Below are 139,614 nucleotides of genomic sequence, written 5' to 3' on the forward strand. Positions count from 1 at the left end.
CAGGAAATTATTTAACATGCTGCCTCTAACAACCTAAGCCTCTTCTCTATGTGTGCACACGGGGTAGATCTCTGAAGGGTGACACTGTAACTTCTAGGGTAATGGCTGTGTTGAGTCAAGGCAGGATGACAGTTCAGCCTCCTCCCAGGCTGGTGCAAAGGGCTCTTCACTTGTATTAAAGCCTTCTCTCCCAGACCGAATTGCCTACCCCCAACACCCCTCCTACAGAAAATTTGGAGTCCTCGCTCATTCCCTGGCAGCCCCTACCTAACAGGGTGGTGAATTAATTATCAAACATGCAACAAAAGATACCTAAAGTTTAGCGAAAATGGCAACATTTTGGAATAAATGATTGTAATGTGCGTCCTCCCTGCCACCCTAACTGGCGCCCATTTTGCAGGTCAGTCGCTCTCCCTGGAAGGAAGAGTGTTCTCGGATTTCACTTTGGAGGAGGAAGAGTTCAGGCTGCCAGAACTGGACTAGCACTTCTGAATATCCCGAGGCGAGGTCCTGTGACTTCCTTGGGAAGCTGTGCCGCGCCTCGACCCCACCCCACTTCACCCCAACAGGCCGCTGGAGTCCTGAGACCACCCAGGTCTGCGGCCCAAATCCTTCCTCACTAAGGGGAGGGGAGGGGTGTTCCAGCGGGGCGGGGCGGGAAGGGGACCTTGGGCGGGATTGTGACTTAAGATCGCCCTGGTGACATGGAGCAGATCTGGACCCCAACCTAATAAAGGTGGCGTAAATAAAGGTGTCATTAACGACGGGGCGGGGCGCGTGTTTGTCAGGGGCACGAGCGTCTGGAGGCTGCCAGAATGGCTCCCGCTCAGTGCACGGCGCCAGCTCATGTCATGTCCCGGCAGCGTCCCTGGGGCCCACGGCCCCTCCTCACGTGGCAACTATTGTGGCTACTAGTCCAGTAGGCTCAGCCTCTGGAGTGGATCAAAGACCCGCTCCAGCTGACCTCTAATCCCCTGCGGCCGCCTGAGCCCTGGTCTTCCCGCTCCTCGCTCCTCCCATCTCCCGTGGGAATCTCCCCATGCGCTTACTCCCCCGGCAGACCCGAGGGGCTTTGATTACCTGGGGTCCTCTGCTACCTCGCAGATGTCAGCCCCGCCCCATTTGGTTCCATTCCTGGACACGGATTCAGCTGGAGAGCTGCTCCCGGGGCCAAAGCAGTTCTCTGCTGCACACCAGGATCTAAATGACAGGCTGATTCGACAAGAAAGGCTCCCAAAGGCGGTTCCAATGCTGGACTGGGATCAGAACTAGACCCTAGTTCAGCCTCCTCGCCTCAAAAGTAAGGTTCAAACTGCAGGTCTAGATCAGGCTGCAGATCATCAGGCAGATGAAATACTTGTTCCACCTCTAGACAGTAAGGATTCAAAAGCAACCAAGTTTATTGTTTCGCCCAAGAACAGGAAGAACGATCTAGCTCAGCATCGGAAGCTTGCTAAGGTTGTTGGAACTCCACACCGGTTTATATCAAAACCTTAGCAGAATGGGCCAGGCGCGGTGACTCACACCTGTAATCCCAGCACCTTGGGAGGCCGAGGTGGGCGGATCACAAGGTCAGGAGATCGAGACCATCCTGGCTAACACGGAGGAACCCCGTCTCCACTAAAAATACAAAAAATTAGCCGGGTGTGGTGGCGGGAGCATGTAGTCCCAGCTACTTGGGAGGCTGAGGCAGGAGAATGGCGTGAACCTGGGAAGCAGAGGTTGCAATGAGCCGAGATCGCGCCACTGCACTCCAGCCTGGGCGACAGAGCGAGACTCCGTCTTAAAAAAAAAACACAAAAACCTCAGCAGAATGAATATCCAATTATGGATATACTGTATCCCGGCAGCCTGCCTCCAGAACTCTGGGTGAACTCAGATGAGCCTCCAGGACCGCCTGAGCAAGTTGGACTTTGTCAATTCCATCTAGAGCCCGAAACTCAAAATCCAGAGCCTTGAAGACATCCAGTCCTCTTCGCTCCAGCAACAAGCCCCAGTGCAGCTTCCACAGCTCTCTGAGGAGGAACCTTCTCTAACCCATCAGGAGGCCCCAGCTCTGCCTTCACAGTCTCTTCAGGGGGTCTACTCTTCTTCAACAGAGCAGGAGGCCCCAGGACAGCAGCGACCTGCCTCTGAAGAGTTTGTAGCTCCGCCATTGATACACCACGAGGTAAATGTTCCATTGAAAAGTTGGAGTGAAGCTCAGCACTCATGCCCGCCCAATGTCACAGTCAAACCTGTGGATATGGAGCTTGCAGTAACTCTAGAGCCAGGTAAGGAACTTACGTCAAGCCAGGAACAGGCCGCAGCTCAGCCTCCAGGGCACCCCGAGGAGGTGGACTCTTCCTTAACCCAATTAGAGGCCCCAGCTCAGACACCAGAGTGCCCTGAGGAGACAAAACCTCCTGCAACCCAGCAAGAGACCCCAGCTGAGCCTCTAGGTTCTCCTGTGGAGGCTGAACCTTCCCCCAGTGAGCAGGAGCAGCCGGCTCAGCCTTCTGAGTTTCCTGGGGGGGTTGAACCTTCTCAGATCCAGTAGGAGGCCCCAGCTCAGACTCCAGAGTCCTCTATGGAGAGTCTAGCTCAAACTCTACTGAATCATGAGGTGACAGTTCAACCTCCAGGTGAGGATCAAGCTCATTATAACTTACCCAACATTAGAGTTAAACCTGCGGATGTGGAGGTTACCATAACTTCAGAGCCTACCAATGGGACAGAATCTTCCCAAGCCCAGCAGGAGGCCCCAATTCAGCCTCCAGAGGAGGTGGAAACTTCTGTAACCCAACAGGAGGCCGCAACTGAGCCTCCAGGTCCTCCTATGGAGCCTGAACTTTCCCTCAGTGAGCAGCAGCAGCCAGCTCAGCCTTCTGAGTCTTCTGGAAAGGTTGAATCTTCTCCAGCCCAGCAGGAGACCCCAGCTCAGCCTCCAGAACATCATGAAGTCACAGTTTTACCTCCAGGTCACCATCAAGCTCAGCATTCAGATTTGCCCAATGTCACTGTTAGGCCTCCAGACATGCAGCTCACCATAGCAACAGAGCCTAGTGCAGAGGTGGGAACTTCTCCAGTCCACCAGGAGGCTACAGCTCAGCTCTCAGGGCCAATTAATGATGTAGAAATTTCTGCCACCCAGCATGGGGGCCCACCTCTGCCTCCAGAGTCATTGGAAGAGGCTGAGCCTTTAACAGTTCAACAGGAGACTTCAGTTCAATCTCCAGAACCTATTAATAATGAGAACCCCTCTCCAACCCAGCAGGAGGCTGCAGCTGAGCGTCCACAGACCCCTAAGGAGGGTGAGTCTTCTCTAATCCAGTAGGAGTCCTCAGCTCAGACTCCAGAGCTCCCTAATGAAGTTGTAGCTCAACCTCCAGAGCATCATGAGGTAACAGTTTCCCCTCTAAGTCATGATCAAGTTTAGCCTCCAACGTTGCACAATGCCACTGTTAAACCTGTGGATCACGTGGTTACCATGACTCCAGATATCACTAATCAGGTTGAAATTTTAACCCAACAGGGGGCCCCAGCTCAGCCCTTAATGTCTCCTGAGCAGTTTCAACATTTGAAATACCAGCAAGAGATTATAATTCAGCAGCTAAATACCCCTGAAAATGATGAACTTACTCCAGTCCATCAAGAGCCCACAACTCAGTCTCCAGCTCAGCTCTCCTCAGACTTTGAAAGTTCATTGAATGATGAGATGATATTTTCACTTCTAGATCTGTCTTCAGTATTCAGAAGTAATTCAACTTTGCCTAATACCACAGTTAAAAATGTGGATATGGAGCTTACCATACCTGCAGCGTCACTATGGAAGTTGAACCTTCTCCAGTCCAGCAGGACAACCCTTCTATTCCCACTGAGCAGGCTGACTTTTCTCTAGCCCAGCCTGATCTCCCTTCCCCACCTCTGCATTCTCCTGAAAAGGTTAAATCTCCAGTCCAGCAAGAGGCCACAGCTCAGACTTCAGATCCCCCTAAGGAGGTAGAACCTTCTCCAGTCCAGCAAGAGTTTCCAGCTGAGCCACCAGAGCCCCCTAAGGAGGTTGAACCATCTGCAACCCAGCAGGAAGCCTCAGGTCATCCTCCAAAGTCCACTGAAGAGGTCAGTCCTCCACTGCAGCAGGAGATACCAGCTCAGCCATCAGAGCCACCTGAGAAGGTCGAACCATCTCCAGTCCTATAGCAGGCCCCAACTCAGCTTTTAGAGCCCCTTAAAGAGGTAGAATCCTCTCCAGTCCAGCAGGCAGTCCCTGCTCAGTCTTCAGATCCCCCCTATGGTGATAGAACCTTCTCTGACCCAGCAGATGGCCCCATCTTTGCCTCCAGAGTTCCCTCAGGAGGTAGAACCATCTCTAACTCAGCAGGAGGTTCCAGCTCAGATTCCAGAGCCCCCTATGGAGGCAGAACCTTCTCCAACCCAGCAGGAGACCACAGTTCAGACTCCAGAGCCCCCTAAGGAGGTAGAACCTTCAAGCCAGCAGATGGTCCCATCTCAGCCTCCAGAGCCACCTAAGGAGGTTGCAGCTCAACCTCCAGCTCATTATGAGGTGACAGTTCCAACACAAGGTCAGGATCAAGCTCAGCATTCAATATTGCCCAGTATCACAGTTCAACCTTTGGACCTGGGACTTACCATCACTCCAGAATCCACTACGGAGGTTGAACTTTCTCCAATCGTCCAGAAGACCCCAACTCAGCCTCCTAAGAAAGTTGTAGCACAACTTCCAGTATATCAAGAGGTAACAGTTCCAACACCAGGTCAGGATCAAGCTCAGCATCCAATGTCACCCAGCATTACAGTTCAACCTTTGGACTGGGACTTACCATCACTCCAGAACCCACTACGGAGGTTGGACATTCTATACCCCTGAAGAAGACTCTAGTTCCTCCAAAGCACCCTAAGGTGACACTTCCACATCCAGACCAGGTTCAGACCCAGCATTCAAACCTGACTCAAGTCACAGTTGAACCTCTGGACCTGGAGCGTACCATAACTACAGAACCTACTACAGAGGTTAAACTGTCTCCAACCACAGAGGAGACCTCAACTCAGCCTCCAGACCCAGGACTTGCCATAACTCCAGAACCCACTACAGAGATTGGACATTCTACAGCCCTGGAGAAAACTACAGCTCCTCATCCAGATCAGCTTCAGACTCTGCATCGAAAACTGACTGAAGTCACAGGTTCACCTACTGAGCTAGAACCTACTCAGGATTCATTGGTGCAGTCTGAAAGTTACATCCAAGATAAGGCTTTAACTGCACCAGAGGAACAGAAGGCCTCCACAAGCACCAACATATGTGAGCTCTGTACCTGCGGAGATGAGATGTTGTCATGTATTGATCTCAACCCAGAGCAGAGGCTCCGCCAAGTGCCTGTGCCAGAGCCCAACACCCACAATGGCACCTTCACCATCTTGTAAGAATCACCTTTCCTCAATTGTCCTCTGTGTCCTGCCTGACATGGCAGCCTTTTCCTGGAGGCCTTCCTGGGCCACCTTTATCTCCCAAAGCCATAGGGACAACTGACTTTCTGCTTTCACCTTTGCTTGTCAACTCTTCCTTCTCCTCATTCTCTTTTACTGTTAGGCCCCTTCTCCACTCTTTTACTTGTGATTGCTCAGCAACATACATCTTAAATGTACAAATTATTGAGTGAAAGAAGTGACACAGAAAATAATATGTATAACACGGTTTCATTTATATAATGTTATATAATGTTCAAGGTGGCAAAACTAAACTATATTGTTTATGACTGACATATAATAGGTAAAACTACATTTTATTTTATTTATTTTTGAGAAAGGGTCTGCGGTGGTGCAAACATGGCTCACTGCAGCCTGGACCTCCCATGCTCAAGCAATCCTCCCATCTCAGCCTCTCCAGTAGCTGGGACTACAGGTGCATACCAACATGCCCAGCTAATTTTTAAATTTTTTCTAGAGACAAGGTCCTGCTGTATTGCTCAGACTGGTCTTGAACTCCTGGGCTCAAGCAATCCTCCTGCCTTGGCCTCCCAAAGTGCTGTGATTACAAGTGTGAGCCACCGTGCCCAGCCGGAACTATTTATTTATCTTATTTTATTTATTTATTTTTATTTATTTATTTTGAGACAGAGTCTCACTCTGTCACCCAGGCTGGAGTGCGATGGTGCTATCTTAGCTCACTGCAACCTCTGTCTCCAAGGTTTAACCGATTCTCCTGCCTCAGCCTCCTCTGAGTAGCTGGGATTACAGGCACACGCCACTACCGCCTGGGCAATTTTTGTATTTTTAGTAGAGACAGGTTTTCGCCATGTTGGCCAGGCTGGCCTCAAACTCCTGACCTCAGGTGATCCACCCACCCCGGCCTCCCAAAGCGCTGGGATTACAGGTGTGAGCCACCGTGCCCGGCCAGAGCTACATTTTAAAAGCAAGAATATTATTACAAAAGTCAGGATAGTGGTTACCTATAAGGGTTAGAGAGAGGGGTATGATTGGAAAGGGGCACACTGGGGGCTTCTGGGATCATTAATTTATTTCCTTGTTGCTGAAATGAAGACAACCCTCACGGAGTTGTCATCACCCTGGAGAGGAAGGAGACAGCCAAAAGAGAGAAGTATTGTCTTGTAGACTTATTAGATTCACAAAGTATATCGTCCTTCTCCAGCATGTAAGGCGTTGTCTAAATAGGTCCAGTTAAAGCACTACAGGGTAGCCATTTTTAAAAAAAATTGTTGACCACATTTTTAAGTTCACAGGGGAGGGGGAATGTCTCACACTCCAGCCCTCCTGAGCCTAGGCCTTCTGTGAGATGTGTCACCCTTTCTTGGACACCATATTGAAATGAGAAAAGTTCCTTTGTGCCCCTCGCAGGGCGTGGGACAGGGAGAGTGACTTGGTTCTTCAGTGCCCTGCTGCTCAAACCTTGAGGGGAGCATACAGACAGGTAGGCTTTGGGGCTCCAACCCCATGGCAGTGTCTAGGGGTGAATGCTTACAGCTCCTGAAGCCCCAGTGGGCATGTGTTACCGTGTGCTGTTTTGGTTTTGCCGTCTATAGGCGGCTTGTGTTAACTAGCTCAACTAGACCCTCTACCTTGTCGCCAGGACAGAGGGCTGTCTGTATCCCAGGTTCTTGCCTTGGTGTACCAGAAGAATTGGATCACACCTGGGCTTGGAGAATGAGTGCAAGATTTTATTGAGTGAAGGTAGCTCTCACCAGATGGGGAAAGCCAGAAGGGGGTGGAGTGGGAAGGTTTTCCCCTGGAGCCGGGCTGCTGAGCAGTCCAGGCTGTCCTCCCACTGCCTCAGCCAAACTCTGCCTCGTTCTGCTGTTCTGCCGGTTGGTGGCCTGCCTGGCGTGCTCCCCTCGACGCCCTCTTGATGTCCAGCTGCTTGTGTCTTCTTCTGCCGATCTGCTCCTGTCCATGTCCTTGTATGTGTGCCTGCAAGTGTCTCAGGGTTTTTATAGGCACAGGATGGGGGCGTGGCAGGCCAGGGGAGGTCTTGGGAAATGCAACATTTGGGCAGGAAAACAAAAATGCCTGTCCTCACTTAGGTCCGTGGGCACAGGCCTGGGGGTAGAGCCCTAGCCAGGGACTACACACCCCCACCCAGCACTCTCCTTCCCCCCTTCCGTGTCATTTAAAGGGACCACATCCTTCTGTATCATTTCCCACCTCTGAACAGGTATATCTAACTGTTGTTAGAATACGGACAATGACTGGTCTTTTGCAGGAACGTGGATGGAGCTGGAGGCCATTATCCTCAGCAGAAAACCACATACAGCACGTTCTCATGTAAGTGGGAGCTAAATGATGATAACTCATGATCACAAAGAAGGGAATAACAGACACTGGGGCCTACCTAAGGGTGGAGGGTGGGAGGAGGGAGAGGAGCAGAAAAAACTACTGGGTACTAGGCTTAGTACCTGGGTGACGAAATAATCTGTACAACAAACCCCTGTGACACAAGTGTACCTATATAACAAATGTGCACATGTATCCCCTAAATTTTAAAAAAGTGCACATGTATCCCCTAAGTTAAAAAAAAAAAAAAAAGCCAGGCACAGTGGCTCACGCCTGTAATCCCAGCACTTTGGGAGGCCGAGGCAGGTGGATCATGAGGTCAGGAGATCGAGACCATCCTGACTAACATGGTGAAACTCCATCTCTACTAAAAAAATACAAAAAAAATTTGCCGGGTGTGGTGGCGGGCGCCTGTAATCCCAGCTACTTGGGAGGCTGAGGCAGGAGAATGGTGTGAACCCGGGAGGCGGAGCTTGCAGTGAGCCGAGATTGTGCCACTGCACCCCAGCCTGGACAACAGAGCGAGACTCCGTCTCAAAAAAAAAAAAAAAAAAAAAAAGTTAAATGTGCACATGTACACCCTAAGTTTAAAAAAAAAAAAAGGAAAAAACATCTGGAAAAAAAGAAAAATGATAAATTAGAAAAAAAAGAAGACAATACTCCTAGCATCCCCATCATTCAGGAATTTCCAAGGGTTTTAGGAGCTTTGTGTTAGGAACTGGGGGCAGAGACCAATATATATTTATATTTCTTTTTATGTTACACTACCCCAGATAGGAAAACAGAAATTACTCTAGATATTTCAAACAAAAAGGGGTTGTATATAGGCAATTAGTGCTTATCACTGGAGGGGCTAGAGATGGTGAAGGTTGGGGGGAGGGGGTTGCACCACTGGCTTTCAGGCTACTTTACCACAGCTGATTTCCAGAGGATGGAAGAAGTCAGAAAACTTGGGAAACCGCTGCTGAGGTCCTTGCAGCCCCACAGTCCCCAGGCTGGTGACTGGTGGGGGAGTATGGAGTCCAGCTGATCACCAGAGCCTGCACGCCTGCTGCTACAGGGGAAGAAAGGATGACTTCTACCTCCTTTCCACATTCCAAATTCCATGTGACTACATTTTATTGGCAGCACCCTGCTGGCAAGCGAGCCTTGATGTGTGCTTCCTGGGCTCCGGCACCTGCACAGAAAGGGCTGAAATTGGTAGGTGTTTGGGTGTCCGAGGGTTTGCAAAAGAAGAAGGCATGGAGTCTATGGTGGAGTCACATGGTGGAGATCTAGCTAAGTCAGAGGCCTGGAGAGGTGTCATTCTAGCTGGGCGGCAGGTGACACACAATCATCCCGAGTTGATTGGAAAAACACCTGGGATTGACCCGGAGTTTGTTCTGATATGTTTTCACTGGAATGAAAGCTGAGCGGTCCGCAGGCCATATAGTATTGGAGAAAACATAGCCCTCATTCAAAAAGGCTGCCAGAGAAAAGGTGTCCACAAGGAAATTCAGGGGTTTTGTTTGTTTGTTTTGGGATTTTTTCTGGAGACAGTCTCACTCTGTCACCCAGGCTGGAGTGCAGTAGTGTGATCTCAACCTCCACCTTCCAGGTTCAAGTGATTCTCCTGCCGTAGCCTCCCAAGTAGCTTGGATTACAGGCACCCACCACCACACCCAGCTGATTTTTATTTTTATTTTTTGTAGAAACAAGATTTCACCATGTTGGCCAGGCTGGTCTTGAACTCCTGACCTCAAGTGATCCTCCTGCCTTGGCCTCCCAAAGTGCTGGGATTACAGGTGTGAGCCACCACGCCCAGCCAGGAAATTCAGTTTCTGAAAATACATCTGTGGATCTCTAGCCTTGAACATCCTTGTGTGCTGCTTTAAATGGCTGATCCTCAATGCCTCCCTTCCAACTCACACACGCTCGCTCCCCTACATCAATCTCCCAGAAAAAGGAACCTATTTTATTCTTTTCTTTTCTTTCTTTTTTTTTAGAGACAGGCCTCACCTGGTTGCCCAGGCTAGTTTTGAACTCCTGGCCTCAAGTGATCCTCCGGCCTTGGCCTCCCAAGTTACTGAGTTCACAGGCGCGAGCCACCACGACCAGTGAAGCCTATATTAAGCCCTTTTATGCTCACTCTGCGATACTGCAGAGAGGGCAGGGAGGAAGCAGAGGTGCCCTGGCATCTTCAGCTGGCGGTGAGCAGGGCGCTGAGGGTGGGAGAGGCCGGGCGCCTGGGGATGGGAGGCAGGACCGCACCTTCACAGGGATGCTGCCACCCTACCCCGGAGGTCAGAGCCTCTCGCCCAGCTCTGGCTCTGAGGTCCTGGAGGGAGGGAGATGCTGTTGCGACTCAGAAGATCAGGGGAGGGCCACCCCCATTCGAGAAGAGTGAAAATCCTGAGCCTGAAGCAGAAGTGGAGACGGTTGGAGCCGAGGCTTTAGAGGGTGGCGTTGGGAAGAGGGTCTGGCGCCGCCCTGTGGACTGTTCGGGCTCACGGGGCTGAAGGCTCCGAAGACCGAGACCTGTGAACCGTGGGGAGGCTCCATGCGGATGGGGGCCACAGCCCCCGCCGGAGCCCCCACACTAGCCCTGGACTTCTCCACCGGCTTACGACATGATAGCTCAATAAGTTCCTTATTTAACGCACTGTTGTATCAGGTCCCTGTCGCAGCCACTGGCCCTATAGCCTAATAAAGGAGCGGGTGCACGCACTGGATTGGTGAGCTACCGCCACAGCAACGCGTCCTAATCAACCATCCCAAACGGTGGCTGGAACAAGGTTCTCGCAGGCCTGTGCTTGGGCTTGAACGCTGGGCCGGCCGCTGCGCTCTGTGGCTCCCTGCAGACCTGCGGATCGGCCAGGGGGCTCCGATCCTTTTGGGCCGTGGCTGAAGAAGCAGCGGCTGCACCAGAGAAGTCCTTCTGGGTGAAGGTGGAAGCGCACAGGGACCGCGGAACCGCCCAAGGCGTCTTCCGGCGTGGGCTCAGAACTGGCAGGCTTTCGTTTCTGCTTCATTCCATGGCCAGAGCAAGCCACGTGGGCAAGCCCGAAACCAGGGGGCGGGAAAGTACCCTCCACCCACAACGAAACCATGGCAAGCGGTGGTTGCAGGTAGGGCTGAGGAATTGGGGCCGATAGTTCTATCTATCCCGGTGAGTGAGGAGACCTGCTTTGGGGGTTGCACAGTCTGGGTCTGCCCTTGCAGTGGTATCTGTCTCTGTGAAGACTCCACCACGGGTCGCCATCAGGTCAGAGACCCTGACAAGGTAAGAATTTGCATTTTCCTCTGCACACAACCCTGTTCCCTTACCCCCCACATGCCTAACACAACACTCCCTTCCCCCCCATGCCTAACAGAGAGAAAGGAGAGAGACAGTTCTTGAGCCCGGTTCTTCCTGCTTGAGCTTGGTGTGTCAACCAAAAGAGTCAAACTCTGTAAAATATTTGAAGGGATTTATTTTGAGCCTACTATGCATGACCAATGGCCCATGACAGCCTTCAGGAGATCCTGAGAACATGTGCCCAAGGTGATCAGGCCACAACTTGGTTTTATGTGTTTCAGGGAGACATCGGACATCAATAATATATGCGACATGTACAGTGGTTTGATCTGGAAAGGCTGGACAACTGGAATGGGGTTGGGGAAGTGGAGGACTTCCAGGTTATAAGTAGATCCAAAGATTTTCTGATTGGCAATTGGTGGAAAGAGTTAAATTATTGTCTAAAGACTTAAAATCAACAGAAAGGAATGTTTGGGTTAAGATAAGGGATTGTGGAGACCAAGGTTTTATCACGCAGGTGAAGCCTCCAGGTGGCAGGCTTCAGAGAGAATAGACTGTAAATGTTTCCTTTCAGACTTAAAGAGTCTGTTCTATCAGTAAGTCCAAAAGGAGGGATGGTATAATTAGGCATGACTGGGTTTCCCTTCCCATCATGGCCTGAACTAGTTTTCAGGTTAACTTTGGAATGCCCTTTGCTGAGTGGAGAGGAGGAGTCCATTCAGATGGTTGGGTGAGCTTAGAATTTTATGTTTGGGTTTCAGTTGGCATCCAGTATCCCTTCCCCCAAGTTTGGGGCCCCTCCCAAAGGAGATAGGCCTGGGTCTCTCCTCACATCCTTGGGGGTCTCAGAACTGCAGACTCAAACCTTTTGCCTCAAGGAATCCCTTTGATGATTTGCATAAACCCTTGGGAGGCTGCAGGGGGGCTGCTCTGGAGCTGAGACACAGCGAGTCAATCTCCCTCCATCCCCCTTTTGTCTTGTTCTCACCCTGAGGCTGCGGGCCTCAAGTTTTTTGGCTGGATTCTTCCCAAAGCAGGTTGGGGGCGCAGGTACTGTAATCACCTGATGAGTTCTTCCTGCCTACTGCACAGACAAAACCAATCCACTGAGACCATGGCATTGCAGTAAAGAAAGAGTAATTGACACAAGGACGGGCACACAGGAAATAGTTATTACTCAAATCGGTCTCCCCCAAAACTTGAAGATTAGTTTTTCAAAGATAGTTTGGTGGGCAGGGTCTAGGGTAGGGTAGAGGTGCTGCTGATTGGTTGGGCATGCAGATACAGGGGTATGGAAAATGGTCCTTGAATGCTGAGTCTGCTTCTGGTTGGCAGCCACAGGACTGGTTGAGTCACGAGTCTCGATGGAGCCAGAAATGCATAAAGAAACATCTTTCCTTATGCAGATGTTGATCAGCTGTGCTTACACATTCCTTTGTAAGGACAGGACAGTCTCCCCTAAGTTAGGGGACAAAAGTGACTCCTACTGATAGCATTAGCTCTGCCCCTACTCTCAGATGCAATGCCAGGGACTGTGAGGACTAGAGACCCTGGAGCTGCTGGCTGGGTGTGGTCGGGGGCCAGTTATCAGCCTCTCTGAACTCCATGTCCTTAGTACTAAACAGAAGCCCCTTTTGCAGGGTGGGCACTGGGAAGCACTGTTGGGGCCATCCTTTGTTGGTGGCCTCTTCTCTTCCATCTCCTCTGGGTTTTCATGGCTTTTTCAGGAGCAGGCCTTGCCACCCTGAGTGCCCTCCATGACCACAGCTACCTTCTGAGGAAAGAGGCCTCGGGGGTCCTCTCTGCATGTAGTTGCCGGGCAGGCCTCACCTGGCTGTATATGGGAATCACCTGGGGAACGTTACAAACCACTTGTGTTGCCCTGCCCCCCAGAGATTCTGCACCTTGTATTAACTGAGCACCTAGAGCCAGGTGTGGTGATGCACACCTGTAGTCCCAGCTACTCAGGAAGCTGAGGTGGGAGGATTCCCTGAGACCAGGAGTTCAAGATTAAGCCTGGGGAAACTACTGAGACCCCCATCTCAAAATTAATTAATTAAAAAATACTGAGCACCTACTCAATGGCCAGCACTGAACTAGGTGCTGGAGTTACAGTGATCGCTAAGATATAATTGTTGTCCTCGAAGAACTTCGGTCAGGTGGGAGTAGATATTTATTGAATGGAATAATATTTCAAGAAATATCTACCAAGAGGCCACTTCTTGGAAATCCCTGTTGGAAACAAGATTTTTATCTTTTTTATGAGCAGAGTGCAAAGTTGTCTCTTTAGATGGATGAATTTTGAAGGGAATTTAGTAATCTAGTTCCTATCCCCCAACCTCCCATTTTACAGACGCAAAAACCAAGGCCAAACAGCTGAGTTTTCTGCCCTGGAGGAGGAAAGTGGTCTCTGAAAGCCAGAAGACTCTCACATTACATAATTCCTGCCAGCTGCTGTCAAGAGCTGCTAAGCTGTCCTCAAGTCCTGTGTCTGATGTCAAGCTAATAACAGATTTAGGGTGCATTAGTAAAGGTATCTTAATCAAGTCTAGATGCCTTCGAGATTAGACTCAGCCATGATGAGCAGCTAAGGATTAGCAAGAAAGATTACAAATTGTTTCCAGGAATTTATTTCTTTCAACACTGATTATATGTATAGTCTTAAGTCAAATTAAAATGTTGTTTATGTTCAGCTGTTTTTGTGAGTTATCACAGTTTTGTCAATTGAAAAATAATTGATGGAAAACTAAGTCAATCTCTTTACTAAGCTTTTTACTAAGCTTACCCGCTAAGCGTGGCTCCACCACTCGCTTTCTGTGTGATCCTGGGCAAGTCATTGAACTCTTCTGACCTTCAGCTGCTTCATCTATAAAATGAAGGTAATGATAGTACCTGCAAAGCGAGGTGCAGCATCTGCAGTGGAGCCTGAGGCCAACTGCCTGGGGTCAAGCCCCAGCTCTACACTGACCCATGTGATGCCTTTGGACAAATTACTTGACCTCTTTGTTTGTTTCTTTATCTGAGGTCTGCTGCCAAGAACCTGCAGATTCCCAGTCTGCCTTGGGTGATGGCGGGTGCTCCTACAGTCTGTACTGGTGAGGGTGGGGACAGCCCCCCACATGGCTCTGGCCTGGAAAAAGGCAATTTTTGGGGAGGGGTGGATGGCAGCTTCTCCCCTTCCCAGGGCTCCACATCTCCCCATACCAGTACCTCAGGGAAGCGAGCTGGAAGTAGAGGTGTCAGAGGGCTTGAAGCCCCTATGGGGTGGCAGGGAATGGGCAGGAGGTTCCCCGCTCTCTCCTCAGGCACCTCAGAGAGGAGAGGTGCACAGGGTGAGCCCAGGGTAGGTGAACCCCAATGAGGAGGGCAACGAGAAGATCCCTGTGGGGCGTGGGGGAGGCTGGACCTGGGCAGTTGGTGCCAAGCAGGGCTGGGGACAGAGTCGCTGGGTGGTCAAGGCAGGGGAGGGGCAGAGAATAGCTCTGGGATGGACTGTCCTGCATTCCTAGGAAGGGATATGGCCAGGGCACGGCCTGGGTGCCCAGGGCTCCCCCATCATGGCTCACAACGCATTTTTATCAGGCCACGCAGTGGTCGCAGAGCCTGCGAGGTGGATATTATCCTGCCCATTTAACAGCAGGGAAAGCCCAGGACAAATGGCTTGCCTGAGGCCACCCAGTGTTCTCCACAGCCCCGGCCCCCTCTTCTGTCTGGGCTCCAATCTACTCTGTAAGCACTGCGTTGGTCCAGGACAAGCGAGGAGGGAAGCAGCATAGGATGTGTGCATACATGAGTGTATGTGTGAGTATGTGTATGTGAGAGTGTGTCTATGAGTGTGTGTATGAGGGTGTGTGTATGAGTGTCTGTGTTTGAGTGTATGTGTATGTGTGTGTCCAAGAGTGTGTATCCAAGAGTGTCTGTGAGTGTATGTGTATGTCAGTGTATGCATGTATGTATGTGTGTACATATAAGTGTGTGTGTATGTATCTGTGTGTGAGTCTGTGTGTACATGAATGGGTAAATGTGAGTGTATGAGTGTTATATATGTGTGTATTTGAGTGTGTGTCTGTGTCTGTGTGTATGTGAGTGTGTAGGTGTATGTGTGTATGTGTTTATGTGTGTATGTGAGTGTATATGTATGTGTGTCTGAGTGTGTGTGTAGTGTATGTATATGTGAGTGTGTGAGTGTGTGTATGTGTGTATTTGAGTGTCTGAGTGCCTGTGTGCGTGTATGTGAGTGTGTGTAGGGATATGTGTGTGTGTATATGTGAGTGTGTGAGAGTGGTGTATGTGTATGAGTGTGTCTGAGTGTGTGTGTAGGGTGAGTGTGTATATGCGAGTGTGTGTGGGTCTGTATATGTGAGTGTGTGCACGCATGCATGGTGTATGTATATGTACAGCTCTCCTCCAGGTCACTAGTTCAAGCGGGGACACTCCTCTGATCTGTCTCCAAAGAGCAACTCAAGTGCCTCATGCGGTCCCCAGGGCGTCTAACTGCGTCTACTTTCTGCTTTGATCCCCTCTTCAACTCCTACTGTTCAGAAGCTTCCTGCACTCCCTCACCCACTCCCTCATCAATCTCTGCCCTGTCCAGGGTCTACAGGGACACTTCAAATTATGGTTGGCTTGTAGGGGGGCTCCAGCAATAGACACTGGGTCATTGGGGTGGTTAGCAGGACTCCCCCTACTCCCAGGGTTTGCACTGACTTTTAAAAATTATTATTATTATTACTATTACTATTATGAGAGATTGGGGTATCACTATGTTGCCCAGGCTGGTCTTGAACTCCTGAGCGTAAGGGGTCCTCCTGCCTCAGCCTCCTGAGTAGCTGGGACTACAGGCATGCACCCCACACCCCGATGCACCGACTTTTGCAAGCTCTTCCCCACTTTGGCGATGGGCTACCTGTTACTGGCCCCTCACGTGATGCCCATATCAAAGCCCTTGGCACTTCAGTGGAGGTGCTGGAGGGAGAGGAGGAAAAGAGAAGTGGGTGGCACAGATGGATGTGGGCAAGGTGCCAGTAAAGAGTGTGTGGGCAGCGAGAAGAGGACATGCTATCTGTAACAGATACCTGGGGCTCCAGAAGCCCTGGGGTGGATCCTGCCTTCTGCAGGAGAACCTGAAGTCAGCCAGGACACAGCAGACAGCCAGAGATAAGGACTAACCACCCACGGCCCGCTGGCACCTAGCTAGAACCTGCCTAGACCTACTCCCAGAAGGGAACTGCGTTTATAGAACACCTTCTGTGTGCCTGGCACATGGCAGCCACTCTACCTACGTCCTCTCCCAAAGTTGTTATCCCTATTGTACAGATGAGGAAATTGAGGCTTGGCAAGGTTATTTAACTGGCCTAAGACACACACATGAAGTGGCTGAGCCAGGATTTCAACACAAAATTGTCTGGTTCCAGAACTTCCCACCCCAATAGGGAGGTGGGCAGACTAAAATCAGGAGGCAAGGGAAAGTGCAATTGTTGGGCCAGGTGGAGGAACAGATGCTGCTTACAAGAGAGGTTTTGGGGCTCTGCCCTCTAGAAAGGCAATCTGACATGAACACAGGCCAGGCTGGTGGTAATGGTAGTGGTAGTGGCGGAGGAGGCTTCAGTTTCTGTCTTGAGGTTGTGGGATAAGCAAGAGGCCAGGAAACTTGGTCCTTCACGGAGGCCTTGGTTTAGTCCTGGTGGGAAGGCAAAGCTGTCTGGATCCATTCCTGTCTGGATGCCCTGTTGAGGCGGGGACTAGGGAGGACGGCATAGCTTTTCCTTTAGAACAGTGGTTTCCAAAGTGGGTGTGCACCTAGGGGTGTGCAAGATGATCCTTTTGGGTATGGGAAGACAAAATTGGAATTTCTATTTATAGTTAAAAAAATTAATCCTGGCCTGGTGCAGTGACTCACACCTGTAATCTCAGCACGTTAGGAGGCTGAGGCAAGTGGATCACTTGAGCCCAGGAGTTTAAGGCCAGCCTGGGCAACATGGCAAGACTCTATCTCTACAAAAAATTAAAAAAAAAAAATTATCCAGGTGTGGTGGCATGCAGCTATGGTCCCAGCTACTCTGGAGGCTGAGGCAGGAGGATGGCTTGAGCCTGGGAGGTCCAGCCTGCAGTGAGCTATGATCATGCTACTGCATTCCAGCCTGGGCAACAGAGTAAGACGCTGTCTCAAAATATGTTTATTTATTTATAAATAAAATGAAAATAAAAATTCATCCCTATGTGTGTGATTTCTAATATGCATACTAATTAGTTGAATAACACAAATATAGTTTATAGGCAAATATTTATATAATTTTATATAGTCCATTGAAGGCTCTAATTTTTTTTTTTTTTAATACGGAGTCTCACTCTGTCGCCCAGGCTGGAGTGCAGTGGCGCAATCATGGCTCACTGCAACCTCTGCCTCCCGGCTTCAAGCGATTCTCCTGCCTCAGCCTCCCAAGTAGCTGGGATTACAGGTGCCCGGAACCACTCCCAGCTAATTTTTGTATTTTTAGTAGAGACAGGGTTTCATCATATTGGCCAGGCTGGTCTTGAACTCCCGACCTCACATGATCTGCCCACCTCGGCCTTCCAAAGTGTTGGGATTACAGGTGTGAGCCATGGCACCTCACCCAAGTTTTTTTTTTTTTTTTTTAAAGTATAGTCCATAAATAAGGTTTCCAGAACTAGGCACTGGCCAGTCGCAGGTGTGGAGGCAAAGCACCACAGAGGGTGGGTGTAGATAGACTAGGAATAGCTGTTGGTGGCCCCTGCTGGTCATTATAGGAAGTGCACCATCACTCAGTGCAAAGCCTTACCTGCTGGAAATTTGTAACACTTTTGAGTTTTATTTTTCTCTGTGCCTTGACTCCCAAAACTCTGGGCTGAACACCACCATAGGAATACCTTGATTTTGGGGGAAGGAGATATACTACCTGCACCTTTATGACCTCTGAGGCTGAGGCAGGGAGGAAGGCAGAGCTAATTACAAACCTCAGAGAAGGAGGACTCATTCCCCTCTTGAGGTAGGGTGCAGCCCTTAACTACTAGGGGATGCATTGCCGACCTTCAAACCTGCTTCCCTTCCCAGCTACTCCATTGCCAACCATTAGCACCTCTATTCCTTTGGGGAACAGCTTAGGACACACTGCACCTTTATTATGGCATTCAACTGTGCTACCAAGAAGCGCTTTTTGTATCTATGTAACACACTCCTTTCCGACTTCAACCCCAGACTGTGAACTCTAGGAGGTCAGGGCCCTTATCTATCTCAGTATCACAGTAAGTGGTACCTTGCCTGGCACAGAAGAGGAGCATCCTATTCTGCATCAATAAATGTTTCTTCTCATTCTGTAATTGCACAAGGCTGTTGTGAGAATGAAACAATTTGTCAATTGTAAGGTCCTGAACAGATGTGAGAGGCTGGCATTCTGCAAGGCCTTTATTAGAGAGATACTTGTTGACCGACGAATGCAGCGGGGCAGCCGCTAAGAATAATGAGTTGGGCTCCACCTCCCCAGGTGGGCCAGAATCTGAGATCCCAGACTGTCCTGAGGATCCTAAATGGAATGGAAGATTTGATGTGGGTCGCTATGGAGGTAATAATTGCTTGATTGAGAAGTAATTAATACCTTGTAGAGATTCAAGATCCTTCCTCTTCCAAAATACAAATAGCTGAGTAATTTCCAGCCCAGAGGTGGACAGGTGACAGTGGAGGGTAGCCTTTATAATGGAAAGGGGAACTCTTCCTGAATTCAATTATAAGGATTTTCTAGGCCGGGTGCAGTGGCTCATGCCTGCAATCCCAGCACTTTGGGAGGCTGAGGTGGGCAGATCACCTGAGGTCAGGAGTTCGAGACCAGCCTGACCAACATGGAGAAACCCTGTCTCTACTAAAAATACAAAATTAGCCAGGCATGGTGGCGCATACCTGTAATCCCAGCTACTCGGGAAGCTGAGGCAGGAGAATTGCTTGAACCCGGGAGGCAGAGGTTGCGACGAGCCGAGATCATGCCATTGCACCCCAGCCTGGGCAACAAGAGCGAAACTCCGTCTCAAAAAATAAAAATAAAAATAAAAAAGAAGAAGAAGAAGAAGAAGAAGAAGAGGAAGAAGAAGAAGAAGGATTTTCTAGGTTGCAGATAGAGGAAAGAGCTGCAAGCAATGCGCTCCAAGAACCCTCTTTGTTTAGAGACCAAAGCCTGCAATTCCTGTCAAAGCTATCTGGGTTCGACGGCTTTCTTCTCTCAGTAAAAGCCTGGGTCACCTAAACAATGTGGTTTTCAGCAGTTTGGCCGCCTCTGTGGCTTTTTCCTATATCCAAACTTATACCCTTGGAACTCAGGGGAGAGCTGAGTCTTGGGACCCAGGGACCAGTCCCCTGCTTTCGGGATAGATTCCCATTTCTGAGATTTCCAAGCACGTTTCCAGAATGTAATCCATTTCTTTTCTTTTTGTTTCTTTTGAGACAGGGTCTCACTTTGTTGCCCAGGCTGGAGTGCGGTGTTGCAATCTCGACTCACTGCAGCCTCAGCTTCCCAAGTAGCTGGGACTACAGGCGCGCGCTACCACGCCCAGCTAATTTTGTTTATTTTATTTTTTGTAGCGATGGGGTTTCACTATGTTGCTTGGGCTAGTCTCGAACTCCTAGGCTCAACCGATGCTCCCGCCTCCGACTCCCAAAGTGTTGGGATTACAGGAGTGAGCCACCGCGCCCGGCCAAAGATGCAGTCCATTTATGATCTTAGGAATCCAGTTAGCAAGGAAAAGGGATGACTCTCACATTTTGTTCAGGGCAACTGGACGGGGTGGCTGAACGCCGAGGTCGGAGAAGTAGCGTAGCTGGCCCCAAATGCTAGTCGCACTGCACAGAGCCTCCCGTATTTGGAGGTCCAGCATCTTTTACTAGCAGATGTGGGGTGGAGCCGGAGGCTGGGCGAAGGCGGGCCAGTGGGTTTAACCCTTTATTTACTTTTTGGGCTGGGACTCTGAGGAAGGCTAGCCAGTTACTTCTTTATTCCATAGGCAGGAAAATGGACCAGGCCTCCCTCACCTAGACCTAAAAGAGGCTCTCGAATCCTTTCAGGAAGACATTTCCTCTTTTTTGCAAAATTTCTGGAAAGTCTGGAATCCGGATATCCACCCTCTGAGTCCTTAAAAAGCTGCCCCTGATCCCGAGGCCTTCTGGGGCTGGTATCCTGCTTCCTGGGAGTCTCTCTGAAGTCCTCCTATTCTTTTTCTCAATATGGAAGCAGGATAACGAGGAAAAGTGAGGCACGCCTGGAACTAGAACGCCGGTCTAAGCCAAGATGGGTGGGCGGAGTAATCAAGCCGGTCTCATTAGGCACTTTTACCATCGCCCCTTTAAGGGATCCTTGGGAGCCGAGGGGCACCAGCGGGTACTGGTACCAGTCCTGCCTCCCTAACCCTTCCCAGTGGGACGCCAGCAGGGTGTCGTGCTCTGTGCGGTGTCTCCCAAACCACTACCTGGCTGCCCCCGTACCAGCTGCTGGGAAAGACTACTTCCTCCGAGTTGTGCCGGCCTCCGCGTTCTCCTCACCTCCCTTCTCCTCACCTCCCCTCTCCTCCGGACCTCCGCCCCCTCGCGGAGAGGCCTTGCCGCTTTAAGAGCCGGGCTAGCGATTGACAAGCAATAAACGCTGAGCGCCCGGCTGCGCTGGAGCCGCCCGGAGCTAGGGGCTTCCCGGGGCGCAGGTAGGCGTCCCCCGGCCCCCGGGCCAGCACCCATCCCAAGACCTCCGCCTTCTTTTCGTCCTGACACGGCACTTAGGACCCTATTCACTGGGTTTAAACTCCACAGGCTCCTTTCACCCAGGCCCGTTCCCTCCCTGTCCACCCGCCCCCGCCCCTGGGCCCTCTTTCTGGGGTGCTGGTTGGGAGAACCAAGCCCCGCTGCCCATTGACACTGGTCCCCGCCCCTGCGGTAGGGGCTTCAAACTGGCTTCAGGCACCAAGGTGGTGAGCTGTGAGGGGCCCCGGTATCTGCGCGGCCTCCCCGGGGGCTGTGCGGGTTGGGGGGACTTAGAAGCCCGGCATTACGTAAGAACCGTGCTGTTAGCGCTTCCGGGGGTTGGGGAGCGAGACAGAGGTTGCGCTGGGTCCCGGTGGCCCCCTGGTCCCCCTAGGCAGCTAACACCACAATCTTCCCTGGGAGGGGGTCCGCAGAAGGGCGCGCGCTCCTTCTCCCGCTTCCCAAGCTGTAGCGGGGCGGGTCGGGAGCCAGGGTTAGGGTCTGGAGACTTGGGAGGGGACCGGTGCCAGAAGCGAAGAGCTAGGGTTAGAAAGTTAGGTCAGTTAAGGGGGGGGGGGTGCGGATAAAGACGGGGTGGGGGTTGGCCGGGGCAGTCATTTAGTGACCTCATCCCTGGTCTCCGGCGGGCGCGCACGTAGAGAGCCTTCTTTGATGGCTCACAACACGCCCCCCTCCCCCAGGTCCTAGCGCCCAGGGTGTTAGGGCTGGGTCCGTTGGGGCAGGGGTGATCTGATGGTCCAAGCATGCACGTCCGCCTGGCCTTTCGACCCCATCCTCTGGCCCTCAGTTCTGTCCAGACCTCCCCGCGACCTCTCGCTCTCCAAAGCGCCTTTGTCAGACCTTTCTTCTCCGCACCTCTTTGTATGTGTATGGATGGAGGGATGGGTGGGAGGTTGGAAGAAACCTCTCCCTTTCACTGCTGGTCCGCTCGCCTGCGGACAGTATGGGTGATGTGGATATCTCGGAGGCAGAGCTGAGAGGGCATCTGGGCCCAGGCTTTTGGAAGCCGAGGTGCAGGTTCCCAGATGTCTGGGTGCAGGACCTTGGCCCGGAGCCAGGCTAGCTTGCCTGGCACTGCCGTTCTCCTGTGGACACAGCCAGGCCCCGCCCTCTCAGAGGCTTGGACGGACGTGGGGGAGCAAAGCCAGCCGATGCTGTGGGAACCGACTCCCCGGGAGAAAACCCAGGCAGGCTGGGCAAGACTTCCGAGCGCAGAGATTTCATACAGGAGCCTCCCTGCCTTTTCCCGCCCTCCACGCTCTAGGGAAGGAGGACTTCTGGAGTCTCTTCTCTGACTCTCTGAGGGAGAGCAGCGGCAGCCAGGAGAAGGCTCCAGGTCATCAAGGCCTGGGAGGGGGAGGGAAGAGATCCCTCCTCCCTGCTCTCTAGGAGTAGAGATTGGCACCAGGGGCACGGGCCAGCACAGTGGATCCTGGGCATTTCTTCCAGCCTGGGTGTAGCCTGAATAGGGGTGCCCTTCCTCTCCCTGAAAGCACCTTTATTCCATGTCCTCAGCGGCAGAGCTGGGAGGAAAGGGAACCATCCCCCTCACTTTTGTAATTTCTGTCACCTGAGCTCAGGTGACCAGCTCAGGCCTGAGAAGGGAATGGGAGCAGAGAGGGTTTTATTGAAATCAGGTACTAGTCCTCTGGGAAGAATCCTCTTTTGGGGGGAGGTGGAGTTGCCGTGGTTCCCCCACCCCCAGGACTCAGCAGGCATTCAGTCCTAAAGTGGGCACTGCCAGATGCTTCCCCCCACTCCCCACCCCTGCTGTGAGCCACTGCCTCCTGTTGTCATGGCAACTGGGAATTAGGGTTTTATCCAGCAGCACATGCCCAGGAAGGCAAAGGGAAGAAGGGTGGGGGGTAACCCCCTGCCCTCTCCTGGGAGAACGAGGGAGCCACTCCTAGCTTGGGGAGGCCCTGGAATGGAAACTGGGGCTGTAGACTCCCTGCTTGGTTCTGCCCAGACCACTTGGTCTCCTTGTGCCAGCTCTGAGCTAAGAAAGGGAGAGAGGAGAGAGAGCCAGCCAGAGGGGCCGTGGAGAGGTAGATATCACTCTGTCAGCCCCCCAGATAAATGTGGAACATCGGCGCTTTGGTAGGCCTAGGTTCCAGAAGCAAATAAAATCAATGTGGTTCTGACTCTCAGGGAACCTGCAGTCTAGGAGTACTCATGTTTTCTACTTTGGCTCAAATTCTGGACTCTTTTATTATTTTTAAAATGACTTTTTTTTTTTTTTTTTTTTAAAGACAGGTTCTTGCTCTGTTGCCCAGGCTGGAGTGCAGTGGCGCAATCATGGCTCACCGTAGCCTCGACCTCCTGGGCTCAAGAGATCCCCCTGCCTCAGCCCCACAAGTAGCTGGGATCATAGGCATGCACCACCACACCTGGATAATTTTTAATTTTTTTGTAGAGATGGGGGTCTCGCCATGTTGCCCAGGTGGGTCTCAAACTCCTGGGCTCAGGTGATTCTCCTGCCTCAGCCTCCTAAAGTGCTGGGATTATAGGCGTGAGCCACCTTGCTCAGCCAAATTATATTCTTACCCTCTAAAAATTCTACTTGTTTCCTCTTCAAAAAACAAACAAACAAAAAATACAGCAGGAAGAAACACTTTATTTATATACTTATTTTTGAGTCATAAAACCTGGATTTTCATTTTAGCTCTCCTTATTAGCTTTGTGAACTTGGGCAAATCAGTTAACCTCCCTTATCCTCCCTGGTCTCCTCCTCCTCAGAGAAATAGGCAAGTAATACCTGCTCTTCCTGCTTCCCAGGACCGTTGGAATCATTGTTGTTCTCCAACCCCCACTTTCTGGGCAGCACCTTCTCCCCTACCTTTCTGGCTCGTCCTGAAGGGGAGGCTCTTCCTATTCCCTTCCCCATTGCTTTGCCCTTGTATCTGCTCATCCTCCTCTCTCCCCTCTCCAGGAGAGACGTTTCAGAGCCCTTGCCTCCTTCACCATGCCGGTTGCCGCCACCAACTCTGAGACTGGTAAGAAGGGGGTGAGGATGTTAGCTTATTTCAGTGGTTCAGAGGGTGCCAGGCGAGGACTTAGGGGTGGGCACTTGCACAGCTCCAGATAAGAACCAACTGGCTCCACTGCTGTCCACCCTACCACTCAGCCATTCCTTCTGGCAGCTGCTGTGGCCATCTCCTCTGTGTGGGTTCCTGTGCTGGAACGGAGAAGAGAAAGAATAAGACCCATACCTGCTCCAGTGTAGGGCTGGAGCACAACTCACCTCCGTGGAGGGCAGGGGATGCATGCTCCAGAGGTGACCCGTACTATTGCTGGAGGGCAGTGGCATAGGACCAGGTCTTCAGGAGGTGGCCCCGGAGCTGGGCCTTGGAGAATGGCTTGGGGGTGGAGGGATTACAGCAGCACAGCCTGGGGCTGAGAAGTCCATAATCGCTGCCCACTAGGCCAGTATGTGCCAGAGGTGGACAGGGGGTACTGGGGACCAGGAAGCTGTGAGTGAAGGAACAAGAATACCAGGTCAGGATACCTGGACGTGGCTCTGTAGGAGGCATTAGGACAAGGGAGTGGGCCACTCAGACAAACTAACAAAGCCTCAGTGGCAAACTGCTTAACCTCTTGGAGCTCGCATTTCTTCTTCTGTAAAGAGGCTGCTGTGAGACGCAAAGGCTGTAATGGGAGAGCACATTACTTTTAGGAATAGTCATAATTATTATGCTGCTGTTGCTGCCGCTGGCACCAAGTTGTTGTTGTTGTTTTTGAGACAAGTTCTGGCTCTTTAGCCTAGGCTGGAGTGCAGTGGCGCAAGCTTGGCTCACTGCAACCTCTGCCTACCAGCCTCAAGCCATTCTCCCACCTCAGCCTCCCAAGTAGCTGGGACTACAGGTGTGCACCACCATGCCCAGCTAATTTTTGTATTTTTCATAAAGACAAAAATGTTGCCCATGCTGGTCTCAAACTCCTGAGCTCAAGTACTCCACCCGCCTCGACCTCCCAAACTACTGGGATTACAGGTGTGAGCCACTGTGCCTGGCCTGAGTTGTTATTTTGGCATTAACCCTGTGTCCTTGAAACAGTCACCTCCCTTTGAAGACCTGAGATTTCCCTAAGATGAGATGATGGGACAAGATCAGTGTTCTTAACTTTTTTCTTTTTCTTTTTTTTTTTTTTGAGATGGAGTCTCCCTCTGTTGCCCAGGCTGGAGGGCAGTGGTGGGATCTCGGCTCACTGCAACCTTCACCTCCCAGGTTCAAGTGATTCTCCTGCCTCAGCCTCCCAAGTAGCTGGGATTACAGGCACCTGCCATCATGCCCAGCTAATTTTTGTATTTTTGTAGAGACTGGGTTTCACCATGTTGGCCAGGCTGTCCTGACCTCAGGTGATCCACCTGCCTTGGCCTCCCAAAGTGCTGGGATTACAGGCATGAGCCACCACACCTGGCCTGTTCTTAACTTTTATTGGTCCTGAGTCACTTAGAATCTGGTGACAGCAGTGAGCCCTCATCGTAGACATATACATCCATGCACAAAAGGTATATTCTACTCTAGGGGCTCATGGATTCCCGTAGTGCACGCAGGACCCCAGAAGGTTAAGTTCCCTGTGCTAGAGGCCCTCTGAGGCCCGGGCAGCTGGGAACTGCTATGGTTCTGCTCTGAGTTGTCTGAACTTCCCCCTGCCTGGATGCCTCCCTCCCATGCAGCAACTTCCCTTGCTCTAGGCCCCACTACTGCCTCTGCCAGAGGTTCCAGGGCTGCCACTTTGGGTAGAATGATTCCTCTGTGCCTCCTCTCCGAGAAAGTGAAGGGAGTGAGCCAGGGCCTAAACTGTGGTACACTTGTCCAGGAAAGGCCTCTTCTCCTTGCAGTGGAGGGATGGCACCAATGTCCCCAGCTTCTGCAGCATCAGAGGGCTCAGTCCCCCATCTCCTGTCCAGCCTGCTGGGCTCCCTGGGGTCTCCCTGCCTCTTTCAGCCTGCCTAGGCCCCACTGTAAGCTGCTTAGGCATTAATTAAACCCACCCCTGAGCCTGTGCTTAATGGCCTCTCCAGCCGGGACTGCCCAGTAAACCCACCAATAGTGCCTGACTGGGGCGTAGGAGGAGGAGCAAGCCCAGCAATTTGGCTTCGTTGTTGCAGACCACTTGATGGGGGCGTGGTGGGGGAGGATGGGGGACAGGGAGTGGAGCCTTGGGGTGTGGCGGTGGGTTCTGCTTCCTCAAAGGACTCCTGTGGCTCCTGCTCCCCTTCATGTTCGAGGGGCTGCTCCTGGCTTCTCATATTCAAAGGAAGAAGTACAAAGTGTTTTTCTTCCTTCAGGCAGCCTCTGTCCTATCCTGAGCTACATTAGCTCCCAGCTTCAAAAATCTAATGGTGGATTCTGCCCCTTATTATCTGGTGGTCATTATACTTCTCACAGGATAGAGAGACAGCTGTGTCCCTGCCTCTGAGTTCAGGCTCCCCTTCCCTCCTCCTCCCCTGGGAGATCCCTGCCTTGGACTCTGCAAAGGGCAAAGCTAATAAGATCCTTTTTCCGCCCTTCCCCATGGGTCAGTATGGTTGAAGGGAGGGAAAGGGTATCGGTGTATTCCTCTTGCAGGGAGACCCCATATCTACTTTGGGTAGAGTCAGGGGCCCTTTTCCTGAGACTTGGGAGATAAATGGGCAGTGGCACTGGGCTGAGAACTTAGAGATCCTGAACCTGGCATCTCCTGACCTGCAGCCTTGCTCCATCTTCCCCTGTCACCAGATTCCCTCCCTTTTTTGGATCAAGGCTGGGGATATGTGGCTGCTTTCAGGTGGAGCTGTCCCTTTAAATCTCTCCTCCATCCCTGGGTTACTGTCCTGGTGTGTAATTCTACTGCCATGGCAACCAGGGGTGCAATGCGACCTGGTGCCACTCCTCAGGGAATGTCTGAGTGGAGGCTGCAGTACCCTGATGGTGGCCTCTTGGGCACAAGATCTCAGAGGAATGGGGTCACCGGAGTGGAGCTGAGTCCTTCCCTTCTGCCCACACTTTTCCCTGTGTGCAAATGTGCCCTCACTTTTCCTTTCTGGGGAACTGAGTTCCAAGATGCCTGACTTGCTTCCTGGGCATCATCCCCTTCATTAAGAGGAAGAGCTCATGGGAGATGGGGGAGGGGAAGAAGCTGCTGTGAGGCGAGGGGTAAGCAGGGCTGGGGCACCATCCCTACCCACAGCGATGCCACCTCCCCCACGTACCCTGCCTCCCAGTGGCTGACCAAGGGTGGGTAGGGGGAGGCGTCTGAGGCTTGAGGTATTTGCCCCATGCCCAAGTGAGGCTGCCTCCCGGTGGAGGGCTGAGTCGTTCTTGGGGACTTCCTTAGACTGAGGGACTATTGTAAAGGAAACAGGGCCTGGAGAGGGGACTGAGAGCAGAGGTCAGAGGGCATAGGGAGGAGGTGGCATGGGGTGTATTAGAGGAGGGGCTTCTAGAAAAGAGGGTACAGGGACAAGATGGGCCAAGACTTTTCTCCCTCGGGTCTCCTGAAGCTGGCTGTGAGGGGAGGGTCTCGGAGTACCGCGCCAGTCTTGAAGGGGCAGCATGCCTACCCCCTCCTCAAAACTTCCTGTTAGCCGCCTCCTCCCCATCCCCACCGACACTGACATGCTGGGGATCGGGCAATCTGTGGGACTAGGGCTCCCTCCCACCACTCTTCTCCCACCCGGGTTACCGCCTGCTCTGCACCGCGCAGCGCCAGTCAGGGCTTTAGCCAATCAGCAAGGCGGTCACGGCGGCTGAGCCTTCCCATTGGCTGGTTCCTCAGAGGGCGCTCCTCGACTCCCGCCTTCCCCAGCCCGGCCAGGCTTTGGCTGGGGAGGCGGTAGACCGCGGCGTGTAGGACACTCCGGAAGTCCCCGGGTCTGGGGGCCGCCATGGCAGGCAGCCCAGGCAGCGGGGTCTCCTTGGAGGGTATATCCCTGGAGTCTTCTGAGGAAGCGGAGCTCCAGAGGGAAGGTAGGGAAGGGCGGGCCAGATGGGGGCGGGGCAGCTGGCCCCTTAGCCTACCTTCCTCCAGCAGAGTCGGGGCATCTGGGGAGGGTGGCCTGGGAGAGGTCATCTGAGGGCACCTTCAGGAGAGCTGTCCTGGGCAGAGGGCACCAACTCCCTTGGCTCAGTCCTCCCCCAGATAACTGATGGAGGGAATCTGGCATACCCTGGCAGGAAGGGAAGGGTCCCTGCCCTGGCCTCTTTCAGAGCCCACTGAGGGCCTCGCAGGTCTCTGACCAATGCCAAGCCCCGGCCTGGGCAAGAGGGGTCTGAAGGGCAAGCTTGCACTTTTTTTCTGGAGAAGGCAGGGAGCAGGAGGAGGAAGGAGATGGGAGTCCAGGAGTCCCTGAACCATCTCTGCCAGCTCCAGTTCCAGTGCCCCCTCCTCCCCACTCCTGTTCCTTCCTGGAGGAGGGGGGCACTGACAAGAGCATTGAGAGGCGCCAGGGGTGCATCCTCCGCAGTCCTCCGTGGCTTGGGTACTGTTATGCTGATGTAGGCATGGGCGGCATGGTGGCAGAGTAATGATACCCTTCGCCCATCTCTGCCCCCAGCTGGGCACATTCTGCGTCTCGCTTCCTTTCCCCGGAACTTGCCACAGCCTGGAACTCCCACCTCTGTCAGTGAGTGAAGGCAGCCCTCACCTCAGGTCTCGGGGGCATTGTTGCGGCCCAGCTGCAGGTGTTATCGTGTCCTCCATTATGTCCCATTTCGGGCTGAGCGTTTGCTTATCCCTGTGATGACTTGGTGTGACCTCAGCCTTTGGGTCACACCAAGGCCTCCAGTGCCTGTTTCCCTAGCTCCTGCCAGCGTTCCAGGCCTCAGCTTTGACTTCCTATCATCCATGTTAATTTCTCGGTGATTATAGATCATTGTCACTCAGAGCTGAAGGCCTGTAGACATCATCTAGCCCAATCCATCCATTTTACAGGCAGGAAAGACTGAGGCCAGTGAGGGACAGTGACTTGTACAATGTCACACTGAATTAGTGGTGCTTAGACTGGAGGCTGCAGGCCCTGGCTCCTGTGTGGCTGCCTGCTTGACTCTGGGCCTGTACTCAGGGACTTGCTCCAAGTACTGTCTGTCTCATCCTTGAGCCTGCCAGGTACAGGTGGCTGAGCCCTGGGCTTCAGCCCATCTAGAGGTTGAGTGAGGAGCTTGTGGTTTTCTTTTCCTTTTCTTTTTTTTTTTTTTTTGAGACGGAGTCTTGCTCTGTCGCCCAGGCTGGAGGGCAATGGCAGGATCTCAGCTTACTGCAACCTCCGCCTCCTGGGTTCAAGCGATTTTCCTGCCTCAGCCTCCCGAGTAGCTGGGATTACAGGCGCCTGCCACTACGCCCAGCTAATTTTTTGTATTTTTAGTAGAGACAGGGTTTCCCTGTGTTGGCCAGGCTGGTCTTGAACTCTTGACCTCAGGCAATCCACCCGCTTCGGCCTCCCAAAGTGCTGGGATTACAGGCGTGAGCCACCGCGCCCGGCCAGAGACAGTCTTGCTCTGCCACCCAGGCTGGAGTGCAGTGGCGTGATCTCAGCTCACTGCAATCTCTGCCTCACAGGTTCAAGCAGTTCTCCTGCCTCAGCCTCCTGAGTAGCTAGAATTACAGACCTACACCACTATGCCTGGCTAATTTTGGTATTTTTAGTAGAGATGGGGTTTTGCCTTGTTGCCCAGGCTGGTCTTGAACTCCTGGCCTCAAGTGATCCACCCAACAGCTTGTGGTTTTCTGGTGCAGGGCAGGATCTGCAACCTGACACCTGCTTCCCTTTCTCCCTTCTCTCCACCTCAGAGTCTCTTCCAGCTGCCTGGAGCCTCCCACCTGCTCAGGCTGGCATTACCTAGGGTGGAGAGAACAGGCCAAGGAAACTGTCCCCTTCCTCCAGGATCCCTGTCCTAGGCATTCAAGGGCCTGGGGTGCCTGTGCTGGGCAGGGAGGGGAATGTTGCCAGGGAGGGGAATGTTGCCGGGGAGGGGCTGCCTTCTGTGGGACATGGGGGTGGGGAAGTGGCAAGTATTGTGGTGTGTTTTGGTCTTCTGTACCCAGCTGGTACCTATGTATCTCACTGCCCGTACCTTCCCCCAGCCATGCAGCAAGTCCTGGACAACTTGGGATCCCTCCCCAGTGCCACGGGGGCTGCAGAGCTGGACCTGATCTTCCTTCGAGGCATTATGGAAAGTCCCATAGTAAGATCCCTGGCCAAGGTACAGTGCTCCAGGGAGGTGGGCACAAGGGCACTGTGCTTGGGGAGGCACAGTAGGGGATGGGGTATTAGCTACAGAGGGCTTTGGGAATGGGACATGTGGCACAAGAGGCCCCCCTGAAGGGGATTGTAGAAGAAAATCATGCCCAGGTGATGACCTGAGTGGCTGCAGGTAGAGGGGGCTGCCCCCACACCTGTCTGGTGAGTGCGTGGGTGGATGTTTGTTGACTGCCAGCTTGTGGAGTGTGTGATTGGTGTGGGCTAGCATGCACATGTTGGAGAATCTCTAGAATTCATCTTGCCTGTCCTTCTGCCTTTGGGCGTTTTGTGTGCATGTCTTTCTAAGGTCACCTGCCATGTATCAGGTTGGGGAGAGATTCACTAAAAGAGAAAATTATAGGACAATTTGGTAATGACAGTGATAGAGGTGGATACACTATGCATTTTGGGAGCATAAAGGACAGGTGTCTAACCCAGCCTGGGGTGGGTGAGGAGGGCTTCCTGGAGGAAGGACCACTTGAGCTGAGTGGAAGAATGAGGAAGAGGGGGAGGGCATTCTGGGCCACAGAAGAGCTTGAGCAGAAGCACAGAGGTAAGAAAGAGTCAGGAGTGTGCAGGGGATTGGAAGTGCTGGTGTGAGGCTGAGCCTCAAGTGTGAGACAATGCGAGCTGTGCAAAGGTTGGCAGGTCTGGAGGGCACTGGGGGCTGTATGTGGGTGCTTGGGCATCCTTCTGTGAGTATCAGGGAGGCTTTATGGTTTTTGTTTTGTTTTGTTTTGTTTTGAGAAGGAGTTTTGCTCTTGTTGCCCAGGCTGGAGTGCAATGGCGTGATCTTGGCTCACTGCAACCTCCACCTCCTGAGTTCAAGTGATTCTTCTGCCTCAGTCTCCCGAGTAGCTGGGATTACAGGCATGTGCCACCACGCCCAGCTAATTTTGTAGTTTTAGTAGAGATGGGGTTTCTCCATGTTGGTCAGGCTGGTCTCCAATTCCTGACCTCAGGTGATCTGCCTGCCTCAGTCTTCCAAAGTGCTGGGATTACAGGCATGAGCCACTGTGCCTGGCAGGCTTTACATTATTTAAGCAGGGATGTGATGGCCAAATGTGGGTGTTTTGGCAGCCATGTGGAGGACTGTTGGGGGGTTATATCTGAAGTTGGAGAGGCCAGTTAGTGGCTCTTTAGTGGATTGAGTATAAGATGCTGAGAGCCTGAACTGGAGCTGTGGTCCCAGACCTTAGGGTAAATTGGTGGAACTTGGTGTTTGGCAGTAAGGGCTAGGGTACAGTAAGGCACCTGGGATCCTGCCCCAGGGAGTGTGGAAGGATGCCCCCTTTCCTGAGGAGGGGAGGTGGGGATGGTGCCCATGGCTGCGTTGGAGGCAAGGCTGGGAGCTGTGGGAAATCAGACCTAATTGCTCAGATTTCTTGGTGAAGGTGGAGCAGTCCTCTCCTGGGAATTAGGGATCAGAGATGGAGCAGGAAGATTCAGAAGGGAAGGTTTGACTGGTCACTGAAAGGGAGAAGGAATTAAATGGATGGGGACCTCGACTGTCCATGTCAGGTGCCCGATTTCCCAGGGTGGGGGTGACTCCATCCAGAGAGGAAGAGAAAGGAGCGGGGGCTTTGGTCCAGGGCATGTGCTGGCCTGGGGCTGTGGAAGTCGGATGCAGGGAATTGTGAAGGGAGCTGGTGAGAGAGGCTCAGAGAAAAGAGGCCCAGGCTGGAAAGAGGCAGAACAGGGAGAAAATGGAGGTGAAGGCTCGGTGGCTCTCTGAGGTCACAGAGTATTTGAGGGGTGATGGTGGGGATATAGATGGAAGAGAAAAAGACCAAGGTCAGAGGAAGGGAGGTAGGAGGTGAAAGTTTTCCAAGGAGGACAGTTCTAGGGATGCCATGATAACGTAGGGTGGGGCTGCAGTGGACAGGTAGGTCATCAGTGTTGAAGACACCCAGAAATGGAAGGCTCAGGAGTGGGATGGGCTTGTCCACACACCTATTGGCATTTAGGGCTATGGCAGGCGTCAGGGTGGGGAGAAGACTGAGGCAGTCCCCAGGGTTTTCAGTGCATGGTGGTGGAGGTGACCAGGAAGTCGGCAATGACAGCAAGGGTAGGGAGAAAGAAGGTACAGCCAGGTGGTGGGTTTTCTATAGAGCGGGGACTCTGTCACAGGCTGGCTATGGCTGGCCCTGGCATGGGATGTGGAGGACCACGTCCCACTGGAGTGGGGATTGCTGCTGCAGGGGACACCATGTCCTTGGGTTGTAGCCTATTCACATTATCTGTGGAATGGTTGAAGACTTGGGAAGATTGTTAACAGCGAAAGATGAAAAGTTGCAGAGGTTTAATAGTGGGAAGTTCTGGGGAAGAGAAAACTGAGCAGATTGGAGGAGATTGGAGAAAGGCAGGGTGCTTTTCATTCAGCAATCGAAGATCCTACTCATTTACTAAAGATAAAGACAAGAAGCTGGGAGTAGGGGCACGCACCTGTAGTCCCAGCTACTCTGGAGGCTGAGGTGAGAGCATTGCTTGAGGCCAAGAAGCTCAAGTGCAGTTCATGTAACATAGTGAGAGCTCGTCTTCAATAAATAAGTAAATAAATAATAACAATTATACACATTTCAAACATAGAGACTTCCATGAAGGCAGGAATGTTTGTCTTTTTGATTCACTGCAGTATCCCCAGAGCCTACAAAATGCCTGACACATAGTAGGTGCTCACTGAATATTTGTTGAATGAATAAATACAAAAGAGCATAAAAAAATAACAAACTCCTGAGTACCCATCTCCAAAATGTTAATAATGTTTGTTTTGACTCTTGCCACTTCTTCTTAAGAAATAAAAAGTATGAGGCACACGGTACGGTGTGGCTTACAGCTTTAGTCCCAGCACTTTGGGAGACCAAGGTGGGTGGATCATTTGAGCTCAGGATTTCAAGACCAGCCTGATCAACATGGTGAAATCCTGTCTCTATAAAAAAATAGAATTAGCTAATCATGGTGGCATTCACCTGTAGTCCCAACTACTCAAGAGGCTGAGGCAGGAGAGTTGCTTGAGCTGGGTAGGTCGAGGCTGCAATGAGCCATGATCATGCCACTACAGTCCAGCCTGGGTGACCGAGTGAGACACTGTCTCAAAAAAAATAAATAAATAAATAAAAAGTTTGACACAGTTAATGCCTCTCCCCTTCCTCATTTTCACTGCATTCCCTTCCCACAGGTAACCACTGCCTAGAGATTGATGTCATTTCATTGAATGTTGGCTTATCTTGCCTACATATGTGTTTAGCTGTAAACAATATACCTTTGTGGGATTTTTTTTGAGACAGGGTCTTATTCCATCTCCCAGGTTGGAGTACAGTGAAACAATTATAGCTCACTGCAGCCTGGAACTCCTGGGCTCAAATGATCCTCCTGCCTTAGCCTCCTGAGTAACTGGGGCTACAAATATGTACCACCATGCCTGGCTAATCTTTAAATTTTTTTGTAGAGGCAGGGTCTTGCTACATTGTCCAGACTAGTCTCAAACTCCTGGCCTCAAGTGATCCTCTCAGCCTCCCAAAGCACTGGGATTATAGGCATGAGCCACCATGACTGGCTCTACCTTTGTTATGTGTGCTTTTTTTTTTTTTTTTTTTCCTCTGGAGTCTCACTCTGTTGCCCAGGCTAGAGTGCAGTGGCGCAATCTCGGCTCACTGCAACCTCCACCTCCCAAGTTGAAGCGATTCTTCTGCCTCAGCCTCCCGAGTAGCTGGGACTACAGGCATGCACCACCATGCCCAGCTAATTTTTGTGTGTGTATATATATATATATATTTTGAGATGGAATCTCACTCTGTCACTGGGCTGGAGTGCAGTGGCACAATCTCAGCTCACTGCAACCTCCGCCTCCTGGGTTCAAGCGATTCTCCTGCCTTAGCCTCCCAAGTAGCTAGGACTACAGGCATGCGCTACCATGCCCAGCTAATTTTTATATTTTTAGTAGAGATGGGGTTTCACCATGTTGACCAGGATGGTCTCAATCTCTTGACCTCGCAATCCGCCTGCCTTGGCCTCCCAAAGTGCTGGGATTATAGGTGTGAGCCACCGCACCTGGCCATTTTTGTATTTTTTTTTTTTTTTTAGTAGAGACAGGGTTTCACCATATTGGCCAGGCTGGTCTAGAACTCCTGACCTCATGATTCGCCTGCCTCAGCCTCCCAAAGTGCTGGGATTACAGGCGTGAGCCACCATGCCTGGCCATTACGTGTGCTTTTAAATTTTATATAAATGAAATGATAGTGTAAGGTGCTTCTGTTTTTGAGATTTCTATTTCATACAAGTAGTACAGCTATCGACCTAAGTATAGATATAGATAGAGATAGGGAGATTCATTTGAACTGCGGTGTGGTGTTCTGATACAGCAGTCCCCAACCTTTTTGGCACCAGGGACCAGTTTTGTGGAAGACAATTTTTCCACGGATCAGGGTGAGGGGGGTGGTTTTGGTATGCAACTGTTCCACTCAGATCATCAGGCATTTGTTAGACTTCTCATAAGGAGCACACAACCTAGATCCCTGGCACGTGCAGTTCACGGTAGGGTTGGTGCCCCTATGAGAATCTAATGCCACCACTGATCTGACAGGAGGTGGAGCTCAGGCAGTAATGCTTGCTCACCTCCTGCTGTTCACCTACTTCCTAACAGGCCACGGATCAGTACTGGTCCATGGCTTGGGGGTTGGGGACCCCTGTTCTAATACATGAATAGAGCTGTTTGTTTATTGGTTCCCTTCCTGAGAGATGTGTATGTCACTGCTGATTTTGCTGTCTTAAAAACAGTGCTGCAGTGAACATCCTCATATCCATCTGCTTCTGCATGCATATGAGGGTTTCTCTAGAATGGGCACTTGGCAATGAAATTGATGAATATGTGCAGTTTTGAACCTCAACATCTGTAACTTTCCAAAATTGATTTCAGAGTTGGGTTTATGAGCCCACATCACCTCTGGGTACTTTAGCTATTGTCTCCACAGTGAGACAGTGAGACTCTGCTTTGTGATGGCAGAGTCTCAGAATGAGACAGCCCTCTTGCCAATACCCTTCAAAGCAGGGTCCCCCTTGATAGCATTCCTCTCTGGTCCAGTCCACTCGACAGCTCTCTAATGATGGGTTTGCTGGCTGGCTGGCTATGTCATTCACTCATTTGTCCATCCATCCATCCATCCATCCATCCATCCATCCATCCATCCATCCATCCAATACCTATTTTGCACTCGCCACATACCAGGCACAGTGCTGGGGTTATGGCAGTGAACTGCCAGATAGTTTGTTTTCCTGATGAAGCCCAAGTCTGTCTTCCTTTCACTGGACACCACAATGCCCCAGTCCTGGGACCTCACAGTAAAGCCTAATTGAGAATGAACCAATGTGCTGTGTCACATTGTAAGTAAACTCCCTTCTCTAGAACGTTTTTGGCGAGAAGCTTGTCAGGATTTTTTCCAAGAAATTCCTGGTATGGTTCCGGATTTGTAGAGCACAATAGAAGAGAGTATGGACGTTTCTTCCCCTCTGAGACCCCCAGTATGAGGCTAATGGGCTAAGGCAATCCAGTAACTTCTTTCTCCCTGTGGTTGTGAAACAAACAGGAAGTGAATCTCCATAAAGGAGCCTACCTGAGCCCACTGGAAAAAAAAAAGCCATACATTTCTTCTGTCCTTGTGTGGGTGAGCCTTTGCAATGTAAATTTGCCACTCCTCTCATCAAAGACAGTGTCTCTCAGAGCTCCCTGCATTGGACAATGGGAACTACTTCCTCCTTCTCACCAATTTTAATCATTATGTGTACACAGACAAATTTCTAACCTAATAGACAAAGCACTGTGATCAAAGATCCAGCTGCAAAAACTTGGTGAAGTGGCCCAGAAACCCACAGGAATGAAATCAGATTGGAGCCACATGTGGTAGCTGTTGGCCTCCCTCCCTTACACTGTGGAGCTGGGCTTGACTCTGTCTGGGTATGTGGCAGACAGTGTAGGAGGGGCCAGGCTGGGTAGATCTGGGACCAGGGAGGGACAGGGCCTGAGGATACAAACCCAGAGGGTTAAAGGCCCTAAGGGAAGTCAAGTCTGGCAGAGAGATCAGAAGTCCAGGCGGTTGGCTGCACACAGCAAGTGGCGGCCCTGGCAGGTGGCTGGCATCTGGGAGGCCTGACATGGATCCAGTAGCAGGTGTTCCAGCTGCAGACAAGGCCAAGGTGAGGAATCCAAGGCAGGGGACATTCAGAAATTCAGAAAAATTGTTACTAATGGGGACAGCTGAGAGGCATGTGAAGGCTGGTGTGAACTAATTCACATGAGATGAAGAAGAAAGAACACAGGGCTTGGAGTCAGAAGATTCCACTGACCAGCTTTGTGAGTTTGGTATATCTGTCAACCTCTCTGAACTTCAGTTATTTCTTATGGAGGAATTTTTAAAAAATTAATATTTCTTTATGTATTTATTTTAAAAGAAAGGTGAGGTCTCACCGTGTTGCCCAGGCTGGTCTTGAACTCCTGAGCTCAAGTGATCCTCCCACCTTGGCTTCCTAAAGTGCTAGGATTACAGGTGTGAGCCACCATGCCCAGCCCAGTTATTTCTTTTGAGAAGTGGGTAGAATGATACCTATCCCTCAGAGTCGTGGGTGGGGCTAGGTGGAGGTTATGGAAGTGTAAGTTTTTTTTTTTTTTTGAGACGGAGTCTTGCTTTGTTGCCCAGGCTGGAGTGCAATGGTGCAATCTCGGCTCACTGCAACCTCTGCCTCCCAGGTTCAAGCGATTCTCCTGCCTCAGCCTCCCGAGTAGCTGGGATTACAGGCCCACCATCCCCGGCTAATTTGTGTATTTTTAGTAGAGATGGGGTTTCACCATGTTGGCCAGGCTGGCCTTGAACTCCTGACCTCAGGTGATCCACCCACCTCGGCCTCCTCCCAAAGTGCAGGGATTACATAGGCATGAGCCACCACGCCCGGCCAGAAGTGATTTTTGAATCAGGAAGAGTTGTTATAATCTTAGCTTCAGACTAGAGTTCACAGGGAGGCCTCTTGTTCTGTGGGGAGGCTAGGGTGGAAGACCTGGGAAAGCAAGACAGGGCCCTAGAAGAATAAAGGTCTAGGGAGGTCACTAAGATAGGGGCTCTGACAAGGGGACATGACAAGCAGAGGGTGTAGTGGTGAGGCCAGTGTATCAGTTCACTTTTGCTGTGTAACCATCGTGCTGTGTCGTGGCTTAAAACAACTGTGATTTAATTCCCCTGATTTTGTGGGTTGGTTGGGTGGTTCTTCTGGCCTGGGCTTGCTTAGCTGGGGCTGGGTGGTCCGGGATGGCCTCACTCACATGTCTGGTGTCTTAGCTGGGAAAACTGCAATGTCTGGGATGGCCAGACCCCTTTCCATGTGGTCTCTCATCCTCTAGGAGGGTCTCTCATCCTCAGCCACCTTCACATGGTAGTCTCACAAGCAAGGAAGGACAAGCCTCCAGTCACAAGCACTTTCTAAGCCTCTGCTCACATTTGATAATGGCCCATTGGCTAAAGCAAGTCACATCTGTCAAACCCAGATTAAAGAGTTCCTTTACTTTCTGACACACTACTCTCTGGGACATCTTTCAGCTTTTAATTTCACTATTTAATTATGAACCAGGGCTTCAAATAGGAATTCCCTGTCTTTTGCCATGATCGGGGGGTTGGAGTGGAGGGCAGAGGGAAAACTTTTCAGTGAAATGACTGTGTAGTGTTTGCATTTGCAGCCTGCTACAGCTCTGGATTGGGAGCAAACAGAACAGAGTGCAGGCTGGTGCCACTATAAACTAGCTGTGTCTCCCACCCAAGCTTCTGGTCTACCATGAGCTTGATCCCCTGCTTTGCTGAGGATAATTTTCAGAGCAGAATGAAATGAATGGCTACCACAGAAATTCAAATCACTCTTCTAGTTCTGGGCCATGTGTCACTTAACATGAAAAAGAAGAATAAGTCTTAGCAAAATAATAGTGAGTAAAAAAGTAGTAAGGGAAATAATTGTTCACTTAATGTTAAGTGAAAAAAAATCAGACCCCAGGGATGGATAAAATCATGATTCCCCCCTTTTTTTATGTCATAGAAAATACGGCCGGGTGCGGTGGCTCACGCCTGTAATCCCAGCACTTTGGGAGGCCGAGGTGGGTGGATCACCAGTTCAGGAGATCGAGACCATCCTGGCTAACACGGTGAAACCCCATCTCTACTAAAATTACAAAAAATTAGCCAGGCATGGTGGTGCATGCCTGTAGTCCCAGCTACTCGGGAGGCTGAGGCAGGAGAATGGTGTGAACCTGGGAGACGGAGGTTGCAGTGAGCCGAGATTGTGCCACTGCACTCCAGCCTGGGCAACGAGTGAGACTCTGTCTCAAAAAAAAAAAAAACAAAAAAAAAAACGCATTTGGACAGACACGATTCCCTTTTTATTAACTATATTCATTTCAGAATTTCAGAAGTATGTAGAATACATACAGACACATTAAAACTCTTTAACTGGGAAGCCAGGGAATGACAAACACACTAAATCAAGATGGTGCTTTCAGCTGGGCATGGTGGCTCATGCCTGTAATCCCAGCACTTTGGGAGGCTGAGCCGGGCGGATCACCTGAGGTCTGGAGTTCAAGGCCAGCCTCACCAACATGGAGAAACCCTGTCTCTACTAAAAATACAAAATTAGCCGGATGTGTTGGTGCATGCTGTAATCCCAGCTACTCGAGAGGCTAAGGCAGGAGAATCGCTTGAACCCGGGAGGTGTAGGTTGCAGTGAGCCGAGATTGTGCCATTGCACTCCAGGCTGGGCGATAGAGCGAGACTCTGTCTCAAAAAAAAAAAAAAAAAAAAAAAAAGATGGTGATTTCTGCAAGTGGGAAGGGTGAGTGGGGCATGTGGTTAGATGTAGGATATTGACAAGAGCTTTGTTTTTTAGTTTGGGTGGTGGGTTCTCTTAGATCCTTGTTATATCATTTAAAAAATCTAATTTAGGCCAGGTGTGGTGGCTCACGCCTGTAATTCCAGCACTGTGGGAGGCCGAGGCAGGCAGGTCACCTGAGCTCAGGAGTTTGTGACTAGCCTGGGCAACATGGTGAAACCTCATCTCAACTGAAATATAAAAAATTAGCCAGGGGTGGTGGCGCGTGCCTGTAGTCGCAGCTATTCGGGAGGTTGAAGCACAAGAATTGCTTGAGCCCAGGAAGTGGAGGTTGCAGTGAGCCAAGATTGTGCCACTGCACTCCAATTTGGGCTACAGAGTGAGACTCCGTCTAAAAAAAAAAAAAATTATTTGTTCAGCCTACTGAGTTGTTGGTTTTGTATTTGAATGATTAAATGTTTAAAGTTTCCTCTGGGCTATGAGGTTGAGCTTGGAGAGCTGTGCTTTCATATCTGTGGGTATAAAACGTCCAGGGGTGGCCACAGGAGGAGGAATGGATTAGCCCATGGTGGGAATGTCATAAAGTCAAAGATAGGAGGTAAGCAGCTTAGGAGGCACCCTGGCTTCCCCCTTGATCACACACGTCTCCTCGGAAAACTTGTCCTCCATCCGTGGACCAGATAGTGCTAAAGTCAAAATGAGTGACCTCTCTAATGCTCACATCAGGACACCTGTGCCAGAGCTGGCTCCTGTTAACCCAAAAGAGCCATGCAAGGGTTGCCATGGTGAGATTGTTGCTGCCTGAGTGCCATTGTTTATTCTTGACACTCAGTTATTTGGGCTTTGATTCCAACATTGTCCTAGGCACAGGGTAATAGAGCCAGAGCTGGGACGCCTCCCTCACTCTGGGGCTCCATAGGCTGGGCCGAGCTAAATGACTGAAAGTCACATAGGGGTCTGTGGAAGACCAGCCCTCTGGGGCTTGTTCCTTTCCCCAAATGCTACTCCTTTGCCCCATCAGTTGTCTGTTTCCCCAGTAGGTTGTGGATGTCAGTCTAAAATGCTGCCCACCCGGCAGAGGATGGTATGGGAGGCTGTGGGGCCATGTGGGGTGCTGTTCCCTGGCCTGTTTGGGAAAAGAGAAGGCAGAAAGCATCTAACCTTTATTGAGCACCTGCTGTCTGCCAGGCACTGTGTCCATCTCACCAAATCCTCACAGCAGTCTTATGAAGTATTACTCAAATCTCACCATCTCATGGCTAAACAAATTTTCTATTATGAAAAAATTTAAGAATATATCCTGAACCTCCATCACCTAGCACCCCACTTCAACATTCAACAAGTCATGCATAATCTTGTTTCATCCACACCTTTACCAGCTTCCCTCTCTCCTCCATTGTTTTGGAGTACATCTCAGCCATAACAGATTGTATCTGCAAGTGTTTCATTGTGTATATAAACTCCTGGGCTCAACTGAAAAGGATTCTTTAAAGCTACACTACTATTCTCACACCTAAAAAAAATCAAACAATAGTTTTCTTTTGAATTTTTTTAATTAAAAAAATTTTAAAAATAGAGATGGGGTCTTGCTGTCTTGAACTCCTGGGCTCAAGTGATCCTCCTGCCTTGGCCTCCCAAAGTGTTGGGATTATAGGTGTGAGCCATTGTGCCCTGCCATGAATTTTTAATAAATGGTATTGGAACATCTGGATAGTCATTTTGAAAGATATCAAAGTGTATTTATTCCTCACATCATATATCAGAATAAACTCCAAGCGGATCAGAGATCTCTATGTGAAAATATAAATCATACACGTCCTAGAAGAAAACAAGGCTCTGTATATGGGAAAAGCCCTCCCTTAAAAAAAAAAACAAAAAAACAAAAAACTATGCCTCAAAATTCAGATGCATGAAAGATTATTAAATTCACCCACATTAAAAAATTTGTTTTTTGAGCCAGGGTCTTGCTCTGTCACTCAGGCTGGAGTGCAGTAGTGCAAACAGTGCTCACTGCAGCCTCAATCTCCTGGGTTCAAGTGATCCTTCCACCTCAGCCTCCCAAGTAAGAGTAGCAGGGACATCAGGTGCATGCCACCATGCATTAAAATGAGGATTAAAAATGCTCAGGTGAATTTTTAAAATATTTTGTAGCAACAGGGGCTTCCCATCTTACCCAGGCTGGTCTTGAACTCCTGGGCTCAAGCAGTCCTCCCTCCTTGACCTCCCAAAGTGTTGGGATTGCAGGTGTGAACCACTGCACCTGACCTAAATTTTTTTTTTTTTTTTTTTTTTTGCATGCAAAAACACCACAAGCAGAGTCAAAAGACAAGTGGCAAACTGGGGGAAATCATTTGCAAGAAATATCACAAAGGGCTAATTTTCCCAATAGAGAGAAAACATTTTTTAAAATAGGGAAAAGAATAAAAACCAAGACCTGACAGAAAAATTGGGAAAGACATGAGTAGACAGTTCACAGAAAAAGATATACAGATGGTCCTTAATCATATGGAGAGATGTTTGACTTTACTCATAATAAGCAAAATGCAAAGTAAGCCCCACTGAGAGATCATTTCTCCTCCATGTGATTGGCAGACATGCAAATGTTTGATCAACACTCTGGTGGTGAGCTTCAAGAAAATCCCTCATACAGTGCTAGCAGGAGAGCAAACTGGCCAAAGTCCTATGGAGGGGAATTTGTCATATCTAAGAAAATTACGTATGTATTTGCTGCTTGACCCAGCAAGACTTCTAGGAATTTACATGGAAGATCTTCTCCACAGATATAGAATACTATGCCGGAGTCATTTACTGCAACATTATTTGCAATAGCAAAGTATTAGAAACAACCTAAATACCCATGGAGACTGGTTGAATAAATTACAGGAATCCAGTCATGCAATGGAGTCAAATGCAGTAATTAAAATAATAAGATGGGCATGGTGGTTCATGCCTGTAATCCCAACCTGGGAGGCAGAGGTTGCAGTGAGCCAAGATCGCGCCACTGCACTCCATCCTGGGTGACAGAGCAAGACTCTGTCTCAAACAAACTAACAATAATAATTAATAAAGGAAGATCTCCATGCAGTTTCATGGAGTGATTTCTATGACATATTTTTAAATAAAAAGCCAGAAAACCAAACCAGTTAAATAAAAGCCCTAGGGTATCAAAGGGTATATACAGTGTTCTGTGTTTTATGTAAGAAAGGGCAATATATTTATTTAATTTTTTTTTTGGAAACAGAGTCTTGCTCTGTTGCCCAGGCTGGAGTGCAGTGGCGCGATCTCAGCTCCTTGCAACCTCTGCCTCCCGGGTCCAGGTGATTCTCATGACTCACCCTCCTGAGTAGCTGGGATTACAGGCATGTGCCACATGCCCGGCTAATTTTGTATTTTTGGTAGAGATGGTGTTTCACCATGTTGGTCAGACTCGTCTCGAACTCCTGACCTCAGGTGATCCTCCTGCCTTGGCTTCCCAAAGTGCGGGATTACAGGCATGAGCCACTGCGCCTGGCCTTTAGTGGTGATTTCTGAGATTTTGATGCACCCATCACCCAAGCAGTGTACACTGTACCCAGTGTGTAGTCTTTTATCCCTTACGCCCCTACTACCCTTCCCGGCTGATTTTTACTAATAGATTTGTGATAGGTAGTAGCAGTTGTATAGCAATTTTGAAACTGCTTTGAATATTGAAGAACAGAACAAATAAGTAAATATACTGATGTTATTGGGAAATAAGTTCTCACTGAAGGAGAAGGGAGACACAAATATGGAATGGGGGAAGATGAGAAAAATCCTTTAATTTTATTTGGAGCCATTAGTATCTACTAATGACTGCCAAAGAAATGATGCCCAGAAACAATGGGTATTGAGTGTCCACATCTTGGTTTCTAAATACTATCTCCTGCTAAAAGGAATCAGGGTTCCTTGGAGAAATTGCTGATTCCAGACCTGGGGTAGGGAATGCATCAGATGAGCCTGTGCCAGAAGGGAAGAAGATGCTCAAGGACTGATGGGAACATGTCAACAGGACAGAGGTGTGAATGGGGCTCCCACTGGACAAATTTGGGATAAACTGGGTCAACGGTGATCGTAATGGATTAGAACACATGGAATAAAAAAAATTCATAGTGATATCATGAGAGAGAGAAGGAGAGAAAGAGGAGTAAGGTGGTAGGGAGAAAAGAAGAGCTCATTCTTTTTTTTTTTTTTTGAGCTGGAGTTTTGCTCTTGTTGCCCAGGCTGGAGTGCAATGGCATGATCTCGGCTCATTGCAACCGCCACCTCCCAGGTTCAAGTGGTTCTTCTGCCTCAGCCTCCTGAGTAGCTGGGATTACAGGCGCCCACCACTACGCCAGGCTAATTTTTTATATCTGTAGTAGAAACGGGGTTTCACCATGTTGGCCAGGCTGTTTTGCAAACTCCTGACCTCAGGTAATCCACCTGCCTTGGCCTCCCAAAGTGCAGGGATTACAGGCGTGAGCCACTGTGCCTGGCTGAAAAGCTCATTCTTATAGTAGAATGCCAATAAATGTAGAAGGAATGATGGGAATTAGGTAATCACTATTTTGCAACCTCCAGTATAATAACTCATTTAGGCAAGGGTCATAAATTGACACTAAATCCATTGGTGAAGGATTTTGGGGGAACAGAATAGTCACATAGTCTCAAAGTATGGGAAAGACACAAAGACACAAGATCACCTACATAGAACTCTTGTCAAAAGGATTAACGTAAGTCTAATCATGAGGAAACAATCAACTAAATCTAGTGGTAGAGCATCCTAAAAACTACTGGCCTGGAGTCTAAAAATGTCTAGGCTGGGTGCAGTGGCTCATGCCTGTAATCTCAGGCTTTGGGAGCCTGAAGCAGGAGGATCGCTTGAAGCCAAGAGTTTCAGACTAGCCTAGGCAACGTAGTGAGACCCTGTCCCTACAAAACAAAAACAGAAACAAAAAAAACAAAACAACAAATGTTCTGAAAGTCTAAAAGTTATTGGGATCTATTCTAGATTAGAGGAGAATAAAAAGATGTGTCAACCAAATATAACATATGATCATCAATTAGATCCTGAATCAGAAAAAATAAAATTATAAAGGATACTTTTGAGACAAGAGTGAACATTTGAATGTGGACTGTCTTACATAATGTATTAATGAATCGATGTTAAATTTCTTGCAGGTGATAATGGTATTGTGGTTTATGCAGCAGAATATCTTTGTTCCTATGAAATACATGCTGAAATACTTTGGGGTAAAGTGGCTTGTGTTGTCTGCAATGATCTTTCAAAGATTCAGAGGGGAAAAATGGTCTTCATATATATTGTTGAAATGGAATTCCTTTCTTCCTGACCCATCTAACCTAACACTCCCCACTGGGCTGGTCACTGGCGAAGGATTCCTTTTCCGTTTTCAGCGCTCCTTGGTATGGAGCCCGGAGCCAGCAGAGCAACAAATAGGTGCAGGGCCTGCTCCCGGCACCGTGTTCTGATTTCCTGTCCCCTCATTCGCTGGGAACACTGAGTTGAGGGCCTGGAGACGCAAGTTCAAGTCCCATTGACCCTGGGAAAGTTATTCTACCTCCCTAATTTCCTCATCCTGGGCTTCAGGGTCTTCAAGGCCCCACCCAACCATGATGTCTGGTGGAAGAAGCCATCTTTGAACGCCAATGCATATAGGGTCCTGGGAGCTGGGGACAATTTGGTAACTTCTAATGACCCTCTGTGGCAAGGGGATGGAAAGGAAGGTTTGTCCTTTGGTTTCTTCCTTCCCTAAACTAGGTCCTAGTAATTTTGGGGAAGAAAGAAGACAGCAAGGAATGCATGTGCACGTGTGGGTATGATTGTCAGTGAGTGAGGAGCTGAAGCTGGGGCTGGGGGGTGGGATGGGGAAAATGCCTGGGGGCTGAGGGAGGACCCTGCTTGGTGTCCCAGGGCTCCTGGGGAAGCTCCTAGCCCCACCTGTTCTGCTTCCACCCCCAGGCCCATGAGAGGCTGGAGGAGACGAAGCTGGAGGCCGTGAGAGACAACAACCTGGAGCTGGTGCAGGAGATCCTGCGGGACCTGGCGCAGCTGGCTGAGCAGAGCAGCACAGCCGCCGAGCTGGCCCACATCCTCCAGGAGCCCCACTTCCAGGTTCCTGGCTGCTAGGGCTGGGGTGAGGGAGCAGGAGGTGGGTGGACCGGGGCATGCTGCTGTTGGATGGGCCAGCAGGAAGTTGGATCTGGGATGGGAAGAGACCCGGGACACTGCCCCATTGTCCCTTCTCTTCCCACCACCCCTCAGTCCCTCCTGGAGACGCACGACTCTGTGGCCTCAAAGACCTATGAGACACCACCCCCCAGCCCTGGCCTGGACCCTACATTCAGCAACCAGCCTGTACCTCCCGACGCTGTGCGCATGGTGGGCATCCGCAAGACAGCCGGAGAACATCTGGTGAGGACTGGGCAGGGCCAGAGTTGGTGCTGGTGAGGGTGGGGGGATTGAGAATAACCAATGAACGGACAAAAAAGGCCAAGCGTGGTCTGAAGATGAAGATGGGGCCAGCTTTGTGCAGGGAAGGATCGATGCAGCAAAGGGTCGGGGGAAGACCCAGGAGACCATAGACACTGCACACACACCTGTATCCGCACCTCTCCAGTCTGCCCACCTCTCCCCTCATTAGTACCTGCTGTAAGTGAAGAATTTAGGCAGAAGGATGGAGGAGGACTTTGTGAGGGTGGGGGTGGGTGGGTAGGGACAGGAATGGAGGAGCTATTAGGAGACTATTTGAAGATTCTGACTTGGAGCAATTGGGGCCTCATCTTACACTCCCTCTGACCTCCAGGGTGTAACGTTCCGCGTGGAGGGCGGCGAGCTGGTGATCGCGCGCATTCTGCATGGGGGCATGGTGGCTCAGCAAGGCCTGCTGCATGTGGGTGACATCATCAAGGAGGTGAACGGGCAGCCAGTGGGCAGTGACCCCCGCGCACTGCAGGAGCTCCTGCGCAATGCCAGTGGCAGTGTCATCCTCAAGATCCTGCCCAGCTACCAGGAGCCCCATCTGCCCCGCCAGGTGTGCCCCTCACCCAGCACAAGGCCCAAGGGATGGCTGAGCCTCCTGGCTGTCAGGGTTGCAGGTCTCACGGAGGCCCTCCTCTCCTACTGGTTTCCTCCAGGGAAGATGGGGGTGGGACCTGCAGCCCAGGGGCAGCTGACCGCAGCCGCGGACAGGCCTCTGCCGCTGCTGCGCCTGCACATGCTCCCACATTGGCTGGCATTATGCACGCAGCCACAGCCTGGGGTACAAGTGTATGAGAGAGCGCCTGCATTGTGGTCAGCGTTCTTCACGTTTGTGCGCGTGCGCAGGGTGGGGTTGTCATATGTCCTGGACAGCTGTCTCCTGGTTGGTCAATTCTGGGGGTGTGGCTGCTCTGTCTACCTATCCTATTGGGTCTCTCGCCCTCCACCAGAGCCCTTCTCCAAGGGGAGAGGGTGAGTGGAGGGAGGGATCCAGGATTAGGTGCCAGGGTCCTGTCCCCTACTTGGTGGTCCCGCATCCTTGGTCCTGAGATCTGAATCCTGTAGTACTAGATGCAAAGGGAGGTTGGCACCAGGGAGGAGCATGGGCAGGCCTGGAGGCATCACTCCTGCAGGGGGACAGTTCGATTGCCCCTTGCGTCTTTGTGAAAAGAGGGGGCATGGGGTAGACCTCCACCTGCAGCCTTCTGCTGACCCTTCCCCCGACCCTTTGCTGATTCCTGGGCCCAGGTATTTGTGAAATGTCACTTTGACTATGACCCGGCCCGAGACAGCCTCATCCCCTGCAAGGAAGCAGGCCTGCGCTTCAACGCCGGGGACTTGCTCCAGATCGTAAACCAGGATGATGCCAACTGGTGGCAGGTGAGCTGCGGGCACCCCCGCATCTCTCCAGGTATGGTGCATGGGAGGGCGAGGGCACAGGGAGGGGTCCTCTTGCTCAGGCAGATCTTGGTCTCATGTCCGTTTCAGGCATGCCACGTCGAAGGGGGCAGTGCTGGGCTCATTCCCAGCCAGCTGCTGGAGGAGAAGCGGAAAGCATTTGTCAAGAGGGACCTGGAGCTGACACCAAACTCAGGTAGGAGGTCCCCCCTACCCCACACCTCCAATCTGGGATCCGACAGGGCCCTGTCTGCCTCACTCACCCATCTCCCTATGGCCAGGGACCCTATGCGGCAGCCTTTCAGGAAAGAAAAAGAAGCGAATGATGTATTTGACCACCAAGAATGCAGGTGGGTATCAGAGCTCCCCCTCCCTTGCCCTCCTCTAACATGGCATGCCTTTCCCTGTCCCCACCCATCACCTGTGACGATGCGTGCCTGGCTCAGATGCTGCCAGCCGTGCCCCTAGGCCCTGCCCAACTCCCCTCTGCTCCCCTGTTCCAAGCCCTCTTGCCCTCAGCCTCCCTGAGAGCTCCGCCCCTCCCTCACCGTGCAGCCTGGTGAGCAGCGCCATCTCCCTGTGTCCAGAGTTTGACCGTCATGAGCTGCTCATTTATGAGGAGGTGGCCCGCATGCCCCCGTTCCGCCGGAAAACCCTGGTACTGATTGGGGCTCAGGGCGTGGGACGGCGCAGCCTGAAGAACAAGCTCATCATGTGGGATCCAGATCGCTATGGCACCACGGTGCCCTGTGAGTGGGAGCTGGGCCCTGCTGAGTTGGGGACAAGGAGCAGGGCTCCCCTGGGGCCAGGGCTGGGCCCACCGAATGGGCATCTTCATGGGCACCAGGCCAGGTGGTACCTTTGGGTACACGGGTTGGGGTGCATGCCCTCTGTGGGTGGTTAGGGGAACTTCAGGCTCAGGAAGGGTGAGGGAGGTGTCCAGCCAACAGGTGGCCTAGCGGGCTGGGCTGGCGTCCACTTTCCTGCTCTTGTTTCACTTGCTAAAAGCCGTGAAGAAAGTGAGTGCCCAGCTGTGCACCCGGGTGAAACAGGCTACGAGCTGCGCGTGTGTAGCCTTGTGGAAGACAGGGCTTCTTAGTGGCAGAAACAGCGGGGGTGGCGGAAGCTCCTGGCTGCCAGAGGCAGGACTAAGAGCACTGCCCTGGTCTGCTTGGCTCTTGCTGTGTGGCTTTGGGCTGTACATTGCCCTTTCTGGACCTCAGCCTCTCTTCTGTGGGCTCTGGGCTGGACCATGATTACCAGCTCATGTCTCTGTGTGTGCCAATGGGGAGAGTGGGGGGGCAGGTGTGTGCAAAGGCAGCAGTGCTGGCAAGATGGGGAGCAGACTGCACCTCCAAGGCTGGGAAACGGGGGCCTGGGTAGGGGTGCATATATGTGTCTGAGGCACTGTAACCTGCCCGTGCCCATTCGGTCCAACCTACCCCCATCCCCCTAGACACCTCCCGGCGGCCGAAAGACTCAGAGCGGGAAGGTCAGGGTTACAGCTTTGTGTCCCGTGGGGAGATGGAGGCTGACATCCGTGCTGGGCGCTACCTGGAGCATGGCGAATACGAGGGCAACCTGTATGGCACACGTATTGACTCCATCCGGGGCGTGGTCGCTGCTGGGAAGGTGTGCGTGCTGGATGTCAACCCCCAGGTACCGCCACTTTGCTGCTTCCCAGCCTGCCCAATGTCCTCTCTGCTGCCTCATTGCTCCCCCATATAGTTCCAGACACCTGTCACCTGAACACGCCCATGTACCCCCTTTGCCCTCAACTACTGCTAGAAACCCAGCCCACCTGGAACCTTTCTCAGCCTTCCAGAGTCCCCATTCCTCCTCTAGTCTCCTCCAGTCACCCCAGCCACCTGCCAGCTGTTTGTCATTTGTCCCAGAACTCATGTCCCAGACCCCCGGGCACCCTTTTCTCATCCACTCCCAAGTGCTCACCCCAACCCGTTACCCTCACAGCCTTTCTCTGGTTCCTAGGACAGACATGGGGATATACTCCCTACCCTGCCTTCTCCTTCTGTAGGCAGTGAAGGTGCTACGAACGGCCGAGTTTGTCCCTTACGTGGTGTTCATCGAGGCCCCAGACTTCGAGACCCTGCGGGCCATGAACAGGGCTGCGCTGGAGAGTGGAGTATCCACCAAGCAGCTCACGGTGAGGGCTCTGAGGTGTGGGGGAGGGGTCTGATAGCTGCCTAGGGTGGTGGGGGACAGGCCTGAGCTGACAGAGAGAAGGAGGTGGTGTTGGGGAGGGACAGGGGCCTGTTCCAGTTATCAGTGAGGCAGGACATGGTCCCCCCTGCATAGATGTGGAAGGGGAGGTCTGAGAGAGGAAGTCCAAAGTCTCAGAGTGAGCCAGGCACACACCTAGCCTGGGATACATGTGCTTCTGACTCCAGGCCCCCGGCTCAGCCCACTCTGCAGAGACAGAGTGCTGGCCAGAGAGAGTTCCCGAGGGCAACTGGGAGAGGTGGGCAGGAGGTGGGCCAGGTGAGCTTGGGTTGCTTACAGCTGGGGGAAAGCTGAAGGGTAGGAGAAAGCCAGAGGCGGGAAGGCTGGCTGGAGGACTGAGTCAGCGTCAGGGAGCAGGCAGCGCCTGGAGGAGAGGCTTCAAGGCCTCATTGCAGAACTCCAGCCCCATCCTCCTTCCTATGTCTTGCTGCGCCTTCCCAGGAGGTGGAGGGTTTGCGGCGCTCTGAGCGCAGGGGTCCCTCTGCTGGCCATGCCTGGTGCTGCAGCATTCCGGCCCCAGGTCAGAGCGTGCCTGGGGCCCAGGAGAGGCCGTCTAGGCTGGCACCCTTCTGCCAATGACCCCCTTAAGGAGCTCTGGACCTTTGCCTGATCCCCATTCTGGGCACCTCCTCCTTGGCAACAGGTGTGGCCAACTGGAGCTGTTGGGATGCGGCTAGCTTCAGCTTATTTAAGTCAGTTGTCAAGTACCCTTCCCCACCCCTGCCCATCCAGCTTCCACTGGGTCGAGGGTGGGGTTGCCCTGGGTACTTGTGGATTGCCCTGGTACCAGCCTGTCTAGCTGCATAGGTAAGGCAGCCTAGTCAGACTTGAGGGAGCACTGGCTTGAGAGTCAGGCAGACCCTGTTTAGCCACTGACTGGCTGTGTGACCTTTTTATACCTTCATTTTCTCTGTTATAAATGGGAAAGAATTAATCCTATCTTGCAGAGCTGTAGTGAAGATTATGTGGCATGCAAAGCATTTAGGGGTGTGATTGGCAGTTATTAAAGCTTATTTCCTCCCTTTCACTCACCATCTGTGGTTGATGGTGAGCCACTTTGAGGCACGCAGAGAGGGGCCCCTGCCTCCCTAGCCAGGGAGTCCACACCAGGGTTGGGCTTTGGGGAGGCGGAGTGGGGGCAGCTGTAGCTCCTTCTGACAGTGGGGGTGAGTTGTGGGCACTGACTGTAGGGAGGTCCCCTTGTGCCTGGGCAGGAGGCGGACCTGAGACGGACAGTGGAGGAGAGCAGCCGCATCCAGCGGGGCTACGGGCACTACTTTGACCTCTGCCTGGTCAATAGCAACCTGGAGAGGACCTTCCGCGAGCTCCAGACAGCCATGGAGAAGCTACGGACAGAGCCCCAGTGGGTGCCTGTCAGCTGGGTGTACTGAGCCTGTTCACCTGGTCCTTGGCTCACTCTGTGTTGAAACCCAGAACCTGAATCCATCCCCCTCCTGACCTGTGACCCCCTGCCACAATCCTTAGCCCCCATATCTGGCTGTCCTTGGGTAACAGCTCCCAGCAGGCCCTAAGTCTGGCTTCAGCACAGAGGCGTGCACTGCCAGGGAGGTGGGCATTCATGGGGTACCTTGTGCCCAGGTGCTGCCCACTCCCGATGCCCATTGGTCACCAGATATCTCTGAGGGCCAAGCTATGCCCAGGAATGCGTCAGAGTCACCTCCATAATGGTCAGTACAGAGAAGAGAAACGCTGCTTTGGGACCACATGGTCAGTAGGCACACTGCCCCCTGCCACCCCTCCCCAGTCACCAGTTCTCCTCTGGACTGGCCACACCCACCCCATTCCTGGACTCCTCCCACCTCTCACCCGTGTCGGAGGAACAGGCCTTGGGCTGTTTCCGTGTGACCAGGGGAATGTGTGGCCCGCTGGCAGCGAGGCAGGCCCGGGTGGTGGTGCCAGCCTGGTGCCATCTTGAAGGCTGGAGGAGTCAGAGTGAGAGCCAGTGGCCACAGCTGCAGAGCACTGCAGCTCCCAGCTCCTTTGGAAAGGGACAGGGTCGCAGGGCAGATGCTGCTCGGTCCTTCCCTCATCCACAGCTTCTCACTGCCGAAGTTTCTCCAGATTTCTCCAATGTGTCCTGACAGGTCAGCCCTGCTCCCCACAGGGCCAGGCTGGCAGGGGCCAGTGGGCTCAGCCCAGGTAGGGGCAGGATGGAGGGCTGAGCCCTGTGACAACCTGCTGCTACCAACTGAAGAGCCCCAAGCTCTCCATGGCCCACAGCAGGCACAGGTCTGAGCTCTATGTCCTTGACCTTGGTCCATTTGGTTTTCTGTCTAGCCAGGTCCAGGTAGCCCACTTGCATCAGGGCTGCCGGGTTGGAGGGGCTAAGGAGGAGTGCAGAGGGGACCTTGGGAGCCTGGGCTTGAAGGACAGTTGCCCTCCAGGAGGTTCCTCACACACAACTCCAGAGGCGCCATTTACACTGTAGTCTGTACAGCCTGTGGTTCCACGTGCATGCTCGGCACCTGTCTGTGCCTCTGGCACCAGGCTGTGTTTATGTGTGTGCGTGCGCGCGTGTGTGTGTGTGTGTGTCAGGTTTAGTTTGGGGAGGAAGCAAAGGGTTTTGTTTTGGAGGTCACTCTTTGGGGCCCCTTTCTGGGGGTTCCCCATCAGCCCTCATTTCTTATAATACCCTGATCCCAGACTCCAAAGCCCTGGTCCTTTCCTGATGTCTCCTCCCTTGTCTTATTGTCCCCCTACCCTAAATGCCCCCCTGCCATAACTTGGGGAGGGCAGTTTTGTAAAATAGGAGACTCCCTTTAAGAAAGAATGCTGTCCTAGATGTACTTGGGCATCTCATCCTTCATTATTCTCTGCATTCCTTCCGGGGGGAGCCTGTCCTCAGAGGGGACAACCTGTGACACCCTGAGTCCAAACCCCTGTGCCTCCCAGTTCTTCCGAGTGTCTAACTAGTCTTCGCTGCAGCGTCAGCCAAAGCTGGCCCCTGAACCACTGTGTGCCCATTTCCTAGGGAAGGGGAAGGAGAATAAACAGAATATTTATTACAAATGTTAGAATATATTTCTTATACTAGGAATCTCATTTGCATTTGCATAGACTATACACATGGGGTGGAAAGGCCAGGCCTGCCCCCATCTCGTTGGTGTGGCTCTGCGTATACTACACACTCATTCTCCTGCTCCTCTTTTCCCTTAGTCAGTGTCCTTTCATCCTGATTCAGCTCTGCTTTGCATCACCCTTAGCCTAAGGGAGTGGGAAGGAAATGGGGTGTTTTCTTGCTGACCTGAGGCTATAGGGTCACTTGCCATTTCCTACCTTCTCTGGGGGATTTGAGGGTAGAGGCAGGGGAAGATCTGTTGTTGCAGCTGCTTCTGCCCCCTTGATCCAAATGACCATAATCTCTGATGGAGATGGGTTGGGTACCTGGCCTTCATGGCACCTTCACTGCTAGGGATGCCCAAGGGACAGGCCTGGGGCCCTTCCCTCCTGTCTCTTCTTGGTCTTTCCTCTCTGAGCAGCCTCCTACCTCCCCTGCCTGAGCCCCCACTCCACAGCCCTCCCAGGTACCTATCAGGTGGGAGCAGAGGCTGTCAGTCCTTGGCTCACCTGGAACAGGGCTGGGGCTGGGTTGGAACAGGTGTGTGTGCCCACCACATTAGGTCTATGACTCTGTTCTCCCTCCCTGCCATTGTGGACTCTTGTATTTGAGGGACCTCAAGAGAGTGAGGACCCTACCATCCACTGTCCATATTCAGTCCCAGCCCCAGTGCGCTTCCTCTGTCCCCTCCCTCAGCCATCCAATTCTTGAGTTTTCTCACTGATTGGTTTTCTTTCTTTTTCCTTGGATTAAATGTGAAAGCAAAGGCTTCTGGCTCTGCTTGTCTTTGGTTGGGGTTGGATGGATGGCTTTGGGAGAGAGTGAGAGCTGGGGAGCACAGCACAGATGACTACTAGAATGGAAGTCAGAGCAACATGTCTTGTTTTCTGCGATGTCTTCCTTTCCTCTGTCTTGCCCCTGCACACTCCCCCATCCCCAGAAGATGCTCCTTCTAAGTGCTTGTACCCAAGGACGTGAACAGACATTTCTCAAAAGAAGACATACAAGTGACAATGTATGAAAAAGTGCTTTACGTCACTAATCATCAGAGAAATGCAAACCAAAACCACCGTGAGTTACCATCTCACACCAGTCAGAATGGCTATTAAAAGGTCAAAAAATAAGAGATGCTGGTGAAGTTGCAGACAAGAGGGAGTGCTTATACACTATTGGTGGGAACGTACATTAGTTCAGCCCCTGTGGAAAGCTGTTTGGGGAGTTCTCATAGAACTACCATTCATTCCAGCAATCCCATCACTGGGCATCTACCCAAAGGAGAAGAAATCGTTCCACCAAAAAGATACCTGCACTTGTGTGACTGTCACTATGGGACTGAATGAAGGAGGATGTACGCCACTTGTGACAGTTACTACGGGACTGAACAAAAGAGGACAAACGCAGAAATGAGAACAAGACAAAAGAATCTGCTTTAAAGAAGGGGTCCTTGCTTTTGCCTCTAGTGAGCAAGGGCCCTGAGCTTCCACAGCCCTCCATATTTATTGGGTAGAAAGAGCAGGGAGGAGCAGGTAACCTTTGGTCAGCTGCTTGATTTATCACAGGTTCACATAATTGCTGACAGGCTTCATGTGTGCCTGTAGATAATCACAAACACTGCGCCTGAGGTGTGACTGCCCTCAGCATTCCTTCTGGGTGGCAGACGCAGTTTGTCAGTTTGCCAGCATTCTGCATTATGAGAACAGTTTGCTCATACAGCCTCCAGTGGTATACTGAGTTGATCATGACCCTCATTCTTTCGGCCTCCAACATCTCCCCCTTTTTGTTTTTACATTAATTGAACAAAATCTGTCCTCATGTTATGGGGGTTGATGTCAGTGTGACTCTGGTCAGTCCTCATTCTGTCTTTGCACTCAGATTCAACTGGCTCATGGCTCATACCAGGGGAACCAGGCCCATGGTTGGGATCCATGGGTCCCTCCAGTCTCCTGTTCCATGGTTGCACACACCTTGAGGGCACCCACATGGTTTGTCCATCTCCTATAAAAACATAAGCATACCCTCGTCCCCACGTTAGTAAATCTATAGGCAGTGGGAAACATATTCTCAGGTTCCTTAATGCTTTTCCTACAAAATGCTGACATAACGTAGGACTGCTGAGCATGCCTTGGGGTAAAACTTTCCATTGATAATGAGAAACAGGCTTTCTCCAATCAACAGAAGGCACAGAAAACAAATCGAGGCTTATCCTTCTCGTGTAAGGGTATAGTAAAAAAAAATCTCCAAGATCCATTACTGCCAGAGGCCAGTCTCTTGCTCCCGTATCCATAAGCCCACAAAACTTAATTTGCACTGCACAAGTGGGTCTACTAGATGCTATTGGTTGTGATAGATAAATGTCCCTCCGAGTTGTACTTCCAAATCCTTGATTCCCTTGTTTCTTCTTTCGTGGAGAAGGGTGTAATTTGCAGGAGATAAGCAACAGTTGAGCAATATATTCTCCCAGTTCAAAACCCAAAGATCTTGTAACATTACCACTACTTGAATTTCTCCTTCATAATCCAAATTAACAACTCCTGGGACTACAGTAATGCCCTGTAAGTTAAGACAGCTTTTGCCTAAAATTAATCCCATGTATCCTGTTGGCAAAGGTCCACAAATCCCAGTGGGAATCTTCGTGGATTTGTCTCCTCCAACTAAAGTAACACATTCTTTGACTGGGAGACCCAATCCTGTGCTTCCAGGTGTTCCTGGGGAGAGGGAATCAATGTGCCTCCCGGAAACCCACCCTTGAAACGGAGTTGTGGGCTGGACTGCGGATGCCCTCATTGTTTGAGGTGCCCACATCCAGGCCCCCTTCTCATTTCCCCACAGGGGGGTGCTGTTTTGATGAAATTTTGAATGGCATTGATTAGCCCAATCATTTCTTTTATTGCAAAGGAGGGCAAAGTCCTGGTGTTTTTTTCTATTGTGCGGGAGGGAACTGTATTATAAGATCCCTTCTTTCCAGAGATCTGACGGCATTCTTTTTTGAAATGTCCAATTTTTCCACAATTATAACACTTTCCCACTTTAGGGTTTGACCCTTGGCTCCTTTTAGGTTTATCAACTACTAAACTAGCCATTGCTTGAGCCAACATTGTAGAGCGATGAAGCTCAATTCCCACATCTTGACAAGCTCTAAGAAAATTTCCTAAGCTTCTTGTACATCTCACAGGTGCCAGTGCATGCTTACAATCCACGTTTGCATTCTCAAAGCCAAAGTTAAAGTTAGTATTTCTGCAGCCACAAAAGAAGACGGTACAGGCCAATCTTCACCCTCCCTCTCCTATTCACCGCCCTTGATAGGTGCTGTGGATGGGGCAAAAAATTCTTTCAAATTTTGAAATAATGACAAAAGGACAGTACGGACCAAACCCCAAACAGAAAAAACAGAAAGAATGGACAAATTCTGCCCCATGTTACCCTGATTCAGAAACTTCCCGCTCCCAGTACCTCTTTAGGGAGCTGACCTTATATCCCAGTACTTTTTTAGGGCACTGACCTTATATCCACTGCCAGCGGACTCGTTCCGGGGTTTCTCGTTCGTCTGGTCAGTTTCACTTTCTCTGCTCCAGCGGACCCTCCTCGTTCGTGTCCCTGTCTGTCCCTGTCTGTCTCTGCTAGTCTCTACTAGTCCCTGCAAGTCCCTGCTTGTCTCTATCTGTCCCTGTCTGTCCCTATCCCTGTTCATCCCTGTTTGGGCACCACTAGTGACAGTTACTACGGGACTGAACAAAAGAGGATGAACGCAGAAATGAAAACTTAAGACAAAAGAATCTGTTTTAAAGAAGGGGTCGGGGGCTTCTTGCTTCTAGTGAGCAAGGGCCCTAAGCTTCCACAGCCCTCCATATTTATTGGGTAGAAAGAGTAGGGAAGAGCAGGTAACCATTGGTCAGCTGCTTGATTTATCACAGGTTCACATAATTGCTAACAGGCTTCAGGTGTGCCTGTAGATAATCACAAACACTGCGCCTGGGGCGTGACTGCCCTCAGCATTCCTTCTGGGTGGCAGACGCAGTTTGTCAGTTTGCCAACATTCTGCATTATGAGAACAGTTTGCTGTTTGCTCATATAGCCTCCAGTGGTATACTGGGTTGATCACGACCCTCATTCTTTTGGCCTCCAACACACTTGTATGCTTATCGTAGCACTATTCACCATAGCAAAGACATGGAATCAACTTAGGTGTCCATCAGTGGTGGGTTGGATAAAGAAAATATGGTACATATACACCATGGGATATAATGCAGCCATAAAAATAGTGAAATCGGCTGGGCGTGGCGGCTCACTCCTGTACTCCCAGCACTTTGGGAGGCAAAGATGGGTGGATCACCGGAGGTCAGGAGTTGGAGACCAGGCTGGCCAACATAGTGAAACCCTGTGTCTAGCAAAAATACAAAAATTAGCCAGGCATGGTGGTGCGTGCCTGTAGTCCCAGCTACTCAGGAGGCTGAGGCAGGAGAATTGCTTGTATTGCAACCTGGGAGGCAGAGGTTACAGTGAGCCAAGATCACGCCACTGCACTCCAGCCTGGGCGACAGAGTGAGACTCTGTCTCAAAAACAAAACAAAACAAAACAAAAAAAAACATATCCTTTGCAGTAACATGAATACAGCTGGAGGCCATTATCTTAAGCAAATTAACAGAGAAACAGAAAATTGAATACCATATGTCCTCACTTATAAGCGGGAGCCAAACATTGGGTACACATGGACATAAAGATGGCAAAAATAGACACTGAGGACGATAAAAGGAGGGAGGGAGGGAAGGAAGGAGGGAGATAAGGGTTGAAAAATGACATATTGGCCGGGCACAGTGGCTCACGCCTATAATCCCAGCACTTTGCGAGGCCGAGGAGGGCGGATCACCTGAGGTCAGGAGTTCAAGACCAGCCTGGCCAACATGGTGAAACCCCGTCTCTACTAAAAATACAAAAGTTAGCCAGGTGTGGTGGCATGCACCTGTAATCCCAGCTACTTGGGAGGCTGAGGCAGGACAATCACTTGAACCCGGGAGGTGGAGATTGCAGTGAGCCAAGATCGTGCCATTACACTCCAGCCTGGGGGACAGAGCAAGTCTCCGTCTCAAAAAAAAGAAAAGAAAAGAAAAGATAAGCTACATATTGATGACATATTGGGTTCTCTGTACACTATTTGGGTGACAGGTTCAATAGAAACCCAAACCTCAGCATCACACAATATGCCTATGTAACAAACCTGCACGTGTACCCCCTAAAAATCTAAAATTAAAAAAAAAATAAATGCCTGCACCCAGGTGTCTGCGAGCATTCATGGGGCTCGAGGACTCAGACATGCTGTGGCTAATCCACTCAGCTCCACCTGGAACTTGTGTGGCCCCCAACAGGTCCCTCTACCTCTCTGGGCTTCAGATTTATCTTCTGTAAAAGTGTCATGGACCCTCCCAGTGGTAACACTAGGATTGCTTCCAGGTGCTCAGAAACAGGGGCCATAGGTGACATCAAAAGAGCACCCAAGGGCGATGTTTGGCAAATCCTTCAGGGTTAAGGGATCAGCTTTCTTCCTAAATGAGTTATTCAGCGGAGCTGCGTGCCACTCCTTCGGGATCACTGAGGATTCTCAGGAGCTTTGGCGGTTCCCTTCTCCCTGCAATGGCCAGATGAGCAACCACCCTTATTTTGATTTCCCCAAAGCATCCATGGGGGTTCATATCACCTCATAGTTCTGATGGGAATTTGGCATTGATTATTAAACACCTCTATTCCAAAGAGCCTCTGACCATTCCTAGCACAAAGAATGTCTTTCTGGTCAACTTCTTCTCTTTTGGTCCCTTGCCTCCACCATGTTGCTGGGTCCTCTCTGTCCTCTCTTTTTTTCCTCTCATTTCTGGACAACTTTCTTCCCATTTCCTGGGGCATTCCTGGAAACTCAGTATTTCTCTACTAAGCAACTCTGCATTTGTATTTCTGTCCCAATCCAGTGGTTCTCAATTCTGGCTGCCCGTTAGGATCACCTGGGGGGTTAAAAAAACAATTGCCTAGGCCCTTCTCCAGATCAATTAGATCAGAAGGTCAGGAGGGGCCAACCCTTGTAACAACCACCACATCTCAGCAACTTAATAACTTTGTTACTCATTTCTTGTTCACATGACATCTCATGTATGTTGAGTGGTGCTACTAGCATTGATTCAGGGATCTAGCCTCTTTCCATCTTATGACTTCATCTTCTTTTTTTTTTTTTTTTTGAGATGGAGTCTCGCTCTGTTGCCCAGGCTGGAGTGCAGTGGCACAATCTTAGCTCACTGCAACCTCCACCTGCCGGGTTCAAGCAATTCTGCTGCCTCATCCTCCCTAGTAGCTGGGACTATAGGCATGCACCACCATACCTGACTAATTTTTTGTATTTTTAGTAGAGATGGGGTTTCACTATGCCAGCCAGGCTGGTCTCAAACTCCTGACCTCGTGATCTGCCCGCCTCAGCCTCCCAAAGTACTCAAAGTGCTGAGATTGCAAGCGTGAGCCACCGTGCCCAGCCAACACTTTATCTTTAATGAGTGGACTCCATAGGTGTCATTGAAGAGGAAGATAGTTTTTTTTTTTTGTTTTTTGTTTTGTTTTGTTTTGTTTTTGAGATAGAGTCTTTGCTCTGTCACCCGGGCTGGAGTGCAGTGGTGCAATCATGGCTCACTGCAGCCTCAACCTCCCTGGCTCAAGCAAACCTCCTGGCTCAGCCACTTGAGTAGTTGGGACTACAGGTACATGCCACCGTGCCTGGCTAATTTTTTTATTTTTTGCAGAGATGGGGTCTTCTTTGCTTCCCAGGCTAGTTTCAAACTCCTGAGCTCAAACAGTTCTCCCGCCTTGGCCTCCCAAAGCTCTGGGATTACAGGCATCAGCCATCATGCCTGGCCCATGGTTTCTTTTAATCTGGTCTTAAGGTCTCTCTTGACAGTGGCCATAAGCTGAGACAGCAATTTTCTTTCTTTATCTTTTTTTTTTTTTTTTTTTTTGAGACTGGGTCTTGCTCTGTCACCCAGGCTAGAGTGCAGTGGCACGATCTCGACTCACTGCAGCCTCCACCTCCTGGGTTCAAGTGATTCTCCTGCCTCAGCCTCCTGAGTAGCTGGGATTACAGGCATGTACCACCATGCCCGGCTAATTTTATATTTTTAGTGGAGACAGGGTTTCCCCATATTGGCCAGGCTAGTCTCAAACTCCTGGCCTCAAGTGATCCACTGGACTCAGCCTCCCAAAGTGCTGGCATTACAGGTGTGAGCTACTGCGCCCGGTCTGACATAGCAATTTTCTAGGAGAGCCCCAATCAGGGGAAAGTTAAGTTACAGTGTGTAGGTCAGGTGAGACACAATGAGAGAGTGAAACCCAAATGCATGAAACTGTAAGTAATAAGAAATTTATTACTTACAGGTCCCAGAGACATTAGGGGCGTCTACTGGTTGCCAATGGGAAGTCTGGAGGTGGCAAGGAGCTCAACCAGTGAGTGGGAGCAGGAGAGAGATGGTGACAGACCTTGGGCCAAAGCCTTTATTGGAGTCCAGGGGTTTACCCAAGCAAGTTTCCCGTAGAGAGTTCTAATTGACGGGTTTAGAGCAAGCAGGCATGAGTTCCATGGAGTCATGCTGTGACTGCGAGGTAGTCACTGTGGCATATTTGCACAGTCCCTGTGTAAGAGGGTCAGTAGGGCAAGTCAGGTAGGTCGCATCTAGCTGTCTCATAGAGAGGTGGTCACCAGGAAGTGGTTGTATGAAGCAGGAACTGGGATCGACCATATTGAGGAACTGCAAGAGGGCAGAGAACTGGAAACTGTGGCTGGAAGGGTGACTAAGCCCTGCTTCTGATATGAGAAAGTCCAGCTTATATGTAAAATGGATGCCAAGGCAAAATAAAATTATAAGAATTCACTACATCAAAAGAGGGCTTTCACCAAAACCTGATCATGCTGGCACCCTGATCTTGGACCTCTAGCCTACAGAACTGTGAGAAATCGATTTCTGTTGTTGAGAAGCCACCAACACTATGGCACTTTGTTATAGCAGCCCAAATTAAGATAAAGACCTAAATAAATAGAGTTATTCATGGGTTGGAATCAATGTTGTTCAGAGGTCAGTTCTCCCCAAACTGATCTATGTAATCAATGTAATCCCAATCAAAATCCTAGCAAGTTTTTTTGGTATAAATTGATAAGCTGATGCTAAAATCCACATGGAAATACTAGAAATCTAAAAGAGCAAAAACAACTTTGATAAAGAACAAAGTTGGAGGATTTATACTACTTGATTTTGAGACATATTATAAAGCTACAGCAATCAAGACAGTGTGGTATTGGCATAAAGATAGATAAATAGGTCAATAGAACAGAAAAGGCCAGAAACAGACTCACACAAATATGTTTAACTGATTTCAAACCAGTGCAATGTCAATTCAGTAGAGGAAGGACAAGGTAGACTTTTCAACAAATGGTGCTGGAATAGTTGGATATATCAATACACAAAAAAAGGAAGAAGATGAAGGAAGAAAGGAGGAGGAGGAGAGAAGAAGAAGAAGAAGAAAAGAAGAAGAAGAAGAAGAAGAAGAAGAAGAAGAAGTTGTTGTTTTACTCACACGTATATGAAAATTAACTCATGTTCATTCATAAGTCTAAATGTAAAGCCTAAAACTACAACACTTCTAGGAGAAAACATAGGAGAAAATCCTTGTGACCCTGGATTAGGCAAAGATTTTTTGATACAACATCAAAAAGCATGATCCATAAAAGAAAAAATTGACACACTGACCTTCATCAAAATGTCAAACTTCTGCTCTGTGAAAGACTTCTTTTTTTCCCTTTTTCAGTGCAGCAAGCTAAGAAGACCTTTTTAAGAGAATGAAAAGACAAGTCACGCATTGGGAGAAGATAACTGTAAATCACATATTTGATGAAGGATTTATTTCTAGAATATATGAAGAGCTCTCTAAACTCAATAAAAATAGATGAAATATTTGAACAGAAATTTCACCAAAGAAGATAAATGGATGGCAAATTAGCACACAAAAAGATGCTCAAAGTCATTAGTTATCAGGGAGGTATAAATTAAAGCTACAATCTTGGTGCAGTTTATACATTTATTAGAATGGTTAAAATGAAAAAGGCTGATAGTAGCGAGTGTCAGTGGAGGAACTGGAATTCTACATGGCTGGTGGGAATGCAAAATGTTATGACCACTTTGGAAAACATGAGCATATACCTACCATATGGCCCAGATGTTCCACTCCAAGGTATTTACCCAAGAGAAGTGATAGCATGCAAAGACTTGTACATAAATCTTCATAGCAGCTCAATTTGTAATAGCCCCAGACTGGAAAGAACCCAAATACCCATCGACTGGTGAATGAGGATGGGAGTGAGGCAGGATTACAAAGGGGCAGAAGAAAACTTTTGGGGGTAATGGATATATTCATTATCTTGATTGTGGTGACTGTTTCACAGGTATATACATAATACAAAACTTATCCAATAGTATACTCTAAACACGTGCAATTTATTGAATGCGAACTATACTTTTTTTTTTTTTTTTTTTTTTTTGAGACAGAGTTTTACTCTTGTTGCCCAGGCTGGAGTGCAATGGTGCGAGCTTGGCTCACTGCAACATCCACCTCCCGGTTTCATGCAATTCTCCTGCCTCAGCCTCCTGAGTAGCTGGGATTACAGGTATGAGCCACCACACCCGGCTAATTTTGTATTTTTAGTGGAGACGGGGTTTCACCATATTGGCCAGGCTGGTCTCGAACTCCTGACCTCAGGTGATCCGCCAGCCTCAGCCTCCCAAAGTGCTGGGATTACAGGCGTGACCCAATGTGCCCGTCCCCAGTTAGACCTTAATAAAGCTGTTAAAAATAGTAATTAACAATGATGTCCAGTTTGTTGGGAAAAAAAAAAGAGAGGGAAAGGACAGAATTAAAAACTGGAAGAAAATGGTCTGCAAGATAGGAGCAAGTGATGGGAGTTAAAGGGTTTGGGGATCCTATATTATTCAAGGAAAAATTAAGGATTGTGAGGATATTAACTGTAGTCTTGGTTGAAAACCTATGTATAATACAAAGTTCAAGATTCAAAATAGAGGATATAACCTCCATACTGTAGAAGGAAAAAGAATGGCATAAGAAAACAAAAATAGAATTTAGTCAATGCAAAAAAAGGCAAGAAAGACAGTAAGGAAAGGGCCACTGGTTTTGTCTCTTCTGTCCCAGCCCATGTGTGATTGCAGATGGGTAGATCTGCTGCTTTGCATCAGACTCAGGGCCTCGGCACTCACATCCAGCCCCATGGTGCCGTCCCAGCTGTCAGCCCCAGGTGCTTGCTTGCCACACCTTGAAGTGATACTGGCGGGGAGCTCTTCCCTGCTCCTGGGAAGACTCCCCCAAAGCACATCACAGCCCCTTGCATGTCTTAGGCGCTTTCCACCTTCTCTGTGTCCGTTTTCTTTCCCCCTATATGCCCCTCCCTTACCCACTTCCTGGATGAATTTACAAATTTCTCCTTAATAGACCTCAATGGATTAGAATCATAATCTCCAATTCTTTGTCAAGAGTAAGGTGGGGAAGAGAGGTCTTAAATAATCCATTTTGGTGTTAAAATGTTTCTTTTTGGCTGCCCGCATGGTGGCTCACACCTGTAATCCCAGCACTCTGGGAGGCCGTAGGGGGTGGATCACCTGACGTCAAGAGTTTGAGACCCGCCTGGTCAACATGGTGAAACCTCGTCTCTACTAAAAATATAAAAATTAGCCAGGTGTGGTGGTGCACACCTGTAGTTCCAGCTACTTAGGAGGCAGGAGAATCGCTTGAACCTGGGAGGCGGAGGTTGCAGTGAGCAAGATTGTGCCATTGTACCCCAGCCTGGGCGACAGAGCAAAAACTCCATCTCAAAAAAAAAAAAGTTTCTTTTAAAGAAATAGCTGGACTGGTAAGTGACAGTTTGTTATTTTTGTTATATTTACTGTCCTAATTTGGCAAAACTAAATGTTTGCAATTCTTTGATGTTCCTCCAATTTTTTCTGAAGTTTTACCTCCCAGCAAAATCCCTCATTCTCAGGATAGGTGAGCAGTGACTTGTTGCTTCTTTTTGTTTAAGGGGATTGAATAAAATCTCACGTAAATACCAAAGACTGCAGATCTGAGTATTCAAGTACAAACATCAAACCAAGGTGTATCAAAATGGGGGATTGCAAAGTGTCAACTGGTAAGGGAGTGGTCTTTCTCCCCTACCTGTCAGGAGGGAGCTGGGCCCTCTTGGTGGTACTGTGGGAATAAGAGAGTGTCTCTGAGTAATATTTATGTGTCTCATAAATCCACTGAAACTTGGAATTCCATGGATGCCAATCCTAGGTTGCCTGGGAGAGAGCTCTGCCTCTCAGAATATGTCAATTTATTCAGCCCAGTCTGCGAATGGGTGAGGGATGGGAGTGGGATGGCCAAGCTGACCGCCTCCTGGTTCCCAGGAAGCCCCGGCTCCAGTAGGTGAGGAGAGATTCAGAGGACAGGAGGGTTCTTTCCTTCCAGGGAAACCCCAGCCAAGGGATTTTTCAGGGGGGAAGCCTGCTTTTGATGCACTTCTAGGGTGCATTCTGACAGTGTGTGTGCCCAGGTCCCAGCAGAAGATTTGGGACCATGTGAAACTTGCTGCTCCCTATGTCCCAAACACCTTGGCACACACAGTGCCTGGAGCCTGGGTGCAGCACACAGAGTTCGGGCCTGGGAGCTCACTCTCCACCCAGAGAAGGTACTTGGTGCAACCCCAACCCAGGGGCCTCGGGCACAGGCTGGCACCTTCTGGTGAGCTGCTCTAGCTTCATCAGACCAGTTCCACCTCCACCCAGTCCCCCAGGCCCTCGAGGTTCTGATCACAGGGCCATTATTGAACTGTTTCTCCTGCCTTTCCAGCAGGGACAGGTGCAGAGGACTTCAAGAAACACTGATTGCAAGGGTCTGGTGGGGGTGAAATTGGTGCTGCCACTCCAGAAAGCTGTTTAGCAAGAGGCATCAGTAACTTCAAAAATGTTCACTCCCTATGACCTGGCACTTCCATGCATGCAAATCCTTCTTTAAGAAATCTCCCGGCCAGGTGCAGTGGCTCATGCCTGTAATCCCAGCACTTTGGGAGGCTGAGGCAGGCGGATCACTTGAGGTCAGGAGTTCAAGACCTGGCCAACATGGTGAAATCCCGTCTCTACTAAAAATTCGAAAATTAGCGGAGCGTGGCGGCAGATGCCTGCAGTCCCAGCTACTTGGGAGGTTGAGGCAGGAGAATGGCTTGAGTCAGGGAGGTAGAGGTTGCAGTGAGCTGAGATTGCATCACTCAACTCCAACCTGGGCGACAGAGCAAGACTCTGTCTCCAAGAAAAAAAAAAAAGAAAAAGGAAAAGAAATCTCCCAATGCAGATAAACCCCCAGGCAAATTTCACCCACACTTATCTACAATAGCAAAAATGGAAGCAAATTAAATATCGAGTGATAGACTATTGGTTAAATAAATTGAGACACACTGATAGGATGGAATATGCAGCTGATGAACATTTTATTTATAAAAAGGTCTGTAAAACACAGAGAAGTGCTGGAATAAAGTGATGGAACGATAAGGTGGAAAAGGCAGGATACAAAGTTGTATATACAAGATAATTGCTCTGTAAAAAGAACACCGGCAAATTATGTGAAGAAGAAAAGAGTGGAAGGAAGTACAACAAAACGAAATAATGATAGTCTCTGGTGAGACTATGGGTGACATTTTTTTCTTCCTTTTCTTTTTCTCCTCCATCTTTCCAAGTTTGGCATACTGAACAACTCTTAATTTCACTTTTTAAAGGAAACAGGGCCAGACGCAGTGGCTCATGCCTGTAATCCCGGCAATTTGGGAGACTGAAGCAGGAGGCTCATTTGAGGTCAGGAGTTCAAGACCAGCCTGGCCAACATGGTAAAACCCCATCTCTACTAAAAGTACAAAAATTAGCCAGGTGTGGTGGTGCGTGCCTGTAATCCCAGCTACTCGGGAGGCTGAGGCAGAAGAATCACTTGAACCCAGGAGGCGGAGTTTGCAGATCGTGCCACTGCACTCCAGCCTGGGCAGCAGCACGAGATTCTGTCTTAAAAAGCAATAATAATAGAAAAAGAAAAAAAATAGTAGTTGTGCTACTTTACCCCCACCCCCGACCCCTTCTCCAGGGGGCTGGACTCCGAGTCACCTTCAGGTATCCGCCCTGTTCCTACTCTCCTCCGTGTTAGACACCTACGTGCACTCTGGTTTTCTACTTTTCTCTCTAGCCACCAGAACCCATAGGCAAGTAACCCTTTCCAGACAAGGAAGGAGCCAAGGTTTTCTTCATCATTTTTCCAAAGGCAAGAAGACATGGCCAGGGAGGGCAAATGGAAAGGCAACCACTCTCTGCCGGTCCTGGGCTTATCCCTGCAATGTGCACCTGACCTGACCAAGGCCTGGACTTAGGCAGGCCTCAGGGGAGTCCCCAGCTGGATCTTGGTGTCGTGGACAGAGCAGATCTTATTGGGGCAGGTGGGAGACATCACAGCCCAAATGCAGACTCTAAGCTGGAGGGGTCTGAGCGTTCATCAGGCCCACTGGCCCTCAAACTCAAGTGCGACAGTCACTGGGCATTGTTAGAAATTCAGAGTCCTGCACCAAGCCCCAGAGATGGTTTTGGTGGGTCTTGGTGGGGCCCAGGAATCACATTTTTCACAGGCTTCCTGAAGGGCTGGGATACAGGTGGTTCAAAGAGAAGCCAGAATCCCAGTCTCACCCCAGCACTCTCCTCTTCATCACCAGCTGATGCAGGAGAACGTGGGACTGAGTCTGAGGATGCCAGGGAGGGAGGACAAGGTGGGGTCTGGAGTGGGAGGAAGGCAGGGTCCGACACTGGGCATGAGGCCCAGGAGTTCCTGGCAGATTGAAACTCAGACCAGATCCACTGAGCCTTGTCTGGCCCTGCTGAGGGTCGGCAGCCTGGTACTCTGCCCAGGGATGTGAACCTATCAGGGATGTCCCAGTCTCCAGCCGGAAGAGCAAGGCCACCGCTCTGGGCTCCAGGGCTGACAAACGCTTCTAGGTCAGGCTGGAACATGCAAGAGGAGAGCCTGGGGAGGGTGGGGAGAGCCCTGGAGTCTGGGCAGCTGGACTCTGAGGCTGAGGTGGAAAGCTTTCGGGAATCGGTGCTGATCCAGCCAGCCATACTGCTTCACGGCTGGCCTGGCCAGGAGGGCCTCCTGCCCTACACTGAGACAAACTTCGAGAAGCCCAGCTCCTCCTCAGATGTGTGGAGGGGAGGCATCGAGATCACGTCCCCCTCAGGGGCCTGGGAAGGGGCTTCCTTTTCCTCCGTAGTCTGTAAAGACAACAGTGGGGTTTGGAGAGCAGAACCCAGATGAAGGGGTGGCAGGTGTGAGGGGTGGTCCCCAGGTAGCTGCTGCGTCCACCCAGCCTTTTCCACAAGTTCCAGCCCTCCGTCCATCTGCAGGGGCACAGGACCTAACAACTTCTCCTCCCCAGAACTCCCAGGCTTTCATTCATGGCCTCTCATGACCCCAATCCATCCTTCCCCCGGGGTGCCCTCAAGGCCCCAGGCTGGGTTCTGGCGCAGTTGTGGCCTCCTGCCAGCCCACAGCACTGCCAGCTGTGACTCCCAACAAGCTATTCAGGAATTTTCTGGACCGGAAAAAAAGAGGATGTGAGGTCAAAAGCTCTGGCTTCCCAGGTGAAATGGGCTAGGCCTATGGCTGTGAATGGGGAAGGTGGGTAGATGCGGGGGTGTGGGGTTTGGGGAGCAGATGCTGAGGAAAAGGCCTCCTTCCACTTCCTCTAATTGTCAGAGCGGAGGCAGGCAAGGTGGCTCCTCAGCCCCTCCCTTCCCAGGGCCCTTCTGTCCATACCTGGCTTAGATGCTGGAGCTCTGTGTAGAGGCTGGGAGAGGGCTCGGGGATGGTGAGAGACCCCATGGGCCCTGCAAGGTTGATCACAGCGTCCTCTGGGTCCCGGCCATTCCCCAGTGGCTATAACAGAGACTTGGTCAGAACAGCCTGTTCTTGGCAGCAGGGATGGTCTGCTAGCCCAGCCAAGCCCGAGCAAGATGAGGGAAACGTGGGAGGGGTGGGCAAGGCAGGGAGGTGCCGGGAGGGGAGAATACTAAGCTCCTGGATGCCTCTGCCACTTCCTTCCTTCCTGCCTTGTCCAAGGAAGGACAAGCTGTCTCACCTCTCTGAAGCTCAGTTTCCTCAGCTGTAAAACTAGGTAAGAATTTGTCCTTTGGGATTATAATATTCATAATAGCATCCTACCACTCAACCAATGAGAAATTCTGGAATGACTGATTTGTTTTCATTATTTTCTATCCTTTAAAGCAGAAAGATCATGCAGGCTGCAGGTTCTTTGTAACAGGCCAAGAGACAGCAAAGTTGGACATGCCAAAGATTCATCGAATAACAAGGGACACATGAAAAATTCTTGAGAAGATGGGTCTGAGCAATCCATTATCCATCAGATGAGGAGACCACGGCCCAGGGAAGAGAGCAGGTAGTCCAGGGTCAGTGGGGAAGCCCATATTCTGACCCGGGCCTGGCTGCTCCCATGGGTCCTCAGATCAGGAACGCCAGGCCCGTCCATCTCAGGCCTTGCCCTAGCAGGTGGGCGGAGCAGAGGCTGGAGCCGGCCAAGGTCCCCAGCCAAGACTCCCAAGGCCACAGGCTGCCCTGAGGTTTCCTGGACAGTGAATCCCATGGCCAAATGGGCACTGATGCCAGAGAAAGAAGCTCCCATTTTCTGGGCATGTATAGGGTATATCATCTCACTCTTTCCTATTTACAACTATGTGAGCTATGGCAACAGGGGCTCAGAGAGGTGATGCAACCTGCTTGACATCACACAGCTGGCACATGGCTGAGCTGGGACTCATACTGGAGACTGTCTGACTGCAGACCCAAGCTCTTTCCCTATACCCTGCTGCCATCCTGGCAGGGTGTGTGACACATTCCTCTTGGGCTCAGTGTCCATGGTCTACTAACTGGGGCCCAGCTTCTCTCAATACCTAGCTGCTGTGGATGGGGGCAGAGGTAGATGTTTGAGCCAAATCTTGTTAGAAATGCTAAGATGAAGCCTGGGTGTGGTGGCTCTTGCCTGTAATCCCAACACTTTGGGAGGCTGAGGCTAGAGGACCACTTGAGCCCAGCAATTTGAGACCAACCTGGGCAACATAGTGAGACCCCATTTCTCTAAAACCTTAAATTAAAAAGATAAAATATATACCAAAGAAAAGAAACACAGGGATGACATCTTCAGCCTTCTGGGGACAAGGTAGGAATTAGAGCAGAATTCCTTGGGGGAAGTGTGGGTGGTGGATGAGGGCACTGGGAGGGGTAAGGCAATTCCCAAATGCTGCCACTTAGGGCCCTTGTCCCTCCTAGCCCTGCCCATGGTGAGGACAGAGGGGGCCTTGGTGCAGGGCAGACCTGGGGCTACACCAGAGGACTCCTGACATCAGACCCGTGAGTCCATATTTACAGCTTTGCAATCTGGTTATAACCCAGCCACTGCTGACCCTGGACCACCAGCAGCTGCAGAAGTGTCACCTGTTCCAGGGTGACCGAGTTTGAGGAAAGAGCCTCGCAGTGCAGAGGCCAAACGGCACACCTAGGCAGCAGCCAGGCCCACTATCGCAAGTCTGGTGTGATTTGCAACCTCTCCCCTGCCCCTCTGCCTCCACTGTGGACAATCGGCCCTGTTCCAGCAAGCATGGAGGCATTTTCTGGGTTGCTAAATATGCAAGATATATATCAGAGCCCCTGCTTCTAGGTACTAGTAATAAACCTAGTAAAGAAAGAGGGAAGTCTTGGGAAGCTAGGGCTGAGTTCTGATCGGAGCTTAGCAGGCTATTCATTTCCAGGAGTGAGGGTCTGCAGCTGTCCCAGGGTCTTTCTCCTGAGTCTGGGGGAGGAGTCTTGGGCTGCGAACTTGGCTCCATTCCTCAAACCCCTTGTACTTCAGTGCAGCGGGGTGGAGGACGCAGAGGGCTCTGCAGCCAGCCCCATAGACCTGTCAGTCTCCCCAGTTCTGCCTCTTTCAGGCTGGGTCACTGGGCAATTTCCCTTTTCTCTCTGAGCCTGTATTTCTTCATCTGCAAAATGAAGGGGATACTAAACTCTACCTCGTATGGGAATGATGAGGATTCATTGGCATATATAAAGCCCCTGACATGTAGTAGGTGTTCAATAAAAGATGAGGCAGACGAACGGATGGATGGCAATCCTTCTAGCAAGATCTCTTAGGGAAAGAAAATGCTGGTCTGACCCCTAAGACTTCCCTCAGGGTTTTCACACCCCTGTGAGGCTCTCTCAAAGTATAAGTAATGCATCCCCCTCCCTCTTTGACCTGAATGTGGACAAAGAAAGCCCCAAACCCCTTCAATTCCATCTCCAGACTCTGCTAAATCCTATGGAGAAGCCACAAGGGAAATAACCAAGAAAAAGCAGAAGCACCCACCTGATCGTGTTTACAGGGTTCTTGCCTCTGACCCTCTTGGGAGGCCCTGTTCCATCTTTCCCTCAACAAGGGGCCGCCCCCTAGAGCCCCTCTGCCTGCTGGCCCTGTGCCCCTTCCTGTCCCCTCCCTCTTCAGCAGAGCCAGGGTCAGGAGCCTCAGGCAAGAAAAAGCCCAAAGCAGCCCTTCTCAGGGTTGCCAGAAGGCAGTAGCATGGGAGCTGTGGCTGGTTCCGGCGCTCTCAGCCTCCTTGGACCCCAGCCCCTCTTCTGGAGCTAGGTGGGGTGAGACCCAGGCCCCAGCCCGCAGAGCCAGGAGGCCGGGCTTGGAGGCAGCCAGTGGCACCCACTGTCCATCCATCCATGTGTCTCCATGACTTTTCCCTTACTCTCCTCCGCTACCTTTGGCCCTGTTGAGCTTCCTGAGACAACAACAGCTGCTTCCTAAGCCACAGCCCAAAGTCCCATTTCCACCCCAGACCCTCCTTGGGGTGACCAGGCCTGAGTCTTTTGTCCTCACTGGCGCCAGGAAAGAAGGCAATGGTAGCCCCGCTTTCCTGCCCTTGTGTTTAAAGGAATGGAGTGGAACCATCTCAGTAAACAGCAGAGGGAGGAGGGGCCAGGAGGGGCTTCTGTTTCCTGAAGTGCGATGCTGCAGCCCCCTCCGTTGGAGTGCTGGCCTCGGAGGGCACAGTCTCTTCTTGCAGCAGTAGCCTTGGGGCAGGTTCCCAGCTCCAGACAATGGGCACAGGGACCCTTATTCTCTTGCCCCTGGTCCCCAGAGCACCACCCTCAGCCTGGGTCCCAGAGCAGCCACACCACCTTGGTCTCAGAGCCAAGGCAGGCTCAGAGAAAACATCAGGGAGTTCTGGAAAGAGAAGAGCAGGGAGTCAAGAAATCTGGGTCCTGTTCTCTGTTTGGGCCACCACCTGCTGTGTGACCATGGGCAAGACCTTTACCCTCTCTGGGCCTCAGTCTCATCTTTTGTAAAAGCACACTAGAGTTTGTAGCACTGCCAGAGTCCCTGGACCCCACCCCTGGAGGGTTCAGCTGGGTCTGGGGCCCTGGAGAGTGCATCTCTAACAGCTCCCTGACCCCTGGGCGTTCTGAAAGGCGATTTGCTTCAAACTGAGAGAAAAGTCAGGCTAGAGATCTCAAAGGCTTCATCTGGATCCAGCTCTGATGTTCTGTGATTCTAAAAGGGGGGATGGAAAGAATGCGCCTGGAGAAGATGCTCACATGGCTCCTGGAGCCCACCCTGCCTGGCACCTGGCGGGAAATCAGGTTCCCACCTGTGAGTTCCCCATGGGCACTGTGTCCGGCTCACACCCTGAAGGGCTGATCTTGGGGCTCACACAGATTCCTCCAAGGTGGGGAGCAAGCGCTGCCTCTAGGTCAGGCAAGGAGGACCAGGTAGGAAGTCACAGAGGCAAAGCCCAGGAATCTTGACTTCCAGCCCCAAGGGGATCTGAGCTTGGGCTTCCATATGCCTCTGTCCTTACCAAGTGTGAGAGGCAGACCTTCTCATTCCTCTGTGTCTCCGTGGCCTGTTGAGCTGAAAGAGACGTAGAAGGAGGAGCCCCTTGAAGCCAGGAGTAGCCGGGAGTGGCCTGTAGCTGCTCCCAGAAAGGTGGACTGGCCCCCTTGCACACGGGAGCAGGGGCTTCCCAGAGGGAGGAGGCAGCCAGATGGGCAGAGGAGCCCCTTCCAGCTTAGCCCCTTGGGAATGACCCAGTCTTCTGAGATCAGTGCATGGAGATTATCTCATGAGGGTCAGAAACTGGCTGGGAAAATAAATCTGTGTGCTAAGGTCACTGCTACCTAAGCCTTAGTGTGCACATAGGACCCCCTGGATGTTTTTGTACAGTGCAGAGTCTAATTCAGTAGGCTGGGGTGAGGGTCTGAGGGTCTGCATTTCTAACAGGCTACCAAGGTTTGCCACCGCTGCTAGCTGGCAATCAAAGTTTGAGAGGCAAGGTGCTAAGTGGCTCTGAGGTTGTGACCAGGAATGCTCCCACCCTGGCTTCTTCAGAGGGGACCTGGACAAAGCCCACATTTCCTCCTAGGAGCCACACATGGAAGGGACAGAAAGCAGGCCCGGGATTCCCCTGTGGCCGCCTCCATGGGTATGACATTGTGATTATCTTCCCGGCTCCACCACTTCTTAGCTATGCAAACAAAGGGCAAGCTGCTTAACCACTCTGTGCCTCAGTTTCTCCCCCTGGAAAATGGGTGTACTCCACAGTGTGGAGATTAAAGGGGATAAGCAAGATAAGCTGGGGATAGTGGCTGGCACATGGTAGCTCTTATTACTGAGATTTTGGTTAATCCTTTTAGTCTTTGCCATCCAGCGCAGGAGCCGGGAGCTGCACATGGCCATCAGGCACTGAAATGTGACTACTTCATGTTAGACTGGGTTTTGATGGCTCAGTATGAAAAACACGAAAGTAGAATATGTATCATTGATATTTTCATATTGATTCCATATCAAAATGATAATGTTTGGGATATATTGGGTTAAATTAAGTACATTATTAAAATTCACTTCACTAGATTGGGCGTAGTGGCTCATGCCTGTAGTCCTAGTTACTCGGGAGGCTGAGGCAGGAGGATCACTTGAGCCCTGGAGTTCAAGGCTGCAGTGAGCCATGATAACACCACTGCACTCCAGCCTGGGCAACAGAGTTAGACCCTATGTCTAAAAAATAAGTAATTAAAATAAAATAAAATACATTTAAGTGCACTCATTTCTTTTTACTTTTTTTCATGTGGCTATTCAAAAGTTTTAAATTACATTTGTGGCTTGTATTCTATTTCTGTTTGATGTATATCTGTGATTTGAGGTAAATGAGGCTTAGGGCAGTTAGGTGACTTGCCTGAGGTCACACAGCTAAAAAGTGGCAGAGCTGGGATTTGAGCCCCAGCCTATGGAAGGGGCTGAGCAGCTCTAGAGACCCAGTGGCAGGAGTGGGGTTACAATGTCTGTCCTGCTCAAATTCAAGTGCTTGGTCCTGCATTGCCCCTGGCAGTTGGTTCCCACACAAGGAGCTGGCAATGAATTCCCTGGGATCAATAGGTAGAGAAGTGCTTGATCAGTTTAGACAGGCAGGAAGAAGCTGAGAACCCTTCATTCTCCCATTTCCCCTTGTGAATTGCTTTCCTAATGTTGACTACCTCGTGGCTCCTTCAGAAGGGAGGCCACAGCTCCTGATGCTCATATCTCAGACAGACACGCTGAGACCCACAGGGTCTTTCCAGGGCTGGATGGGGAGCTGCAGGTCTCAGTGAGGTCCCTGGCCCAGTGAGCCTCCCGCCTTCCTGCCGCCCACCTTTGCTCACCTTCCTTTCTCCACAGGAGCAGGTGGCTGCAGAAGGCGATCAGGCCTGCGGCTGACAGAAGGCTCAGCAGCACCAGGACTGGGGCCAGTATGCGGACCATTGGGATGGACACCCTGGAGACGAGACGCAAGGAGCCTAGTGGCTGTTACCAGATAAGCCAGAGTCTATGTCCTTTGGGGGTCCCAGGCACAGGCTGAGAAAGCCAATCCCTAGTGTGGAATCCAATTCAACGCAGCAGAGACTTGTGGGGGGTCGTGGTGTGGGGGGGTGGTATTTAGTGCTATTGGCTCTTGACAAACATTATTTAATTAGCGCAGACCCTGGAGCCAGGCTGTCTAGGTTCAAACTCTAGCTCCACCACCTTTCTATACCTTGGATAAGTGACTAAACCTCCCAGGGTGTCAATTTCCTCCTTTGTAAAATGGCTGTGGTGAGGATCAAATGGGTCAGGATGTGTAAAGCGCATAGTTCAGTGCCAGACACATGCCAGGCACCACGTCAATGTTAGCTGTTAAATTCCACAACCCCTGTATAACTAGGTAGGAGTGGACCAATTTCACACTGGAGAAACTGACACCTGAAGCAATGAGCGACTCGTTAGGTCATGCAGTGGTGTGTGGGGAAGTTCCCGGTGGCCTGTATCTGGGCTGGTGTCACTGGCATGTGGGGCATCCTGGCATTCTTACTGTGAGTCAAGCCATGTCCTTTCTCTCTCCCAAGGAGATCAGAGGGCACTAGGGACCACGATGTCCCATCAGCCCTGTCTGGTGTGGAAGGGATCCCTGCCCCCATTGCCAACCCAGGATTCACTTTCAGCAGGGCCTGAACCTGCCAGCAGCTGCCTGGATGTCGGTAGCCAAGTGCATTTACAACCCCCAAGAACCAATCCTTCAGGCTGGGACTCCAGTTGTAAGGAAAAAAATTGTTTTCTTTTGGACTCTGAATTTTCATGCTTGGCACAGGGCTTAGTGCAAAGTATACAGGCAAAAGCCCCAGAACTGGGGTGGCCGTCCCTGAGGCTGGGGCAGGGAGAGAGGTCAGGACTGGGATCCTGGTGGACCCTTCACACTGGACAGGCAGCAGAGCTGCTGGCTCCTATAGTACAAGCTGTCCACTGCTCAAGGGCCCCTGTGAGGGACTCTCTGTGCTGCAGGCTGTGGCCATGACAAGAGGATGCGTCCGCTTAGAGGAAAGAGTGTTGAGTTCCTATTTTCTCAAAGGCACCTTATGGTTTAGTGATGGCTTGAAAGGGGATGTTGGTCACCTGGGGCTCACCTGGGCTTAGAGCTGCCACTGCTGAGAGCTGGACTGGCGTCCTCTGCTGAGGTGGAGTCCAGCTGCATGGGGGGGCGGGAGCTCCCTGCAGGAGGAGAGGTCGCTGGGTGAGGAGAGGTTCCTGTGTACTGAGAAGTCCTTTCGTGCCCGTACTGGGAAGTCCCTGGCAATGGAGGGGCCTCAGCCCCTGTCTTCCCCTGCTTGGCTGTGGTGACTGCCGGGTAGAGCCCAGGAGAAGCTACAAGTCCAAAAGCAATGCCTCAGCATCCTTCCTGACCCTTGCATCCCAGCATCCCTGACTTCTGACCCTGGACCCCTGAACCCTAGCCTCCCTGGGACCCATTTCTCGGAACATCCCCAGCTAAAGGATACCCCAGTAAGCAAACAGATCTAGATGAAGCCACTTTGAGGAAGGAGACCGTAGATCAGGCACACCCTACAGCTGTGCATGATGTTCAGTCTCTTTCTGTGCCCACAGCTTGTTGCCTCTGTGAGGAGGTATAAGCACTCCCCTTCCCCGCTTCCATGACCCTTTCCAGTGACCATTCAGTGGACACCTTCCTGCCCTCCCCCTACAGTCCCAGTCAATTGTCACCTCCTTCCTCACCAGAAGGGCAGGTCCTCCCCTCACCACCATGTGCCCCCTCCCCAACCACCCGTGCCTCAGTAAGGCCTTGACTTCCTTCTGCAGCCATGAGACCAGGAAGGGCAGGGTGGCAGGATGAGTCCAGAGGTCAGGGCCCAAGGCCTGGCCTTTCTGGCTTGCCCCCGAGACTCCGGATGGCGCAGACAGAATATGAGCTTTGGGGTCAGGCTGTGACCACTTCTGGGATCTGGCACTTCCTGTGTGACCCTGAGCAAGTGACCTAACCCTGCTGAGCCTCCACTTCCACAGCTGGACAACCCAGCTCCCAGGCTTGTGGGGACACCTAGGTGGCCATAAACTATTGTGTCTGGTACCAGGCAGGCACTCACTGGCTGCTTCTGTAAGAAGGGTGGCAAGGGATGGGGCGGAATTGCCATTCACTCACTCAATCCTGGGGGCTGGGTTTGCTGAGCTTTTGCCTTGGGCTGCAGGCGTGTTGTAGCCAGAGGCTGGAAGGTGGGAGAAGGGGAGGGAGGACAGCAGGGTCCTAGAGGAAAGGGAAAGGCTGCTCTCAGGGGTGGTACCGCTCTGAACCCCTTTTCCTTCCTTGGGAGCAGCTGGCAGTTTTCCTACCCCCCACCTCAGCACAGAGCACTGCCATCTTTCGCCTCGGCCAACCAGGAGCCACGTGGCGGGTTCCAGCAGATCCCTGGTCTTCTCCTCCTGCAGCCCCCTGGCCTCCCGCCTAGCTCAGAGCCTCAGACCCACCTGCCTCTCAGCCTGCTTCTTCCCTGCCACCCTTCACACTACTCCAGTTTTGTCTCAAAAGTCTGTGTTGGATCCCATCCCTCTCTGCCTTAGAACAGTCACTGGCTCTCCATTGCCTAAAAGCCAAAGTTCAAACTTTTTAGTATGCCTTTCGAGGCCTCTTAAACTCAGGCTTCAGGCTGGGCGTGGTGGCTCACACTTGTAATCTCAGCATTTTGGGAGGCCAAGGCTGGTGGATCACGTGAGGTCAGGAGTTCGAGACCAGCCTGGCCAACACGGTGAAACCCCCTCTCTACTAAAAATACAAAGTTAGCTGGGCATGGTGGAGCATGCCTGTAATCCCAGCTACTTGGGAGGCTGAGGCAGGAGAATTGCTTGAACCCGGGAGGGAGAGGTTGCGGTGACTGCAGTGAGCCAAGATTGCGCCACTGCACTCCAGCCTGGGCAACAACAGCAAAACTTCGTCTCTAAAAAAAAAAAAAAAAAGCAAAGAACAAAACTCAGGCTTTGAGGCTTTGAACCACCTTGTCAGCCTCGCCTCTTTCTCTGTTCGGTGCTCCAGCCATAGAGTCATCCTCTATTCCCGACTAAACCAGCCTCCTGCCCACCTCCGTGCCTTGGACATGCTGTTCCTCTGTGTGCGATGCCTTTCCTTTCCATCTCTGCCTAAAGCACTTCTTTCTGTCCTTCAGCACAAGCTCAAGGTCAACTCCTCTGTAATGTCTTCCCTGGAAGCAGTGAATCTCTTTTTCCTCTGTGCACTCACAGTCCCCTGTGCGTGCCTCCAGTGGCGCTAATGCTCACTTACACTGCAATTTCTTGTGTACTGGGTCTCCCTGCTAGGCTGAGACTCCTTAACAGCAAGATGCCTATCCTCTTGGGAGGCCAAGGCAGGCAGATCACGAGGTCAGGAGATCGAGACCATCCTGGCTAACACAGTGAAACCCCGTCTCTACTAAAAATACAAAAAATTAGCCGAGATCGCGCCACTGCACTCCAGCCTGGGCGACAGAGCGAGACTCCGTCTCAAAAAAAAAAAAAAAAAAAATTCCTGTCCTCTGTGCCTAGCACAGTGGGCAGAAGCCTGATGCAACCAACTCCCCAGGAGCTACTCCGGTCCCCACTTCCCCAAGTCCATCTGTCACCTCCCCAGTCCTTGCTGACTGTGTGCCATCCTGGACTCTCCCTCTTTCTCCACCACTTTCTCTTCTACAGATTGAGTATCCCCTATCCAAAATGCTTGGGAACAGAAGTGTTTCAGATTTCAGAATATTTGCATTATATCTGCCGATTCAGCATCCCTAATCCAGAAATCTGAAATCCAAAATGCCCCAGTGAGCATTTCCTTTGTGTGTGTGATGCTGGCACACAAAAAGTTTCGGACTTTGGAGTATTTTGCATTTTTGGATTAGGGATACTCAATCTGTAACACTAGGTCAGTTTATTCTTGGATTTTTCTAAGTAGATGATCAAATCTTTTGCAAATACAGAGTATTTATCTTTTCCTTTCCAACATTTATACTTCTTTTTTTTGTTTGTTTTTGAGACTGAGTCTGGCTCTGTTGACCAGGCTGGAGTGCAGTGGCACGATCTTGGCTCACTGCAACCTCCGCCTCCCGGGTTGAAGCAATTCTCTGCCTTAGCCTCCTGAGTAGCTGGGATTACAGGCACCTGCCACTATGCCCGGCTAATTTTTATATTTTTAGTAGAGACAGGGTTTCACCATTTTGGCCAGGCTGGTCTTGAACTCCTGACCTCGTGATCCACCCGCCTTGACCTTCCAAAGTGCTGGGATTACAGGCATGAGCCACCATGCCGGGACTTATACTCCTTAATCTTGCATATTTCATTGCCTAGGGCCTTCAGGCAAAGATGAATAAAAGAAAATGATAGTAGGCTGGCTGGGCACAGTGGCTTATGCCAGTAATCTCAGCACTTTGAGAGGCTGAGGCAGGCAGATGGCTTGAGTCCAGAAGTTTGAGACCAGACAGGCCAATATGGCAAAACCACATCTTAAAAAAAAACAAAAAAACAAAATGTAGCCAGGCATAGTGACTTGTGCCTGTGGTCCCAGCTACTCTGGAGGCTGAGGTAGGAGGATTACTTGAGCCTGGGAGGCAGAGGTTGTAATGAGCCAAGATTGTGTCACTGCACTCCCGTCTGGATGACAGAGTGAGACCCCATCTCAGAAAAATGAATGAATGAATGAATGAATGAATAAAAATAAATAAAAAGAAAAGAAATGATAGTGGGTACATTTGTCTTTTTCTGACTTTCTTAGAAATTCTTCTCATGGTTCACCATACTCAATGGTGTGCTGGAGATGGCTCGCACTGACTCACAAGAGCTCATTGTTAACTTTTCAGGAGTTGGTGAGATCGTTGTTAAACTGTCGATGGCTGGAAATTGGCCATGGGAATTGGACCACAGAAATGGACACCACAGAAATTGGAAAACACCACAAAATGACAGCATCCCCAGCCTGTTAAACATTTACCAGCACACCACTGTCGTCAGTCTTCTTCATTTTCAACATCCCAACTGCCATCAGAGAGAGGCCAAGAGTCCGATATAGGACGATAATATAGCAATACACATGTCATACACAAATAAAGAATTACAAATGAGGGTAAACCTAAAACACAAGCGAACTTGATCATAACTGGTAGAAATGACATGTGAACACTGATAAGAATTGGAAGAGATAAGAGAATCTTGTAAATAATGAAGGACAGATTCAATGTGGTTCGATGCTGCTGCTATTTGGCAAGTTTAACTTTATTTCCCCAAATTAAAGATCCATGGATAAAGGAATAAAAAAAAAAAAGGGGCTATGGTGGTAGGGATGGGCCTGGGATTGGGATAGGTCCCAGCTATGGGGCTAGGAGAGGAATAAAGCAGACATCAAAGCTAGAAACGACTTGTGTTTGAATCCCAGTTCCATCACTTCCTGCTGTGAGATCTTGGGCAAATCACTTAGTCTCTTGGAGCCTCAGTCCCTCATCTGTGAAATGGGGATACAAAGATGTACCTCGCCCACACTGGCCAGCAGACCAAGGCTCCCACTCCCCTGGGCCCTCTCTGGCTTCTTTCTCCTTAGCTCAGCAGGTCCACTTGGGGTTCTGGGCTCCCACAGAGGTGCTTTATCCCCTACCCAGGCCCCATAGCTCCAGCCCCGGCTCCCTAGTGTCCCTGCATTTAACGATCCCTCCTTCAGGCACCCTACCTAGAGGCTGGTTCCCAGGCACTCTAGCACCTGTGGCTGGACTTCAATATCTGGGGAGGTGGAGGCCAGGAGGGGAGAGTTGAGGGCACAAGCAGGGCGAGGCCAGCATGTCCAGGGTGATGCTGTGGGCTGGGTCTGGAATGCAGCAATGGTTGGCCCAGCCTCGGGAGGCCTCAGGAATATCTCTGACACCAGGCGAGGAGTCTTCTTTATCCCCTGATATGTCTATCTTGTACCCAGCCTATGGAAATCTCCCTCCAGCACACCTGGGCAGAAAGGAAAGGTGCCGAGCCCAGCCCTGGACAGATCTGGGTCCAGTCCTGCTCTGACATCTACTACTGGTGTGACCTTGGGCAGCAAGAGTGAAACAATGCCAAGACTCAGGCGGCTCCTTCTGTGCCCCAAGCCTTGCTCAGTGCTTGACCTGCATGATCTCCCTGAGGACTCAGTGCCCATAATGTTGGTACCAGGATTATGCTCCACCACCCCTCCCTCTTCCCTCTGCAGCTCCTGTCCCCAGCCTGGGGAAGGAGAGATATTTGTTACCTGGAAAGACGAACAGAGAGATCAGTAAAGACTCATCGGGGCCCCGTTTTTCGACCCCACACCAGTACTCCCCAGCGTCTTGCAGGGTGAGGTTCCACAGGGTCACAATGAGCGAGAGCTCCTGGCGGCTGTCACGGATGGACACCCTGCCCTTCATTGTCTCCTGGCCTTCTTCTTCTGCATAGATGGTGCCAGAGCAGCGAGAGAAGAGGATCCCACCCTTCCTGCACCAGTACTTCCGGTGGTCCCTCAGCTCTTCCCTGTAGGTGCACTGCAGGGACACGGTGTCCCCTTCGAACCTGCTGATTTCCTCTGGGCCCTCCAGGGCTTCATAACCTAAAATCAGAGCAGGAGTGGAGGTTGGAAAAACCAGGCTCCATGTACCAAGGTCAAGGCCAGAGCTTCCATTTTAGGAGGAGGAAGGAAGGCTTTTCTCAGTCATCCCTTCTGGGGACAGCCTTGGAAGAGCCATTACTTCCCTCCCACGCTGGGGGAACTTGGGGCAGGGCTGTTGCTGTTTCCCTAACCCTGGCCCATTGAGGAAGTGGGGTGCAGGGGTGGCGTTCTAGATTCAGATAGAATCTGACAGCCAGATAGCCAGCAGGGTTTCTGAGTGTTTTGTTTTGTTTTGTTTGTTTGTTTGTTTTTGAGATGGAGTCTCACTTTGCCGCCCAGGCTGGAGTGCAGTGGCCCGATGTCTGCTCACTGAAACTTCTGCCTCCCGGGTTCAGGTGATTCTCCCGCCTCAGCCTCCTGAGTAGCTGGGACTACAGCCACGTGCTGCCATGCCCAGCTAATTTTTTGTATTTTTAGTAGAGATGGGGTTTCACCGTGTTAGCCAGGATGGTCTTGATCTCCTGACCTTGTGATCCGCCCGCCTCAGCCTCCCAAAGAGCTTGGATTACAGGCGTGAGCCACCGTGCCTGGTTTTGTTTTGTTTTTAGACAGGATCTCACTCTGTTGCCCAGGCTGGAGGGCAATAGTGCTCATGGCTCACTGTAGCCTTGACCTCTGGGGCTCAAGCGATCCTCCCACCTTAGCCTCCCACTAGCTAGGACTACAGGTGTGCACCACCATGCCTGGCTAATTTTGTTTGTTTGTTTGTTTGTTTGTTTGTAGAGGTGGGGTCTCACTATTGCCAACTGAACAACCGACATCAGTTGTAGGATTTATCCTGATTTTAAGTGTTAGAAGGTAAAGAAAAAGAAAGCAAAAGAATTGATGAAACGTGATAATTCTTCATCTTTCAGGGTTGTGGGGAGAGGCATAGCCGAAATTCAACAAATATTTGCTGAGTTTAACAGGGCAACCAGATGGGGTGTCTTGTCCGCCTCCAGGCTTGGCACAGGGTAGAAAAATTAAGATTAGAGAGGCAAAGCAACTCTCACAGCCACATTGCCATGAGGGGAAACCCACAGGTCTGGAGAAAACCTGGCTCTAGGTTCCAGAAACAGCAAGTGCGGCCCCGGCGCCACCCCCACCTCCCCCCACCCCCAGCCCGCCCCGCTCCCCTAGGGCTGAGGAGGCTGAGGATAGGTGGGGTGGGGCTATCAGTCAGTCAAGAGGTCCTTCCCCTGCAGACCACAAGGGTGAGCCCCACATCCCTCCCAAGACCCTCTCCCCATCTCACCTGGGAGCAGCAGGCAACCCCATAGCAGGACCAGAAGCCGCATTCTGGGCGCTGGACACCGTGGGAGCAGACGCTGGGAACTGTGAGCTCCTCTTCAGTCACACGGGTCTTTAACTTCCTCTAGTCGCGTGAAACCAGGCCAAGGAAGCGAGGGGAGGGGCGTGTGGGTCATCCCTCCGCAGGCCCAGCCGGGGAGGCGCCTCTGCCTTCCCTTTTCTGAGCGCCCACGCGTGCCTACCCCAGGGCTCACCTTCCAGGACTGAAAACCCACACCAGAGCTTCTCCTAAACTCGTGCCCCTTCAAGGGGGCCTTAACCTGTGGTCCGTGCGCCCTAAGGGGTCTGTAAGTCGAATTCGCATGGGAAAAAGTTACATATTGACTTTCATCAACTTCTAATATTTAGCTTTTCCTCTTATCAGAGTGTACTGTTAGCAGTACCTGCAACTTTGTTACCAATTACAATCACAGACACTGGCACATCAGGTTGTGGATATCTCGAAACGTCGTGTATACCCCTCACTGCTTGGAAAATAATGAGTTCCTAGACCTGCCCCTAGAGCTGGTTATTTACAATAATGAAACGGCTATTATTATATTACACATTTATAAAGAGTTTTAAGAATCATTTCACCAGTATTAGTTTTCTTTCCAGCATATGTATTTTATTTATATATTTACCCGCCATTATACTGAGAGAGGGGTCCATAAACTTCACCAGACTGCCATGTGGTCAGTGGGACAGAAAGAAGCTTGCCCCTGGGGCAAGGCCCCCGGCCCCTCCTCCGCCCTTGCCTTTTGGAGGACGCAGTACTGCCCTTGGCCACGGGGCGGCGGTGCAGACGGGGCTGAGCAAAGCTGTAGGGCTGAGCTGGACCGGATTCCCTGGTGCCTTGGGCCTACAGCGCTGCAAGATAGGTCTCCTCCACGCCTGCGGAGTTGTTTTGGCATTTGAAAAAGTGAATTGGTGGTTTCTCCATCGCAGACTTGAATCCTCCTTGAAAGGACCAAAACAAACATGTACACTATTGGGAGCTCTGACACACTGGCTTCAAAAATGACTTTCTTTTTGGTTTGGTTGCAAAGTTCATACAGGTTGTAAGCAAAATTTTACACAATACAGAACGTAAAAAGGAAAGAAAGAAAAAAGGGAGTGCTTCTTGTAATTCCCCTTCTGCTTTAGAAAAGCACCATTAATATTTTGGCATATATCCTTCCAAATGTTCAGTTGGAATTTTACTGACTTGTCAGGTTAATATCTGAAGCACTAACTCAGTGGTTCTGGGAGGGGAGATTGTGTGTGTGTGAGTCTAGTAACGTGGGGAGAAGTGTTTTAATTTCACAATGACTGCAAAGCACTGCTGCCATTTAGTGGGCAGGGACAGCTGTTCACGGTGGGGAAAACTGTTACCATGATCTCAGCCCCTGACTCTCTTTTACATGTACAGACTACAAAAGGTGATCTGTTTTTGCAGTTTTAAAAAAACACAGATTAAAAAATATTTATGGCCCAGCACGGTGGCTCACGCCTGTCATCCCAGCACTTTGGGAGGCTGAGGCGGGTGGATCACCTGAAGTCGGGAGTTTGAGACCAGCCTGACCAACATGGAGAAACCCAGTCTCTACTAAAAATATAAAATTAGCCAGGCATGGTGGTGTATGCCTGTAATCCCAGCTACTCAGGGAGGCTGAGGCAGGAGAATCGCTTGAACTCAGAAGGTGGAGGTTGCGGTGAGCTGAGATCACACCATTGCACTCCAGCCTAGGCAACAAGAGTGAAATTCCATCTAAAAAAAGAAAAAAAAGTATTTGTTTATTTACTTATTTTTGAGACAGGTCTCACTCTTGTTGCCCAAACTGGAGTGCAGTGGCGCCATCACAGCTCACTGCAGCCTCAAACTCCCAGGCTCAAGTGATCCTCCCACCTCAGCCTCCCAAGTAGCTGGCACTACAGGCGTGCACCACTGTTGCCTGGCTAATTTTTTATTTTTAGTAGAGACAGGGTCTTGTTATGTTGTCCAGGCTTTTCTCAAACTCCTGGCTTCATGCGATCCTCCCACGTCGGCCTCCCAAAGTGCTGGGATTACAGGCACGAGCCACCATGCCCCGCCTTAAAGTAATACTTATTCTAGCATTTGATAGCATATCTTTGCTCTTCTATTTATTTATTTTTGTCCTTACACAGAATAATTTCTGATCCTCTACATTTCTTAAATTCAGACTTATTTGTTATATGCAAGGACGAGCATCTGACACTTCATTATGCTTTCTAGTGTCATGGGACCTGAGCACTGACGGATTGAAATATGTGTTATTTGGTTATAAATTGCTTTCCTTTTATTTTTTCTCCCTAGTATAGCTCAGGCACTATAGTGTGATTTTAAAGAAGTAAGTGCTTGTGAAGGCGTATTATTTATGATTGTCATTTTAGGAGAGTAAGCGAGGTGTTATTAAATGTTTATTTATATAAAGAGCTTGTTGAGTGGATCCCTACCCTCTTCCTGCATATTTGAAGGTCCTTCCCCTCCATTTCGCAGCCCCACACCTAGCCCAGGAGGCTGGCTCGAGAACTCCATTAGAAACAGATTCACCAGACTGGGAAGTGGAGCAAGGGCTGGGGAGAAGGGTGAAAGTGAGGTGCTGGCATGAGCCTCGCACCTAGTTCCACCTTAGGCCACACTCTGGGGTAGATGGGGCCAACAGACAGACCTCCGTGGTGGGCTGGGGATCTGAGAAGAGAGGATATTTTTGTCCTGCTTCCAACCAGAAGCATGGGGAGGTGCCCCACCATCACTGCACCTGGGAGAGGCAATGAGGCACAAGGGCTCCTGGACAGGTCACTGGGCTCGTGACAGCCTCATCACATCCTCAGGAAGGCCTCTGTGTGCCCAAGAGGTACAGTGGCAGGGATGAGGGGACTGAGCTGCTTGGTCTTCGATGGCCACCCTGGTCCAATTCCTCTCGGTTTGGACTTGGACTAAATCACTTCAGCTGCTCCAAGAGGGTCACTTGCTCCTCTTAGATCAAGGTTTCCCCAACCTCAGTACTGTTGACATTTTGAGTTAGATAATTCTTTGTTGTGGGAGACTGTCCTGTGAATTATAGGATGTTTAGCAGCATCTCCAGCTGTACCCCCTAGATGCCAGTAGTCCCTTCCCAGTTGTGATAATCAAAAATGTCTCCAGGCTGGGTGAGGTGGCTCATGCTTACAATCCCAGCACTTTGGGAGGCCAAGGTGAGTGGATCACTTGAGCCCAGGAGTTTGAGACCAGCCTGGGCAACATGACAAAACCCCATCTCTGCAAAAAATACAGAAAATTAGCCAAGCATGGCAGTGTGCACCTGTGGTCCCAGCTACTCAGGAGGCTGAGGTGACAGCATCACCTGAGCATGGGAGGTCGAGGCTGTAGTGAGTCGAGATCCCACCACTGCACGCCAGCCTGGGTGATGGGAGTGAGACCTTGTCTCAAAAAAAAAAAAAAAAAAAAAAAAGGCCGGGCGCAGTGGCTCACGCCTGTAATCCCAGCACTTTGGGAGGCCGAGGTGGGCAGATCACAAGGTCAGGAGATCGAGACCATCCTGGCTAACACGGTGAAACCCCGTCTCTAAAAAAATAAAATACAAAAAAATTAGCTGGGCGTGGTGGCGGGCACCTGTAGTCCCAGCTACTCGGGAGGCTGAGGCAGGAGAATGGCGTGAACCTGGGAGGCGGAGCTTGCAGTCAGCTGAGATCACGCCACTGCACTCCAGCCTGGGTGACAGAGCAAGACTCTGTCTCAAAAAAAAAAAAAAAGCCTCCAGGCATTGTCAAACATCCCACTGAGAGGCAAAAATACCCTGGGATGAGAACTGCTGTCTTAGATGATGAATAACTGTGGAACAAATAAGTGCACTTTTGTGTAAGTTATGTTTATTGTTTATGTAGGTCAGGGTGTTCCATCTTTTGGCTTCCCTGGGCCAAGAAGAAGAATTGTCTTGGACCACACATAAAATACAGTAACACCAGTGATAGCCGATGAGTTAAAAAAAAAAAAAATCTCATAATGTTTTAAGAAAGCTTACGAGTTTGTTTGGGGCTGCATTTAAAGCCATCCTGGGCTGCATGCAGCCCGTGGGCCGCGGGTGGATAAGCTTGATGTAGGCATAGTAACACGGTTTTGGAAACAGGACAGTGGGCAGAACCTAATGCTGAATCCCAGAATTAGGTAAAACTGCGTCCTTCTTTCCTCAGTGGAGCTGGGCCATCCTCGTAATACTCAGGGTGAGGTGTGGTGTATCAGTTTAGAACACACAATTTTTGCAGGTGGGCCAGCTCACCAGAGAAAAGGAAGAAGAGAGCCGGGTTACACACGCCTTGTTCCTCCTTCAACATTCATCAATCAAATCAGCAGAGGCATGGAGAAAGGCGTGGAGAGGCGTAGAGAGAGGCGTGGAGAGGCGTAGAGAGAGGCGTGGAGAGGCGTGGAGAGAGGCGTGGAGAGGCGTGGAGAGAGGCGTGGAGAGGCGTAGAGAGAGGCGTGGAGAGGCGTGGAGAGAGGCGGGGAGAGGCGGGGAGAGGCGGGGAGAGGCGTGGAGAGGCGTGGAGAGGCGTAGAGAGAGGCATGGAGAGGCGTGGAGAGAGGCGTGGAGAGAGACTAAGAGTTTTGTGCCAGTGGGGTTCTCTGTTCATGGAAGGAAACATCAGGAGTGGGGAAGACGTGTCCCGGCAAAGACAAATGAGCCACAAGACAGGAAGATTTGGATTCCTGAGCTACCACTTGGAAGACAGCTGCCCTGGACAGCCACCAAGCGTGCGGCGGACTTGGAATGAGCAAGAGATAGACTTTTCTGTGTTTAGTCACGGAGATCTTGCAGTTTGCTCGTTGCTGTAGCACAGTGTAGACCACCACCATGCTTTTTGTTTTCCGTCATACATTCATCCTTTAGTCTCCTCGCAGCTTCCCTACCCTAGCTGGTTGCAAACTCGATTTTTCAACTTTCTCCATCAAACAAATCTGAAAACTCCCTTTCAATTTTTTTTTTTTTTTTTTTTTTTTTTTTTTTTTTTTTTTTTTTTTGAGACAGCAGGGTCTCACTCTGTCACCCAGGCTGGAGTGCAGTGGCGCGATCTCGGCTCACTGCAACCTCCGCCTCCTGGGTCCAAGCGATTCTCGTGCCTCAGCCTCCTGAGTAGCTGGAATTACAGGCACGTGCCACCATGCCCAGCTCATTTTCTGGTATTTTTAGTAGAGACAGGGTTTCACCATGTTGGCCAAGCTGGTCTCAAACTCCTGACCTCAAATGATTTGCCTGCTTCGGTCTCCCAAAGTGCTGGGATTACAGGTGTGAGCCACCGCACCCGGCCCCTTTCAAATTTTTTATGTTGACCAATTACTTCGGGGAATGACAGGGAAAATGATGGAAGAGGGCAGTAATGGGAGACTGGTAATGCCTCAGGAGCTCAATCAGTAAATGCCCACGTTTACTGATAGGTAAATTTCAAATCTTCTCAGAAACTTTGAAGGCTAACTGCAATGTGTTATCTTGGACTGGATCCCAGAACAGAGAAAGGATATTAATGGAAAAACTAGTGAAAGATTAATAAAGTCTGGAATTTCCTTAATAATAACATTCCAATGTTCATGTCTTAGTTTTGACAAATGTATCATGATTATGTAAGATGCTAACATTAGAGAAAACAGGGGAAAGGGTGTTCAGGAACTCTCTGTACTATCTTCGCAACTTTTCTGTAAATCTAAAATTATTCCAAAATATAAAGTTTATTAAGAAAAAAGAAAGTATACTGGGGAGGCTGAGGTGGGAGGATCACTTGATCCTGAGGGGTCGAGGCTGCAGTCAGCCGTGAGCATGTCACTGCACTCCAGCCTGGGTGACAGAGCGAGACTGTCTCAAAAAAAAAAAAAAAAAAAAAGCAGTGAAAAGCTAAAAAGAGCATGGGGGTTCCCAGGCATAAGTCTGCATGCAAGTAGACAGGAAGCCAGAAAGATAAGCTCAGTGTATGTGCTTGTTTTCCCTGTGGGCATTTACTGATTCCAAAGCAGCAGCGAAGAGGATGAACTAGGAGTCTAGGGCCCTCTGGGGGCAGGGAATGGAATCTGGCATATTTTTGGTCACATTAGGCTGGGACCCCAAAAGGCTGTACAAACCAGGCCACCATGGACTTCCACCCAGCTTTCTGTCATTTAGGTGTCCCAGGAAACTTCAAGCTTTGAACTTGAATTAAAAGTGGCTCTTGTCTGGCAGCACCTTCCCCATCCCTACCCTCGGGTACCTTAAAGATATTAGTGAAAAATCCTTTCTGGAGGAAAATAGCATCAGCCTAAGCTGATAATTTTTACAAGTAGTTTTTTCAAATACCATCTAATATATAATCAAAGATAACCAAATCTATGAGAAGACTCAATAAGCAAGAATATGCAGAAACAACAAAACAGACCCGTGGGGACTCCATATACTGTAAATAGCAGGATCAGCCTTAACACAACTATTCTTACTGTGCTCAAGGAGGTAAAAGTCAAGCTTGACATTTTTGGCAGGGAACTGGAAAGAACAAAAAGTGACAGCAGATTTGAAAAAAGCACAACATAAGAATTCTAGGACTGGCTGGGAATCGTGGCGCATGCCTGTAGTCCCAGCAACTTGGGAGGCTGAGGCTGGAGGATCGCTTGAACCCGGGAGGCGGAGGTTGTAATGAGCTGAGATCGTGCCATTGCATTCCAGCCTGGGTGACAGAGCAAGACTCTGTCTCAAAAAAATAAAATAAAAATAAAAATAAGAGAAATAGGTAACAAAAGCCACAAACAATAGGAAAAGTTATCAGAAATCTCAAAAAACAAAACAAAACAAAAAAACCCCAAAACCCCAGTACAGTAATTTCCCTTCTCATTGAGAAGTAAATGGAGCTGAGCCTGCCCTTTCTCCACCCACTTCTGACTTGCCCTCTTGCTGCATGCCTGGGCACCAGCCCATTGCTCCTCTTGGAATTATTTCTGGTTCCCTATGGTGTCTGGGCTGAATGCCAAATGCAATGACAATGCACACCTGTAGCCTGAAGCAGATTCTCTCTGTCACCTCTTCAAGGATCGTTGGCATTCTCTTTTTTTCCAGAGCATTCTTGGTAAAGTCTCTTCTCCCTGTCCAGATGGACCCAAAGTCATTCATTCCTCTGGCATTGAGCTCATCTTCCTGTTCCCTGTGCAGCTACTCTAAACGAGCACCTTGACCGAGCCCTGGCTGGGTGAGGCGACTCCTGCCCTGAGCTTCCGGCCATCTGGGCCAACTCCGCCCTGGCTGCACCTGCCCTGTCCTAGGATGCAGCCTCTCCCAGCACTCCTGCTCCAAGCTCTCATCCACCCAAACATCTCTCTCTGCTTCTCTTTTCTTCCATTCTGCTTGCCCAAATATCCTCTGGACTAAAGGACATGTACATATAATATTTTAACAAATATTACCAGATCGTGTCCCAGAAAGTTTGCACCAAATAATATTCCTTCCAAATGTGTAAATGTGTTTTTTCCCCACATCCTTGATAGCACTGGATGTCAACAGACGTAAACATTTTTGTCTTAACAAGGGACATCGCCTCCTATTTTGGCTTAATTCTTCGATTATGAGTGAGGTTGTGCATCTTTTGGATTTGTTTTCCTTTTTTTTTTTTAAACGGGAGATCTAGCATCAGTTTTCTGTGTTTATTGGCTATGTATTTTTTGTATTAGACTATTTTCTTTGACCGTTTAAAATTTTTTCATCTTTTCTCATTTATGTAAACTCTTTTAAATTGAGGCATTTAACTTTATCATATTGCATATGATATCATATGTTGCAAATAATATTTTTACTTATAAAAATGTTTACCCTTTTTTAAATCACACATATCCACCTTTTCCTTTATAGATTTGGATTTGGAATTTACTTAGAAATGTTTCCCTCACTGCGGCCGGGCGCGGTGGCTCATGCTTGTAATCCCAGCACTTTGGGAGGCCAAAGCGGGAGGATCACGAGGTCAAGAGATCGAGACCATCCTGGCTAACACGGTGAAACCCCCGTCTCTACTAAAAATACAAAAAATTAGCCGGGCGTGGTGGCAGGCACCTGTAGTCCCAGCTACTCGGGAGGCTGAGGCAGGAGAATGGCGTGAACCCGGGAGGCGGAGCTTGCAGTGAGCCGAGATCGCACCACTGCACTCCAGCCTGGGTGACAGAGCGAGACTCCGTCTCAAACAACAACAACAACAACAACAACAACAACAACAACAACATTAGCTGGGTGTGGTGGCGGGTGCCTGTAATCCTAGCTACTCAGGAGGCTGAGGCAGGAGAATCACTTGAACCCGGGAGGCGGAGCTTGCAGTGAGACGAGATCCCGCCACTGCACTCCCGCCTGGCCACAGAGCAAGACCCCGTCTCAAAACAAAAGCGAAAGAAAGCTGTATCCCTACCTCACTTCTCACATCAAAATATTTTCTCAGTAAATTTATTTTTATAATCTTGCAGAGGAGGGCAGGTGATCTGCCCACCTCCACCTACCGAAGTGCTGGGATTACAGGCATGAACCACTGCGCCCAGCCTTTTTTCCTCTCTCTTTTTTTTTTTTTCCATAAAGAGTAGCTATTGTAATTGTCGCCATACCTTATTTTATTTTGAGACAGGGTCTTGCTGTGATGCCCGAGCTGGAGTGCAGTGGCATGATCACGGCTCACTGCAACCTCTATCTGCTGAGCTCAAGAAATCCTCCCACCTCAGCCTCCTGAGTAGCTGGGTCTACTTGCACATGCATCAGTTTTTAAAAATTTTTTTATTTTTAGTAGAGACAGGTCTTGCTATGTTGCCCAAGCTGGTCTTGAATTCCTGGGCTCAAGAGATCCTCCCGCCTCAGCCTCCCAAACTGCTGCGATTACAGGTGTGAGCCACTGCACCTGGCCTGTCCCCACATTAAAAAAAAAAAAAAAATTCCTCTCCTTCCACTTAAATGTCACCTTTCTCAAATATTAAAAGACAGTATACATGAGGACTATTTCTGTTCTTTCAATTCTGTTCTATTTGTCTAGCTGTTGATTGCCTCTTTAGTACTAAACTTTATTAATTCATTTTTTTTGAGACAGGGTCTTGCTGTGTCACCCAGACTTGAGTGCAGTGGTGTGGTCATGGCTCACTGCAGCCTCGAACTCCTGGGTTCAGGCAATTCTGCTTCAGCCTCTTGAGCATCTGGGACTACAGGTGAGCACCACTACACCCAGATAATTTTTGCATTTTTTGTAGAGATGGGGTTTTGCCATGTTGCCCAGGCTGTTCTTGAACTCCTGGGCTCAAGTGATCTACCTGCTTCGGCCTCCCAGAGTCCTGGGACTATAGCCTCAGTACTAAACTTTAAAAGTTGTTTTCATATTTTTAAATCCCACCTCCCTTGGTTCCATAACTCTTTTTTTCCCAGAACTTTCCTATTATTCACCAATGTTTATTTTTCCTAATGAATTGTGGTAGCATTTAATAAATTCTCTGTGAAAAATACTTCTTATATTTTAATTGGAATTGCATTGGGTATAAAGATTATTTCAGAATTAATTAATATAATTGCACTATTGAACTGTTCTTTCCCTAGCCATTTGAGGTACATTTTATCTTTTATGTCCTTCACTAGAATTTTAAAGTTTTTTTCTCCCAAATGTCAATAGGTCTTTCATTTTTCCTATTAAGTTTATAAATTGGTATTTAATCTTTCTTGATATCTTAGTTTGGATTTTTTCTTTCATTATACTTTATAATTATTTTTGTCCACAGGAAAGTCATAATGTTTTTTTTGTTTGTTTGTTTGTTTTTAAGACAGAGTCTCGCTCTGTCACCAGGCTGGAGTGCAGTGGTGCGATCTTGGCTCACTGCAACCTCTGACTCCCTGGTTCAAGCTATTCTCCTGCCTCAGCCTCCTGAGTAGCTGGGATTACAGGCACGTGCCACCAAGCCCAGCTAATTTTTGTATTTTTAGTAGAGACGGAGTTTCACTATGTTGGCCAGGATGGTCTCGATCTCCTGACCTTGTGATCTGCCCGCCTCGGCCTCCCAAAGTGCTGGGATTACAGGCGTGAGCCACCGTGCCTGGCCGGAAAGTCATACATTTTTAATATCAATTGTATACTCTGCCATCTTAAATTTTTTCATCATTTCTACTAGCTTTTCAGTCAATTTCTTTGAGTTTCTAGGTATACCTGCGTATCACCTGTGCTGCCTCCTTTTTTCTGATATCTATGTCTATTGTTTATTTTTCTCATCTGCTGATATTGGCCGACATTCAGAGTGATATTAAATGATTCATATTGGTAGGCACTTTGAGGCTTGATTATTAGATTCATACCCACTTAGGGATTCATACTGGATTCATACACATAAGATATGCCCTCTTGATCAACTGATCGCTTATCATTATGAAATATTCCCCTTTATCCCTGGTAATATTCCTTGTTTTGAGGTCTACTTTGCCATATATATATTTTTTCTTTTTTTTTTTTTTTGAGACGGAGTCTTGCTCTGTCGCCCAGGCTGGAGTGCAATGGTGCAATCTCGGCTCACTGAGACCTCCGCCTCCCAGATTCAAGCAATTCTCCTGACTCAGCCTCCCAAGTAGCTGGGAGTACAGGCGCATGCCACCACGCCTGGCTAATTTTTCTATTTTTAGTAGAGGCGAGGTTTCACCACTTTGGTCAGGCTGGTCTCAAACTCCTGACTTTGTGATCCACCTGCCTCGGCCTCCCAAAGTGCTGGGATTACAGGCATGAGCCACCGTGCCCGACTTGCTTTGCCTTATATTAATGTAGTCATTCCAACTTATTAATTAGTGTTTCCATGGTAAATCTTTTTTTAATTCATTTTCTTTTAGGATATCTGTGTCTTTATTTTTCAAGTGAGTTTATTCTAGAAAGCACATTAAGTCTTGCTTTTTAATCTAGTCTGACAATCCTTGCCTTATAATTGGAGGATTTAGATCGTTTTGTTTCGTCTTGGTTTTGTTTTTTAGAGATGAGGTCTCACTCTGACGCCCAGGCTGGAGTGCAGTGGCATGATCATGGCTTATTGCAGCCTCCATCTCCAGGGCTCAAGCAATCCTCCCACCTCAGCGTCCTGAGTAGCTGGGACCACACAGATGAGTGCCACCACACCTGGTTAGTTTTATTATTATTATTTTTTTTAGAGATGAGGTCTCACGATATTGCCCAGGCTGGAACTCCTGATCTCAGGTGATCCTCCCCGCTTGGCCTCCCGAAGTGCTGGAATTTACATGTGTGAACCACTGCACCTGGTCTAGACCATTTACTTTCAATAAGAACAATTTTTTTTCTGAGACAGAGTCTTGCTCTGTTGCCCAGACTGGAGTACAGTGGCATGATCTGTACTCACTGCAACCTCCACCTCCCAGGTTCAAGCAATTCTTTTGCCTCAGCCTCCCAAGTAGCTGTGGTGGTGTGTGCCACCACGCCCAGATAATTTTTGTATTTTTAGTACAGATGGGGTTTCACCATGTTGGCCAGGCTGGTCTCAAACTCCTGACCTCAAGTGATCCGCCTGCCTCTGCCTCCCAAAGTGTTGGGATTACAGGCGTGGGTCATTGTGCCCCACCTAACTTTTTATCCTATTAATAGATTGTCTTACATGGAGTTATAGTAATAGCTTTCCAAATATTAAAAAATTTAATTTCCAAATATTAAATCATTTTTAGAATACACTCTACTTATTCATACGGTGTTATTCTTTTTAGGTTCTGGTGAATTTGTTAGCTGATACAGTTTTTAGGATTTTTGCACCAATATTTATAAATGTGACTCATTTGTAGTTTTTTTTTTTTTTTTGGCCTTTTTTGACAGGTTTTAGTATCAATGCTATTATAAAAAGAATTTTGAAGATTTCTTTCTATTTCTACCTTCTAGAAGAATTAAAATAAGTGTTTCTTCCTAAATGTTTGGTGAAGTTATCCTGAAGAACTAGCAGGACTTAATGCTTTTTGAGGGAGCAGTTGACAGTTCTACTCTATTAACATTGATCTATTAATATTTTATCTTTCTTTTGAGGTAGTTTTGGTAATTTTTTTATAATAATAAAGTGGGTTTCTGACCTCATGAAGGCCTCTGACCTCAGTCATGGCATCAAGATCACAACACCCCAGTAATCATACAGTATGTACTTTTTTTGTGTTTGCCTTCTTTCATTCAGTCTGTCTGTCTGTCTATCTATCTATCTATCTATCTATCTATCTATCTATCTATCTATCTATCTAATTTTTGAGATGGAGTCTTGTTCTGTAGCCCAGGCTGGAGTGCAGTGGTGTGATCTTGGCTCACTGCAACCTCCACCTCCCAGGTTCAAGTGATTCTCGTGTCTCAGCTTCCTGAGTAGCTGGAATTACAGGTGCCCACCACCACACCTGGCTAATTTTTTTTTTTTTTTTTTTTTTTTTTTTTTTTTTACTAGAAATGGGGTTTCACCATGTTGGCCAGGCCAGGCTGGTCTTGAACTTCTGACCTCAAGTGATCCACCCGGCTCAGCTTCCCAAAGTGCTGGGATTACAGGCGTGAGTTACTGTGCCTGGCCCAGTCAATCTATTTTGATGTTCATCCATGTTGTTGCATGGTAGGGATAGTCTTTGAGTTGTAATTTGTTTCTTTTTATTGGTGAGTGAATATGCCATAGTATGGATATACCACAAGTGAATGAATATTTATCCATTCACTTCTTGATGGACACTTGAATGGGATTAATGCCCTTATAAGAGAACTTGAAGGGAGCACCCTAGTCCCTTTGGCCCCTACTGCCACATGAGGACACAGCGTTCATCCCTTTATGCCCGTCTTTCTTTTTTTTTTTTTTGGAGACGGAGTCTCGCTCTGTCGCCCAGTCTGGAGTGCAGTGGCGCGATCTCAGCTCACTGCAAGCTCTGCCTTCCGGGTTCACGCCATTCTCCTGCCTCAGCCTCCCAAGTAGCTGGGACTACAGGCGCCTGCCACCACGCCTGGCTATTTTTTTGTATTTTTAGTAGAGACAGGGTTTTGCCATGCTGGCCAGGATGGTCTTGATCTCTTGACCTTGCGATCCACCTGCCTCAGCCTCCCAAGGTGCTGGGATTACAGGCGTGAGCCACCGCGCCTGGCCTATGCCTGTCTTTCCCTTCCACCATGTGAGGATACCTATCCAGTGCCATCAGTGAGGAACAGGCCCTCACCAGACACTGAACCAGCTGGCCCCTTGATCTTGGACTTTCCGGCCTCTAGAACTGTAAGCAATAAATTACTATTACTTCTTATAAATTACCGTGGTATTTTGTTATAGCAGCAGGAACTGACTATGACAGGTTTTAATTTGCATTTCCCTGATGACAAATGATGTTGGATGAGTGCTTTCTCATATGCTTATTGGTTATTTGTATATCTTCTTTTGTGAAGTGCATGTTCATATCTTTTGCCTGTTTTTTGATTGGGTGGTTTGTCTTTTTATTGAGTTACAGGAGTTCTTTATTCTGAATACAATCTCTTTGTCAGATATATTTCTTCCTAGTCTCCCAGTCTGTGGCTTGCCTCTTTTCTTTTCCTTTCCTTTTCTTTCTTTTTTCTTTTCTTTTCTTTTTTTTTTTGAGACAGGGTCTTACTCTGTCACCCAGCCTGGAGTGCAGTGTCACAATCATGGCTCACTGTAACCTCTGCTTCCCAGGCTCAAGTGATCCTCCTGCCTCAGTCTCCTGAGCAGCTGGGACTACTGGCACAAGCCAACATGCCTGGCTAGTTTTTGTAATTTTAGTAGATACCAACTGGGTTTTGCCGTGTTGCCCAGGCTGGTCTCGAACTCCTGGGCTCAAGCCATTCACCCGCCTTGAACTCTTAAAGTGCTTGAAGGGATTACAGGTGTGGGCCACTGCACCTGGTCCCTGGTCCTATTTTCTTAATAGTGTTTTGTTTTGTTTTGTTTTTGAGACGGAGCCTCACCCTGTGGCCCAGGCTGGAGTGCAGTGGTGCGATCTCCACTCCCTGCAACCTCCGCCACCACACCCGGCTAATTTTTGGTATTTTTAGTAGAGACGGGGTTTAACCATGTTAGCCAGAATGGTCTCCATCTCCTGACCTCGTGATCTGCCCACCTTGACCTCCCAAAGTGCTAGGATTACAGACGTGAGCCACCGCGCCTGGTCTTTTTTTTTTTTTTTTGAGATGGAGTCTCACTCTGTCACCCAGGCTGGAGTGCAGTGGCCTGATCTTGGCTCACTGCAACCTCTGCCTCCTGGGTTCAAGCAATTCTCCTGCCTCAGCCTCCTGAGTAGCTGGAACTACAGGCGTGTGCCACCATGCCTGGCTAATTTTTTGTATTTTTAGTAGAGATGGGGTTTCACTGTGTTAGCCAGGATGGTCTCAATATCCTGACCTCAGGTGATCCACCCACCTTGGCTTCCCAAAGTGCTGGGATTACAGGCATGAGCCACTGCACCTGGCCAATAGTGTTTTTTGATGAGCAGGAGTTTTAAATTTTGATGAGGTCCATTTATCAATTGTTTTCAGGGTCCATGCTTTTTTTTAAATTTTTTTCTTTTTTTAGAAACGGTGTCTCTTTGTCACCCAAGCTGAAGCGCAGTGGACTGATCATAGTTCACTGCAGCCTTGAACTCTTGGGCTCAAGCAATTCTCCTGCCTCAGCCTCCTGAGTAGGTGGGATACAGGCTCATGCCACCATGCCTGGCTTTTTTGTATCCTTTCTAGGAAATCTTTGCATACCCCAAGATTTAAAAGATACCCTCCTGTTTTCTTCTAGTAGCTTTATCGATTTGCTTTATGTTTAGGCCAATGATCTCTCTTAAATTGCGTTTTGAATATGGTGTGAGGTAGGGATTGGGTCCCTTCAGGCACATAAATATCTACTTGTTCCAACACCACTTCCTGGTGTTCTTGTCCAAAATCATTTGACCCATATCAGATGGATCAGATGGTTCTCATTATCTTTCCAACAGTAAGCATTGCAGCTAAGAATGTGTCTCATGCAGTCTCTCTCCACTCAAAAAGTGTGGTCTGCAGACCAGTGGCATCACATCACCTGGGAGCTTGTCAGAAATTCAGAATCTGGCACCACTCCAGCATTACACAACCCCCTAGTGAGTCTCAGGCACGTTACATTTTGAGGAGCAATAGTGTAGATATTTCTTGAGGAATGAGGATAATTTTTGAGGAATGAGGGGAAACATCATCATGACATTTGCTGCCTCTCACAGCCTCCCCATGCACTACAGTCTGTGGGGCCTGCCAACCCATCTTCCCTGGTTCCTGTGCAGGGCTAGATTTACTTCCAGACTTAACCTCTGGGTCCACCTCTCCTGACATGTGCTGTGCCGTTCTTTGCTGCTGGGATTGAGGGAAGGGGGCCCACTCACTCACCCACTCCTCACCTTTTAATACCCACAACCACCTGCTCACTCACCCAGCAGTTCCTATGCTCTCCCCTATACACATTCTTTCACCAGGAACCCCAGTTTCCTCAATTGCAGAACCAAAATAAGAATGGTCTTGATATCAGGAACTACTGTGAAGGGAAGTGATCTGAGGAGTACCTGGGCATGGAGACAGCACAATAGAAGTCAGTTATCGTCATGGCCATTTCAGAGCTCTTTTTCCAGTAAAGCCCCTGGATGCTGCTCGCCTCTGCTATGTAGCCTCACTCCCCTGCAGCCGGGCAGAATGGAGTCCCCCTTCTCTCCAGCCTGACTTCTCCTCCCCTGCAGCCGGGCAGAATGGAGTCCCCCTTCTCTCCAGCCTGACTTCTCCTCCCCTGCTCCGCGTCCCCAGGGCAGCGTGCACCGATAAATCTTTCCCAGCGCGTTGCATTGTTACAGCGAGTTGCCCTCGCATCCGACCGGCCCCCCGCCCCACCTCTGGAGATCTTCAAACCCAGGATCTGTGCCTTGGTCGTCTTTGAAGCCCCGGCCCCTGGCACAGCGCCTGGCACCTGGAGGGCGCTCAATAAATGTTTGCAAAATCGAATTCTCTGTTGAGCAGGTGTCCACCCCTCCACTCGCGGAGGGTGGGTTGCGCGGGCGGAAGGGAAGGCTGGCTGTGTGCCAGAGTGCGGGGGGACACAGGCAGGGGACTCAGGGAGCGGGAGAGCGGGAGGGGGTACGACGCCGGCTAGCGGAGCCCGGCCCGGAGGGTGCGGCGGTGCCAGACGCGGAGGGCGGCCTCCGCTCCTCCCCCGCCTCCTCCCCGCGCCGCGCCTCCTCCCCGCGCCGCGCCTCCTCAGGCTCCGCCACCCCCGCCCGGCGCGGCAGCCGCAGGGAGGGGTCCGGGAAGGCGGAGCCAGCGGCGGCCCAGGCTCTGGGCACTCGCGCGGCTCCCGTTCGCGGAGCACACATCCCGGCGCGACGAGGTAGGAGGCCGCGAGGGGAACGGACGAGGGAGCTGGGCGCCGCGGCGGGAGGGGCGGGAGGCCGGGCCGAGACCCTCCTCTCGTGCTCCCGGACAGCCTCGCGGCCCACCGAGCCCACCGCGGGAGTCTCAGCCCCGCCCCTCGGCCCCCGCCTCCCTCTTCCCGCGCCCGCCCCGCCGCGCGCCCCCCGCTCCCGGCTGCTCCGCGTCCTCCGGGACCGCCCTCCGAGGTCCCCCGGGGTCGCTGCTCCTGCGCCCAGTGCGCTCCTTGTTCTCCCACAGGTTCCTTCGGAGAGCGAGCGGGAGTCGGTGCTCGGCCTCCTGCGGGGAGCAGCCCGAGGGTGAGTCCGGCGTGGCGTGGCGGGGCGGGGCGGGGCGGAGGCTGGAGGGCCCGGGGCCGCTCTTACGCCTCTTAGTGGCACCGGGGCTCGGCGCTGCGGGCTGGCTCCATGTTTGCGGAATGAATCAATCATGACTCTCCTTCTTCTCTTCCTAAGGAGGACTTTTTGAGGTCCACGTGCTGCAGAGCACCTTTGGAGGGCCTCCTGAGATAGGGGTCCCCCCTCCTGCATAGTGGAAGCCCGACTCCCATTTCCCCCCCTCCTCTCTGCACTCCAGTCTGGAGGCTCCCTTTGGGTTGGGTCTTGGGGGGTCGGGGACAGGGGGCTTGTAGGCCCAGCCAGGTAGTTGTGGAAGGTGTGTCCCAGCAGGAGACTTGAGCCAGGGCTCTTACAAGGTTGCAGTGGAGGGGGCGCGCTGCGGAGGACAGCAGACACTCAGGCAGGGTCACTTGGCACTTCCAAGGCCAGCCTGGAAGAGCCTGCTTGAATATAGATTCAGACCCACAACGTACTGAAACCTTCCACGCCGCTGTTTCTTCATCAATAAAATGGGAACATTCGCAGTCATTTCTCAGGACTTTGTGCAGACAAAAAGTTTATCATAGAAATCACCCCACACAATGCTTGGCACATTGAGGACACTCAGCACATCTTAGCTTTATTTCCTTCCTCTCTGAAAAAAGTAAGCAGAGTTATTTGTTCCCATCCTCTCTGTCCACAGCCTGGTCTCAGAGAACACTGTAGATGTGTAGTCAGTTTGTTCAATAAATATGCTTGATGGAGCTTCAATACCCACCTCCACCCCCTTCTCCCAGAATCTGCAGGGAGAGGTCGGGAGGTGACAACGCCAGCATGCCAGTGCTATCGGAGGACTCTGGTAAGTACCTCCCCCCGGCTGGACCTGCCACAGCCCTGAAGACAAGAGCCTGCCTGGCAGCCTCCAGGCCCTGGCAGTGAGAGCCTGGGGAGAGAATGTCCTCACGGCAGGACTGAAGTGCTGTTTGAGGCCCCACTCGGGCTCCTCGGGGGCAGGGAGCACCCACTGCGGATTTGCTATCCTTTGTTTTTCTCACCTCTCCCCAGGTTTGCATGAAACCCTGGCCCTGCTGACCTCCCAGCTCAGACCTGACTCCAACCACAAGGAGGAGATGGGCTTCCTGAGGGATGTTTTCAGTGAAAAAAGCCTCAGTTACTTAATGAAGGTGAAGTCCCACGTCATCCTGCGTGGAAGGGTGTCTAGAGGTCTTTCTAGCTGTCTGTGGCCATCTGAGGTCATCCTAGTCATCTCCCTGCCCCAGGAAGGCCTTCACTTGCCCACTACACAGGACTTTCTCTTATGGTGCCCTGTCAGTGGCCCAGTCTGCTGCCCCAAATGTCCCCACAGCCGTGGGTGGGATGTGTGGTGTCCAGGGTGCATCTGAAATACTCTGTCTTTGCAGATTCATGAGAAGCTTCGCTATTATGAAAGGCAAAGTCCAACCCCAGTTCTGCACAGCGCTGTGGCCCTCGCTGAGGACGTAAGCCCCAGGTTTCTCCTTACAGTGTCTGCCCCACTCCCCACCCTGTAGGGCTCCTTCATCTTGCCTCGTTTGCTTAGTGTGGGGACACCGGGAATCAGGAGCCCAAAGGTGAAGAGGTGTTTTCTTCCCTTGTCCTCCTTCTCTTCCTCTCTCTGGGTTCCCCGAAAGGTAGGGAGGAACCCGTGAGCCTTGGACTGGGCTGGGAGACACTGTGACATGGAGCTGCCCACTTACTGTGTGTTCTTTAGCAAGTCTGCTTCCTCTGCTGTAAATGAGAGCATTGGATTGGCTCAGCAGTTCCCAAACTGCCCTGAGGACTGGTGATTTGAATAGGTCAATAAGACATTATATCTGTGCTTTCCTGAAGTCAAGGGACCTACAGTGTGTCCCCGCATACTGGCTCAGGCTTCTCGTTTTTTAAAGGAACGCTTCTTAATTTCTTGTGGACCTAGTCGTCTATGTTGCGTGGTTGGGGAAAACCCATTCTGGTTGCTTACTAAGATCAGTTCCTGAATAAACTCACCTAACCCCAGGAGATGGCCTGGGGAGGGATGAGTGCAGCCTGTGGGTGCAGAGCCCTGGGCCCTTCTCCACTGTGGAATGTGATTAGGGGCACATTAGATTGCCTGGCTCCCAGGCTCAGCGCTGCCTGTCCCGCCAGCTCTGTGATGTTACGTAGGCCACTCAACCTCTCTGAGCTCCCATTTCCTCATTCATAAAATAGCATCTGAGAGCCAGATAAGCCCAGGTTCAAATCCTAGCTGTGCTGTATATGAGCTCTGTGACTTCGGGCAAAATGTTTAATCTCTTTGAGTCTCAGGATTCTCATCTGTAAAATGGCAAAGTAACGAGACCCTCTGCATCAAGTTGGTTGCGAGGGTTCAGTGAGAAGATCCACATAAAGCAGAAAGCACATAGGGCTTAAAACGGTGGCTCCTTGGAGGATGGCCCCATAGAGCTGCTCCTGACCCCTGGTGTGATGTTCCCAGGATCATCGTCGTCGGGTGGTTGAGGGTCTGGTGTGCCCCTGGGGGCTGCAGCTGGGTGGGCCCTTCCAAAGAGGAAGGACCCAGCAGATATGGGGCAGGGGCACCTCCAGCCATCAGTGGCGCCTGTCTCATTCTCTGCAGGTGATGGAGGAGTTGCAGGCCGCCTCCGTGCACAGTGATGAGAGGGAGCTGCTCCAGCTGCTGTCCACTCCGCACCTGAGGGTAGTCACACAGAGCCCCTGCCCAGCCATGCCTCTGGGTCTCCTGGGATGGGGGCGGAGGGAGCTCTCCTAGTGAGGCTGAGGAGTGGAGACTGAGGGAGCGATCCTCAGCACTAGTGTCTGGGCAGTTGTCTCTCTGGCATGGCGTCTGCCACCCTCCATACCACCGGCCAGCTGCGGCCTGCTGACCCTGTGAGCGGCGGGCCAGCCTTCCTTTTCTCTGGCTTTCCCGGCAGGCTGTGCTCATGGTACATGACACGGTTGCCCAGAAGAATTTTGACCCCATTCTCCCGCCTCTGCCTGACAATATCGATGAGGATTTTGATGAGGAATCGGTGAAGATCGTCCGCTTGGTGAAGAACAAGGAACCCCTGGTAGGTGCTGCTGCCTGCCCCTCTCTAACTCACTCTTCCCCTGCCTCTCACCCCCACCCAGAACACTGGACAAGACCCTCCCCGAAGTCTTCAGAGTGAGTGACGGCAGCTTTGCCTGCGCTGCTGCTCATCCCTGTGGTGCCTCTGTGTGTAGGGCACCCCTTTCTCTAGGTGGATACAGCCCCTCTCAACCGTGGCCAACACCCTTTGTGTAGTTAATAACCTGCACAATTGTACAGGGTGACCCTGATCATGCTTTAAGCCAGAAATGGACAAACTACAGCCCAAGGGCCAAAACCAGCCCACAGCTTATTTTTTAAAATAAAGCTTTTTTGGAGCACAACCAGGCCCATTCACTTACAGATTGGCTGTGGCTGCCTTTATAGTGCGATGGCAGAGTTGAGTCGTTGTGACAGAGACTGTGTGGCCGGCCTAAAATATTTACATGTGGCCCCTTATAGAAAACGTGTGACAATGCCTGCTCTGAATGTTGAGGAAGCACAGGGCATTCCTCTCCCCAGCAGACAGACTGCTATCACTTTGGTCCTGGTTCAGCATTGATTTACCGAGCAAAGGGACAGCGTTGTTTATGAGATGCTCAGAAGTGGTGGAAGCCCAGAGAATTGAGATTGGCTCCAGAGGATCCCACAGCTGGCATTCTCTATTTCCAGCTTTCCCCAAATGACCTCCGACGAGCCTCTTCTGCAAACAGACGAGGATCTCTCCTCTGCCTCTGTTTCCTCACTTGTAAAATGGAGTGGCCATCCATTGATTTAGCAAACACATTGTGAGCCCTCCTATCCAGGCTCTGTATTGGGTGCTGGCGGTTCAGAGCTGAATAAATGATGGATAGCGATGCTGGAAAGTTCTCAGTTCTGGGGGGCTAGAAGTCCTGAGGTTCTTAGTTGATGGCCTCTCTTTCTAGCAATAATTATCTTACGTACTTCAAATAGATGGCACAGATGATGTTAACAATAAGTGTGCAAATGTGTTTGCAGTTACAGCCACTAATAAGTGGTTAACATATGTTGAGTGCTTACTGTGTACTAAGTGCCTTGTGTGGAATCCTTGCAACAACACTGTGAGTTAAATGCTGTCCCACATCTCACAGGAAACAGGCTTGGAGAGGATAAGAGATTTCCTTGTTAAGTCCACATGCTTTTTGTAAACAGCAGAACTGTGTTCACACCCAAGGCTGTCCAGCCCTAGAGCTTAGCTCTTAAGCTTTCTGCCGTCCTGCTGCAGTCCGGCCTGTGTGGTGCAGGAAATCGAGGGCTCGTTAGTGCCTTTCTCATCCTAAGCGTCATCTCTGCTGTGCTTCATGGGCCAAGTCCTGGTCCCGAAGCCCTGGCTGGGGTGCATAATTGGTTTCCCTCAGCAGCAGCAGAAGGCCCGGTAACCCTGTGATTGGGTAGAGGCAGGGTGAGAATTAGCTGGCAGGTATCATCCTCATTATTAAATGTCTTTGCAAGTGGTAGGAACTGTGATATGAGAGAGATGTGATGGAGAACTTACTGGATTTGGCATCACAAAAAGCTTTCCCCTTTACCAGCTGGGTGACCTTGAGGATATTTAACTTCTCTGAGCCCCAGTCCCTCATCTAAAATGTTGCAGCATTATTGTGCCTTGTAAACTGTACAGTGCAGGGCTATATTAATGGGGGATGTTGGTTTTGTTTTGTCTTCAGCATTGGGAAGGTCCCCACTGATCTCTCTGGACTGTCAGAGGGAGGGACTGGGGAGGCTGTGTTGGGTCCAGAGAGTAGGGGTCTGAGGTTTGGAGCTGCTGCTGAAGAACCTGTCTCTTCTGTCTCGGGTTCAGGGTGCCACCATCCGGCGGGACGAGCACTCAGGGGCTGTTGTGGTGGCCAGGATCATGCGAGGAGGCGCAGCAGACAGGAGCGGTGAGTGGTGGCAGTGCAAAGCTGGCCCAGCCCCGATCATGGCCATTGTTCCAGAGCCCTCCACCTTTGCTAATAGGTCCCCTTACCTCCCTCCTATCAGGTCACCTGTTTGGGATTTGCTTTGCTTTCTGGGGTTGTGGCTGGAATTCTCATCTCCTTCCCAAGTCAGTAGAAATTTTAATAGAAAATATAGGCCAGCTGGGCATGGTGGTGCACACCTGTAATCCCAGCACTTTAAGAGGCCGAGGCAGGTGGATCACTTGAAGCCAGGAGTTCGAGACCAGCCTAGCCAACATGGCGAAACCCCATTTCTACTAAACACACAAACCTGGGAGGCGGAGGTTGCAGTGAGCCAAGATCATGCTGCTGCACTCCAGTCTGGGCAACAGAGTGAGACTGTCTCAAAAAAAAAAAAAAAAGAAAAAGCCAGGCACGGTGGCTCACGCCTGTAATCCCAGCATTTTGGGAGGCCGAGGTGGGCGGATCACCTGAGGTCGGGAGTTCGAGACCAGCCTGACCCACACAGAGAAACCCCATCTCTACTAAAAATACAAAATTAGCCAGGCTTGGTGGCACATGCCTATAATCACAGCTACTTGGGAAGGCTGAGGCAGGAGAATCGCTTGAATCTGGGAGGTGGAGGTTGCAGTGAGCCGAGATCGCGCCATTGCACTCCCGCCTGGGCAACAAGAGTGAAACTCCGTCTCAAAAAAAAAGAAAAAGAAAATATAGGCCATGCACGGGTGGCCCACACCTGTAGTCCTAGCTATTTGGGAGGCCCAGGCAGGAAGATTGTTTGAGCCCAGGAGTTTGAGGTTGCAGTGAGCCGTGATTACACCACTACACTCTAGAGTGGGCGACGCAGTGAGACCGTCTCAAAAAAAAAAAAAAATATATATATATATATATATAAATAGTCATGGAGTACTTTGGGGTGATTGAGAAAAAGCTCATGCGTTGGTTTAGTCCAAGGACTGTGACAGTTAAGAATATAGCATGGGCTTGCGGGATTACTAACTGTGGGACAGGGATGACACCCTTCCCCACCATCCCAGGTCTTGTCAAGCTACTATTACAAAGAGAGTGTTTGTGCCCCAGATTCGTTTGGGTAGAAAGGTTGAGAATCACCGGTGTGTGGAAGAGCTACCAAGCTGGGAGACAAACCTCCTGGTATAGGGGGATGTTACCCCCAAAGTCTGGGGGGTCATCGTTGCAGAGAATCCTAGACCAGCACTTTGCAAACATTAACGAGTACACGAATTCCCTGAGCATCTTGTTAAAATGCAGACTGATTCAGCAGGTCTGAGCTAGGCCGAAGATTCTGCACTTTTAACCTGCCTCCAGGTGATGCTGATGCAGCCGGGCCAGTGCCCACTTTGAGTAGCATATAGGGCCCTAATATGCAGAGACATTAGTCATTCAGGCAGAGGCTCATAGTGTGTTTACACTCTTAATGATGTCTTCATTGGTGCCTTTGTCTTTCCTTGTTAAGACTTAAGAATGCCATTCTAAGAGTTAATGATAATTTTAAAGAAGCAGAGATTATAGCAAAAAGAACACAGGCTTTCTACATCATAATAACTGTGTTTGAATACTGGCTTCATTATTTCTTAGCAATGTGGCCTTAGGCAAGCTGCTTAATCTTCCTGGGTCTCAGGTGCCAACTTGTAAATTGGAGATTTTACTGGGCGATTTGAGCCCTGCATGCCGAGTGAGGTGCCCAGCACTTAGCGGGGCTTAGTTCACCCCAGTCCCACCCATCAACTTTAAACCTCGAGTTGGCCCTGCAGTGGGCTTCTCAGGCCGGCCCCTGTGGTGCTTGGAGCTCTGAGCGAGGGGTGCTCAGGTCCTCCTCCTGTGCTGATGGTCAGTCCCTGTGTCTCCTAGGCCTGGTCCACGTTGGAGATGAGCTCCGAGAAGTGAACGGGATCGCAGTCCTGCACAAGCGGCCCGACGAGATCAGCCAGATTCTGGTCCGTGCTACAAGCCTGCTAGGGATGTGCTGGGTCTTCAGACACCCAGAGCAAGGCACTTCCTGGAGCCAGGACAGATTCTGGCTTAGCCTTGCTGTTGTCCTGAGGAGGTGGCAGGCAAAGTGGCCTTATGGTGTGCCCCTACAGTGTGCCCGGGGTATGGGGTGGCGGCAGGAGGAGGGGAACTTCCCTTCCATCTGCCTCTCTTAGACCCTCTCCTCAGCACAGCCTTCCTTCCTTCCCCTGGTTCCCTTTCACAAGGCCCCTCCTGGGTCCTGGGTCCTGGGTGTGAATCCTGGCTCTGCCTCCTTCCAGCTGTGCAACCTTGGACGAGCCATCAGATCATCTGAGTTTCCATTTCCTTTCCTTTAACGTTGGGATAGAGTTTCTTTCTCAACCAATGTGTGGTTATCATTGGCATGCCAACATCTGGAAAAGGGTAAAGCCCTTCAGAAGTGTAAGGGGATTTTAAGGTATAAAATGCTTGGCTGAAAACCTCCATGGTCCATTCTGGGGAGTTGAAGTCAAAACTGAAATTGTGAAAAGCCCCAATCATAGCTTGGTCCCCTTTATCCTCAGGATTCCTCCCCTGACCTGACACTCTGCTAACTTCTGATGGTTTTGGGGGCAGAAACAGGATGAGATCTGAAAAGAGGAGGCCCACTGTTTAAAGCCCTCTCTGGGCTGGGCTCAGTAGTTCACACCTGTAATCCCAGCACTTTGGAAGGCTGAGGCAGGTGGATCACCTGAGGTCAGGTCGAGACCAGCCTGGGCAACATGGTGAAACCCCGTCTCTACTAAAAATACAAAAAAATTAGCTGAGTGTGGTTGTGGGCCCCTGTAATCCCAGCTGCTTGGGAGGCTGAGGCAGGAGAATTGCTTGAACCCAGGAGGTGGAGGTTGCAGGGAGTCGAGATCGTGCCACTGCACTCCAGCCTGGGCAATGAGAGCAAAACTCCATCTCAAAAAACAAAAAAACAACAACAAAATAAAGCCCTCTCTGTAGAGGATGCAGATTGCAGGCAGGCCCTTCAGTCCTTTTGCCCAAGCTTGCTTTTTTGTGGCTTTGGGTGCCAACCTTCTTGTGCTCCAGAGCAAGGGTCTGGGCTTTCTGGGTAGTAGAGAGGCCAGGAGGTGATCTTTTGGACCCTGCTGTCCTGGTCCGACTGCATTCTTCCTTGTTGGGCCCCTGGCATTGGACTACAGGGTCTCTGTAGATGAGGGTGAAGGGAGCTCCTAGAAAGCTGGGCATGGCCTGAGATTGGGGAGATGGAAGCAAAGAGGGAAGTATTAATCAGAGACCAGCCCCAAATCAGGCAGGAAAGAAGCAAAGGAAACCGAAATGGGTTGCTCAGATGACCCAGGAGAAAAGCAAGGAAGGGAGCCCTCTGGGGCCGTAGCGGTCAGGAGGGATGGAGAATTGGAATTCAACACGTAGTGTCCTTGGGTTCTCATGGAAAGTCTTCCGTCCCTTTGACTTTTGAAAATACAGTTACCAACCCGCCACTGCTAAATTTGAACTGGCTTAAAAATAATAAAAATACTAAAAAATACAAAAATGTACAGTTACTTGGTTACTGAGTTTTGTTTTAGTTCAACCAGGGCACTATCCTAGAAGAGTGGGCCTCAGGGGAGGCTGCAAGTCTGACTTTCTGAACATCAGTTTTTAGGCCTGAGAAGTAGGAGTTGAACTCTTGGAGGGTTAGACCTGGTAGGCGAGAAGCTTCTGTTCTCTTTCGTTTCAGGCCCAGTCCCAGGGATCCATCACCCTAAAAATCATCCCAGCCACCCAGGAGGAAGATCGCTTAAAGGAGAGCAAGGTAGGGGGGGAGGTGGGTCCGCGGTGCCCTCTCTCAGCCTGAGAGATGCAGCTCGCTGGCTGGGGGCTGGATCCAGTCCAGTCTCTTGTAACAGTCATTTGCGAACAGATCATAGATCTGATCCTGGTAATCTGTGCCCAGTGGAGGACTTTAATTCCGTCACAAAGTGATTCATTTGTTTGTATCCTGCCTCTTTCTAAACAGGATTTGACGTGGCTTACTAATAAAAGACAAGGTTATTTTAATTGAAATAGAAACTCAGGGCCATGAAGAGGAAGAGAAGGTACCAAGTGTGCTGAATTCTGAACCAATTAAGTAACTGCCATTTGTTTAATTGTTGCTGAGCCTGCCTTATTTGGTCACCTCCTCTGTGCCAGGCACTCTGCCAGATGCTGGAGACAGGGACTCTTGGTAGCTGCAAGGCTTCCTGGTGCAGAAGGGCAGCAAGTCTTTCATTGCTGTGTGATAAGTGCTTTGCCAAGACTCTGTACAAAGAGTTACAGTCACCCTAGAGGGTGTCACAGAATGGGGGTGTTGGAACTGAGGCCTGAAGAAGGTAAAGACGAGTAGGACCTTGGTGGGGTCTGCCCATACAGAGGCTCCCTGGCACTCTGGAGAGGAGCACGTTAAGGGCAATGTGGCGGGGCTTTGAGGGGAGGATGGTGGTGGGCTTTGCTGGGGAGGTGGGTTAAGCCTATGTTCTGAATGGCCTCGAATGCCTTGTTAAGGGTTTTGGCATAATCCTTGCTTAGTTTGGGGCCTCTTAGAAGCTGACCCTGAGACAAGGATTGAATGCAAATGGTTTATTTGGGAAGTGGCCCCAGGAAATACCAGTACAGGACTGGGAAAGGGAAGACAGCCAATCTGACTAAGGGTGTGTTATCAAGCAGGTTACCACTATGGGCAGCTGGAGCTTAGTCCTGCTGGGAACTTGGGGAACTACTTCTTCCCCTGTAGAACACACGCCTCCATCGTCCCACCCAGGGGCCCGGGGAGCTGGGCGATCTATATACCAACTCCTGCCAGGCTGCACCCGGGGGATTAATTCCTAGCAACTTCTGCCTGCTGGACTAGAGATGAGTAGGTTCCAGTGGCCAGAGAAAGTAAGTCCTTAGGCAAAGAGATGCAGGTGCTGGCAGCTGGAAGTCAGCCCAGGCTGCACTGAATGGTCCAGCCCTGGGGCATATGGGAGGGCATCCCACAGCCCAAGAGATAATCCCATAGGTTCTAATAAGCTCTTTTTTTTTTTTTTTAGGATGGGAGTGGTGCAGTTATATTTGTGTTTTAGAAAGCTCCCTGAGGCAGCCACGGGGAGGAGGGTGGAGTGGGTAGAGGTTGGAGGCAGGGAGGCCTGGTAGAAGGCTCTTGTAAAAGCCCAGGTGAGACATTAAGACCTGAACTGTGAGATGGTGGTTGATGAGATAGAGAGGAGGGCATCACTTTGATTTCATAGTACATTTGGATATGAGTTTCCTGGCAGCCAAGGCAAAAAGGAGAGCATAATGAATTACATACTGTTGAGCAGAGAATGGAAGGAAGCATGCCAGTTTTTCAAGACATTCCCATACCTGCCTCTCAGTACTTAATGCATGAAAGAAGAAACATTACAGCATCTAGCACAGAGGAGATGTCAGTCGATACTTTGAAGAATGTGGATTTGTAATGGACTACGTCTTCAATGACAGTTTTTTACAGCAAGTGAAGAAATAATCTTTATATAGCTGTTTCTTATTTGTGCTCTTTGGTTAAATCCCAGGGCATAATATTTCCTCTTACCTGGTGGAAAGTGATTCTTCCTAGGACAAGCGAATGTGGTCCGCACATGCAACTTTGAGGGTTCTGACTTGAGGAAACCTCTTTGAGGAAGAGAACTTGGTTTTCCTAAAGGACAAAATGAGTAGCCTGTCCCCCAGCCTGTCCTTCTTGAATATTTCTTCTTGATCCAGATGCTCGATTTGGGCTGGCCACTTAAGATTACATTCTTCTGAGTGCTTAGGACCCTGGTAACATCTGTGGCTGGTTAAGGGCATCTGTCCCCACAACATATGCCAGAAAGTTCTTACTGTTGTCCAATGGAATCTTTTCTGGTTGGCATATAAAGGAATACAGTTTGTATCTGTCTGAGGAAGACCCCTGATTGCTTTTTTTTTTCCTGTTTGCCACTGAAGTGATTGGGCCCTAATGGTCTGAAAATAGAAATAAATAAAGTTAATCCATGCCACTAAATTATCGAAGAGAACAAGGAAGTGTGAAAAATGCTGTGTCCTCACACCATCTTCTCCAGAGAGGGTGACTCTAGAGTAGAGGGGGGAATTAGGGCTTGGCCGAGTCTATGGCAGATGAGGCAGGATTGAGCCGTAAGAGCTGTGGGTGTCAATTACCCACTGAAAAGTGATGGTGAGGAGTCAGTAACAGTAGTTTTGTTGATATTTGTGTTCTTACCCAAACATCTAGATTACTTATATAACAGATGGCTGCTGCCTTCCGTCAGCGCAGTTGGCGTATCAAAAATAACACTTGAGTTAGAAATTGTTCTTGCCTTTACTTTTTGTTCCCAGGATTAGTTGTTGCTGTGTGTATGCTAAGAGGCTGTTATGAGGACAGCTGGTCAAGTAAATAAGGAAATATTTAGGTAGGAAAGAGACATTCAGTCATGGGGCTTATTAATTTTCTGATTCTTGATGGACTTCCTGACTATAGTATCCCAAATGGTTGAAGAACAGTTAAGAACATACGTGCAGTGTATTTCCAAGTAGCTTTCTATTCGAAAGGCCACTTGGTCCTCCTAAGTGTGGATGGTCGTTGTCATGTGGCCTTTGATGTGACAATGACCTGTCTGTGCTCACTTGGGGAAGGGCCGCCTCACCAGAGCCCTCCTTGTGCAGGTGTTCATGCGCGCCCTCTTCCACTACAACCCTCGGGAGGACCGGGCCATCCCTTGCCAGGAGGCGGGCCTGCCCTTCCAGCGCAGGCAGGTCCTGGAGGTGGTGAGCCAGGACGACCCCACGTGGTGGCAGGCCAAGCGAGTCGGGGACACCAACCTTCGAGCCGGCCTCATCCCCTCCAAGGGGTTCCAGGAGAGGTGGGTCTGGGGTATGTTGTGAAGGGCTGGTTCCAGAGTGGCAGAGGCACAGGTACATGGCAGACCCCCAAGTCTCTGCCCTCACAGCTAGAGGGGCCTGCTGAGCGTTGTTCCCCCAAGGTAAGTACCAGTTGCACTTGTGTTTGGTCTTTTCCCATAACTAGTGATGATGGTTATTTGAGATTTAAAGGAATCTATGGAAATTTATGTTATTAAGTTAATGTGTGTGTGTGTGTGTGTGTGTGTGTGTGTGTGTATTTTTTTTTTTTTTTTTGAGACAGAGTCTCACTCTGTCACCCAGGCTGGAGTGCAGTGGCGAATCTTAGCTCACTGCAACCTCCACCTCCCGGGTTCAAGCAATTCTCCCGCCTCAGCCTCCCGAGTAGCTGAGATTACAGGCGTGCACCACCATGCTTGGCTAATTTTTGTATTTTTAGTAGAGACAGGGTTTGGCCAGGCTGGTCTCAAACTCCTGGCCTCAAGTGATCCACCTGCCTTGACCTCCCAAAGTGCTAGGATTACAGGCATAAGCCACTGGATCCAGCCTAAGTTAATGTATATTTTATAATGCATGCTCAGAGAATGCTGATAAATAAAATATAAAAATACAGAAGAGAGGCTGGGCATGGTGGTGACTCACACCTGTAATCCCAGCACTTTGGGAAGCCGAGGCAGAAGGTTCCCTTGGGCCCAGGAGTTCAAGACCAGCCTAGGCAACATAGTAAGACCTTGTCTCTACAAAAAATAAAAAATTAGCTGGGCATGGTTGCACACACCTGTAGTCCCAGCTACTCGGGAGGCTGGGGTGGGAGGATCAGTTGAGCCCAAAAAGGTCAAGGCTTCAGTGAGCTGTTATCACACCACTGCACTCCAGCCTGAGTAAGAGTGAGACCCTGACTCAAAAAACAAAACAAAACAAAACAAAACAAAAAACAGAAAAAAACTGAAGAGGAGGACTGTGAAAGGAAATTCCCCACGTCTCACCCCTATCTAAACTGCATAGTTTCTTTCCTTACTGTGCTTTTTATGTGAGTGTTGCATACAGAATTTGGGGTCTTGCTTTTTTTTTTTTTAAACATTTTTGGCGTGAGTATTTTCCATATTATAGCATCGTTTTTGTAGTGTGATTTTAGTGGCTGTATACTAACTCATCAGGAGCTGTGCCATTCATTCCTAGGCGGCAGGTATTTAGGATGAATTGAGCTGGCCTTGTGCTGGCATCTTGCGGGCTGCTGTGAATCCAGGGTTTCTGCCCTGGAGGAGCTTATAGTTCAGTGGAAAAGCCAGACGCTCTTCAAACACACAGTTTATATAAACGTGATGGGTGCAAGGGAGGAGGACATGGTGCTGTGTGGGTTCATATTAGGAGGCTGCGCCCTCATCCAGGAATGCAGGGAAGGCTTCTCAGAGGAACTAGCTAAGTGATTTCACTGCTTTCCTGTGGCTGCACTTCAATTAGGTTGTTCCCAATTCTTCACTTTTATAAGGCTGCAGTACTTACTTACCTTGCACATAGACTGTTCCTCATGTTTCAAATTATTTCTTTAGACTTCCAAGAAGGTCAGTCTTGGGTCAGAGGGTGGCAGTTGTGACTTCCACTGTGGGTTGTAGCCCTCACATCTTTTGGTGTGTGGACTGTGGTAAGGACAGGACCTTAGGGTTCACCCATTTCAGTGGCCCTCAAGATGTGACCCCCTGGCTGGGGGCTTCAGCGTCACCTGGGGACTTGTTAGAAATGCAGATCCATGGGTCCTGCCCAGAAACTCACATTCTAACAAATGTTCCAGGCGATTCTGAGATGCCAAAGTCTGAGAATGAAGCTCTGTCTCCTCGGGAACCCCAGACCCATCTCCATTTTAGCGTTCACAGGTCTTGGCAACATCTTACCAGAGGATGTGGGGGACAGCTCTTCAGCTGCATTTTTTTTTTTTTGAGACATGGTTTCACTCTGTTGCCCAGGCTGGAGTGTAGTGGTGCTATCTCAGCTCACTGCAACCTCCACCTCCCGGGTTCAAGTGATTCTCCTGGATTCTCCTGCCTCAGCCTCCCGAGTAGCTGGGATTACAGACGTGCACCACCATGCCCAGCTACTTTTTGTATTTTTTAGTAGAGACGGGGTTTCACCGTGTTGGCCAGGCTGGTCTCGAACTCCTGACCTCAAGTGATCCTCCCGCCTCGGCCTCCTAAAGTGCTGGGATTACAGGCGTGAGCCACCACGCCCGGCCCTTCAGCTGCATTTAAATGTGGAAATCTAGTGACCTCTCAGAGCCCCACCTCTCCACTCATGGCCACATTGGACAGTCTGCCCGGGCTGAGCCTTCCGCTGAGGGGAGGGTGTTAAATTAGGGTCACTTCTGTCCTCGGCCTCTCCTGGGAGTCATTCTGCTATTTCTCAGCTCCCTCAGAGATGGGGAGGCTGGGGAGTAGAGAAGGGGCTGCCTCTCCTTAGAAATTGGCCATAGGAGAGTAATGACCAGCTGAGGATTGTACACCGGGCTGGATCCTGTGTGGCCATCTTGAGCCGGATGAGCTATTTCTGGAGCAAGCGACTCAGTTTCTTCCTCCTGGTGAGCCAGTGAGCCCTGTGAAAGTGTTCCCTTCGTTGGAACTTAGTGCTAAGCAGGAGGCCCTCAGAGTGTCCAGTGTGTGCCCACCTGTGGGATCCAGGCCTTGGCTTCCCAAGTTTTCCAGAAGGTTCCTTTCAAGTGGTTATCTGGCCCAGCTCACGGGCCCGCCCATCCCCTTGTGTCCCTGCAGACGACTAAGCTACCGGAGAGCCGCGGGCACCCTGCCGAGCCCCCAGAGCCTCAGGAAGCCCCCCTGTGAGTAGATTGTCAGGGATGGCACTCCAGGGAGGGCCCGGGGTTAGGGCGAGGGAGGATTCAGGCTGGGAAGAAGTAGGCAGTGGGCTGGAGGGGGCATCAGGGGTCTTGTCTGAGCTCATGGACTCCAGAGGAAGGAGGGGGTGGGAAGTAGGAGGTGGGGGGCAGCTAGTCCCTGGAGAGGAGCTTGTATATTTGGAGTCCATAGATGATGCTGGGGGGTATGTTAACAGCTTTCCCCAAATGTGCAGATGTGTGTGTGTTCACACGCGTGTGCATGTGCGTGTGAGGATCCACAGCTTTCGTTAGATTCCCAAGGGCTCTCTGACCTTGAAAATGGAAGAAGCACTGGCGTTGGAAGGGAATGGAGAAGGCCATGTGTGACCTGGTGCCTCTGGTAGGGCTGCCAGATTGCCAGACTGGGCAAATACAAATAAAGGATGCCCACTTGAAGCTTGAATTTCAGATAGATGACAGATTGGTTTCTAGTATAAGTATGTTTTTATTTAGTTTTTATTATAGTATAAGTATGTCCTGTGCAATATTTGAGGCATACTTATACTAAGAAGTTACTTGTTGTTTATTTGAAATTCAAGTTTAAGTGGGTGTCCTGCATTTTATCTGGCAACTCTACACCGTGTAGCACTTTACACTTTAGAAAACATGTCCACCTACTTCTTGGAACCCTGTGAAGTCGGTAGAGTCAGGTATCTTTTCTAAGCTGGGAATATGTAGGGTCACAAGGTTAAGTGAGCAGAGTTGGGGTCACATTTTCTGAAGGCCTGTGATCAGAGCCCCAGGGTAGGGCCCCGTGCAGAGAGGAAGCTTTTCCAGGGCATGGTCTCTCTGGTACTAGAGGGCAGACTTGTAACCGAGTGAGCGGCCTGAGCAGGTGCCAGGTGACCAGAACACAGATGGCCTGCAGCTCTGCTCCACCCCGCTCCATCCTCAGGCATCTGCGTTTTCCAGGGCCAGACTCCAACCCCAGAAAAGAGAGAATGGGTCCTATTCCCACCGCAGGATCCTAGAGTAAGCTGCTCCCTGGGCCCCTGACAATGGCCACTTTTCCAGACTTGCTGTCAGGTTAGAAGGGCAGTGGCCTTGAGGCTGCTGTGCCACTGATGAGCTGGCTTTCTCTGGTGCTAATGAGACACATACAAGAAGACTAATTAGAGCAGGTCTTGGGGTTTAATAACGTACCACAGCTCAGATCACAGGTTCGTTGGAGGAAAGGGTAAGAGGCCAGATGGCGGGCTCCTCAGGCACTCGGGCCGTGGCTGCCCTCAGCCGCAGGGTCCCCGCTTCCCTCCACTAATGCTGTTCCATCTGTCTTTTGTGCAAACCGCAGATGATCAGCCTTGTGACAAAGGTAGGCCCAGTATCTATCCGCTGTCCACAGGCGTGGCCCCTTTTCCGTGGAACGTCTGGGGCCTGAGGGGCTCGTGTTCTTTCCCTATCTGGGCAGCTGTGCCCCTCCCACTGTCTGCACACCTCTTCCTGCTCTGCCAGCTGGACTGGGCTGTTCCTTGAGGCAGGCAAAGCTGGTGGGGACAGGGTTCAAGGCCTTAGGGGCACCTCCCTGCCCTCCTGACACGTGCGGCCCAGCCTTTCCAGGACTCGGCTGCGCTGTGATGGGGCTGGATAGGAGACAAGGGGTGGGAGGGCAGGGCAGGCTGGAGTGAATCCCTCCCTATTCACACTGCTCACACTCAGGGACTGGGGAGGCCTGCTGGCCTAGAATCCCCCTCAGGGCCTGGAAAGGCTGTTAGGGGCCTAAGCATGGAGAACTGAGCAAAACAGAGGACCTGGCTTTCTTGGGGTGTCCAGGACATGGGATTTCCCCTGAGCTCCCCACGAGACACCATCCCAGGGGGCTCTTCTTGCCTGGCCATCCAGGGGCTGGGTACCCTGGGCCGGATGTGTCTGGTGGGACTCACTGGCTTCCCTCCCTCTGTTTGCTTCCCAGAGACCTGTGACTGTGAGGGCTACCTCAAAGGGCACTATGTGGGTAAGTAGCTCCCCCTGACACCCACATGCACGACCTGCCCCACCCAAGGCCCCAGAGTTAGGGAGAGGTCAAAGCAGGGTGATCTGAGCCCCAGGAGTCCTTCTGGAGCAGTGGAGCCTATGGGACCCCCATCTCTCCTCAGTTCTCTCAACCCAAGCAGGAGCTGAGCCTGCCCAGGCATTGGGCCCCCACCCAGCTTTTACCCAGCTGTGGGGCACACTGCCCTGGCGGGAAAGGCACACACACACCTACATTAATACCAATTCTATTATCACCATCATTGCAATTGGAGTTTATTCAATATTAACACCACTACCACGCAGTGAGGGGTGTTTGCGGCTCTCCAGAGCCCCTTTTCACTTGTTTTGGTCAGTTTTTTCAAAGGTCTTAGAGATAGGCAAAAAGTTTTTTTTGTTTTTTGGTTATTTTTTAGAGACAGGGTTTTGCTCTGTCTCTCACGCTGGAGTGCAGTAGTGTGTGACATTGCAGCTTGCAGCAGCCTCAATGTCCTAGGCTCAAAGAATCCTCCCACCTCAGCCTCCTGAGTAGCTGGGACTGCAGGCATCTGACACCATGCCCAGCTGATTAAAAAAATTTTTTTTGTAGAGATGGGGTCTCGCTATGTTGCCCAGCTGGTTTCAAGCTCCTGGCTTCAAGCAATCCTCCTTTCTAAAAAGTTTTTAAACTTTTTTTAAACTTATTTTTTGAGATATGGTCTTGCTCTGTTACCCACACTGGAGTGCAGTGGTGTGATCACAAATCGCTGCAGCCTCAGCCTCCCAGGCTCAAGCGATTCTTCCTCTCAGCCTCCCTAGTAGCTGGGACTACAGGTGCATGCCACTATACCTGGCTAATTTTTGTATTTTTTGTAGAGACAGGGTTTCACCATGTTGCCCAGCTGGTCTTGAACTCCTGAGATCAAGTGATCCACCTGCCTTGGCCTACCAAAGTGCTGGGATACAGGCATGAGCCACTGCACCCAGCCCCTTAACTTTTGTCCTGAAGTAATTTCAAACTTACTGAAAAGGTGTAAGAATTATACAAAGAACTCTCATATACTCCACACCCAGATTCACCAGTTGCTCCTTTGCCATGTTTGCTCAATTTCCTTTCCCACATCTCTGAATTTTTTTTTCCTGAGTCATATGAGACTTAGTTGTAGACATCGTGTCCCTTTAACCCTAAATCTCTCAGCATGTATTTCCTAAGGCCAAGGACTTTCTCAGGGCAATGATCAAATTCTGAGAATTGAAAATGTATCCAAATCTATTATATGCTGTTATTTAAATGTTAACAATTGTCCCCATCATGTCCTTTATGGCATTTTCCCTTGGTCCAGGATCTAATCTAGGACCACACATAGTATTTGTAGATTCATATCCTCATTTCACAGGTAAGGAAATTGAGGCTCAGAGAGATGAAGGGACTTGTCCAAGGTCAGTCACATGCCAAGTAAAACAGTGACCTTAAGCCCTAGTTTGTGAATGCAGGGGTCACCCTTTCATCTTATTATTGTATTTCCTGAACAACCTCTTCCAGTAGCAGGAGGAGGTTGGGAGAAGTCAGTGGGACTCAGTCCCATCTCCAGGTCTGGCCAGGTGGGAAAAGTCTCTACTGGGAGATCCTGGGACAAATGCCATGGTGTCCCTCTGCCCCTCCTCCCAAGCTGGTCTTCGGAGGAGCTTCCGGCTGGGCTGTAGGGAGAGACTGGGTGGCTCGCAGGAAGGAAAGATGTCCTCCGGAGCTGAGTCTCCAGAGCTGCTGACTTACGAGGAGGTGGCCAGGTACCAACACCAGCCCGGAGAGCGGCCCCGCCTGGTGGTTCTGATCGGTAGGTGCCATCCTGGGTTTCCAGGAAGTGATCTGGTTTCCTCCCTGGAGCAGGTGGGGAGGGAGCTCAGCAGGGACCCTGGTCAGCCTTCCTCTTGTTTCCCAGGGTCTCTGGGAGCCCGACTGCACGAGCTGAAGCAAAAGGTGGTGGCTGAGAACCCACAGCACTTTGGCGTCGCTGTTCCACGTAAGAGGGCCCATGTGGGAGTGTGTGTTTGTCTGCACACACACAAATATTCCATGGGGACTTAACTCCCCAGATCCATCCAAATCCTTACTTTGGGTTTAAAGGATCACCAGGCACTGCCTGCTATTGGCAAATTGTGGGACAAAGGCATGATGGGAAGAAATCCACTCCCAGTGGTCCTCTGAGACCCTCTGAGGCAGAAGTTGGAGGACCACTTGCTTGGTTCCTGCCTGGGGTGGGAGGTGAGTCCAGAGCACATTGTAGGCAAAGTGGCAGCCTCAACCTGACACCAAGGGGCCCCCACAGTAGGGGGCATTCCTCCTCATCACAGTGAATTTTGACTCCTGTGGCCGCTGCCCCCTGCTTGGATGAGAGGGCAGGTCAGAGAAGCCACAGAGCCCTGTGAGTGGTATTTCTCGGCACTCCCTTATAGCCAGATTCCAGTTTGTCAGGGTAGCTGGGTACATTCCTGGGTGATGCCTCCCCTGCCAATTCCTGGGGCTTACTGCTGCCAGGGGCACCCTGGGATGTCAAGCTCCAGTGGGCAGAGGATCCTGGTTCTGAATGTGATAAGGAGGATGAGGAGGAGGAGAATGAAGGTGCCAGGTAATGCACCAAGAGCTTTTATGTGTAGTGCCCTGCGTCAGCCCTCCCAGTACCCCTGAGAAGAGAGATTGTTATCATCTTATGTGGCAGAGGAAGACAGTGAGGGTCAGAGAGGTTAAGTAACTTGTCCAATGTCACACAGTTGGTAAGTGGTGGAGCCAGGATTCATACCCAGGCAGCCTGCCCCAGTCATGTTCTTAACGAGGATGCACAATGGCCTCTCACCTGCCGCCTCCCACTTCGTGCCCTTGGCTGCCCCTTTTCTTTCTGGGACTCACTCTCAGTCCCCCTCACCTCAGAGGGATGCAGTGTGAATGCCTGGTGGCTACTGAGAGGGGTGCTGTGGGGGCCCTAATGGGGCCTCCTCAGAGTGTTCTGGGGCAGAGCAACTATGAAGCCTTGCTTTGATCACACCACTCTCCCTGGGCCCCTGGGCCCAGCGTCTAGTCTGTGGGTTGTCAGAGCTGTCTTCCACAGCCCAATCTGAAGTGGCAGGGATGTGGGGGAGGTGGTGGCCCTGGGGAGGCCATCCTGGCAGCACACCTGTGATGGACCTGGAGGGCTTCAGGGAGCCACGGCCTTCCAAGTTTCAGGTGGACTGAAACAGGACATGCAGAGGTTGCTCACACACTGATCGTTCAGAACCCCTTGGATCCACCCCCTGGAGAAGAGGTACCTGGATGGTCAGGCCCACCTGCTTCTAGGCACTCCACAGATAGGAGACTTTCCTCCTTTGTTTTAGAAACTGGGGGAGTCAGGGAAGCCTTACCAGAGGCAGTGACTTTTATGCTGGGTTCTGAAGAGTAAATAGGAGTTTTCCAGGCAGAAGAGAAGGAATAGTTCTCTGTACAGAGGAAACAACATGTGCAAAGGGACGGAGCAGTGTTGGGGACCGGGGAGGTTAGTGTGGATGGTGTGCTGGAAAATGGAGCTGAGAGGTTGGGCGGATCACGCAGGTCTCATATACTCAGCTAGGGTGTTTAGAATGTAACCCATAGATAAATAAAAGTTTTTAAGCAGGGGGATGACATGGTTGGAAAAGTGACCCTAGCACCTCTACCGGAGGTTGGACTAAGATGCCACAGAAAGAACACAGGGCATCCCCTGGGTGGTTCCCATGGGCCAGAAGACACAGTGCCTCAAGATCCCATTTTATCTTTTGGAAAATACTGTGTGTGTGGCTTTGTGTGTGCCCTTGTTCTGCAGAAGACCTGATTTTCCTCAGAAGTGTGCATCCCAATTCTGTTATGGAAATCAATGAGAAAACACCATGTGTTTCAACATTTTTGTTTGAGAGCCAGCCTTGCTGAAACACATCCGATCCATATAGGGACGGTCTGTCTTCCTGTCTCCTTTTTCTGGAGATGAGAACTAATTGACTAAAGAATTAAAAGCATACATCAGGGTCAAGTGTATGTGTGGCTCCTTTGCTTTCAAAAAATAAAAAACAATGAAGAAATAAAAGTTAGGGGCCGGGCGCGGTGGCTCACGCCTGTAATCCCAGCACTTTGGGAGGCCGAGGCGGGTGGATCACGACGTCAGGAGATCGAGACCATCCTGGCTAACATGGTGAAACCCCGTCTCTACTAAAAATACAAAAAATTAGCCAGGCGTAGTGGCGGGCGCCTGTAGTCCCAGCTACTCGGGAGGCTGAGGCAGGAGAATGGCGTGAACCCAGGAGGCGGAGCTTGCAGTGAGCCGAGATCGCGCCATTGCACTCCAGCCTGGGCGACGGAGCCAAGACTCTGTCTCAAAAAAAAAAAAAAAAAAAAAAAAGTTAGGACTAGGGGTCCCTTAAGTGATTCTTTAAAAGCCACAGCATATGCTGGGCGCGGTGGCTTATGTCTGTAATCCCAGCACTTTGGGAGGCTGAGGCCGGTGGATCACCTGAGGTCGGGAGTTCGAGACCAGCCTGACCAACATGGAGAAACCCCATCTCTACTAAAAATACAAAATTAGCCGGGTGTGGTGGTACATGCCTGTAATTCCAGCTACTCGAGAGGCTGAGGCAGGAGAATCGCTTGAACCGAGAAGGCAGAGGTTGCAGTGAGCCGAAATCATGCCATTGCGCTGTAGCCTGGGGAACGAGCAAAACTCCGTCTCAAAACAAAAAATAAAACAAAACAAACAAAAAAAAACACAGCATCAGGGAGTCAGTTAGCAGAGTGGTTAAGGGTATAAGCTGGGCATTTGGCAGAGAGACCGATTCTGGCTGTGCTCTCTACTGGTTGTGGGTCACTGTGCACAGTGCTGAACCTCTCCGTGCCTCAGTTTTCTCCGCTGCAAAAGGAAAAGCCTCCTTTTGCCTACATCAAAGAGTTGTGTGAATCAGTGATACGCCTGCCTGGAAAGGCACAGTGCCTGATACAGGGACATGCAATGAGGTGGAAGTGCCTGGTTTAGACACAGTTGCAGTGAACTCCCAAATGAGTGCCTAAGCCTGCTGCTGTCCCTGCGTGCTGTGATGTGACATCTCTTTGCCCAGCTTTCCTTCTTTCTTTAAAAGATACCACCAGGCCCCGAAAGAGCCATGAGAAGGAAGGAGTGGAATATCACTTTGTGTCTAAGCAAGCATTTGAGGCCGACTTACATCACAACAAGTACGTTGCTTGATGGGCCAGTTGGCCCTCCAGGCAGTTGTGTGTTTTTGTATCTGTATTCCACTAGAGCTCCTGGGAGGGCTTCCGGAAAGGATGGGGGAAGGGGGAGAGAAGTCATGTTGGGAGGTCCCCTTTGCTTTGCTAATTTAGGAAAGCTGAGGAACTAAAGGCCTTTTCCCCTTTGGTGGTGTTTTAGGTTCCTGGAACATGGTGAATATAAGGAAAATCTCTATGGAACCAGCCTGGAGGCCATTCAGGCTGTTATGGCCAAAAACAAAGTGTGTTTGGTGGATGTGGAGCCAGAAGTGAGTTGCTGGGCCTGCTGGCCATTTCTGGTTAACGGAATTTATAACTAGGGGATTGTACATTTTACACAACACTTAACCTCAGTCTAAGGAATTTTTAGTCTAGAACACTGGCTGTTCAATTTCTTTGGGTCTTCCTTTGAGAATCAAATGAAAGCCTTGTACCCCAAAACATGCCCCTCTATCCACAAATGCTGCATTAATTGTAGGGAGCTTGTGGACACTCTGGTGGCCCACAGACCCAGGCTAGTAACCCCTGCGTGGAACAGATCATGGAATAGTTGGCGGCGCTGACTGGCCATTGCAATGTGCCAGAGAATTAGATGTCAGTACCCAGGTGAAACTGGGGCTGAGCTCTCGGTGCCAGGCCTCCCCCTCCCCAACCAGGGCAGGTGGAGTCAGTGGCTTAGAGAACCACTCAGGGAGGCAGTGAGGAGAGCAGTTTAAAGGGGAAAAAGAGGGAGGGAGACATGGCCCTGGGAAGTGCTTCAAAAACATTTCCACTCCTGCACATCCAGCATGCTGTGGGCTCAGCAGGGGCTTAACCATCTTTTTAACCTTGTCTTTTAGAAAAACTTCGAAGCTTTGAACTCAATCTGGGGATTTTTTTTCCCCCTCTATAGAAACAGATCTCTGATTTTATGCTATAAACTGTAGGCTTTATTTTAAAGAAGTTTGCTTGAAATATATTCCAAAAAGCACGGTTATGCCTATAAAGGAAAACACTCATTTGGACTTACAGGGAGTTAGTGATCAAAATTAAAAGTCTGAGTTTCAAAATTTTCTTTGAAAAGTGATTTTATTGATCACTTTATTGATCAAGGGTGCAGATAATGCATATAGCAGTTTAATACTAGTGTTTCCAAGTGGAGCCCTTACTTCTAGATAAAATGCATTAATCAAGAGTACAATTTCTTTTTCTGTTTTTTTGAGACAGATTCTTGCTCTGTCACCCAGGCTGGAGTGCAGTGGTGCGATCTTGGCTCACTGCAAGCTCCGCCTCCTGGGTTCACGCCATTCTCCTGCCTCAGCCTCCCGAGTAGCTGGGACTACAGGTGCCCACCACCACGCCTGGCTACTTTTTTGTATTTTTAGTAGAGACGGGGTTTCACCATGTTAGCCAGGATGGTCTTGATCTCCTGACCTCGTGATCCACCCGGCTCGGCCTCCCAAAGTGCTGGGATTACAGGTGTGAGCCACCGCACCCAGCCCAAGAGTGCAGTTTCTACAGTCTACAGTTTTAAATGATCTGTTCAGTAATCTCATTTGCTTTGCAAACCTTTTCTTTGAACACCAAGAGGAGATGTAATAGCACAAAGTTTGTAATAATGTAGTCCGATTGATGACATTTGACTAAATAGATACACACTGACTCCTGCTTCCTCACCCATCAGAAATGGAAGGTGGAGAGGAGCCTGAGAAGGTTAATTATAGCCGGAGGAGTCAGAGCTAAGAGAGACAGCAACTGTCTCTGAGCTGAGGCTTAGGAACCTTCTGTTGGCAGTGAGTGTGACTTCAGGGCCCCGCTGAGTTCAACGTCAAAGTGAAGGACGAGAAAAGGAGCAGTTGGTCTGCCCAGTTGAAGTCCATTGTCATGGGACCCATGTAACCAGGACCTTTGCTGTTGAGGTTATGGGATTGAAGCACACGATTATTGAGCTTTCAAAAGTCTATTTCACAACAAAACACTTCAAAAGTATATAATATTCCTGAACTTTCTTTCTCAGGCACTGAAACAACTGAGGACCTCAGAATTTAAACCCTATATTATATTTGTAAAGCCTGCAATTCAGGAAAAAAGAAAAACGCCACCTATGTCCCCAGCTTGTGAGGACACAGCAGCCCCATTTGTAAGTTTAAAGTTGATTGTTTCTTTTCTGAAGGCCTAAGGGAGGCTGTTACAGGAACGCTTCTAGCTGCATAAGGGTGCTTGCAGCTGAAGAGGGATGCGGGACACACCTTCTACATGTGATTGTCTTTCCATTTTGCCTATTGAAAAACTTAAGAGAAGATGATTACATGGCCAGAAGGCTCAAGGTGAACAGCTGGAAGTGCCTCCCAAACCAGGCAGGTGGCTTTGCCTGGGCTCATGCCCCTCCACTCCTTCACATAAGCGCCCTCCCCCAAAATGTGACACCTGTCAGGGACCTCATCTGAATGTGACAGACTGTACTCATCAAACTATACTCCTAGGCCAAATCCAAGTATTTTAAATTGAAACCCCAACTAACAAGGTCATTATCACTGCTATCAAACCAGTTTGAATCATCAGTGAATGAAGGGATTTCTAAAACTAGTGGATGAGATCGTCTGATGTGTCCTAAATGAACTTCTGTTTCACTGTCATAGATTCTTTGTTCAGCCCAGTCTACGTCAGGATGGCGAGACCCTCACCCAAAACCTAAATATTTGACAGAGTTCTTCCGGGAGGTGTGGGCTTGGTGACTCATCTTTTTTGGTTCTTAACAGGGTCAGTTAGCAGAATGAGTTGGAAGTTGTTATGGGTGGTGGGGGCAGTCAGAAGCAACTCAGTCCCAGAATAGACTTTACTTGCTGTCCTATATAGCTGGTTTCATCTGAAGGAGGCCTTCTCAGATCCTTCCCCTTGGTCAGGAAGCTCCCGCTGAGTCAAGATTTTGATGCAATCCTAGTTCATACTAATTCTCAGTTTTAACTGTCCACGTTGATATACTTTTTATTTTATTATTATTTTTTTAAAGACAGGGACTCACTATGTTGTCCAGGCTGGTCTTGAACTCCTGGGCTCAAGTGATTCTCCCACCTTGGCCTCCCAAAGTGCTGGGATTACAGGTGTAAGCCACTGTGCCCAGCCTTTTATTTTTTTGGGGACAGGATCTTGCTGTATTGCCCAGACTGGAGTGCAGTGATACAATCATGGCTCACTGCAACCTTGAACTCCTGGGCTCAAGCAGTCTTCCTTCCTCAGCTTCCTAGGTAGCTGAGACTACAGGCATGTACCATCAATGCCCAGCCAATTAAAAAAAATTTTTTTATAGAGACAGGGTGTCTCTGTGTTGGCCAGGCCGGTCTCAAACTCCTGGCCTCAAATGATCCTCCTGCCTCAGCTTCCCAAAGTGTTGGGATTACAGGTGTGAGCCACCGTATCTGGTCTCAGTAAATTATTTAGAATGGCATACATACAAGGAACATTAGAAATTCTCTCCTTGGCCAGGTACGGTGGCTCACGCCTGTGTCTCAGCACTTTGGGAGGCTGAGGCGGGCAGATTGCTTGAGCCCAGGAATTCAAGACCAGCCTGGGCAACTTGGTGAAACCCCATCTCTACAAAAAAATTACAAAAATTAGCCAGGTGTGGTGGCACAAACCTATAGTCCTAGCTACTCGGGAGACTGAGGTGGGAGTGGGAGGATCACTTGAGCCTAATAGGTCAACGCTGCAGTGAGCCATGACCATGCCACTGCATTCCAGCCTGCATGACACAGTGAGACTCTGTCTCAGAAAAAAAAATGTAGAAAAAAGAAAAATTTTCTCCTTTAGAAACTCTAAGGGGGAGGCTGGCATGGTGGCTCACGCCTATAATCCCAGCACTTTGGGAGGCTGAGGCAGGCAGATCACCTGAGGTCAGGAATTCGAGACCAGCCAGGCCAACATGGTGAAACCCCATCTCATACTAAAAATACAAAAATTAGCCAGGTGTGGTGGTGCATGCCTGTAATCCCAGCTACTCGGGAGGCTGAGACAGGAGAAACACTTGAACCCAGGAGGCAGAGCCTGCAGTGAGCCAAAATCACGCCACTGCACTCTAGCCTGGGTGACAGAGCAAGACTCCATCTAAAAAAAAAAGACACAAGAAACTCTAAGGGGAATAGGGGAATATCAACTTAAGTCTAGAATCATTTAGAAACATACAATATTGGCTGGGTGCAGTGGCTCACACCTGTAATCCCAACACTTTGGAGGGCCAAGGCAGGTGGATCACCTGAGGTCAGGAGTTCAAGACCAACCTGACCAACATGGTGAAACCCCATCTCTACTAAATACAAAAAATTAGCTGGGTGTGGTGGCACGCGCCTGTAATCCCAGCTATTTGGGAGGCTGAGGCAGGAGAATTGCTTGAACTTGGAGGCAGAGGTTGCAATGAGCCGAGATTGTGCCATCGCACTATAGCCTGGGCAGCAAGAGCAAAACTCCATCTCAAAAACAAAAAAAAGAAACATACAGTATGCCCATCATATAACAAAAAAATCAGAGACAACCTAAATAATGTTCACTGTCAGGACTCAGTTCAATATACTCCATTATGTGACACTTACAGGATGTATTGAAGTATTATAGCCAGTTAAAAGCCATATGTTGGGGCCGGGAGTGGTGGCTCACGCCTGTAATCCCAGCACTTTGGGAGGCTGAGGTGGGTGGATCATCAGAGGTCAGGAGTTCGAGATCAGCCTGGCCAACATGGTGAAACCCCGTCTCTACTAAAAATACAAAAATTAGCTGGGCGTGGTGGCAGGCATCTGTAATCCCAGCTACTCGGGAGGCTGAGGCAGGAAAATCACTTGAACCTGGGAGGCAGAGTTTCAGTGAGCTGAGATTGCACCACTGTACTTCAGCCTGGGCGACAGAGCAAGACTCTGTCTCAAAAAAATAAATAAATAAAATAAATAAATAAATAAATAAAAGCCATGTGTTGGAGGAATATTTGATGACATAGCTAAATACAAGAAAAAATAGAAAATAAAAAATCAGGATTCTAATTTTGTGTTACACACAAAATACACTAAAATGCTAAAGGCAATTCTCCCTGCAATAGTGGGCTCATGACAAAATTTTGTTTTGTTTTCTGTGTGTTTTTTGGAGGGGGAGTTAACAGCTTTACTGAGATAAAATTTACATACTGTACAATTCACACATTTAAAGCATACAATTCAATGATGTATTCACAGAGTTGTTGCAACTACCACAGTCAATTTAAGAGTATTTTCATCACTTCAAAAAGAAACCTTGAGCCCATTAGAATTTCCCATTATCTGTTTTCCTCCAGCCCCTTCCTAGCCACAGGCAACTGCTAATCTACTGTCACTATAAATTTGTCTATTCTAAACATTTCATATAAATGGATTCGTGCAATGTAAGACCTTTTGTATCTGGCTTTTTTCACTTAATATAATGTTTTTAAGGTTCATTCATGTATCAATACTTCATTTTTTATGGCTGAATAACATTCCATTGTATAGAGTACCACATTTTGTTTACCCATTTATCGATTAATGGACATTTAGATTGTTTCTACCTTTTCAGCTATTATGAATCATGTTATGAATGTTCATATACAAGTTTTTGTGTGAACATATGTTTTCATTTCTCTTGGGTGTATACCTTGGTATGGAATTGCTGGGTCATAGGGTAGTTCTATGTTTAACTCTACCATGGCAGCTGTACCATTTTACATTCCCAGCAGCAGTGTTCAAGAGTTCCCATTTCTCCACATCCTTACCAGCCCTTGTTATTGTCTGTCTTTTTAATCATAGCACTACTAGTAGGTGTGAAGTGGTATCTCATTGTGGTTTTAATTTGCATTTCTCTAATCATCAGTGAAGTTGAGCATCTTTTCATGTGTTTATTGGCCATTTTTATATCTTTCTTGGAGAAATGTCTGTTCAAATACTTTGTCCATTTTTAAATGTCCATTTTTTGTTATTGAGTTGTAAGAATTCTTTATCTATTTGGATACAAGTCCCTTGTCAGATGCATGATTTGCAAATATTTTTTCCCATTCTGAGTTGTCTTTTCACTTTCTTTTTTTTTTTTTTTTTTTTTTTGAGACAGAGTTTCGTTCTTGTTGCCCAGGCTGGAGCGCAATGGTGCGGTGTTGGCTCACTGCAACCTCCAGCTCCCAGGTTCGAGTGATTCTCCTGCCTCAACCTCCAAGTAGCTGGGATTACAGGCACATGCCATCACGCTCGGCTAATTTCCTTCGTATTTTTAGTAGAGATGGGGTTTTACCATGTTGGCCAGGCTGGTCTCGAACTCCTGACCTTGGGTGATCCGCCTGCCTCGGCCTCCCAAAGTGCTGGGAGGCACCACGCCTGGTCCTTACTTTCTTGATAGCATCCTTTGAGGCATAACATTTTAAAATGTGATAAAGTCCAATGTATCTATTTTTTCTTTTGTCATTTATATTTTTGGTGTCATATCTAAGAAATCATTGTCGAATCCAAGGTCATAAAGATTTACTCCTTTGTTTTCTTTTAAGATATTTATAGTTGTAGCAGTTACATTTGGATCTATCATCTATTTTGTGTTATTTTCTGTGGATTGTCTGAAGTAGGGGTCCAACTTCATTCTTTGCATGTGGATAGCCAGTTACCCCAGCATCACTGGTTGAAAAGACTATTTTCTCATTTAATTATTTTAACACCCTTGTCTAGAATCAATTGGCAAGAAAAGTAAGGGTTTCTTTCTGGAGTCTCAGTCCCATTCCATTGGTCTACATGTCTATTCTTAGGCCAGCACCACACTGTCTTATTTTGATTACTAGCTTTGTAGTAGGTTTTGAAGTCAGGTTTTTCAAGCTTGTTTTGGCTATTCTGGGTCCTTTGCATTTCCATATGAATTTTAGGATCAATCTGCCCATTTGTTTTACTATATTGGCTTTGTTTTGTTTTGCAAATATTTCAGGATTGAATAAGCAGGGGGAAATGGCTCATTTTTCAAAGAGTCAAGAAGTCACTGGGAGAATAAGAGGCAGCTTCCTGGGACTCAAGGCCAAATCATCAGGTCCACAGGCAGTGCCAGCTTTCTAGGATTCAGAACCCTCCCTGGCCCATGGTTGTTATTTCAAGAGAAGCAGCTGCATTCTATTCCCAGTGTACCTCCAGCCTGGCCGGTTTTGTCATCTATCCCATCTCCTTTATTGCCCACCAGAATGCTGCATTCCAAGCAGGTGGGCTGATGATGAAATGCAGCTGGCCCGTTCATGCTCCACCACACTGCAGCTGTGAGTAGGCAGCAGGGTCACAGTGAGGCAGTTCAACACAGAGTCCCCGGTTCTACTCCCAGAGATTCCAACCTAGGGGGTTTGGAGTGGGGCCCAGGCACTCCATTTTTAACACACAGCCTTTCATGTGGTTTTGATGTATGTTGGCAGACCCCAGATGACATTTGGAGAAATTCCTCACAAAGGCATGGGTTTTGTGTAACATTAAATATCTGTCCATTGTCTGGCACCTGAGTTCCTGGTAGGGGACCCAAAACATCCTCTGTTTCCTTGCTGACCACAAGTTAATGGGGCTTCTGGCTTCTGACCCGGCAAAGCTGATCCAACCTGGGGGTGATGGACAGCATGGGGGAATCTTTTCTATGTGATCTTCGGGACTGTGACTCTTGCTGAAGACACAGGTGGGCGAGTTCCATCGTTACAGGCCAGGAAAGGAGTTCAGGGGATTTATGACTGCTAAGCAAATGTCACACGTTTTTACTCCATTAGAGATTTACTTAAGTTCTTTCCAGATGCAGATATTTATTAGGTAGATTGTGGTTCTTTGTGGCAAAAATTTTCCTTCTGTAATTTCTCAAATAGCCAAATGCTTCCAGGATGAACCGTGTGGGTGCCTGGAGGAGGGGAAACTGGAAGCAGCAGACAGGTCTATAGGATGGGTGTGTGTCAGGGAGTGGGGAAGGTGGGGTTGAAGATCCGGGGGCAGTTACGGGATAGTGCTTCTGAGTATGAAAGTAGCCTTGCAAGAATATTCTATGTAGAATATAGAATTGAGAAGTGTCTCCCAATTTAATCGAATTTTTTCCCTCCTGGAGGAGAAAAGGAGAAGAAATTATCTCAGCCTTCTCTTACATTTCTACTATCTTTGAAGTAGCATGCCAAGCCCTTTTCCTGGATCTTGAGGACTCGAATCCTGAAATTTCAGATGCTCTCACTAATGTAGGAATTGGGTTTTGACTGGTGACAGAGAAGAGGGGGGAATATTTGGAATGTAGGTCTCTTTGGGAGAGAACAGAACTCACCCTTTCCCTGTGGCAGCATGAAAACACTGAGCCCCTAGAAGCAGAGGGGAGACAGCAACAGAGAACTAAAAAGGGCAGTGAGTGAATGCCAGCGACAAATTTCATTTTGTAATTTTACTTAGAATGGGCCTGCCACTTTCCTGTTTTCCAAAACCAGGCTAATTGTCAGACAACTACTCACTTGAAATAATACTTATTAGAGGTTCTTTTGAATGAAGATGCAAACAGTGCCCACATTGTGTAAGATGGAGTCGTTGCCTATACCTTAATGTTAAGTGTCAGAAAAGCAATCTGATTAAAGAGATCAGCTGCCCTAAGGAAATGGGGAATTTGATTAGAATTGTCCAGTGCTTTCTTAAATAACTCCACTTTGCTGTGCTAGTGTTTGGCTCTGGTGTGAGGAAATGAATTGAGTTCTGCACTGTGAATTTAGGAGTCTTCAGGAGGGCATTAGAATGATTTCTTCTCCTTCTTCCACCAGTTGATTGCAGAAATGTTTGCTCTGTTTTTATATAGTTATTATTTATAGTTCTTTCTTATAATTATTTAACCTGTGTACTAAATGTCATGCAGCACAATACTACTACTTCTTTGGAAGTACTTCTGAGGCAGGAAGTGTGATATTGGCATATATACACAGTTACAGAATCAGCATCCCCTATGCACTTCCTATCATGGCTTTGAGTTCATAGGTCCTCAGGAGGTATTCTGTGAGTGAATGACTGAACAGTGATTGTGTCTACTGCCCATTAACTTTCTTTGAAGTTTGACATGATGTTGTCCCTATGCTCTGTTCTTGTGTACACGGTTGGTTATCAATGGGACCTAGTCATCCACTCATCACTTAAAAGTTAAAGGTTGGAACATTGCTCAAGACAAAGGTTATAGGTTTATTATAGGAGAACAACCCAGTTGCTCCTTTTACCACCCCTTTCCTTGCAGGATGAGCAGCAGCAAGAGATGGCCGCTTCTGCCGCCTTCATAGACCAGCATTACGGGCACCTGGTAGACGCCGTGCTGGTGAAGGAGGATCTCCAGGGTGCCTACAGCCAGCTCAAAGTGGTCTTAGAGAAGCTGAGCAAGGACACTCACTGGGTACCTGTTAGTTGGGTCAGGTAACTTTATCCCAGAACATCCAAGCTGGACGGGACCTTGAAGATCATTCTAGTCCAGACTCCCTCATTTTACCATCAAGGAATCTCAAGCGCAGAGAGGGAGAGAATTCTCCACAAATTCCATCATCGAGAAGAGTATAAGTGGGAAGTCTTGTTTGTTGTTGGTTTTTGTCTGTTGTTTTTCACTGCACCTCTTTGGATCATGATTTGAAAGGGGCATATCAGAAAACAACACATTTCATTTATTAAAGTATCACAGGCAAGCTGACCCTGATTCTTTGTACCAAAGTTAAGTAGCCACTGTCTTTTGTGGGTGGTAGTGGTTAATTTATACAGTACTGATTCGCAGAATGTTTAAGCTTTTTAAACATAGTGACGCTTAGTAGTTTTTTTGGAAGCTAACTTGTTTTATCCAAGGGGATTTTACATGTAACTGAAGTTCCCCTGTCTTCAAGCACTAAAACGTTGATCTTAACCTTTTTTTGAAGTGCTTGCCTGGTAATAGAAAACGGGTTCTCTGCCTATTTTAAAATAGTGAATATACGTAAATTTTCTCTGGAAGGCTGAGGCACACTTCACCATCAACATGAATTACTGTACTATCCTATGCTGCAGTGGTGCCTTCAGGGACTCGAGGAATGTAAGGTTGCCTTTCCCCTTTCTAAATACCCTCAGATTCCTAACATCGAGCCCATGCTTTGTTTGATTTGTTCTATTCCATCCATTGTCCCTTTTGTTACTGACAGTTGCCTTGGTCCTAGCCAGTCCCTGCCATGAGATCATAGGGGTTCCCATTGTGCTAGATCTTGGGAAACCAGATGACTCTCCCTGTCAAAACTATGGCTACGTCACTGTAAACCATTTCTGTCAAGAATAAAAGTATGTAGACCCAGAGTGTGGGCCTAATGGGTTGTCTCTGAGCAAAAATGATTATCACCCAGGATTCATGATATATCTTAGGTGCTCAGAGAATTTTTTTTTTATTATTAATAGCCAACAACAGTCTTTATTCTGTGCTGGATGCTATGCTAAGGCCTTTACATACATTACCCTGATAAATACACCAAGCCAATAAGGTAGGATTCTTATCATCTCATTGTACAAACGAGAAAAAAAATAAAGCTTAGACAGTTTAAATAATGTGCCCAAGCTTGCACAGATTTAAAAAAAAAAAATTGCAGGCCAGGCACTGTAGTGCATGCCTATAATCCTAGCACTTTGGGAGGCCAAGGTGGGTGGCTTGCTTGAGCTCAGGAGTTCGAGACCAGTCTGGGCAATGTGTCGAAACCCCATTTCTACAAAAAATACAAAAACTAGCCGGGCATGGTGGTGTGTGCTTGTAGTCCCAGCTACTCAGGAGGCTGAGGTGGGATGAACGAGGAGGTTGAGGCTGCAGTGAGCCATGATTACGCCACTGCACTCCAGCCTGGGTGACAGAGTGAGACCCTGCCTAAAAAATTTTAAAAATTAAAAAATGCAGAGCTATGGTATTTGAGCCTAAATCGCCCAAATACCAGAGATGATCGTTAACCACTATACTATACTGCCTCATTCTTTTGTGGTCCCATAATCAAGGCTACTCACTAATATAATTCACTTATAAATGATGAATGTGTTTACAGCTAGAATTTATAATATGAAGTGTGACCATAACTTCTAAGACTGAAAAGAGGCTACATACACGTGTACATTTTCAACTTCTTTTACTCATGAAAGGAAAAGGAGGCCAAGTTGAAGGTGAAGCACCAGGGAGAAGGTTTGCCACCCATTTAGAAATTTCCATTTTACCTTCTACACAAGGATACCTTTGCAACTCTCTAGCTCATGAACTGGTAGGTCCACGTAACAGGATCACATTCTTCAGAACTTTCTAGTAAAAAGATGGGGACTTCTTTGCACTTAGAGAGTATTGGATTCTTATCAAGTGAAATTGGTCTTGAGCTGATCTACAGAGAGCCAGGCCAGGGAGGGCAGCTGCCCCTGAAGTGTGACCAGCACTTGCAAAGTTGTTATGCAGGATAATGCCTGTAATCCTAGCACTTTGGGAGGCTGAGGCAGTGGATCACTTGAGGTCAGGAGTTTGAGACCAGCCTGGCCAAAATGGTGAAACCCAGTCTCTACTAAAAAAAAAAAAAAAAAAAAATTAGCTGGGCATGGTGGCGGGTGCCTGTAATCCCAGCTACTTGGGAGGCTGAGGCAGGAGAATCACTTAAACCTGGGAGGCAGAGGTTGCAGTGAGCCGAGACCGTGCCACTGCACTCCAGCCTGGGCGACAAATGAGACTCTGTCTCAAAAAAAAAGTTGGTATGCAGGAGAGCTGGGATCTGAAGTCTGCTCACAGGCAAAAGCAAAACAAACCCACATACGTTAAAAATTACTTTTGAAGATCCCCTCGGAAGGCATCATGGTGGACATCCTAATCAAGTCTCAAAGTCCCATGTAGGTGGTTTTCCCTCCAGTGTGGGAACACAGTGGTTGGGCACCCAGTGATGTTCTTTCTGCATTTTATACCACTCCACAGGCATTTTCTGCTGCTTACATAATATTTTTACACAATTGTCAGATTAAATGATGGTAATTCTCTTTACATGTATTATGAAGCAGAGTATTAAAAAGTGATCCTTAGCCAAGTGTGGTGACTCACGCATGTAATCCCAGCACTTTGGGAGGCCGAGGCAGGAGGATCACTTGGGCTTAGGAGTTCAAGACCAGCCTGGGCAACATAGCAAGACCTTGTCTCTATTAAACATAAAATTAGAGCCAGCAGCATTGGCTCATGCTTGTAATCCCAGCACTTTGGGAGGCTGAAGTAGGCAGATCACTTGAGGCCAGGAGTTTGAGACCAGTCTGGCCAATATGGTGAAACCCTGTCTCTACTAAAAATACAAAAATTAGCCAGGCATGGTGGCACACGCCTATAATCCCAGCTACTCGAGAGGCTGAGGCACAAGAATTGCTTGAACCTGGGAGGCAGAGGTTGCAGTGAACCAAGATCATGCCACTGCACTCCAGCCTGGGCAACAGAGCAAGACTGTGTCTTAAATAAATAAAAACAATAAAATAAAAATTTAAAAATTAGTTGGGGGGGTAGGTTCCAAGATGGCCAAATAGGAATAGCTCCAGTCTGCAGCTGCCAGCATGAGCGATGCAGAAGATGGGTGATTTCTGCATTTCCAGCTGAGCTACCAGGTTCATTTCACTGGGGCTTGTCAGACAGTGGCTGCAGCCCATGGAGCAGGGCAGGGCGTCGCCTCACCCTGGAAGTGCAAGAGGTCAGGGAATTCCCTTTCCTAGCAAAGGGAAGCCGTGACAGACGGTACCTGGAAAATCGGGACACTCCCACCCTAATACTGCACTTTTCCAACAGCCTTAGCAAACGGCACACCAGGAGTTTATATCCCGTGCCTGGCTCAGAGGGTCCCATGCCCATTGAGCCTCGCTCACTGCTAGCACAGCAGTCTGAGATAGAACTGCAAGGCGGCAGCGAGGCTGGGGGAGGGGCGTCCACAATTGCTGAGGCTTGAGTAGGTAAACAAAGCAGCCTGGAAGCTGGAACTGGGTGGAGCCCACTGCAGCTCAAGGAGGCCTGCCTGCCTCTGTAGACTCCACCTCCAGGGGCAGGGCATAGCTGAACAAAAGGCAGCAGAAACTTCTGCAGACTTAAACGTCCCTGTCTGACAGCTTTAAAGAGAGTAGTGCTTCTCCCAGCATGGAGTTTGAGATCTGAGAACGGACAGACTGCCTCCTCAAGTGGGTCCCTGACCCCCGAGTAGCCTAACTGGGAGACACCTCCCAGTAGGGGCCGACTGACACCTCATACAGCTGGGTGCCCCTCTGAGATGAAGCTTCCAGAAGAAGGATCAGACGGCATCATTTGCTGTTCTGCAATATTTGCTGTTTTGCAGCCTCTGCTGGTGATACCCAGGCAAACAGGGTCTGGAGTGGACCTCCAGCAAACTCCAACAGACCTGCAGCTGAGGGTCCTGTTAGAAGGAAAACTAAGAAACAGAAAGGACATCCACACCAAAACCCCACCTGTACGTCACCATCATCAAAGACCAAAGGTAGATAAAACCACAAAGATGGGGAGAAACCAGAGCAGAAAAGCTGAAAATTCTAAAAATCAGAGCACCTCTTCTCCTCCAAAGGAATGCAGCTCCTCGCCAGCAATGGAACAAAGCTGGACAGAGAATGACTTCGATGAGTTGAGAGAAGAAGGCTTCAGATGATCGGTAATAACAGACTTCTCCGAGCTAAAGGAGGATGTTCAAACCCATCGCAAAGCAGCTAAAAACCTTGAAAAAAGATTAGACGAATGGGTAACTAGAATAAACAGTGTAGAGAAGTCCTTAAATGACCTGATGGAGCTGAAAACCATGGCATGAGAACTACATGACGCATGCACAAGCTTCAGTAGCTGATTTGATCAAGTGGGAGAAAGGGTATCAGTGATTGAAGATCAAATGAAGGAAATGAAGCGAGAAAAGAAGTTTAGAGAAAAAAGAGTAAAAAGAAATGAACAAAGCCTCCAAGAAATATGGGACTATGTGAAAAGACCAAACCTACGTCTGATTGGTGTACCCGAAAGTGATGGGGAGAATGGAACCAAGTTGGAAAACACTCTTCAGGATATTATCCGGGAGAACTTCCCCAATCGAGCAAGGCAGGCCAACATTCAAATTCAGGAAATACAGAGAATGCCACAAAGATACTCCTCGAGAATAGCAACCCCAAGACACATAATTGTCAGATTCACCAAAGTTGAAATGAAGGAGAAAATGTTAAGGGCAGCCAGAGAGAAAGGTTGGGTTACCCACAAAGGGAAGCCCATCAGACTAACAGCAGATCTCTTGGCAGAAACTCTACAAGCCAGAAGGGAGTGGGAGCCAATATTCAACATTCTTAAAGAAAAGAATTTTCAACCCAGAATTTCATATCCAGCCAAACTAAGCTTCATAAGTGAAGGAGAAATAAAATCCTTTACAGACAAACAAATGCTAAGAGATTTTGTCATCACCAGGCCTGCCTTACAAGAGCTCCTGAAGGAAGCACTAAACATGTAAAGGAACAACTGGTACCAGCCACTGCAAAAACATGCCAAATTGTAAAGACCATCAATGCTAGGAAGAAACTGCATCAACTAACGAGCAAAATAACCAGCTAACATCATAATGACAGGATCAAATTCACACATAACAATATTAACCTTAAAAGTAAATGGGCTAAATGCTCCAATTAAAAGACACAGACTGGCAAATTGGATAAAGAGTCAAAACCCATCAGTGTGCTGTATTCAGGAGACCCATCTCACGTGCAGAGACACACATAGACTCAAAATAAAGGGATGGAGGAAGATCTACCAAGCAAATGGAAAACAAAAAAAAAGCGGGGGTTGCAATTCTAGTCTCTGATAAAACAGACTTTAAACCAACAAAGATCAAAAGGACAAAAAAGGCCATTACATAATGGTAAAGTGATCAACAAGAAGAGCTAACTATCCTAAATATATATGCTCCCAGTACAGGAGCACCCAGATTCATAAAGCAAGTCCTTAGAGACCTACAAAGAGACTTAGACTCCCACACAATAATAATGGGAGACTTTAACCCCCCACTGTCAACATTAGACAGATCAATGAGACAAAAAAGTTAACAAGGATATCCAGGAATTGAACTCAGCTCTGCACCAAGCGGACCTAATAGACATCTACAGAACTCTGCACCCTAAATCAACAGAATATACATTCTTCTCAGCACCACATCACACCTATTCCAAAATTGACCACATAGTTGGAAGTAAAGCACTCCTCAGCAAATGTAAAAGAACAGAAATTATAACAAACTGTCTCTCAGACCACAGTGCAATCAAACTAGAACTCAGGATTAAGAAACTCTCTCAAAACTGCTCAACTACATGGAAACTGAACAACCTGATCCTGAATGACTACTGGGTACATAACGAAATGAAGGCAGAAATAAAGATGTTCTTTGAAACCAATGAGAACAAAGACACAACATACCAGAATCTCTGGGACACATTTAAAGCAGTGTGTAGAGGGAAATTTATAGCACTAAATGCCCACAAGAGAAAGCAGGAAAGATCTAAAATTGACACCCTAACATCACAATTAAAAGAACTAGAGAAGCAAGAGCAAACACATTCAAAAGCTAGCAGAAGGCAAGAAATAACTAAGATCAGAGCAGAATTGAAGGAGATAGAGACACAAAAAACCCTTCAAAAAATCAATGAATCCAGGAGCTGGTTTTTTGAAAAGATCAACAAAATTGATAGACCACTAGCAAGACTGATGAAGAAAAGAGAGAAGAATCAAATAGACGCAATAAAAAATGATAAAGGGGATATCACCACTGATCCCACAGAAATACAAACTACCATCAGAGAATACTATAAACACCTCTACGCAAATAAACTAGAAGACCTAGAAGAAATGGATAAATTCCTGGGCACATACACCCTCCCAAGACTAAAACAGGAAGAAGTTGAATCCCTGAATAGACCAATAACAAGTTCTGAAATTGAGGCAATAATTAATAGCCTACCAACCAAAAAAAGTCCAGGACCAGACAGATTCACAGCCGAATTCTACCAGAGGTACAAAGAGGAGCTGGTACCATTCCTTCTGAAACTATTCCAATCAATAGAAAAAGAGAGAATCCTCCCTAATTCATTTTATGAGGCCAACATCCTGATATCAAAGCCTGACAGAGACACGACAAAAAAAGAGAATTTTAGACCAATATCCCTGATGAACATTGATGCAAAAATCCTCAATAAAATACTGGCAAACCAAATCCAGCAGCACATCAAAAAGCTTACCTATCATGATCAAGTTGGCTTCATCTCTGGGATGCAAGGCTGGTTCAACCTATGCAAATCAATAAACGTAATCCATCATATAAACAGAACCAAAGACAAAAACCACATGATTATCTCAATAGATGCAGAAAAGGCCTTTGACAAAATTCAACAGCCCTTCATGCTAAAAACTCTCAATAAACTAGGTATTGATGGGACATATCTCAAAATAATAAGAGCTATATATGATAAACCCACAGCCAGTATCATACTGAATGGGCAAAAACTGGAAGCATTCCCTTTGAAAACTGGCACAAGACAGGGATGCTCTCTCTCACTACTCCTATTCAACGTAGTGTTGGAAGTTCTGGCCAGGGCAGTCAGGCAAGAGAAAGAAATAGAGGGTATTCAATTAGGAAAAGACGAAGTCAAATTGTCCCTGTTTGCAGATAACATGATTGTATATGTAGAAAACCCCATCATCTCAGCCCAAAATCTCCTTAAGCTGATAAGCAACTTCAGCAAAGTCTCAGGATACAAAATCAATGTGCAAAAATCGCAAGCATTCCTATACACCAATAACAGACAAACAAAGAGCCAAATCATGAGTGAACTCCCATTCACAATTGCTTCAAAGAGAATAAAATACCTAGGAATCCAACTTACAAGGGATGTGAAGGACCTCTTCAAGGAGAACTACAAACCACTGCTCAACGAAATAAAAGAGGACACAAACAAATGGAAGAACATTCCATGCTCATGGATAGGAAGAATCAATATTGTGAAAATGGCCATACTGCCCAAGGTAATTTATAGATTCAATGCCATCCCCATCCAGCTACCAATGACTTTCTTCACAGAATTGGAAAAACCTACTTTAAAGTTCATATGGAACCAAAAAAGAGCCCGCATTGCCAAGACAGTCCTAAGCCAAAAGAACAAAACTGGAGGCATCATGCTACCTGACTTCAAACTATACTACAAGCCTACAGTAACCAAAACAAAATGGTACTGGTACCAAAACAGAGATATAGACCAATGGAACAGAATGGAGCCCCCGGAAATAATATCACACACCTAAAACCATCTGATCTTTGAGAAACCTGACAAAAACAAGAAATGGGGAAATGATTCCCTATTTAATAAATGGTGCTGGGAAAACTGGCTAGCCATATGTAGAAAGCTGAAACTGGATCCCTTCCTTGTATCTTACACAAAAATTAATTGAAGATGGATTAAAGACTTAAATGTTAGACTTAAAACGATAAAAACCCCAGAAGAAAACCTGGGCAATACCATTCAGGCCATAGGCACGGGCGAGGACTTCATGACTAAAACACCAAAAGCAATGGCAACAAAAGCCAAAATTGACAAATGGGATCTAATTAAACTAAAGAGCTTCTGCACAGCAAAAGAAACTACCATCAGAGTGAACAGGCAACCTACAGAATGGGAGAAAATTTTTGCAATCTACTCATCTGACAATGGGCTAATATCCAAAATCTACAAAGAACTTAAATTTACAAGCAAAAATCAAACAGCCCCATCAAAAAGTGGGCAAAGGATATAAACAGACACTTCTCAGAAGAAGACATTTATGCAGCCAACAGACACATGAAAAAATGCTCACCATCACTGGCCATCAGAGAAATGCACATCAAAACCACTGTGAGATACCATCTCACACCAGTTAGAATGGCGATCATTAAAAAGTCAGAAAACAACAGGTGCTGGAGAGGATGTGGAGAAATAGGAACACTTTTACACTGTTGGTGGGACTGTAAACTAGTTCCACCATTGTGGAAGACAGTGTGGTGATTCCTCAAGGATCTAGAACTAGAAATACCATTTTACCCAGCCATCCCATTACTGGGCATATACCCAAAGGATTATAAATCATGCTGGTATAAAGACACATGCACACATATGTTTATTGCGGCACTATTCACAGTAGCAAAGACTTGGAACAACCCAAATGTCCATCAATGATAGACTGGATTAAGAAAATGTGACACATTTACACCATGGAATACTATGAAGCCGTAAAAAAGGATGAGTTCATATCCTTTGTAGGGAAATGGATGAAGCTGGAAACCATCATTCTGAGCAAACTATCGCAAGGACAGAAAACCAAACACTGCATGTTCTCACTCATAGGTGGGAATTGAACAATAAGAACACTTGGACACAGGGTGGGGAACATCACACACCAGGGCCTGTTGTGGGGTGGGGGGAGGGAGGAGGGATAGCATTAGGAGATATACCTAATGTAAATGACGAGTTAACGGGTGCAGCACACCAGCATGGCACATGTATACCTTTGTAACAAACCTGCACGTTGTGCACATGTACCCTAGAACTTAAAGTATATAAAAAAAAATTAGCTGGTCATGGTGGTGTGCCCCTGTGGTCCCAGCTACTCGGGAAGCTGAGGTGGGAGAATTGCTTGAGCCCAGGTAGATGGAGGCTGCAGTGATCTCTGATTGCACCACTGCGCTCCAGCCTGAGCAACAAAGTGAGATCCTGTCTCAAAAAAAAAAAAAAAAGTGATCCTTGCTTTATTTCCTGTCAAGGCAGCCCCTAATCCCCAAGACAAGCTGTGACTACAGCTGTTTGTTGGCTACCAGATTTATGGGAGTAGGAAGGGTAGGACCCCAGAGACAGAGGTCATTTGGAAGGCATTTTTGCAGTTCATGCAGAAAACTATTGTTAAAAAAAAGGAACCTGTGTTCAAATATTTATTGGTGGAATGTGTGTAAATGTAATTCCAAGCCCCATTTCAACTAGCAGTCCATATGTTCTGAGCCCCTGGGCAAAATGTTGGAAAAACTCCATCCATTACTCTGGGCCCAACACTAATAAATCTCCTTATTACAAACCCCTCAAGATGGACCTTTTTTAATCCTTGGGTCTTCAAACAGATAAGTTGGCTGCCTGTATCTACAGCCAGAGAGGATGTGCTCTCTAGAGGAATTTTCTAGGTCGGAAGTGTTAAATAGGTGGCATATGTGCAGCCAAGGCCCATTCCTGAACCGGTGGAAGACATTACTAATTGATCACAGCACTCTCTTATTGTGATCACAGCACTCTTATTGTGATCAACTAAACTCAACAGGAGAGTGCTGTGATCAATTAGTAATGTCTTTGGCTCTTTCATGACAGTGTTCAGTAGCAGCTGGGCAGAATCAGTAGTGAGTTATTCCTGTTTGCCATTCTCAATCCACTGATTTGTAACCTTCCCTGCTATCCACTTCACTCCCTGTGGAAGATGGGTTTAAGAAAGTTAGAACCATCTGTCATTTACAGGCAGTGCTCAGATATATTAGCCAATTGTATGTTCAAATACAGGCTTTAAAACATGTGGCCAATCAAATTTTGTATCCACTTACCCAGTATCACATCATTTATGCTACCAATCACAGGACTATGCATCCAAACAATGATAACACTTCATGATTAATAACTGCAGAGTTCAGCATATGCACAAAGCCCATTTTTAATCAGATAAGAACCAATGAGCAGCATTTCTCCATTTGGTGGAGTTAATATTGATCGATTTCTTTCTTTCTTTCTATTTTTTTGAGACGGAGTGTCTGTCACCCAGGCGAGAGTGCAATGGCATGATTTCGTCTGACTGCAACCTCTGCCTCCCAGGTTCAAGCGATTCTCTTGCCTCAGCCTCCTGAGTAGCTAGGACTACAGGCACCCACCACCATGCCTGGCTAATTTTTTTTATTTTTAGTACAGACGG

At 49.3% G+C, this 139,614-nt stretch overlaps 4 protein-coding genes and 2 pseudogenes across 17 annotated transcripts; 4 read left to right on the forward strand and 2 right to left on the reverse strand.

Annotated features, from left to right (window-relative positions):
* Nucleotides 1–1,383: 1,383 nt before the first annotated feature.
* On the forward strand, nucleotides 1,384–5,487 carry LOC100968562 (leucine-rich repeat-containing protein 37A-like; annotated as a pseudogene).
* LOC129394508 (leucine-rich repeat-containing protein 37A3-like) lies at nucleotides 2,570–3,418 on the forward strand (annotated as a pseudogene).
* Nucleotides 5,488–8,913: 3,426 nt separating the features above from the next.
* On the reverse strand, nucleotides 8,914–10,877 carry LOC134729445 (uncharacterized protein FAM215A). Its single transcript, XM_063598660.1, has one exon. The coding sequence runs from the start codon at nucleotides 10,875–10,877 to the stop codon at nucleotides 10,533–10,535; it is 345 nt and encodes a 114-aa protein (XP_063454730.1). The 3' UTR covers nucleotides 8,914–10,532.
* Nucleotides 10,867–52,875, forward strand: MPP2 (MAGUK p55 scaffold protein 2). 9 transcript variants are annotated; one of them, XM_055101775.2, is made up of 13 exons: nucleotides 10,867–11,050; nucleotides 23,752–23,815; nucleotides 29,886–30,004; nucleotides 44,873–45,025; nucleotides 45,176–45,325; nucleotides 45,717–45,944; nucleotides 46,640–46,771; nucleotides 46,880–46,985; nucleotides 47,071–47,139; nucleotides 47,377–47,538; nucleotides 48,246–48,448; nucleotides 48,825–48,953; nucleotides 50,245–52,875. In XM_055101775.2, the coding sequence occupies exons 2-13, from the start codon at nucleotides 23,785–23,787 to the stop codon at nucleotides 50,419–50,421; spliced, it is 1,659 nt and encodes a 552-aa protein (XP_054957750.1). In that variant the 5' UTR covers nucleotides 10,867–11,050; nucleotides 23,752–23,784; the 3' UTR covers nucleotides 50,422–52,875. The 9 variants fall into 9 exon arrangements, with proteins under 9 accessions (XP_054957750.1, XP_057156296.2, XP_003828225.1 ...); XM_057300313.2 differs by having other exon boundaries at nucleotides 10,874–10,895; XM_003828177.6 differs by lacking the exon at nucleotides 10,867–11,050 and adding an exon at nucleotides 17,562–20,761.
* An 11,755-nt stretch (nucleotides 52,876–64,630) lies between these two features.
* CD300LG (CD300 molecule like family member g) lies at nucleotides 64,631–81,350 on the reverse strand. Of its 5 annotated transcripts, none has more exons than XM_008953522.4 (8): nucleotides 80,980–81,268; nucleotides 79,350–79,685; nucleotides 75,255–75,356; nucleotides 74,224–74,308; nucleotides 72,949–73,061; nucleotides 71,112–71,164; nucleotides 67,012–67,131; nucleotides 64,631–66,467 (listed from the first exon to the last, which is right to left on the reverse strand). In XM_008953522.4, the coding sequence occupies exons 1-8, from the start codon at nucleotides 81,020–81,022 to the stop codon at nucleotides 66,354–66,356; spliced, it is 966 nt and encodes a 321-aa protein (XP_008951770.1). In that variant the 5' UTR covers nucleotides 81,023–81,268; the 3' UTR covers nucleotides 64,631–66,353. The 5 variants fall into 5 exon arrangements, with proteins under 5 accessions (XP_008951770.1, XP_008951768.1, XP_008951771.1 ...); XM_008953520.4 differs by having other exon boundaries at nucleotides 74,224–74,461; XM_008953523.4 differs by lacking the exon at nucleotides 75,255–75,356 and having other exon boundaries at nucleotides 80,980–81,350.
* Nucleotides 81,351–97,201: 15,851 nt separating this feature from the next.
* Nucleotides 97,202–129,941, forward strand: MPP3 (MAGUK p55 scaffold protein 3). Of its 2 annotated transcripts, none has more exons than XM_003828172.5 (20): nucleotides 97,202–97,353; nucleotides 97,635–97,693; nucleotides 98,509–98,570; nucleotides 98,777–98,895; nucleotides 99,133–99,210; nucleotides 100,344–100,424; nucleotides 100,660–100,797; nucleotides 102,619–102,700; nucleotides 104,588–104,673; nucleotides 106,419–106,493; nucleotides 109,379–109,575; nucleotides 112,333–112,397; nucleotides 113,746–113,766; nucleotides 114,364–114,405; nucleotides 116,072–116,236; nucleotides 116,342–116,422; nucleotides 119,535–119,628; nucleotides 119,825–119,933; nucleotides 121,661–121,783; nucleotides 128,875–129,941. In XM_003828172.5, the coding sequence occupies exons 3-20, from the start codon at nucleotides 98,546–98,548 to the stop codon at nucleotides 129,049–129,051; spliced, it is 1,758 nt and encodes a 585-aa protein (XP_003828220.1). In that variant the 5' UTR covers nucleotides 97,202–97,353; nucleotides 97,635–97,693; nucleotides 98,509–98,545; the 3' UTR covers nucleotides 129,052–129,941. The 2 variants fall into 2 exon arrangements, with proteins under 2 accessions (XP_003828220.1, XP_008951767.1); XM_008953519.4 differs by having other exon boundaries at nucleotides 97,295–97,353; nucleotides 98,415–98,570.
* The last annotated feature ends 9,673 nt before the right edge of the window (nucleotides 129,942–139,614 follow it).

The sequence above is a fragment of the Pan paniscus genome, chromosome 19 (genome assembly GCF_029289425.2).
Source record: "Pan paniscus chromosome 19, NHGRI_mPanPan1-v2.0_pri, whole genome shotgun sequence".
NCBI classification, from domain to species: Eukaryota; Metazoa; Chordata; class Mammalia; order Primates; family Hominidae; genus Pan; species Pan paniscus.

Coding starts and splice junctions, on each gene's coding strand:
- LOC134729445 (XM_063598660.1), bottom strand. CDS start 10,877: ATGGTTTCGTTGTGGGTGGAGGGTACTTTCCCGCCCCCTGGTTTCGGG.
- MPP2 (XM_055101776.2), top strand. CDS start 23,785: ATGCCGGTTGCCGCCACCAACTCTGAGACTG. Junction 23,816..29,885: donor CGCCACCAACTCTGAGACTG/GTAAGAAGGGGG, acceptor ACCTTCCCCCAG/CCATGCAGCAAGTCCTGGAC. Junction 47,140..47,376: donor TTTGACCACCAAGAATGCAG/GTGGGTATCAGA, acceptor CCCTGTGTCCAG/AGTTTGACCGTCATGAGCTG.
- CD300LG (XM_008953520.4), bottom strand. CDS start 81,022: ATGCGGCTTCTGGTCCTGCTATGGGGTTGCCTGCTGCTCCCAG. Junction 79,686..80,979: donor GGGTTGCCTGCTGCTCCCAG/GTGAGATGGGGA, acceptor CTCTGATTTTAG/GTTATGAAGCCCTGGAGGGC. Junction 71,165..72,948: donor GCTCCTGTGGAGAAAGGAAG/GTGAGCAAAGGT, acceptor CGTCTCTTTCAG/CTCAACAGGCCACGGAGACA.
- MPP3 (XM_008953519.4), top strand. CDS start 98,471: ATGGAGCTTCAATACCCACCTCCACCCCCTTCTCCCAGAATCTGCAGG. Junction 98,571..98,776: donor AGTGCTATCGGAGGACTCTG/GTAAGTACCTCC, acceptor ACCTCTCCCCAG/GTTTGCATGAAACCCTGGCC. Junction 113,767..114,363: donor TGATCAGCCTTGTGACAAAG/GTAGGCCCAGTA, acceptor TTTGCTTCCCAG/AGACCTGTGACTGTGAGGGC.